Source organism: Rana temporaria, chromosome 7 (assembly GCF_905171775.1).
Source record: "Rana temporaria chromosome 7, aRanTem1.1, whole genome shotgun sequence".
Lineage (NCBI taxonomy): Eukaryota > Metazoa > Chordata > Amphibia > Anura > Ranidae > Rana > Rana temporaria.
This window is the reverse complement of record NC_053495.1, coordinates 179106522-179246163: the sequence shown is the minus strand read 5'-3', so window position 1 is coordinate 179246163 and position 139642 is coordinate 179106522. Positions and strand designations below refer to the sequence as shown.

Here is a 139642-nt window from a genome sequence, read left to right as displayed (position 1 = left end):
TGTAAAGTAGTAGGCCCCTTTCACAAGGTCGGACCGTCCAGGCGCGCCTGTCATATTTGTCGGCGGATCCGAATGGCCGCTCCATACATATCTATGGAGTGTAGGATGTCAGCGGAGACATGTCCACTGACATCCGACCCGATCCGCTAAAATCAGACGGATGGCGATACGTCGTCATCCGTCCATGGCGGATCGTATGGGGTGAGATCGGATGAAAACGCACATGCTGTCCGTTTTTATCAGAACTCTCCTTAGGAGACAGCAGCGCTGCACAAGCCCCTCCCGCTCAGTGAGCAGAGAGGGACTTGTCATCCGCCGGCTTAGCGGAGATCAGCGGATAGATCTTCCGCTGAGCTGGCGGACTCCGCTGAGACAGAGTCCACCTAGTGTGAAAGGGGCCGTAAATATACAGCTTGTATAAGTGCCGGTTCACACTACAGCGACTTGGGATCTGACTTGTTTGACCTCAAGTCGCCCCAAGTCGCTGGACATGAGAAATTTCATTGAAGTGAATGAGAGCTGTTTTACTGTAATGCACACTACTGATGTCGCTCCGACTTCAGAAAAGGTTCCTGTACTACTTCAATGCGACTTCTAGCCGACTTTTACCAATAGATTTCAATGGAAGTCGCCTCCAAGTTGGATCCTTATCTTAATTGATGTGATTTCGATCCGACATTACAGGAAGATTACCCAGGAATTCCCTGAAGTTGCTTCAAACTTGCCCTGAAGTTGCCTTGAAGTTGCCTGGCAAATTTGCTGTCCCTTCAAAATAACTCAACACACAGCCATTAATGTCTAAACCGCTGGCAACAAAAGTGAGTACACCCCTAAGTGAAAATGTCCAAATTGGGCCCAAAGTGTCAATATTTTGTCTAGCCACCATTATTTTCCAGCACTGCCTTAGGCCCCGTACACACGGCCGAGGAACTCGACGTGCCAAACACATCGAGTTCCTCGGCCAGTTCAGCCCTGAAGCCACCGAGGAGCTCGGCGGGCCGAGAGCTCCCATAGAACAACGAGGAAATAGAGACGGGTTTCTCGGCAGAATTCAGCCAGAAACTCGGTCGGAAGCTGAATTCTGCCGAGGAAACTGGTCGTGTGTACGGGGCCTTAATCCTCTTAGGCATGGAGTTCACCAGAGCTTCTCAGGTTGCCATTGGAGTCCTCTTCCACTCCTCCATGAAGACATCACAGAGCTGGTGGATTTTAGAGACCTTGCGCTCCTCCACCTTCTGTTTGAGGATGCCCCACAGATGCACAATAGGGTTTAGGTCTGGAGACATGCTTGGCCAGTCCATCACCTTTACCCTCAGCTACTTTAGCAAGGCAGTGGTCTTCTTGAAAATGTGTTTATTATGTTGGAATACTTACCAGCGGCCCATTCTCCGAAGGGAGGGGATCATGCTCTGCTTCAGTATGTCACAGTGCATGTTGGCATTCATGGTTCCCTCAATGATCTGTAGCTCCCCAGTGCCGGCAGCACTCATGCAACCCCAGACCATGACACTCCTACCACCATGCTTGACTGTAGGTAAGGTAAGACACACTTGTCTTTGTACTCCTCATCTGGTTGCCACCACACACGCTTGATACCATCTGAACCAAATACGTTTAAGTCTCAGCAGACCCAGTGGCAGTGCATCCATAAAGGGTGCACGGGCGCCACCCCCTCTCTACTGTCACCTCTCTCTCACCATAGATAGATTCATGGTTTTGCCTAGGGTGTCCAAAATCCTTGCACCAGCCCTGATTGGAAGCAATATCTCATAACCCCTTTTTCCCTATTGAAACTATATCCCTATGGGACTTAACGCTCCTCATTGCCATAACCTCAGCAAAGAGAGTATCTGAAATGCAAGCGCTACTAATAAAAGAATCCTACCCAATCTTCTACCCAGACAGAGTGGTTCTAAGACCTTCGGACCGATTCCTTCCAAAAGTAGCCTCTTCATTTCACTTTAACCAAGAGATAAGCCTCCCAGACCTTCTTACAGATCAGGTTAATCCGCCTTCGTTGGACGTAAAGGGTAACATCTCGGCATACCTCACTGCAACTAGCCCATCCAGGAAAAAGATAATTTTCTAGTTATTTCACACGGCTTCAAGAGGGGACTGGTGGCCTCTCAACCATTTCCTCATGGTTGGTGAGAATCATCGAAAAATCCTATTCCTTGCAACAGATTCAAGTACCTGAGGGCTTGAAGGCGCACTCTACCAGGGCAGTGGCAACTTCATGGGCAGCGTACTGCAGGGTATCTTCTGAGACTATATGCAAAGCTGCTACTTGGTCATCCAGAAACACCTTTATGACACATTACAACATGGATTCCGCATAATTGACAACTGGAATTCGGGAGAGTCAATCATTCAACCCAATACCTCAATTGTTTGTTAAATAAGCTTATTTTTTGCTTTCATCCACCCAGTTATTTCCCAAGTGTGATGTGACAGGAAAATGGAAAGTTGTATACTCACCTTTCCGTAATTTTCCTTTCCTGTCGTATCTTCATGGCGGCATACAGATGCCCACCCTTTTATGTGATAGATATAGAGAATACTGCCGTGGGGCCTTCTCTTACATTTATAGCTATTCAGTCCTATCAGGTTGTGGGGGCGGAGTCACAACTCAAGTGTATGATGCCAGGAAGATGCGTCAGGAAAGGAAAATTATGGAAAGATGAGTATACAATTACAATTTTCTTTTTTAGAAATGATCAAATACCCTCTGTTCTCAGCTGCATATGAGCTGGTGGAGGATAAGCAGCAGCAGCAGCAGCACACTGAGCTTCCCAGTGAATGGCTGTGCAGCAGGGCCGTGTCAGGATGAGTCTGATCATTGGAGGAGAGCACACTGAGTTCCCAGCTAGAGAACTAACCACAGTGGGCTAGATTCACATACGGCAGCGTATCTTTCTGCCGGCGTAGCGCATCCCATTTGCACTACGCCGACGTAAGATAGTGAGGCAAGTACTGTATTCACAAAGCACTTGCCTCCTAAGTTACGTTGGCGTAGCGTAAATGGGCCGGCGTAAGCGCTCCTAATTCAAATGAGGAACAGGGGGCGTGTTTTATGTTAATGAATCGTGACCCGACGTGATTGACGTTTTTAACGAACGGCGCATGCGCCGTCCGTGGACATACCCCAGTGTGCATTGCTCCAAAGTACGCCGCAAGGACTTATTGGTTTTGACGTGAACCTAAATTACGTCCAGCCCCATTCACGGACGAATTTTCAAAATTCGACGCGGGAACGACGTCCATACTTAACATAGGATACGCCTCATATAGCAGGGGTAACTTTACGCCGGAAAAAGCCTAACATAAATGACGTAAAAAAAAAATGCGCCGGGCGGACGTACGTTTCTGAATCGGCGTATCTACCTAATTTGCATATTCCTCGCGTAAATCGACGGAAGCGCCACCAGCGTAAATATGCAACTAAGATACGACAGCGTAAAAGACTTACGCCAGTCGGATCTTAGCAAAATTCCAGCGTATCTTGTTTTCTGAATACAGAAAAAAGATACGCCGGAGCATCCTAGACGTTAGGCGGCGTATCAATAGATACGCCAGCGTAACTTCACCTGCTTAGTGTGGTCAGTTTTTAATAGAAACCGTAATGGGACAAGCAAGAACACCAGGGATTTCATAAAGGAAGCATCACAAAGAGAACAAGACAACCTAGTGACAACCCCCTTTTTTTTAATAAAACATTTTTTTTATATATATTTTTTTATTTATTATATATATATATATATATTTATATATATTATTATTATTATTATTATTATTATTATTATTAAAGGGCACAGAGGTCCCCAGGGCCCTGGATGGCAACCCCCCCCCTTTTTTTTTATAAATGTTTATTTTTTTTTATATATTGTTTTTTTTTATTAAAGGGCCCAGAGGTTTCTTTTTTTATTATTATTATTATTAAAGGGCCCAGAGGTCCCGGATGGCAACCCCCCTTTTTTGTAATTTTTTTTCTTTTTTCTTTTGTAAAGGCCCCCCCCCGCTTCTCAATTCGCAGCAGCCCCCCCCCCCCCCGCTTCTCAATTTCAGGCGGCAGTACCCCCCCTCCCCCTTGGTTCTCTGCTCCAGGGGGCCCATGCCTGAAGCTCTGTAAGGGGCCCCATAATTCTCGATGGCTGCCCTGCGTATCAGTAATATAAAGTGTTGGGGTAACAAACGCTTTAAGGCTGCATTCACATCTAGACGGACGAAATCGCGGCGTTTTGTCACCGCAAATCGCGGTAAAAATAGCGGCGTTTTGTACCGCGATTTGCGGCGACAAAACGCAGGTATTGTCCGCCTAGATGTGCCCCAAGATGACCCCCTCTATGGAGATGATTGCCATCTCCTAGCCGAACGCTCGAAGACGCCTGAAAAAAAGGTCCGGGACCTTTTTTCACGCCGCAGGCGACAGGCGTTCGGCGTGGAGATGTGAACCATCTCCATAGAGGGACATGTATTTCCAGCCCTCTGGCGGCAGAGGCGTAGCGCTACAGGCGTAAAAACGCCTAGATGTGAATGGGGTCTAAGGGTAAAAAAGGCATCTGTATTGCCCACTAGCAACCAATCAGATTTGAGCTGTGATCTGTTTAGTTCGGGTAAGAAAATATAAGGCAGAATCTTATGCTATGGAAAGCTCCTCCTGTCCTTTGTGCTCATAGATATTTATATTGCGTGCATTCACAACAAATACAATTCAGTAAAGTCGCGTATGGCGCGGAGGGCTGGACGATGGTTATTGTTTGGCCAGGAATTTGAGCATGGAAACATTTTTAACTCCATATGTGAAGGCTTGGATTCCTGGAAGTCAGCCAGTACCAGAGATAATGGATGTTATGTATTTCTGTAGTATCCAACAACACACATAGGTATCCCGTAGTTCTTATATGGATATTTAATGCATAATTCCCTTTTTTTTTTTATGTTTAAATAAAATGACTTAAAAAATTAATTATGTGGAGCCTTAAAAGTGCAAATCTGTTGTTTTCATAAGTTCTGCTGATACATGGATGTAACACTCTCTACCACTATAAAAAATATCTATAGAAATATTGGCCCAGATTCACAAAGCACTTATGCCAACGTATAACACGTTACGCCGACGTAAGTGGCAATGTGCGCTGGCGTATGTGTGCAGGTTGAAAAAAGACACAAGTCCATCCAGTTCAACCACAAAAAAAAAATAAAAAAAAATAAAGTAGTGGTGCACTCCTTTTGAGGACGAACAATCACTGTGGTGGATTTGTGTGGAAACACTGATTATAAGAAGAGGTTTTTTTTTTATCTAATGGACTATATATTACTTATGTATATGATTTATTAATATTATATATTTGCACCTGTATTTAATTTCATTTGGTATACATAGCGCTACATTAGTTTATTATAATCAAACTCTATTTAAGACCCTGGCTCCTGGGCTTGGCATGCATTTTGTGTGTGGCTAGAATGTCACCCGTCTGGCAGGGAAAGTGCTTAGCATCAAGGCAAAGTTCCAGAGGAGTAGGGGACACAACATCACCTTCTGAAAGCCTTGCCACTTGAGTACGAACCAGCCAGGCGTCAATCCATCCCTCAGCACAGATGCTGTCGACACACCTGAGGCCAACTTTTACTAATACATCGCTGTTACATACGCATATGATACTGTGTGCGCATATGATTTAGTAAATCATGCCCAATTTACAGGGTGTCCCAAAAGTGTAGATCCATAGGCATCAAATTATTGGAAATCATAATTTCCATCCCTATAAAGTGCAGCTGGCCCAGGAACTGTATCATGATGATACAGGCAGGCATATGGAATATTATTGCCGTAATTGGTTCTTTAAAAAGTTGGGATTTAATGGTGTTTTTCAGTGATGGAGCCTCATTTAGTCTCAATGGTGGAGTTATCCGACACAATGGGGGTTATTTATGAAAAGCAAATCCACTTTGCACTACAAGTGCAAACTACAAGTGCAAAGTGCACTTGATATTGCACTGAAAGTGCACTTGTAAGTGCAGTCGCTGTAGATCCGAGGGGTTGCTCTGAAATGAGGGGAAGCTCTGCTGATATTATCATCCAATCATGTGCAAGCTAAAATGCTGTTTGTTATTTTCCTTGCATGTCCCCCTCAGATCTACAGCGACTGCACTTCCATGTGCACTTTCAGTGCAATTTCAAGTGCACTTTGCAGTGTAATGCAAAGTGGAATTGCCATTCATAAATAACCCCCAATGTACCGTATTTATCGGCATATACCGCGTATACCCATAATCTTCTATTGCCCGGGGGCCCCATGAGTTATCAGTTCGCCCCTGACTATAGGTAAATCTAAGGGCATTATATCAAGGCTCTATAAGATATTATTAGCAGTGGACGAACTGGAGATGTCTCCATTCATCAAAAAATGGGAACGGGAGATAGGAACACATTTTTTTTTGCATTTCATTGGCACTGGTAAGGCTGCATTTCATTGGCACTGATAAGGCTGCAATTCATTGGCACTGGTAAGGCTGCAATTCATTGGCACTGGTAAGGCTGCAATTCATTGGCACTAATAAGGCTGCATTTCATTGGCACTGGTAAGGCAGCGTTTCATTGGCACTGGTAAGGCTGCATCTAATTGGGGGGGCGGTGCCGACGTGAAGCGTCATCTCCCTGAAATGAGTTTTTGCAGGTTCGGATGTCTGCATTTGCATGCCATCATTTTCCAGAAGTGTGAATTTTATAGGCCATGGTACATTAAGGTTCTGGGAAGGTGCTGCTTGCAGACTGTGGAGGATCTATGGAATGCTATGAGGTGCTGCAGTCTTGTATCTTCAGCTGCAAGGCAGGAAACATTACAGGAAACAGGAAAGAGTTGAGTGCCTGAAAGTTAGTCAGGACGGCTAAAAAGGTTCAGTGACCTTCCACCGAGTTCTGCGTCTTCTGTCCCTTTTCATATATTTTTCACTTTTGATCAATGAAGATTTGAAAGAGGGACTGCTAAGAGCGAGGCAGTGACATTTGTCATATGACCTTAATTAACAGAGTTGACTTCATTTATAATGAAAAATCATGAAATTGCTGCCAGTCTGCTACTAATCTAAAGATGGCTATAGTTTTCTAGCAGTGGTCATCAACCCTGTCCTCAGGGCCCACTAACAGGCCAGGTTTTACGTATTACCTTGGGGAGATGCAGACTAGAACCAGGGCCGTCTTTATAGCAGGGCAAAAGGGGAAGCTGCCCTGGGCCCTGTCATTGTTATGGAGCCCAAAGCAGCTGCCTCAGACTTGCCAACTATCCCAGTTTAAAAGTCCCTTGAAGTTTTAATGTGATATGTCCTGATATCTCAGTGTGAAGTGCTGCCCAGCTCTGCCCTATTGCTGTGTACAGATTACTCACCTGCAGACCCTGTATTTACATGTAAATAACCATTATTCATATGTAAATAACAGCAGCATTCATATGTAAATAGCTGAGGCCATCAGCATTCATGTGTAAATAAAGGTGGCATTCATATGTATATCATGCCCCTCTGCATTGAAGAGATGATGTGCTGTAACCAATCAGTGAGCAGTATTACTGTACAGTAATCTCTAGCAACCAATCAACAAGAAGAAATCACGTGCTGTAACCTCTAGCAACTAATCAGTGAGCCGTAATGTGTGCTGTAACCTCTAGCAACCAGTCAGTAAGTGGTAATGATATTCTGTAACCTCTGGCAACCAATCACAATCACTGCCTGACCTGATACAGTAAACTGATTTTAAGTCTAGCTGATATTTATTGTATGTCTCAGAGCAGGTGGAGAGCAAAATAGCATGGGGGGGGGCCAAGAAAATGTTTGCCCAGGGTCCAATCAACATTAAAGACGGCCCTGACTAGAATACTGCAATCCCTGAGCACCAAATGATATCACCTGTGATGTATTTCAGTTATCTTGCAAACCTGGCCTGTTAGTTGGCCCTAAACACAGGGTTGATGACCAGTGTTTTATAGTGTTCTATCAGGTTGAGGCCAATCAAGTTCCTCCACCCCAGATTTGCTCTTCTACGTCTTTATGGACCTTGCTTTGTGCACTGGTTCAAATCATTTGGTGGAGGGGGGGCAAAGGCACGCGCAGGGGGTGTGCTGGGTGTGCCTGGGCACAGTGGCGTAGCGTGGGTTGTCAGCACCTGGGGCGAGACAAGTAATTTGCGCCCCCTGACCCATGGGCTTACCTATTTTCAGCTAGCTCCAGTCTGGTCACATGATCCACCATGTGAGACAGAGGTGGCTGTAGGGAAGAGGAGAGCGTGCTTGATAATGACTGGTAAAGCCTGGAGTGGTGACATCATGCATATGTTCCTATGTCCCATCTGTTGTTGGCGCCCCCTCCTCTCCGCACTTGTGACAGTGCCCCTCTAGATTTTGCGCCCAGGGCGGTGGTCCCCCTCGCACCCCCCACGCTATGCCACTGCCTGGACACACCCTAATTACCCCCTGCACCAGGGCAGATGATAAGGTAGTACAGCCTGCCCTCCTGTATTGGGCCAATGTCCTATTAGTTCCAAAGGGGGGCCCAGAGACCTGCTGAGCAGGAGGGCCGGCTGAACTGCCTTATTGCAGATATTGATCCTCTTGTTCCTTTCTCTGTAGCGATTCCGGCTTTTCCTCATCTCCCTCCCTCCGGGAGAAGGTCATCAGGGGTCTTTTTAGAACTCTGATATTTCACCAAAGTCCCCCAAAAGGGCAATTGAAAACAATATTAAAAAAAAAATGTAAAAAAAAAGAAAAATAAATGTAAAAAATAATTTAAAAAAATGAAGGACTCGTTCACTTTGCAGTTTGTATTTTCTCTTATGGCTGCGAAGCATAGCGTGTGCACCCCTAGCCACTGCTCTGCTGCTCTGTGTTTGAGCTTTGGGGTGCACACCCAAATACAATAGGCTGCACTCACCTATGGAGGAGGGATTATGGTGTGGGGTTGTATTTCAGGGGTTGGGCTTGGCCCTTTGATTCCAGTGAAGGGAACTCTTAAGGCGTCAGCATACCAAGACATTTTGGACAATTTCATGCTCCCAACTTTGTGGGAACAATTTGGGGACGGCCCCTTCCTGTTCCAACATGACTGCGCACCAGTGCACAAACAAGGTCCATAAAGACATGGACTCAACCTGATAGAACACCTTTGGGACGAATCAGGGTGGAGACTGCAAGCCAGGCCTTCTCATCCACATCAGTACCTGACCTCACAAATGCGCTTCTGGAAGAACGGTAAAACATTCCCATAGACACACTCCTAAACCTTGTGGACGGCCTTCCCAGAAGAGTTGAAGCTGTTATAGCTGCAAAGGGTGGACCAACTCAATATTGAACCCTACAGAATAAGACTTGAAAATTTAATTAAAGCAGAGTTTCACCCAAAAATGGAATTTCTGCTTTAAAGTGGAGGTTCACACAAAAAGTGAACCTCCGCTTTTTTGGATCCCTCCCCCCCTCCGGTGTCACATTTGGCACCTTTCAGGGGGGTGCAGATACCTGTCTGAGACAGGGATTTGCAGCACTTCCGGGTTCTGACTCCTGCGGGGAATCCAGCCTTGCACGTCAACCACCCACCCCCTCCGCTGTCTTCTGGGAAACACTGTTCCCAGGAGAGGGCGGGACCAGTGACGGCGCACCGCGATCCTCGCGCATGCGCAGTAGGGAATCGGACAGTGAAGCCGCAAGGCTTCACTTCCTGATTGCCTCACCGAGGATGGCGGCGGAAGCAGCCGATGACCGAGCGATTGCTCAGGCTCGTCTGCTGACATCGCGGGCGCGCTGAAAAGGTAAGTGTCCATTTTTTTAAAAGTCAGCAGCTGCAGTATTTGTAGCGGCTGGCTTTAAAAAAAAAAAAAAAAAAAATTGGCGGAACCTCCGCTTTATGTACTCCTGACCCCTGGATGGGGAGCGGGTACCTAGTTTTCAGAGGTTTCGGCGCCAAAAGGAAGTTCACCTCTACCCCCTCCCTCCCTCCCTCCCTGCAATCTTCTGGGACTTGTCACAGGTCCCAGAAGAATAGACATGTGCGATTTGGTTCGTAACAAATGGATTTTCGTACAAATTTGTTAGTATTCATACATTCGGATCAATTCGAACATCCGAATAGCTGAAAGAACCAAAATACGAAAATTACGAAATTACGAATAAGCAAAATAACGAACATGCGAAAATACGAAACACCAAAACAGTAAAAGAATGAGAATGATTTGCATTCTGTATTTTCAATCCTTTGTCTGTTCGTAATTTCGTATTTCATTCGTGTGTTCGTAATTTCGTTTCTTCGTGTTCTCGAATCGTTCTTTTGAATGGACAGTGTAAGAAAGTGTATCTTAACCTCTTCCAACCCTGCGGCCGACTATATACGGCCGCAAGGTGGCTCTGTCCTGTTAGGAAAATACGAACAAGTCCAAATATGAAAACTCGCATCTTACAAAATTACGAATCTTTACGAATCTACGAAAACGAGACAAATTTTTTGTTGTTGTTGTATACATGTGTACAGAAGATTTCCCAGCCATTCATAACGCCCAGCGCAGTGCGTGCCCAGATGCAAAGCCACAGCCGGGTGCCCACACATGCAATGCCGGCGCCGCAGAAGAGAGAGAGAGAAGCGAGGCTTTGGGCGGCCGCATTGCTGGACAGGTGAGTGTCTGTTTATTAAAAGTCAGCAGCTACACTTTTGATACATGACTTTTAAATGGGTGGTGTCCCAATACTTTTGACAATATCGTGTATAATAGAACATCAGAGCATGAGACTGTGATCCATGACTGTTACATCATACACAGCTTCTTAACATATTTCCTGTGTGTGTTGCCCAAGTACCTGCACAAACAGGAAACTGGGGAGAAGGTAATGGCTTAATCTGACACTTGGATTTGGATCCTTTAAAACAAGGTCAGCACTCGTGTTCAATAATGACATCCTGTTTCCTGTTCCATAATCAGCATTGCGTCACACAAACACTGGGTGCCACAAAGCTGCTGGCATCCCTTTAAAGAGTACCAGTCATGACTACGCCTTTGCAAGAGGGAATGACCATCCAAAGTAGACCTAACCACTAACTGGTTGATATTAAGTCTTGCTAAAGCACTTTGTATTATAAACATTTGTCTTTTTTAACTGGGTGGCAGAGGTTTCTACACTATGGCCCAGATTCTGAAAGGACTTACGACGGTGTAGCGCCATGTACGCCGTCGTAAGTCTGAATCCGAACCGTCTTATCTATGCGCCTGATTTTTAGAATCAGTTACGCATAGATTTGTATTACATCCGACCAGCGTAAGTCTCTTACGCTGTCGGATCGTAACTGCATATTTACGCTGGCCGCTAGGGGCGTGTACGCTGATTTACGCTTTGAAATATGTAAATCAGCTAGATACGCAAATTCACGAACGTACGCCCGGCCAACGCAGTACAGATACACCGTTTGCGTTAGGCTTTTCCCGGCGTAAAGTTGCCCCTGCTATATGAGGCTTAAATGCGGCGTACCAATGTTAAGTATGGCCGCCGTTCCCGCAATGAAATTTTAAATTTTTACGTTGTTTGCTTAAGTCGTCCGTGAATGGGGCTGGATGTCATTTACGTACACGTCGAAACCAATATGTCCTTGCGGCGTACTTTGACGCAAAGCACACTGGGAAATTCCACGGACGGCGCATGCGCCGTAAGTGAAAAACGTCAATCACGTCGCACTCATTTTACATGGTTATTAAGCAAGACTACAGGCAAACCCCATTAACCACTTAAGACCTGGACCAAAATGCAGCTAAAGGACCCGGACAGTTTTTGCAATTTGGCACTGCGTCGCGTTAACTGACAATTGCGCGGTCGTGCGACGTGGCTCCTAAACAAAATTGGCGTCCTTTTTTTTCCCCACAAATTATTATTATGCAGGATTTATATAGCGCCAACAGTTTGCGCAGCGCTTTACATCAGGGAAGACAGTACAGTCACAATACAAATCAATACAGGAGGGATCAGAGGGCCCTGCTCGTTAGAGCTTACAATCTAGAAATAGAGCTTTCTTTTGGTGGTATTTGATCACCTCTGCGGTTTTTATTTTTTGCGCAATAAACAAAAATAGAGCGACAATTTTGAAAAATAATTCAATATTTTTTACTTTTTTCTATAATAAATATCCCCCAAAAATATATAAAACATTATTTTTTTTCCTCAGTTTAGGCCGATACGTATTCTTCTACCTATTTTTGGTAATGCAAGGCTTTCTCCCTGGTGTGGAGAAAGCCTCTTGAGGGGGGAGGGGGCGAGCAGGAGGGTCAGGACACTCTCTACTTTGCAGATAGAGAAAGGGGCTGTGTGTTAGTGGGCGTCCTGACACTCCTGCTCGCCCCTCCCCCCTCAAGAGGCTTTCTCCACACCAGGGAGAAAGCCTTGTATTACTGTGTGGAGTTACAGAGAGAAGAACAGGAAGTGAGGATTTCTCAGAAGAAATAAGGACATTTAAAAGCAAAATGGAAGGATGAGGTAAGTGAAGGAGGACTGCACTAAGGTAAAGGAAGCTATTTAGGGATTTTTTTTTTTTTTTTTTACCTTTACAACCCCTTTAATCCAATTTATGCTTGCCCAGTTACCAACCATACTGGATGACAATACATTATGTTTGCTTTTACTACCCGGTTTGGTGCCCGTTTCTTTGATATACATTACTATTGGGTACCAAGTATTACTTTCAGCGATTTCCTTTGATCTTGTAAGTTTGTACACTCAACTTGGTGTGTGAGAGCGGCTGAGGTTCTTGTGAAGGTCGAGACAAAGAACCGAGGATCTATCCTACTCAGCAGCTCTTACAAGGGTAGCGATACATACATTTGCCTCCTATGTAGCTTACTTTGTGTCTGATATTTCATCTTCTGCCGGAAAACCTAAGCAAGAAATTAGGAATTGAAAGTGGGTACCCGTCAAAAAAAAAATAAAAAATTTAATTAAATGGGTTTGGGGTGTGGAGAAGGATAAGTGGCCCTTTCACTCTTGAGCAGAGGTCCACTTTAACCACTTAAGGACCCCTTCACGCCGATATACGTCGGCAGAATGGCACGGCTGGGCACATCCACGTACATGTACATGACTCTTTAAGCCCAGCCGTGGGGTCGCGCGCGCCACCTGCTGGGTCCGAAGCTCCGTGGCCGCGGGACTTGCGGACCCAATCACCGCTGGAGTCCCGCGATCGCTCCCCGGCGCTGAAGAACGGGGAGAGCTGTATGTAAACACGGCTTCCCCATTCTTCACGGTGGCGGCGTCATCGATTGTGTGATCCCTTTTATAGGGGGACACAATCGATGTCACACCTACAGCCACACCTGCCTACAGTTGCAAACACACTTTAGGTCACACATAACCCCATCAGCGCCCCCTGTGGTGAACTCCCAAACTGCAATTGTCATTTTCACAGGGGGCTCATTCTTCAAGTGGGGCGTTTCTATAAGTGGAAGCACTTCGGCTCTGCACTTGTCTGAAGAATTCTTCTTTGTCTTTTCACAGGTATGTTCAGCTGTCTGAGATCCACCCTGAATTGAAAACTGATGTGTTTTCTCTAGTTTAAATGACTATGGTATGTTCAGCTGTCTGAGATCCACCCTGAATTGAAAACTGATGTGTTTTCTCTAGTTTAAATGACTATGGTATGTTCAGCTGTCTGAGATCCACCCTGAATTGAAAACTGATGTGTTTTCTCTAGTTTAAATGACTATGGTATGTTCAGCTGTCTGAGATCCACCCTGAATTGAAAACTGATGTGTTTTCTCTAGTTTAAATGACTATGGTATGTTCAGCTGTCTGAGATCCACCCTGAATTGAAAACTGATGTGTTTTCTCTAGTTTAAATGACTATGGTATGTTCAGCTGTCTGAGATCCACCCTGAATTGAAAACTGATGTGTTTTCTCTAGTTTAAATGACTATGGTATGTTCAGCTGTCTGAGATCCACCCTGAATTGAAAACTGATGTGTTTTCTCTAGTTTAAATGACTATGGTATGTTCAGCTGTCTGAGATCCACCCTGAATTGAAAACTGATGTGTTTTCTCTAGTTTAAATGACTATGGTATGTTCAGCTGTCTGAGATCCACCCTGAATTGAAAACTGATGTGTTTTCTCTAGTTTAAATGACTATGGTATGTTCAGCTGTCTGAGATCCACCCTGAATTGAAAACTGATGTGTTTTCTCTAGTTTAAATGACTATGGTATGTTCAGCTGTCTGAGATCCACCCTGAATTGAAAACTGATGTGTTTTCTCTAGTTTAAATGACTATGGTATGTTCAGCTGTCTGAGATCCACCCTGAATTGAAAACTGATGTGTTTTCTCTAGTTTAAATGACTATGGTATGTTCAGCTGTCTGAGATCCACCCTGAATTGAAAACTGATGTGTTTTCTCTAGTTTAAATGACTATGGTATGTTCAGCTGTCTGAGATCCACCCTGAATTGAAAACTGATGTGTTTTCTCTAGTTTAAATGACTATGGTATGTTCAGCTGTCTGAGATCCACCCTGAATTGAAAACTGATGTGTTTTCTCTAGTTTAAATGACTATGGTATGTTCAGCTGTCTGAGATCCACCCTGAATTTGAAACATTGCTGTCTGTTTTGTTTATGTCTATTTGATAATACTGGCATGTTGCTTTTGCTTAACCCTCTGTAGATCTGTCCACCTTACAATGTTTTATTATCTCCTCTGACTTACCCAAAATCACGGCCCATTAATTTTATTGCCCTCTTGCTGATCTGTTTTTGACCAAAGAATTTTGCCCTGTTGATCAGCATAACTTTAATACCTCCTGATTAGCTAATTGAAATGCACCCACCCCCTATCTCTGTCAGTATAAATGGAAGCATCCTTTAGGGGGAAGCATTAGCAGGGGGCTCATTCTTCAAGTGGGGCGTTTCTATAAGTGGAAGCACTTCGGCTCTGCACTTCAGCGATTGTACAAGGCGGGGAAGTATTAAATGACTTGTCTTTTATAATACAGGTATCACTTTTTTTTTTTTTTTTTAATGGGAGGTTTTACTTTTCCTCCCCTTTCTAAAATGCACTGTCTACCACTGCTTCTGACAGCTGTGTCTTCTATCCTTAAACTGTCTTCCCTTCACCCCTCTTCGCCACCCCACGCCTTGTATATATCACCCTCGCTTCTGTCCTCTTCTTATTACTGCACTCACCAACTCATGCTAATTCTAAAACCAAATGCCCAATGCTCCAAATCGCTGGGGCATGTCCCCTCATATAAATCACATTCTCACATTACCTCCCTCACCCTTCTACTTCTCCTATCCTCTGGTGATGTCTCCCCAAACCCTGGCCCTCCATCTAACTGTGCTCAACGCACCCATTGCCCTACACCCTCTGCATCCAGTCGCAATCCACACAATCTAGTTCCCATTTCCCTTCTTCCCAAGACCAGACTCCCTTTCTCTTGCGCCCTTTGGAATGCTCGCTCCGTCTGTAACAAACTCACCCCCCTCCATGATCTCTTTATCGCTAACTCATTTAATCTACTCGCCATTACTGAAACCTGGCTTCATGAATCCGACACCGCGTCTTCTGCTGCTCTATCTCACGGTGGTCTTCTTTGGACTCACTCCCCCAGACCCAGTGGACGCAAAGGAGGGGGTGTTGGAATCCTATTGGCCCCACATAGCACCTTTCAGGTGCTTCAGCCACCTCCCTCTATGTCACTCTCCTCATTTGAGGCGCATTGCATTCGTCTCTTCTCCCCAGTTTCTCTAAGGATAGCTGTCATCTACCGCCCCCCCGGTCCAGTATCCTCCTTTCTTGATGACTTCTCTGCCTGGCTACCCTACTTTCTCTCTTCTGAAAGCCCCACAATCATTCTTGGCGACTTCAACATCCCTACTAATGCTAACACTCCTGCAACTTCCAAACTTCTCAGTCTAACCTCCTCTTTTGACCTGAAGCAATGGATACATGCTCCTACTCACTCTGAAGGCAATACTCTTGACCTTGTCTTTTCCCACCTATGCACTCTATGCAACCTCTCCAATTATCCTTACCCCCTCTCTGATCACTACCTTATTAATTTTACTCTCTCACTCTCCTCCACATCCTCTCCCCCCAAATGCCTAACAGTTACTCGTAGAAACCTTGACCATATCAACCCTTCTCTTCTATACTCTGAGACTGACCACCTCTATGACAAAATTGCACCCCTGTCCTGCACCGACCTAGCCACTTCAGTCTACAACACTTCACTTCTAGCATCACTGGACAGACTGGCCCCTCTCACTACACGCAGAATAAGGCCCCGTCCCCTTCAACCCTGGCAAACAGATGATACTAGAAGTCTGAAAAAACATAGCCGTGCTCTCGAGCGCCTGTGGCGCAAGACTAAGTCCCAGGAAGACTTCGCCCAGTATAAATCTGCCCTCCAAATATACAATTCTAGCCTCTTCACTGCCAAGCAGACCTATTTTATCACCCTTATTAAAAACTTATCATCCCGTCCCCGTCAACTCTTCTCTACCTTCAACTCTCTCCTTCGTCCTCCATTGCCTCCACCCACTAACTCACTCACCGCCCAGGAGATCGCCAATCACTTCAAACGGAAGATTGATACAATTCGCAACGAGATCTCTACTGTTCAGATACCCTCCACGCCTCACGCCTCATGCCTACAGGTACAGTCATTACTTCCCTCTTTCAACCCTACCACTATAGACGAGGTCGCTAAATTACTTGCTAACGTCCATCTTACCACCTGTGCTCTGGATCCTGTTCCCTCGCAAATGCTACGTTCGCCCTCTGGCTCGATTCTACACTCTCTAACCCACATCTTCAATCTCTCCCTCTCTTCTGGCATCTTCCCTAACTCTTTGAAACATGCACTAGTCAGCCCCATACTTAAAAAGCCCTCACTGGACCCGTCCAATCTTGACAACCTACGCCCCATCTCCTTGCTCCCCTTTTTATCCAAACTCCTTGAACGTCTAGTCTACAACCAACTGAGCGTCCACCTTGCTAAAAATAACCTCCATGATCCCCTTCAGTCTGGATTTCGTCCTCAACATTCCACAGAAACTGCTCTCCTAAAACTAACAAACGATATACTAACAGCCAAAACTAAGGGACACTATTCTGTGCTCCTACTCCTGGACCTCTCTGCCGCCTTCGATACGGTTGACCACCCACTCCTCCTCAAAAAACTCCACAATTTTGGTCTCCGTGACTGTACTCTTCGCTGGTTCTCCACCTACTTATCCAACCGCACCTTCAGCGTTGCTTACAACTCTACTTCCTCCTCTCCTCTTCCATTCTCTGTTGGGGTCCCCCAAGGTTCTGTTCTTGGACCTCTCCTATTTTCTATCTACACCTCCTCCCTGGGTCAGCTGATAGCCTCCCACGGCTTCCAATACCATCTTTACGCTGATGACACTCAAATCTATTTCTCTACCCCTCAACTCACTTCTTCATTCTCCTCACGTATCACTAATTTACTATCGGATATATCAGTTTGGATGTCGCACCACTTCCTCAAACTCAACCTATCCAAAACGGAACTTATAATTTTTCCTCCCCCACGTGCCTCTTCCCCTGATCTCTCTGTCAAAATTAATGGTACAACTATCTGCCCATCCCCACATGTCAAGGTCCTAGGAGTAGTCCTGGACTCTGAACTCTCCTTTAAGCCTCACGTTCAATCACTGTCCAAATCTTGCCGCCTCAACCTTCGCAACATCTCCAAAATACGCCCATTTTTAACCAAGGACACCACAAAACTCTTAATTCACTCCCTGGTCATCTCTCGCCTCGATTACTGCAACTCCCTCCTCATTGGCTTACCGCTGCATACTCTATCCCCCCTTCAGTCTATCATGAATGCTGCTGCCAGACTAATCCACCTTACCAACCGCTCTGTCTCTGCTACTCCTCTCTGTCAATCCCTCCACTGGCTTCCGCTCATCCAACGAATTAAATTCAAAATACTAACAATTACCTACAAAGCCATCCACAACTCTGCCCCCAGCTACATCACTGACCTAGTTTCTAAATACCAACCTGTACGTTCTCTTCGTTCTTCTCAAGACCTCCTACTCTCTAGCTCTCTCATCACCTGCTCCCATGCTCGTCTCCAGGACTTTTCTAGAGCCTCTCCATGCCTATGGAACTCCTTACCCCAATCTATCCATCTATCTCCTTCTCTATCAGCTTTTAGAGGATCCCTGAAAACCCTTCTCTTCAGAGAAGCCTACCCTTCCCACACATAACTGTTTTTTCATTTGAGTCCATCTGATCATCCCCCACAGCTAACTACCCTTTGTTCCACTTGACCCTCCCTTCTAGATTGTAAGCTCTAACGAGCAGGGCCCTCTGATCCCTCCTGTATTGATTGTATTGTGACTGTACTGTCTTCCCTGATGTAAAGCGCTGCGCAAACTGTTGGCGCTATATAAATCCTGTATAATAATAATAATAATAATAATTTTAAATGCATGTTTTGCTGTGAAAATGACAATGGTCCCAAAAATGTGTCAACATTGTCCGAAGTCTCCGCCATAATGTCGCAGTCACGAAAAAAAACGTTGATCGCCGCCATTAGTAGTAAAAAAAACAAAATTAATAAAAATACAATAAAACTATCCCCTATTTTGTAAACGCTATAAATTTTGGCAAACAAACCGATAAACGCTTATTGCGATTTTGTTTTACCAAAAATAGGTAGAAGAATACGTATCGGCCTAAACTGAGGAAAAAAAATAATGTTTTATATATTTTTGGGGGATATTTATTATAGAAAAAAGTAAAAAATATTGAATTCTTTTTCAAAATTGTCGCTCTATTTTTGTTTATTGCGCAAAAAATAAAAACCGCAGAGGTGATCAAATACCACCAAAAGAAAGCTCTATTTCTAGATTGTAAGCTCTAATGAGCAGGGCCCTCTGATCCCTCCTGTATTGATTTGTATTGTGACTGTACTGTCATTCTCTGATGTAAAGCGCTGCGCAAACTGTTGGCGCTATATAAATCCTGTATAATAATAATAATTTGTGGGGGAAAAAAAAAAGACGCCAATTTTGTTTAGGAGCCACATCGCACAACCGCGCAATTGTCAGTTAACGCGACGCAGTGCCAAATCGCAAAAACTGTCCGGTTCCTTTAGCTGCATTTTGGTCCGGGTCTTAAGTGGTTAATGGGGTTTGCCTGTAGTCTTGCTTAATAACCATGTAAAATGAGTGCTCCACAACAGCCTTTCAGAATGACATTTTTAGTTACCAAGAATGCGCAGACAGGTAATAGTTGTTTCTGATTGGGCGTTATTGTCTTGCTGTATTAATGTTTATGTGTGGTATTTCTTTTGATGGCCTTTTAGATAAGTTTCCTTAAACAAATACTAAATATAGTCTAATTGTAAGGTCTACGCAGCGTGTCCTATGTAACATCTGGCGCTCTCGACAACCATTCTAAAACTTCTTATCAACCTTTTTTCAGGTCATTTCTGTATCGTCAGGAGATTAAAAATAACCATTTAAAGCCGAGGCGCCAAATCTTTCAATTTTCTGCCATTCCTTGCTTGGGCAGCAGAGGTAAAATGAAACACGGCGCAGCCTCTGACATTGCAGATCTGCCTCCAGAAAGTAATGAATAGTAATGAAGTGTGACACTCAATTATTTCTCACCTTAAATACACTTCCCATGGTCATTCTTGTGTATCTTAGATTCTCACTGTGCGTTTACATGGTTTGGAGAAAGGATGGTCTGGGAAGGTCCAAGTAACAGTTCATGGGTTTTACTAGACCTGGAGGCTGATGGAAACATCGACAGACAATTGGATATACAATTCAAGTTGAAAATATGTGTATGGTTGTTGTGTTAATGTACCCAAAACTAATTGATTGACTCACCCACTATCTGCAGTGTAGTTACACTTTACATCTTTATGGGTATCCAGTAGGACGTTCTCAGCACTTCCACCTACCAGCCAACGCAAGTAGAACTAAATAAATACACTCAGGATTTCTATAGTGCTCATTATAGACACCTGACAACAGTTGGCATCATGCAGAGGGCTTAATAAATGATTTTAGTTAGGGCGCATTTAAACTTGCTTCAACACACATTAAGTTTACACTTGCTTCAAAACAAGGCTTCAGACACACTTTGTTAACCACTTGGCACTAGGGGTGCAACGGATCAAAAAACTCACGGTTCGAATCATTCCTCGGATCGGATCATTTTTCGGATCAGCAAATAAAATAAAAAAAATTCTCTCCCACTGTAATATACACATCTCCCCCACCCCCGAATGTAATATACACATCTCCCCCCCACCAACTATAGTACCTCCTCGGTGCAAACATCCCCCCTCCCCTCGGGGCAAGAGACCTCCCCCTCCCCTCGGGGCAAGAGACCTCCCCCTCCCCTCGGGGCAAGAGACCTCCCCCTCCCCTCGGGGCAAGAGACCTCCCCCTCCTCTCGGGGCAAGAGACCTCCCGCTCCTCTCGGGGCAAGAGACCCCCCCGGGCAGTACAGACACTCCCAGCGTGTGCTTCTTCCCCATGAGTGCGGGCTCCTCCTCTGTGGGTGTAAACAGAGGAGGGCCGCCGCCGGGTGTACCAAGATGGCCACGGCTCGGGAGCTAGGCCGAAGCCGCGGCCTTTCCTAATGTTATTCCTGCGGCTCCGGAGCTAGGCCGAAGCCGCGGCCTTTTCTAGCGTTATAGCCGCGGCTCCGGAGGTAGGCCGAAGCCGCGGCCATAACGTTAGGAAAGACCGCGGCTTCGGCCTAGCTCCGGAGCCGCGGACATAACATTAGGAAAGGCCGCGGCTTCGGCCTAGCTCCGGAGCCGCGGCAATCCGCGGGTCACAGTGTGTTCCGATCCGAAGGGGGTGACCCGTTCGGATCACGGATCAACTGTGATCCGTTGCACCCCTACTTGGCACCCACGCTATAGCCCAATGATGGCTACAGCGCAGACCCCAAATGCTGGGAGGACGTCAATAGACATCCTCCCCTTCAGGCGCGCGCTGTGATCACCTGAGTCACTGAGCCAGTCCCGGCCGCTTTCCACGTGATCAGCTATCAGCCAATGACAGCTGGTTACGTGATGTAAACAAAAGCCGGTAATCGTTTTTTTTCTCCTCACGCGGATAACGTGAGAAAAAAAACCGATCACTGGCTTATGTGAAAGGGACATCGGTCCCGAAGAAGGAGGAGGCACATCTGCCACCTCTGTGTCCACAATTACCACCTGCCAGTACCCCCTGCAAGTGCCACCTAGCAGTGCCCATCACTGCCACCCATCAGTGCGCATTGCTGCCACCCATCAATGCCACTTCCTCGTGCCCACCAGTACCACCTATCAATGCCCTTCAGTGCCACCTCAGTGCTGCCCATCAGTACAGTCTCATCAGCGTACATCAATGAAGGAGAAAAATTACCTGTTTGCTAACTTTTATAACAAAACCAAACAAAACAAAAAAAAAAAAAGGTATTTTTTTTTTTTACAAAAAATAAAAACCACCAAAAGAAAGCTCCATTTGTGGGGAAAAAATGATAAAAATGTAATTTGGGTACAGTGTTGTATGACCACGCAATTGTCATTTAAAGTGCGTCAGCGCTGAAAGCTGAAAATTGGTCTGGGCAGAAGGGGGGTTTAAATGCCCAGTAAGCAAGTGGTTAAAGCTCTCTGAATGCCAGTCAAAGCTCCTGTCACTACCAAAATTGGTTTGTTTACAGTCCTGTTGAGAACTTGCTTTTGCTTTGCTTAAAAAAAAAAATGATATACCCCACATAGCGTTAGTGGTGCTTCAAAGCCTCCATAGAAGGCTATGGCAAAGCTCGCTTGAAGTCCCACCAAAGCCTCATCGAAGCACCAAGCAAAAGCAAGGTGTAAACAGGACTGTAAGCCAACCTTTTTATTTAGCGACAAGTGCTTTGACTGGCGTTCAGAGAGCTTTACCAAAGCCAAAGCCATGTTTTGAATAAAGTTTAAACTAGCCCTTAAAGAGTCTGTTTTATATTATTTTTTTTAAACAAGGGTTTACAAACACGCCATACTTACCCCCACTGTGCAGCTCATTTCGCACAGAGTGGCACCTCCTCTGGGGTCCTCCGGCGCCGCTGGTAGCTCCTCCCCGTAACACAGGGATCCTCAAACTACGGCCCTTCAGCTGTTGCGGAACTACAAATCCCATGAGGCATTGTAAACCTCTGACATTCACAGAGATGACTAGTACTAGGCATGATGGGAATTGTAGTTCCTGAACACCTGGAGGGCCATAGTTTGAGGACCCCTGCCGTAACAGGTGTCCACGTTGGAGAAATGCTCTTCTTGGTGGACACCCATGTGGGCACGCTCCTGAGTCCTGCTTCTGCGTGTATTCACACAGAAAACATGACTCGGCCCCGCCCCGCATAATTTGATTTGATTGACAGCAGCGGGAGCCAATGGCTGTGCTGCCATCAATCTATCCAATCAAGAGCCAAGACAAGGGGCAGAGAGGAAGAGCGTGTCTCCGCCAAGGGAACAAACCGGATCAGGTGAGTAAAACGGGGGGGGGGGCGATGGGGATGGGGGCTTGACAGTGTCAGATGTTTTTTTTTTCACCTTAATGCATCCTATAACCCCTTTAAAGTTTTTTTTATTATTTTATTTAGGTTGTGTACGAAGGGTTTAAACCGATGTCCTCCAAATCCCATTAGAGAATTTTCCCCTCTGTTCCTCTTCTGGTGGCAACTCAACATTTGGATAGATCCCCACTTTCATTCTCAGCGATGTTGGTGATCAAATTACAAAGAGATCTTCTCCCAAATAGGGACACAGACAGCAATAAAAATCCAACAGCAGTTCTAACCCCTGACCACTAATGAAATCTTTAATTTTTTTTGCCTTTAGTTATACTTTTTTGGGGGTTTGTTTGCGACTATGAGTGACCAAACCTCTACTGCATGTTGCAATATTCAACACGGAATTATCTGTCTGCTTCCAACAGTGCCAGGTTCCCTCTACAAGCAGGAAAGATATTTACTGTATTGAGCTCAGGCCACGGCAGGTCTCTCTGATGTTTAGGTTACATCCAGGAAACTCCATCGGTTCCCGCCTACTTCCTCTGCCCAACAGGAAATGCTCGAGATGGAACAGGCCTGTTGTAGCCGAGTGTTATTTTTAGATTAAATAAGCCTTTACAAGCGGTTACAAATCTGCTCTTTTATTAGGGAGGGACCATTTTTCCATAGAAGCTATCCACTTGTATTAATTTCCTTGGCTTTGTGTCTTCAAATGAGTTTAAAATAACGGGTGACCTTGTGAAAATGATAATAGAGCCACGTTATCTGCAGGGAATTATGTATTTTTAGAACTGGCCATTTACAGTTTGAAGACCGTTGGCTCTCGGTATACTTTAGGAAAATAAATGGATTTAAGCTCCGGTTTAGGATGTGTAAACCTAATCACTGACCTCTCAAATAAGCTTTACCATGCTAAAAAGGTTAATTGGCTTTTTCACAAAGTGAACCAATTGCAAATAATAGGATTTTTGTACTCACCGTAAAATCCATTTCTCTGAGTTCATAGACGGACACAGCCTTCTTTGACATTAGGGTTATGCTTCTTCCTACCAGGAGAGTTCTCCTAAAGGGAAGCGGATATAACCCTACTGTCAAAGGATGCTGTGTCCGTCTATGAACGGAAGAGAAAATAGGATTTTTGTACTCACCGTAAAATCCATTTCTCGGAGTTCATAGACGGACACAGCCTTCTTTGACATTAGGGTTATGCTTCTTCCTACCAGGAGAGTTCTCCTAAAGGGAAGCGGATATAACCCTACTGTCAAAGGATGCTATGAACGGAAGAGAAAATAGGATTTTTGTACTCACCGTAAAATCCATTTCTTTGAGTTCCTAGACGGACACAGCATCCTTTGACAGTAGGGTTATATCCGCTTCCCTTTAGGAGAACTCTCCTGGTAGGAAGAAGCATAACCCTAATGTCAAAGAAGGCTGTGTCCGTCTATGAACGGAAGAGAAATCCCGGCTACCCCTCCAGACCCTGCTGCACAGAGGGACCGCGACGCTCTGTGCCTTCGGTGTAACAGTCCATACACTGCAATACACAGCCTTCAGATACACTTCTCAGTGGTCAGCAGTTTTGTGGCTGCGCTGACCAATGAACACTTACCATTGTGAGCATTCTAGGAATACTCACTCCGGGTACTGTACTGTGCTATACTGGCAGCATGGGGGCATCAGGCTGGCTATGAGTAGCACAGCCTGGAGGGGTAACCAGGATATTTAGAGTTTGTTCACATTTCTTTTTTAATTAGGGGGTAAGTTTTTTTGTTTTTTTAAGAAAAAGTGAAAACCTGCTGCTTTTATCAAATTATTTCCAGGGGATTCTTTCATGAATGTCCTTTTTTTTTTTTTTTTAACCACTTAAGACCCGGACCTTTAGGCAGGTAAAGGACCTGGCCAGTTTTTGCGATTCGGCACTGCGTCGCTTTAACTGACAATTGCGCGGTCATGCGAAGTGGCTCCCAAACAAAATTGGCGTCCTTTTTTTCCACCCACAAATAGAGCTTTCTTTTGGCGGTATTTGATCACCTCTGCGGTTTTTATTTTTTGCGCTATAAAAAAAAAAAAAAAAAAAAGACAATTTTGAAAAAAAAAAAGCAATATTTTTAACTTTTTGCTATAATAAATATCCCCCAGAAATTATATTAAAAAAAGTTTTTTTTTCCCTCAGTTTAGGCCGATACGTATTCTTCCTAAAAAATAAATCGCAATAAGCGTTTATCAATTGGTTTGCACAAAATTTATAGTGTTTACAAAATAGGGGATAGTTTTATCGCATTTTTATTAATAATTTTTTTACTACTAATGGTAGCGATCTTTTTCGCGACTGCGACATTATGGCGGGCACATCGGACAATTTTGACACATTTTTGGGACCATTGTCATTTTCAAAGCAAAAAATGCATTGTTTACTGTGAAAAAAACAATTGCAGTTTGGGAGTTAACCACTAGGGGGCGCTGAAGGGGTTAAGTGTGACCTCATCTGCGTTTCTAACTGTAGGGGGGCAGGGCTGGATGTGTGACATTATTGATCGTGTTTCCCTATATCAGGGAACACACGATCCATGACGCCGCCACAGTGAAGAACGGGGAAGCTGTGTTTACACGCACCTCTCCCCGTTCTTCAGCTCCGGTAACCGATCGTGGGACTCCAGCGGCGATCGGGTCCGGGTCGCGCGCCCACGGCTGGGCACTTAGAGGACGTACAGGTACGTGCTTGTGCCCAGCCGTGCCATTCTGCTGACGTATATCTGCAGGAGGCGGTCCTTAAGTGGGTAATTACAGTTACTTATATAGGGCCGTCAGTTTAGGCAGTGCTGTACATCTATATTGTACATTCACATCAGTCCCTGCCCTCAAGGAGCTTACAATCTGAGGTCCCAGAGGCCGGGTTCACATGATTACCCTTGCTCCCCCACCCCCCTTTTTTTTTTTCTCCCTCTATTCATTTTGTTACCCATCCCCCTCGACTTTATTTTTTCCACTGGGGTTTAGCATTTGCTTTTCCCCTTATATTTAAAAAAACAAACCCATATGAGAAAACGGTATATTCCAGTGTACAAGAAGCTTTGCTGAATACACATATCAAACACCATTTACACCAGAGCCCAATGCCTTCAATTTTTGTATTTGGCTTCATGTTTTTACATACGTTTGCTGCATTTCAAGCTAAACATGTATGTGTTGAAGGGTCATGTTACACTGCTTTTTATATAAATGTATGTATGTACATATGTACACACTTGTCAAAATTTTGTGACACCTGTCTTTACATGAACTTTAATGGCGTATTAGTCTGTAGGGTTCAATATTGCGTTAGCCCACCCTTTCCAGCTATAACTCTTCTGGGAAGGCTATCCACAATGATTTGGACCAGTGCACAAAGCAAGGTCCATAAAGACATGGATGAGGAAGTTTAGGGTGGAGGAACTCGACTGGCCCGGCCCGCAAAGAATCCTGATCTCCACCGGATAGAACCGCTTTGGGATGAATTAGAGCGGAGACTGCGAGCCAGGCTTTCTCGTTCAACATCAGTGCCGGGAAAAATGGTCAAATATTCCCATAGACACACTCCTAAACCCTGTGGACAGTCTTCCCAGTAGAGTTGAAGCCGTTAGGCCTCGTACACATGATAGGTTAACCAGAGGACAACGGTCTGATGGACCGTTTATCAGTCAAAACCGATCGTGTGTGGGCCCCATAGGTTATTTAACCATCGGTTAAAAAAAAAGCCAACTTGCTTTAAATTTAACCGATAGGTCAAAACCGATCGTTAGTAGGCACGACCATCGGTTAAAAATCCAGGCATGCTCAGAATCAAGTCGACGCATGCTTGGAAGCATTGAGCTTTAACCGATGGTGTGTGGGCGTGACGGACCATCAGTCAGTTTCATCGGTTAACCGATGACAACGGTCCTTCAGACCGTTCTCATCGGATGGACTGATCGTGTGTACGAGGCTTCATAGCTGCAAAGCGTGGGCCAACCCAATATTGAACCCTACGGACCAATACTGGAATGCCATTGAAGTTCATGTGCTTGTAAAGGCAGGTGTCCCAATACTTGAGACAAGTGTTTGTTGTTCCTTGATCAAGTTGCTATTGTCCCTTTCATGATAAGGAAGTTTGTTGGGATGCTGAACAATTACAGATTTTGAGTAGGGGTGCAACGGATCAAAAAACTCACGGATCGGATCGATCCTCGGATCAGGAGTCACGGATCGGATCATTTTCGGATCAGCAAAAAAAAAAAAAAGGGTCCGTTTTTTCATTGGTCCAAAAAAAAAATATATATATATATATATTTTTTTTTTTTTTTTTTTGGACCAATTAAAAAAAGGAACCTTTTTTTTTTTTTTTTGCTGATCCGAAAAAAGAGCACAATAGCAATTCACAGGGGTGGATTAAAGAGGAAGCAGGTGAGGCTGTTTGGGACTTAAAGTACAATCTTGATGTTTTTACAGCAAAAATATATATTATATATATATATATAATATATATTTTTGCTGTAAAAACATCAAGATTGTACTTTAAGTCCCAAACAGCCTCACCTGCTTCCTCTTTAATCCACCCCTGTGAATTGCTATTGTGCTCTTTTTTCCCCCTTTCCCCCCCCTCCTCTCACACCAGTGCTTCACTGCTACGGTAACATTCCCATTCAGCTTGCTAGAGCCCAGTGCACAGCGTGACACGCCTCCCCGGGGAGGCGGGGAGGCGTGTCACGCTGGGCTCTGGCAAGCAGACTGGCCGCCGCTCCGGAGCTAGGCCGAAGCCGGGGACTTTCCTAGGCCTAGGCTCCGGAGCGCTCCGCGGATCGCGGGGTGTGCCGATCCGAACGGGGTGGCCCGTTCGGATCACGGATCGGTGACGATCCGTTACACCCCTAATTTTGAGTAAAGTCTTGAGTACAGTAGAGCATGAGCACTTGGGGGGGGGGGGGGGGGGGGGGGAAACAGCAGTGTATACTAGGCTTATGGCCATTGAAATTGGACAGCTTTATGGACTTGGATGCGGACAATTTTTGGGTTGGTGGACACAACCAACAAAATACTTGCCGTCGTCATCATTGTACGCCGACTATATTCCACTGAAAGTGCACATTTCAGAAAAAAAAGTCAATTTGTTAAAAACTTTATTAAAAAATATAAAATATTTCAAACAAATATAAAAAAAATTTGAATTTAAATAAAAATATCAGATTTACGCAGACACACCACATAGAACACATATTGTGCACAAACAAAAGAAAGACACAGAACTTAACAAGTGAAAAATAAAACCTTAGCTTTGTGGTACATCCTGACATTATTATGTAACTGGAACTCCGTATGGTAAACATAATCAAGCTACTAATCTTCAATTTTGCAGCCATTCCTGGATAAATGTAAACAATTCATCCAATGCGTTTCCCATTGCAGATCACAAATGTGACACTAATATATATATATATATATCAAAATAGATTTTTTATAAAAGGTCATCGAGTACAAGTTGTTCTACTCGAGTCCCAGAGTCATAGGACGTTAAAATTAATGGCAAATTAAAATAAAATGCAAGCTTCCCCAAAATGTGTTCCAAAAAGGTAAGGCCACAAATTAAACATTTTAAAACAATAGGTTTCACCTTTAGACTGTCGTCATATATTGGTTTGTGCAAGCCTTCAGGAACCTTGTAAGGGCCCTTTCACACTGGCGGACCATTCAGGCCTGCCTGAGTTTTTTAGGCGGACCTGAATGGGCGCTCTGTGCACCTCTATGGAGCCAGACATGTCTGTTGACATCCGACCCGCTCAAATGTGATGGATTGAAACCCTATTTTCCATCCATCTGGGCTCTACGGCCCATCTTCATCCAATCCCCCCATAGGGGAGAGCGGTGCTGACAGGACAGACCCGTCATCTGCCTTCTCAGTGGGGATCGACAGAACGATCCCCGCTGAGCCCGCACACAGACACATCCGTGTGAAAGGGCCCGAATATGAAAGCTAAACTAGAAAGGAAGATCTCCCTGTAAAGAGAAGAATACTTACTTGTTCTGCCAGCCTGTGTTGCTCTCTTGAGTGGCTGACAAATCTTCAGCATCTGACATGGCCGAGATGCCTTGATCCCTACTGAGCACACGGGTTCGATCTGCCCATTCCTACGTCACTACTAATGTCTGCAGACTCAACCACAGAGTGTAAAAACGGGGATCAAGCATCCAGCGCACCCAGAAGTGTCAGATGTTGAATAGTTTGCAAAAGGGTTGCACTGATACTGAGTATTTACACGAGTACTCTTACAAATGCTCTGATACCTTTGCGGCGCGATTTGAGCCCATACAAAATGAATGGACTCAAATCGCACTAGAAAGAAACACATTTGATTTGAACAGCAATGTGGTGTGATTGGAATGTTCTCTTAAAAGCGAAGAAACAGCAGCATTTCACATACAACAGTATGGTTTGTTGATCACATGCTCCGGCATCAAAAACCCTTTTATATAGCCTGCAGACACCGGCATGAAGAGGTTAAAAGGTATTTAAAGCGGATGTGCCACGGGAAAAATATATTAAAAGCCAGCAGCTACAAATACTGCAGCTGCTGACTTTTAATATAAGGACACTTACCTGTCCTGGAGTCCAGCGCCGATCGCAGCAGATGACGAGCCGATCGCTCGTCACCCTGCTGCTCCCCCCTCCATCCTCGGTGAGGGAACCAGGAAGTGAAGCGCTCCGGCTTCACTGCCCGGTTCCCTACGGCGCATGCGCGAGTCGCGCTGCGCCCGCCGATTGGCTCCCGCTGTGTGCTGGGAGCCGAGTGTTCCCAGCATACAACGGGGGACGGACGGGAAGGAAGGAAAAAACCCGTCCTTTGCCCGTATCGTAGGGCCGGAAGTGGGTGCAGATACCTGTCTGTAGACAGGTATCTGCACCCCCCTCCCCCCTGAAAGGTGTCAAATGTGACACCGGAGGGGGGGAGGGTTCCGATCAGCGGGACTCCACTTTAGAGTGGAGATCCGCTTTAAGGTGTATCCAATTTAAAAAAATACCCAAGAGTACAAAAAATGTCAGATATTTGAAGCTAGACTCACAGCCCTTCTGAGTCCTGATTAGGCATATTGGCTCAGATCACCTGGAACTCTGAAGAGCATAAAAGGGATGCTAGAAAGTAGTGCAATATGAATGCTGGAAATTTCATACACAAGCCAAATACATGAAAAACATCTGAAGGTAGAAACTGCATCCGAATTAGGAACATACAGGTCTTTGGGTTCTTAACTTCCATAGGAAGGAAAATGTAAATTAACTGGTTTGTTCATCCCAATAATCACCCACAAAAAAGAGCTTAGAACAATTTGGGGAGCTGCCGAAGATGGTGGACATCCAAAATATCCTCAAGAGAACCTTGTGGACCCCCCACCACTTTTCTCCCTGATGAGTTGGAGTCTTCTGTGTTCATAAGTGGCGAGTTACGACCATTCTCTTTATCATGGTGACCATTAAACTGAGCTTTCCCTGACAAGAGCTTGGATCTAGGGTGAATGTCTTTCAGAAAATTTAGAGGCGCCTCATCATCAGATGTTTGTACCGTTGGAAAAGCCTTCTTGGGCATCTCGTTTGTAATATTTCTTAATTTATTTCCCTCCGGATGATATACAAATTCAACCGTAGCTTGGTCTGTTGCTCTTGGAGTGGTTTTAGGTTCAGAATTCAGAATTTGTTTGTCAGATGAGTTGGGAAAATCCTTGTTTCCATCACTCTGCACCATAGCCAAATGACCGGCTTCTGAAGGTAGATCCAACTCCTCATCACTGCTGTCGTTGCTCTCAATTAAGGCATAACGCTTCAGGTATTTCCTAGTGGCAAATGACATGTTGTTTGGTGAAATTAGGCTTAGGCCTACCATGCTCTTTTCAGAATTGCCAGAAAAAAGGCCATGAAAGGAGGAAGAGTCCACATCTTTGTTCTGGTTAGTGTGGCTGAGGGACAGCTGGGTCAGCTGCGATTCGCTCAAGTACTTCAAGGCGATTGCATTGGCCTCCATACTTAAATCAACTCCGTTGGGCACAATGCAACTCAAGCCAATATTTGTAAATGACAGGTAGTTTAGTCTTGGGATGACAGAATCAGGATTAATACACGCCAAGACGCTGCAAAAAGACAAATACATGCCATTAGAAGAAAAATTTCATTTAAAACAAAAAATAAATAAAAAAAAAAAAAAAAAAGAGAAGAAGAAAGAAGATTACTCCATATATGTTTTGTAAAAAAAAATAAAAAAATAAAAAAAAAAAGCCTGATTGTAGCCTAAATTAGCCCAAAAGAGGATTTCTTCCCAGCTGGCAGAACAAAAACCAGACAGGCTGGTTGTGCCAGAGTTGATCGATGGATCGACTTGGGTACAATCAGCCTACCCATACATGGGATCGAATCTCGGCCGGTCACTGCGGAGTTTTGACCCATGTATGGCAGTTTTTAGGCTACAAATCAGATGTACTAAAACTATGAGGATCCACCTGAACTATCCCATCAGACAGGCCTATATATATTACATACTTGGTGGATCTAAACGAAATTGTACAATTTGTGGTGTGCATAAAAGTAAAACTTTTTGGATAGAATGGAGAGGAATTAGAACATTTTAGTATCTATCTATTGCTGTCTGTGCCCCCCCCCCCCCCCCGTTAGGTAAATTCAGGCTCTCTACAGCATTTGTCCTAATTAAAGCGATACTAAAAGGTTTGAGAATAATAACAAAAAAAAAAAAAAACACACACACACACACACACCCCATGTCATACTTATCCCCACTGTGCAGCTCGTTTTGCACAGGGTGGCCTGGAACATCCTCTTTTGGGGTCCCTCGGTGGCTGTCGCAGCTCCTCAACGCATCAGATCTCCCCAGGAGAGCGCTTCTCCTATGGGGGTTGTTACCTTGTGGCCACGCCCCCCCCCCCCCCAGTCTAGCATTTGCATCCATAGACACGAATGCCGGACTTGGGCCCGCCCCACCCCCCTGCAGCCACGTCATTAGATTTGATTCACAGTAGTGGAAGTTAATGGCTGTGCTGCCATCAAGCTATCCAATCAAGAGCGGAGAACCACAGGCAGAGGGATGGCACGTCCCCAGCGTGGGATATTCCAGGGCTCATGTAAGTAAAATGGGGTGCTGGGGGGCCTGTCACTCGCATAGGATGCATTAAGGTGAAAAAACATGAGTCTCTACAACCACTTTAAATATAAAAGTAAAAGTAAAAAAGAAAATCCCATTTTGGGATGTCCCCAGAAAAAGTCAACGGATGGGAAATCTTCCAATGGGGACACTAGTTCGGATGACCTTGGGGGTCCCCAAGAGATTCCCTTAATTTGCAGGGATTGCCTCTCACTTCCTGTTTTGGCTATGGGACAGGAAATTAAAGGTAATCTCCATAATGGGATACAGATGGCAAAAAATAAACTGACTGCGGTAACTCTAGCCAAAAAAATAAATAAACGTTCTGCCTCAAGTTGGACTTTAAGCTTTCAAAGCTTGGGCAAAGCAAAAAAAAAAAAAAAAAAACACATTAAATGGTAGACAGTTTTGCTTTGGAAATGGGAATTTGCGGTATTGCAGGAGCGTTCATAAAGTAATAAAAGTAAGACTACATTAAAGTTAACAGTTAATGCTTACTGATTTTGTCCAAGTTGTAAAAGCTTTTGGTTTTCAGTTGTTTCTTCCCTTGCCAGGCTCAGACTTCTAAATTTATGTTAACATTTAGATTATAGGGCCCTTTTCAATATAAAACTGAGAATATGGCAATTACCATGCATTATCCGCTGTGCCTCCACTGTTCATCTTCCTTTCAGATTGTTCAGTGTGGATTTCCACTCCCAGAGACTTCAGCTGCTTTAGAGTGGCCCTATGTACGCTGTGCTGGTCGCTATGTCTGGGCTCCCTTGGGCGACACTCCCTAGGCTTTTCCGAAACAGATCCACTTGCTCTAGAACTGACCCTGGAAATATTTTCACAAGACTCCTCACTTGCAGAGGATGAGGTCTTCAGAAAATTGTTGACTTGGTCCTGGAAGAAAAAAAAAAAAAAAAAAAAAAAAAAAATCGTCTGGCATAAGATTTTGCATTACCGGTACATAAGGAACAAAGATGCGGTTTACGAGACCTTTTATTATTACAGAAATTTCTGGGAGCAGGGCCATTTTAGCGATCACAATGCAGCTTGTAGGTCATGGTGTAAATTCCCATTAGATTAATCTGGCCTTGGATGGTTCATTTTCTTTGTTCAGCCCACTGAAAAACTAACAGATTCTTCCATCCACTCAAAACTAGTTTGATGGAGAAATCTCCCAAACCCCAGATTGTATTCCGACAGTGGGACCTGATGTTAGAAGACACAGATCGGGGGCTGTAGTCCCAATTTAGAAATGTTTTCCAACAAAAGTCAATGTAATGCTCGACTTCTGTCAAACATACACTGATCAAAAGTCTGCTGGTCCCCCAGTCTATGGCCAGCTTTACCCTATAGATAGAATATGTACCCGTCTCTTATTGAGGTGTACATTTCTTCCATGTGCCCTGCTTGTAACTTGGGATTTGACCAAACTGATGCATGCGCATTATTTATTGTGTGTGTGTGCAATTATATATATTGTGTGTTAGATTTTAAATTTTTCCGAGAGACAGGGACTCTTATGAATGTCTCGCAGGCCCCTTTGGTACTTGTGAGCATTCATTACTGAAGGGGCTGTAGCAGCGGTTTTCATGCATCATGTCCCTCTAAAAGTCTTCTTCAGCATGCCTCCAACCCCTCCTTAAAGAGGAACTTTACCCATAACAACTTAGAAAAAAAAAAGAAAAAAGGAACATACGCTCCACATTAATCATTATGCTACCAGAATGAGTGTGCGCTGCAAATCGTGGTTCTCAACCGTGTCCTCAAGTACCCCCAACAGGCCATGCTTTGTGAATTTCTCTTAGATAAAAAAGCTGTCCAAAATACCCAGCCATTGACTCGGATTTAAAAGCATATGTGCAAAAATAAAGGAAAACCAGCAAACATGGCCTGTTGGGGGTACTTGATGCCAGGGTTGAGATCCACTGCTGTAAATTACCTCCAGCATTGTTCCGGTTTCTTCTTGCTGGACCAGGCTGCCATTTTTCTGAAGCCCAGTGCTTCTGGACAGCAGTAAATCAAAGCGGAAAGCCATGTAATTGCAGGTCGAAAATCAACTAAAAACAGGTTGGCAGGAACCAACCAACTTTCGGGTCATGTGTATAGCCATCTGTTCTACAGAAGGTGGCCTCACGACTGGCCATGCTGGAAAACCAGCAAAAAGGAAGCAGTGCTACAGCGCTTCTGCAAAATACTGATGGATACCAGGGTCAGGGCCAGGAAGTGTGGGATAGTGTAGAACAAAAGGGTGATAAATTAATTAAATTAGATGGTGGCAGCTCCCCTAAACCACGTCCTGAGAGCCTAGAACACATATACAAAAATAATCAGAAGAGGGCGCCTCCATCTAAATGTAGACGGACAATGGATATAAAAGGATAAAATAATATATTGCATTAACTGTATATATGGATGATCAGTGTGCATGTCACCCTTTGCCGTGTGTCCATTAGGCCGATTCCTGCCGAGATCTGCAGTCCTCTGGACCAGCGGGCATTCCAGCTCCCAGAATCTAGTGGTCTTCACTTTCTTCCATCTAGCTGCAAACTGCTTGTAGTCCAGCTGTTTCCTAGCACCACTCTGCCAACACCAGCCAATCTCTGCAGTTCTCCTGATGGCCACACACTCCCAAGGGTGACATGCACATGGATCATCCATATACAGCGAGTGCAATATATTATTTTATGCTTTTATGTCCATTTTCACACAGTTAGCATTTAGATGGAGGTGCCCTCTTTGGCTTATTTTAAAAAACCTGCAGCCAATGGCTGCCAGCGCTGATCAGTGTGTTCTGGCAGGGAAGGGTTCCCCCTGTCAGTTATACAATAACACAGGGGGGAAGATCACAACACTAACATCACTTGTGTTATTACGGCGATCTCTCCAGCTTTTGTAAAAGGTCAGCATACCAAATGGGGAAAAAATAAAATAAAAACGGGGAGGGAGGAATTTATGACTCACTTTCCCTGTTTATTATTGCCTTATGTGACAAAATTGATAAAAAATTGCATCAGGCCCATACAGGGTAAACTTTTTATTCCCCCCCCCCCTCCCCTCCCATTCACAACCTGCTCAGGACTCAAAAACGTACTATAAAAGTGTAAATATATCAATATACTTACAAGTAAATCTTGATATAACTTCTCTTGGGGGAGACTGGGGACAGAAAATTCACGATCCAAGTTTTTTTGGTTCCCGTGGTGCTCTTGAGATGCCTCATACCCGCTGGCAGTAGCTGACCATCGCCCATCGTGCAGCATATGAGAAGACTCATTCCTTGCATTACCAACACTAAGAGGAGAAAAATAAAACACACGATGAGCTTTAAAGACAAACTAAAGCATGTTTTCAACGAGAACACATCTTGTGCTATAAAAACATTGGCCCAAGAGATATTGGACTACCCCAATTTTAAAAACTGTAGTGTCCCAAACTTTTAAAGGTACTTCATATAAATATTTACAGATGCTTTTGCTGGTTATTGTCAGCATACCAAAATTAGGTTGAGCATGGAGTTAAAAAGTGATTACAAGGTAAGGCCTTAATAATACGGGGATACACAGGTGTTCCCATTCCTCCCAGTGCAGCCAGTCCCATCCATGTCAATTCAGGCACAGCCGCTGCTCCCAAATGCCATGAATGGGATCGCCTGGAACACCTATTCCAACAGAAACATTTGCCCTCCATTATACTCCTGTGGGATACACACAGAGCCCAAATTTTAGAGCCCATTCATAAAAAGTCTTACTGTGTAACCTTCATCGCTTCACACTTCCATCTGCTAAATGCAACAGAGAATTTGAGGAGACGGTCACGTGATGGTCTCTATCCTTTTTCTCTACACATTACATGTCAATTGCTCTCCACTGGCTTCAGGTTCCCAAAGCCAGTGCAGAGCAATGCATATTTGTCAAGCACACTTCTGTGTTTAAAAAAAAAAAAAAAAAAAAAAAACGACATTTAAAGCGGGAGTTCACCCTAAAAAAATGTTTTACCCTTAGATTGATGCTCATTTTGTCTAGGGGAATCGGCTAGTTTTTTTTAAAATCGAAGCTGTACTTACCGTTTTAGAGAGCGATCTTCTCCGCCGCTTCCAGGTATGGTCTTCGGGACTGGGAGTTCCTATTTTGATTGACAGTCTTCCGACGGTCGCATCCATCGCGTCACGAGTAGCCGAAAGAAGCCGAACGTCGGTGCAGCTCTATACGGTGCCTGCACACAGACGTTCAGCTACTTTCGGAAAATCGTGACGCGATGGATGCGACCGTCGGAAGCCTGTCAATCAAATAGGAACGCCCAGTCCCGCAGCCCATACCCGGAAGCGGCGGAGAAGATTGCTCTCTAAAACGGTAAGTACTGCTTCGATTTTAAAAAAACTAGCCAATTCCCCTAGACAAACTGAGCACGAATCTAAGGTTAAAAATTTATATTTCCAGGTGAATCTCAACTTTAAAAAAGTGCAAGTTCACCCTTACAGAAAAATATGTAACGTGAACTTACACAGGTCACCCTCCTTGCCCCCCGGTCCCACAGACATGGTTCTAAGCCCTGGAATATCCGAGCCAGGAGCCCGGGACTTAAAAATCCTCTCTGCATCCACGTTGTGTCATCATAGCTGACAGGACGGGGTATGCGGCTGTTGATTGGTCGGCGCCATCCATGCAATGCTGCTGACAAATTAGAATGTTCCAAAACGTCCCCCTGACAGGGGACATTTTGGACATTCAGCTGAGAGAATTTCCAATCCCCAAACACCTGGTGCAGATATACCGGGGCTTAGAACCAGAGCTTACTGCGGTCCAGGTCAGTGGGACCGGAGGGGGACCTGTGCAAGTTGAGACTAGTTTTGTAACAAACCAACAGATGGCAGCACGCAGAGTCACAGGGAGCACCAATCTTTATAAATCAGTGTGCCAAAAGACATTGTCCTGTGTACATCGGGAGCTGTGCAACTGGTGCAATTCTAACCATGTGCGTTACGTCATCTGCCATTTCATCATGAATGGCAAGTTAGAACAAAGAGCAAACGTGAAATTCTGCGAGTAACTAGGCAACTCTGCCACAGAGACATTTGGCACGGCGATGCTGCGATGAGTTGAAGATCCCGTTCAAATTTTGCAGTTTTGATACTATTGCGAAGATCTAGTGTAAATAGCAGAAGGAGCTTGACAAGCTTCAAAAAGATTTTCAGGACACATTGCAGAAATGTCCGGAATGCAGGGAGCTCTGTACTGCTGTGCAAGGGGACTATTATGAAGGCGATAGTGTGTAAAAGTAGATAAAGTACTTTCTTGCAAACAGAGCTAGTCTCAAAGCGTTTTGAAACCACTTCATAAAAGCACCTTGCAGTCGTTATTTTTTGGCTGAAGTATTACAAATAATGAAAATTTATCAGTTTATACGCTTCAGTCTACAGAATTGGAATTTCCAAACCTTACAACTAGAAATAGAACAAACATTATCAATTGAAAGGTCATAATATAGAATGGAAAACAAAACTGGTAACAAGAGTCATTAGTATTAGCATTTTCTCCGTTTGTTAAAGTATCCACCCAGCCCAAGAGTCTGCAGCAGATAAGCAACCTGGCATTTCAAGATGTGGGTGGGAGGGGTTTTCTTACGCAAGCAAGAAAGTGTTGCACGCATTTTTTTCTGCCTGCAAATCAATCCCAAAAAGTAATGATAAAAAAAAAATATTCTAGAAGGTTCAAAAACTGCTTCTAGGGAAAAGAAAAAAAAAAAACAGTGTGCAGGGACACAGTGTTATCCCATTTGCCTCTAGAAGCAGAAACAAATAAAAAGAAGAGCTCATAACCTGCTGCTAGAAGCATTTTTTTTTACTCTAGCATGCATGGAGCCTTATAGTTTCCTAAATCTGTAGAATATAACTGGTTAACATTATTACCACACCAGAAAACCAAATTGTTGACCCCTGGAATATCGGATTGCCTTAGGGGGATCAGAAAGGATTTCCCCCCTGACGGATAATTGGACAGACAGACACACAGGGTCTTGAAAAAGTTTCCACACTTTTTAATATTTAATAGGAGTTTTTGAAGAATCCTCAGATACAGAGTACTGTGCAAAAGTTTTAGGCAGGTGTGGAAAAAAAAAAAAAATGAAGAATGCTTTAATAGAAGTGCCAGTTTATTTTTATCAACAAGAATTTAAAAGTAAATGAACAGAAGAGAAAACCAAAATCAAAATTTGGTGTGACCACCCTTTGCCGTCAGCATCAATTCTTCCCGGTACATTTGCACAGTTTTAAAAGGAACGTGGCAGGTAGGTTGTTCCAAACATCTTGGAGAACTAACCACAGATCTTCTATGGATGTAGGCTGCTTCTCTCTCCATGTAATCCCAGACAGACTCCATGCTGAGATCAGTGCTCTGTGGGGGCCAAATCATCACTTCCAGGACTCCTTATTTTGCTTTATCTGAAGATAGTTCTTACTGACATTAACTCAATGTTTAGGGCTCATTGTCCTGCAGCAGAATAAAGGTGGCAGATATTTATCCATCATGCAATACCATCAGGGAGGTGTACGACTGGCCCCAAATCTTCAGCATAAAGAACAAGGAGTACTGGAAGTGATGGTTTGGCTCCCACAGAGCCCTGATCTCATCATGGAGTCTGTCTGGGATTATATGAAGAAACAGAAGGATCTGAGGCAGACTACATCCATAGAAGATCTGTGGTTGGTTCTCCAAGATGTTTGGAACAAGCGACCTGCCAAGTTCCTTCAAAAACTGTGTGCAAGTGTACCTAGAAGAATTGATGCGGTATTGAAGACAAACGGTGGTCACCAAATATTGCTTTCATTTGGATTTTTCTCATCTGTTCCTTTACTTTCCATTTTGTTAATTGATAAAAACAAACAATTCTATTTATGAAAGCTTTTTTTTTTACACTTGCCTAAGCCTTTTTCACAGTACTGTCTGTGCGTGTATATAAAATCATCCATAACAGGGTTTGCCAATCAGAATGACAACATAAAAAAAAAAAAAAAAAAAAAAACTAGTCTAAATGTTATTGTAGCTTTTTTTCCCCCCTTTAACCACTTGAGACCCGCACTGTAGAGGAAAGACGTCCACAGCACGGCTCTCAACTGCCGGGTGGACGTCCTTTTATATGTGCATTCCCCGCGCGCGCCACTGGGGGCGCGCAGCGGGGAAAGACTGTGCCCGGCGCATGGCTGAGGTGCCGATGCGCGTGCCTAGCAGCCGCGATGTCCACCAAGTACCAGCGATCAGCAGCGACAGCAGGGACGTGGAGCTCTGTGTATAAACACAGAGCTCCACGTCCTGTCAGGGAGAGAGAAAACCGATGCCGTGTCCCTTGTACATAGGGACACAGCATCGGTCACCTCCCCCAGTCAGTCCTCTCCCCCTACAGCAAGAATCACACCCAGGGAATACATTTAACCCCTTCCTCACCCCCTAACACCCTTAACCCCTTCCCTGCCATTCACATTTATACAGTAAGCAGTGCATTTTTATAGCACTAATCGCTGTATAAATGTGAATGGTCCCAAAATAGTGTCAAAAGTGTCCGATATGTCCGCCGCAATATCGCAGGCCTGACACAAAAAAAAAAAAAAAAAAAAAAAAAAAAAAAATCGCAGATCGCCACCATTACTAGTAAAAAATAAAAAATTCAAAAATCTATCCCCTATTTTGTAGGCGCTATAACTTTTGCGTAAACCAATCAATACACGCTTATTGCGATTTTTAACAAAAATATGTAAAAGAATACGTATCGGCCTAAAAACTTTTTTTTTTTTTAAACAAAAATTGGGATAATAAAAAAAAAAAAAATGATCAAATACCACCAAAAGAAAGCTCTATTTGTGGGGGGAAAAAGAATTTTGATAAAAATGTAATTTGGGTACAGTGTTGTATGACCGCGCAATTGTCATTCAAAATGCGTCAGCGCTGAAAGCTGAAAATTGGTCTGGGCAGGAAGGGGGTTTAAGTGCCCGGTAATGAAGTGGTTAAACTGTAAATGTATTATATCCCCAAACACTGTTCTATAAGAAAATAGCAACCAAGCATGTAGAATGAGATGGCAGAGGTATAATGTTCCTGTCCTCCGATGTCACAAACACCTGTAAAGTCATTTTTAGATTTTACACCTATACTGTATATTCTATACAACTACATATTTTTTCCGTCTTTCTCACGTTAGGTCATCGACCTCCAATTCACAGACAAGCTGCGCTCCTCGCAGTGACAAAGCCACCCAAACTGGATAGTGATTGTCACGGTAGAAGTGCGATGGTGATTAAATACCAAAAAAATTGTGCAATGAAAAAGGTTCAAAACACACTAGATGGAGTCTTGGTTGTCACAAATGATAAACAGAACGGTGTGACCTTCTTGTGTGGCTACTTTACCTTTTCCTGACACTTGTTCTTAATACAAAATAATATATGGCTGTGTGATTTCCACACTGATATTGGGGGAAACTTTACATCAACCACAGCGGTCCAAAGAGTTTCAAGTGCGATCAGATTTTCAGTCCACATCCTTAGGATGAGATCATCCGTGTACCACATGTACATCGAATAGTGGAAACATAAACCCTTCTACTGGAAGAGGGATGATTCTTGCCAATGCTTAGCTAACTTGCCCCATCTCACTACAGTAATATTCTTCCCCTTGCCCCCCCTTCATGAAATTGGGCAAATAAGTCTCACCCCTTCTGCTGCATTTCTACAAGGGGCAACAAGTGCAGAAACCGATGACAAGAGACACACCCCTTCATGAAGACGGCTATAGGTGTGTGAAACTAGGAACTTTATTGGGGGAACAATTGGCTCTAAAGCCCCTTAAGAGAAGAAGTCTTTCAACTCACTAACACCCATCCAAACCTGAATACGGTAGTCTAAATGCCTTTAATGAACATATTAGGCCATACACAGCAAATGATTCTAAAGATCTCCATCATATATAGTCCAGGCACATTACAGTCTAAATGGTCAGCATTAGGAGTTTGCAGAATGCAGAGATACTCACAGCGGCATTGCAGGAGGAGAATGGCCGGCGCTGTCTGTCAGCTGACTGCTCTCTGCAAAGCTGTAAATGTCCACGGCTTTTAAGGAGGAAGCGATGGTGGTGTTGCTTGTATCTTGCTCACTGTTCACAGCAGCAGTCAGCTCATTACAAAGATCAGACTCATCCTGTTTGTTCAGGGACTCCTCTTCCTCAGGACATGGAGGGGGGTTCCAAAAAAGACTGGCACCTGCAAGTAGAAACACAGCACTGTTCAGCACTTCTCACTGAAACGCATACAGATCGGCACCGATTCATACTGTATATAGGTTTGATCTCATAGAAAGTCAATTATTATAGGTAAACTCTCTACAGAACCAGAGGGCCACCTGCTGATTGCAATGAGGCTTAAAGAGAACCCGTCACAAATGGCATTATGCGACAAGTGCTCTCCTTGGGTGTTACCTTGCGGGCACGCTCCCGAGTCCATTGACACAGAATGCCAGACTTGGGCCTGCCCCCCACGTCATTGGATTTGATTGACAGCAGCAGGAGCCAATAGCTGCACTGCTCTTAATCAATACAACCAAGAGCTGAGAACCCCAGGAAGAGCACATCCCCACCAATGGATCAAAGAGCTCAGATGAGTAAAACAGGGGGGGGGTTAGGGGGCGCCAGTCAGTGTCGGGAGTTTTTTCACCTCAATGCATAGAATACAGTAAGATGAAAAAACATGAGGGTTTACAAGCCCTTTAAAGTATAACTTTACAAAAAGCATAACTGTATAGTTTTGGATGGAGTGGCGAGGGGCTAGAACACCTGTCAGTTTTTATTGCTGTCTGTGTCCCCGTTAGGGAGATATCTCCTCTTTTTGTCCTTTTCACCATTATCATTGAAACCAAAAGACAATATCAAATTTTGGGTTGTCCCCACAAAAGTAATAGAGGGGAGATCTTCCAATGGGGACACTAGTTCTGGTGACCTGGGGGGTCCCAAGGAATTTACTTAATTTTCAGGCATTTCCTCACTTCCTGTTTGGATATAGGACAGGAATTGAAGGGAAATCTCTGCAATGGGACACAGTTGGCGAAAAATATTATAACTCCCCCTTACTAATGCCCGAGGTGTTTTCTAGTATTCTGGATCATGTGATTCCTGTGACTGGCTGGCACATTGGTCATGTGATCAAAGGCCTGTCCTACCATCTCCTGAATGTAAACAGTGACTGGGAGCCATCAGTGACAGCATGCTGCCTGTAAGCATACATGTAACATTACCCTGTTAAAGCCCATTGCCATACTGCCACATAATTTAACCAAACTACAGTTGTACACCCGACTGAGCCACATCCCACTCCAATGCATTTAGAAACAGAGCACACTAGTTCACTTTGAACTTAGAAGACATTGAAGTCTGTTTTAAACCCAAACACCAGGCAATCAGCTTAATAAACAATGATCTGTAGTTCTATCCAGCCAATTATGCAATTTAAACACCTTTGCCAGACAGTATAGGCAGGAGAGTGACAACTTCTTGGGTAAGAGGGTAACAGTGGTGTCACCCCCCCACTAGAAGTTTGCTGATGGACAATTAAAAAAACAGCAATACAATGAGGTGGCATACATTCAAATCACTCTACTCCCTCCTGTCAGCAAACTCTACATCAGCACATGTGCATGTGGCAAAGTGAGATTGGATTCTAGTGCTGCCCCTTCCGCTCCCAATCTGCTGTACAGACAAAAGAATCAACACTAAGGCCTCCTTCACATGGGGAGTATAAAATCGGTGGGCCCCTGTGATGGCCGTGTTTACCTGTACTGGGATGCACAGGTGTTCAGTGCATCCTCATGCAAGCAGTTCCATTGCCATCTATTGGGACAGAGTGGCTACATAGACACAGCCATGCTTCCAATGTGATACACATTGGGATCTGCGTCTGTCCAGCTGACAGCAATGGAACTGCCTGCACAGGGATGCACAGATTCAAATTCCCCGTATGAACAAGGCCTAAGCCAGGTACTATTTTAAGTTAAGCAACAGTAGTAAAAACTACTAATAAAAAAAACTGTTTTAGTGCCGTCACTTTGGTAGAAGAGGCTGGGAGTTCCAAGTAGGTGATGACATTACAGAAAGTGCCAATGTATCTCTCTGCCCATAGTGCCTGCTAAGGAGACTAAAAAGATTATATCAGTCATGTGACCACTACTATTTAGGCTTTTAATGACAAGATTAGTTTTGTGTGTGTATACATAAAATTTTATTTTAACGTGTGTGTGTAATAATATACATACCCTTTATACCTGCTTTACACAGCACATGGTTATATTATATATATATATATATATATATATATATATATATATATATATATATAATATCAGTAAGTAAGGCAACCCTTTACCACTAAGGGGGGGAACAATTGCAATAATGCGACTCCCCTGCATGTTAAATTTTAAAGCAGAACTCCACGCAAAAGGGGAAGTTGCTCTTTAAGTCCTCCTCCCATGCCATGTAATATTTTTGGGGGGGTTTGGGGAGCAGGTACCAAGTTTTGATAGGTACCCGCTCCTACGCGGACTGGTTAGAAAGCTGAACCAGGATTTGTAGCTGCGGACTTATTCTTTTTTTTTTTACAGAGTGAACAGCCGCTTTAACAGGGAGCTGCCTGAAATAATTGTCCCCCCAGACATGGATTATATAAAAATTTGACAATATCAGTTCTGGCTCCCAATCTATTTTTCTATCACCTATACATCTATATATAATGTCTGGGGTAGAAGAAATATGTGTGTGTGTGTGTGTGTGTGTGTCCAGAATGCTAGAAACTGACAAGTAGTGACTTGGCTAAATAAAGATCCGGTCAGGTAACACAACAGGAACATTATAGGCTGAGAATAAAAACGATTATAGTGACACCTGGTGGCCATTTTGTACACTTCAGAATTAAACATTTATATAAAAATTATTTCACCCAAAAGCAAAAAAAATAATCTTAATTGATTAAAGAGGAACTTTAGTCAATTTGGTATTTATTAAGAGTCAGCAGCTACAAAATCTGTAGGATGTTGAGTTTTAATAGACAGACATTTGCCCGTCCCACTATCCAGCAAAGTGCTCACCCGAGCCGTTCTTTCCATTGGTGTTCTGTCCCCAGCATCTCAACTGTGGGCACCGGGCTGCGACAGCTTGTGACTTTACAGCGGGGTACCCGCTATGCTGCGTGAATGGTCCCAGAAGACTGCAGGGAGGGAGAACCCTTTCTCGGATCGCCTAGGTGGTCGGGGCACAAGTGGGAGCCCTTATCTGTCAAAACCAGTTCCCAACCCCCTAAAAAGTGCCATTACATAAAAGAGGAAGGGGGGGGGGGGGGTCTTAAAGCGGAACTTCCTCTTTTGGCTGAGCTCCACCTCAAGTTTAAAAAAAAAAAAAAAAGGGGGGGGGGGGGGGTGTAAGCTGGGTAAAAAGCATAGCTTAACCCAATGACAAATGTAATGTTGCAGTTTTCCCATACTCCGATGTGGTGGCTGCATTTGTTTTCCTTTTACTCACCTGGTGATCTTGCCAATAGGGATGCACAGATACCAGATTTTTAAGAAACGAGTACCGATACTTTTTATAAAAGGTACTCGCTGATAGCAATTACAAATCCCTTTTTTTGTGCAGTGCGATTTAAACCCACCCAAAATTAATGGGCTCTAAATGGCACAGCAAAAAATCGCGTGTAATATGAACAGGAATGCGATGAGATTACCGTCCTAATCACATGCGGTTTCCCACACCGCTCCTGAGTGCGAGTTTGGACTGAAGAATTCTAAATTTGCGGCCCATGGAGAAAAAGGACATTCGGGTGCTATTTTGCATAGACGAGAAGCTATTTTTTTGGCCATAGAAGCCCAGATTTCAGCTCAGCCAGCTGTTATGCAATGTGGATCTCCAGACCAGTACTATGTGGGGGTGATGGGCAAACAAGTGCAAATGCTCTCCTGATTCAGACTACAGAACACCTGCCATTCTCCTTCTCACCATAACATGGAGGGATCCAAGTTTAGAAGTGACTGATAATAAAGGCACTTGCACACTGGGGGCGTCGGCTGTAAAACACCACTATTTTGTGTGTCATTTTAGCGGAATATACAGCCTCATGCAACACAAATAAGCTCCATTTCATGCTGAAAAAACAAAATTATTAATGCATCTTAAATAGTTTTGTTCTATCTTTAGATTTTTACGCCAAAAGAATTTAAATAAATATGATAAAAAAAATAAAAATTCTTTATGCAACTGTACCTACCTTTATTTCCTAGATTATGCCTTACCATAAGCCCTTAACACTTCCTGTTGAGAAATATGGCTGCTGTAAAAGCTGCCCTCACATAAAGAAAATTCAAGTTAGTCTTACCGGTAACTTGTTTTCCAGAAGTCTTTCAGGACAGCACCTTGAGATATGGTGACTCCTCCCACTCCATCAGGAAACACCTTCTTTCCAATCTTTTAAAAGGGAGGTCCTTCCTTGTACCATCAGTTGTAATAGAGAAAAAACCTCCGGCCCCGGCTGGAACACATAAACACATACGTTAGTCACAGCATAGTTCATTTAACACTCATAGGGCGGGTCGTTGCTGTCCTGAAAGACTTCTGGAAAACAAGTTACCGGTAAGACTAACTTGAATTTTCCCGAGGCGTCTTTCAGGACAGCACCTTGAGAGGATAACAGAGACTTACTACCTTAGGGCGGGACGACAGCTTGTAAGACCTTCCTGCCAAATGCCTGATCACTGGCCGAGGTGAGGTCCAATCTATAATGTCGCACAAACGTGTGAAAACTTGTCCACGTCGCTGCCCTGCAGATCTGCTCTGGCGTGGCACCAGCTCTTTCTGCCCATGAGGTTGCGAGAGCTCTGGTTGAATGGGCATTAACCCCTTCTGGTGGGGTCAGGTCTGCCTGTAAATAAGCCTCCCGGATAGCCAGCTTCAGCCACCTAGCTAGGGTCCCCTTAGATGCCTGTTGGCCCCTCTTGATACCCCCGAAGAGGACAAAAAGAGCATTCGAGCGTCTGAACGGACCTGTTATCTCCAAATAACCTAATAAAGTCCGCCTGACATCCAACATGTGAAAAAATAATTCCTTCTCTCCCGAAGGACTAGAACAAAAGCTGGGAAGGACAATGTCCTGTAAACGATTTGCCTTAGAAGCTACCTTTGGCAAAAACTTAGGGTCAGTTTTAAGCACTACCCTATCCGTAAATAAACATAAATAAGGCTCTTTAATAGACAGGGCCTGTAATTCGCTGATCCTACGTGCCGAGGTAATAGCGATCAAAAACAACGTTTTTAGGGTAACATTCCTAAGCGATGCTTCCCCTAAGGGTTCAAACGGCTTGTTTGCCAGGGATCTAAGTACCACTGAGAGCTCTTGTGAGAGACCTAAAAAACCTACCCACTAAGGGTTCTGTGGCCACAGGCCTCTCCAAGAACACTGCGAGTGCGGATACCTGCACCTTTAGGGTACTGATAGCTAAGCCTTTATCTGCCCCTGCCTGTAAAAACTCCAAGATGGAACATAAATCCCTACGGTCCTGGCCCGCTGAGCTACACCATGTGGAAAAAACCTTCCAAACCTTGGCATAGATAGCTCGGGTCACTTTTTTCCTACTGTTAAGTAAGGTGGAAACTAGACGGTCAGAAAACCCCTTATTTTTTAAGATTTCTCTCTCAGAAGCCACGCTGCCAAGGAAAGTCGTGCCACTTCCGGGTGAGAGACCGGGCCCTGTGCTAGAAGATCCCGCCTGAGGGGCAGATGCCAACAAGGTTCGGCTGCCATCGTCAGGAGCGTCGCGAACCATGCTCTTCTGGGCCAAAACGGGGCGATGAGGATGACCGGGACCCTTTCCTTCTGGACCTTTCTCAGAACCAAGGGAATTAGCTGAAACGGGGGGAAGGCAAAGCAAAGGCGAAATTTCCAGGGATTCGCCAGAGCATCCACCCCTAGGGAGCCATCCCCCTGGCTCAGAGAAAAGAACTTTCCTACCTGGGAGTTCTCCTTCGAGGCGAACAAGTCCACCTCTGGTAGACCCCATCTGTCGGTGATCTGTAGGAAAACCTCTGGATTCAGGGACCACTCTGATTCCCAAATCTGGTGTCTGCTTAGAAAGTCCGCCACCCGGTTTAGTGATCCTTTCAGATGTAGGGCCGTCAGGGAAAGTAAGTTGCTTTCTACCCAGAGCAGGATTTCTGTGGTAAGGGACTGAAGCATCCGGCTTCTCGTACCCCCCTGTCTGTTTAAGTAGGCTACCACCGTGGAGTTGTCTGTCAAAATCTGAACATGGCGACCCCGTAGGTGTGGAGCAAAGCCCACTAGGGCCAGGGCGACTGCTTTTAGTTCCCTCCAATTTGAGGAACGCAGGGATTCCTCCTTTAGCCAATTTCCCTGAGTGAACCTTTCGTCTAAGTGGGCTCCCCATCCCCAGGCGCTGGCATCCGTGGTAAGCCTCTTTTCCACTGGGAAGAACCATTCCAGACCTTCCACAAGCACTCTCTGATTTTTCCACCAGTATAGGGATCTCTTTACACTGGCTGGAATCTTCACCTGAGAGTCCAGGGAATTGGACTTGTGATCCCATGCTTTCAACAAAAAAGCCTGCAGGGGTCTGAAATGCAATCTCGCCCACTGGACGGCTGGCATGGTGGAAGTCAGGACTCCCAGAGCTGCCATAACCTGCCTGACTGTTAGTGTCTGGTGGGCCTGCAACAACCGAACGGAATCTAAGACCTTGGTTGCCTTGTCCAAAGGGAGAAATATTCTCCGGCATAGTGAATTCACCTGGAATCCCAGAAAACGAATCTCCTGGGAGGGTACTAGGGCGGACTTCTGAAGATTTAAGATCCAGCCCAGGGATTCCAAGTGACTTCGTGCCCGAGACAGATCTGCCAACAACCTCTCTTTCGAGGGGGAAAAGAAGAGGAGGTCGTCCAGGTAGGGGATGACCTGTATCCCCTGAAGCCGCAAAGGTGCTAAGGCTTCTGCCAGCACCTTGGTGAAGATCCGAGGTGATGATGAGAGCCCGAAGGGGAGGGCCCTGTATTGGAAATGCTGTACTGTGCCCTCCAACTCTACAGCTAGCCTGAGAAACCTCTGCGACTTTGGGGATATAGGAATGTGTAAGTACGCGTCCCTCAGGTCTATCGATGCCATGAAGCAACCTGGCGTCAGAAGATTCCTGATGGAAAATATCGAATCCATCTTGAATCTTCTGTACTTTACACATCTGTTTAGAGGTTTTAAGTTCAGGATTAGCCTGAATTTTCCTGTGGGCTTTCTTATTAGGAAGACATGAGAGTAAAACCCCCTGCCCTGGTCTACTAGAGGGACCTGGATTAATACTCCCTGCTGTCGAAGCTCCGACAGGGAGGACTTTAAAGCCAATGCCTTCACTGGATCTCTTGGGGTCTGAGTTACCAAAAATCTTGATGGTGGGGCCTCCGAGAACTCTATAGTGTAACCCTGGGCGATAGTGGTCAGAATGTACCGGTTGTCTGATACTGCCGACCACTGCGGAAGGAAATTCTCCAACCTTCCGCCTACCCGAAGGGCTGAGTCATTGCGGCTTGTTGGTTTGCGCAGGAGGATTGAAAAGGACTCCCTTACCTTTACCCTTCTGCGCTGACCAACCTCTCTTTCCCTGTGGCCCTTTACCCTTATTTTGCTGCTTATGGGCCCGAAAAAAACGCTTAGGGGGAGGATTTTTCGCTTTTACTGGGAAAGCCTTTTTCTTATCTGCCGTCCTGTCCAGAATACTATCTAGTTCAGGGCGGAACAGTAGGTCTCCCGAGAACGGGATTCCACATAATTTACTTTTGGACGCTGCGTCTCCTGGCCAGGTCTTGAGCCAAAGGGCCCTCCTGGCTGAGTTGGCTAAGGCTGCGGACCTGGCAGAAAATGTAATCGCCTCGGCCGAGGCATCTGCCATATAGGCAACTGCTGCAGCTATAGTGGAAAAAGAATCCAAAATATCCTGTTTCGGGGAATCAGCCTCAATATGTGCTTTAAGCTGATCCACCCAATATTCCAGGTTACGAGCCACGCAAGTGGTAGCCATGGCTGGTTTCAGATTGATCAAAATAGACTGCCAGGCTTTCTTAAGGAGAAGATCCATACGCTTATCCATAGGATCTTTGAGCAGACCCATGTCCTCAAAGGACAAGTCCGTGGAACGCGAGACCTGCGAAAAGGCTGCATCCAGCTTTGGAACCTTGTTCCAGATAGCTGATGGATCCTCTCCAAAAGGAAAGCGTCTCTTGTGGGACTTGGAAAAAAAGGGTTTTTTCTCCGGCTCCTGCCATTCCCGTAGAATAGTCTCGGAAATAACCGAATGTACCGGGAAGGTACGACCCTTGGGTTCGCAGAGACCAGCATACATTCGGTCGTGCAAACTTAGGTCCTTCTTCTCCTCACCCAGTCCTAAGGTAGCGTAAATGGCTATAAGGAGATTGTCCACCTCCTCTAAGGAAAGTTTAAACTTTGCGGGAGACCCCGTTTCCTCCTCAGTCTCCGATTCCCCACTAGAGGGGTCCTGAGGTTGCCCTAAAGATACCTCCTCGAAGACCGAGGGCCCAGAAGATAATACCACTACCTCCTGGGAAGACTGAGAGGTGGACGGCTGAGTAGAGGGGGTAGAAGCTAGGGATCCCCTAACTGACTGGAATGAGGCCAGTAACTCGTTTTTAACGGAAGAGACTAACTCCTCTCTAATAGAAGCTGACTCTTCCTGCACTACTGCCGCGATGCATGCTTTGCACCAAGGTTTCTTCCAGTCCTCCCCCAATCTAGTCCTGCACGCAGGACACCTTCTCTTAGTATCCGTTTTGACCTAAGGAAACGGGCGAGAAGAAAAAAACAATAAAAGGGGTCCGGAATGAGACCCGGTCTCAGACAAGAAAAAGGAACCCCCCCCCCATTCACCAGGTGCGCTAGGAAGGAAAGTGACCACTGCCTGCGTCCTGACAGGCCCCCATGCCACTGGGGGGAAAAAAATAAGGAGACCGAGAGAGAGACATAAGACCCCCTCACCCCTAAGGAAGACAGACTCACGTTACTGCTTCCCGCCGAGGTCCTGCTGGTGCCAGTGCCTGCTCCACTCGCTGTGTCTTCTGTGTTGTCCATAGTAGAGACGACAGCGCTACTCCTGTGGCATGTGTAGCGCTTCCTGGATTCCTAAAGCGCCGCTGCGCCGGACCAGGAAGCGGAAATAGGCCCCAGCGTCCGCCCTGCCCCTCCTCCCGGCGCGCCGGAAGTGACGCGTGTCTCCGGAGCCTGGCTCCGCCAAAATGGCGGCGCCCCGCGCACACGCGGGGAATCGAATGCCCGGCCCCAGATTTGCTGGCTCCACTGAGCACGGGGAAGAGAGGAGCCTGAATACCATCACCATCAAAGAAAAAAAGAAAGGTAGGAGTACAAAAAAAGAGTCCGACTTTCAGGAGCTCCCTGAGATATCAGACTCCCTCCTAAAAAGATGCCCCCTCCGGAGGAGGAAACACAAAAACTGATGGTACAAGGAAGGACCTCCCTTTTAAAAGATTGGAAAGAAGGTGTTCCCTGATGGAGTGGGAGGAGTCACCATATCTCAAGGTGCTGTCCTGAAAGACGCCTCGGGAAAATGCAAGTTTTCTGTCTGACTTTAGTATTTTTAGACATTGCCCAATAAATGTCTAAAAGAAAAAAAGCTTTGGCATTTTGTTTGCCACATGCTCCCAGGTCTGTGACCCAGCCAAGCAACTAGCATTATCATAAAGACAGTCAGACACCATATAATCCTCATGTATGACAGAGATCATAACACACGAATACTTAATATTCATTCCCCAACATTACATGACTTTATTAGCCTTCATCACCCCAGCCTACACATTCAGCACTAGGTGGCACTTGGTGAACACGGCTTTAATAAAAGTGCAAACTTTATTAAAGCTGAAAAACCTTGCTCTGTTATATGTTAGTGGAAGGAGATGTCTCCAGTAAAGGCTCATGTCCCATCTGTAGCAAAAATGACAAAGCTATTGATCCGCTGTGCTGCCCCCTCCTATAAACGTACAGCTTCAGCGTAAATGTATATTAATATATATATACATACATATACACACATACACACACATATACATATACATATACACACACACACACACACACACACACACACATACACCATCAATATGGGCAAAGGGAAGAGATTGTCACCTGTGCCGACAGCAATGCTAACACTGGTCTTCCGCACTGGCTCAGACCTCTCAGTCTCCGTGGCCACAGATTCTGTCTTCTCATGGCGGGGAGGTTTGGAATTACCCTGAGCAGTCTGCCCTTCAAGCAACCGTCGGATCTGCAGAAAAAAAAAAAACAAACACAAATTTTCCCATTACTCATCTTCTGTACAGTACACTTTTGTTTTTGCGAAAAAAGGAAACGTGAAAAATACATGGATGCCCTGCTGCTGACATTCTGAAAACGATGGTTGCCTTGCTCTCATGCCTCAGTAATTTTTTTCATGACAATGAATCAAAGGGCTAAAACCCACTGTATCAGCAGATTACCTAAAATGGGAGTAAACTTCTTTGGCTGACTCTTACCTATAGGTATGCCTATAAAAGGTGGCTTACTTATAGGCACACTAAACATCTCCTAAACGTGCATCGTTTAGGAGATATTGACTTGTGGAGCCACTGGTGACATTACTGTTGCATGTGCTCTGAACAAATGGCATATCCATGCCGTTCCTTCAGAAACCTGTTCCCTGAACAGCGACACCCACACATGGTTATGACATCATTGCAGCTCATTCAATCAAAGGACCAGAGCCCACCAACCCAGAAGGTAGCAATGTTAATGACAGCACGCCACTGGCGGTCTTTGTTTTAAAGTAAGTCTCACATAGTAAGTCTCACACAGCAGTTTCCCCCTTCCCAACCAGACGTCAGCACAGCTGAAATCTACTGCCTGGGAAGCCTAGTGCGATCTCAAATTGCTCCCCGTGACAGAGGAGAATTAAAACTTTACAACACCGTCTGGGCAGAGTTTTCAAAAAGTATCGAAGAGCTGCTCCTATGGATATGCCTTGCATCTACAGATTTACAAAGCCTTTATTTATTTTTTTGTGTTTTTTTACGATATAACATACAAAACACATAAATGACTTGGCACAACACCAAGTCTAATGCCGCATTCACACGACCGTTTTTCATGACAAGAAAAAAACATTTTTAAATTGGTCATTAAAAAACGACCGTGTGTAAGCTCCAGAGCATTTTTCCCTCGACAAGAAAAATGGCCATTAAAAATTTGGAACCTGCTCTATTTTTTCACGTCAGGAAAAGCAGTCGGGTGTAGGCTTTAACGACAGGGGGAAAAAAACGCGCATGCTCAGAAGCAAGTTATGAGAAGGGAAATTTGCATAATCAAGAACAAGGGTGGCGCCATTATAGTGCCATCGTACGTGTTGTACGTCACCGCGCTTTGCTCAAGCATTTTTTATTACGATCGTGTGTATGCAAGGCAGGCTTGAGGAATCACGTCGAGAAAAGTCGTTTTTTTTTCCATGACATGAAAAACGGTCGTGTGTACGTGGCATTAGCCCATATTCATTATTTGAAGTGATTTTAGCTTTGACGTAATTTAAGAACTGCTATGATGCAATACCCTACAAAGTGCTACCCCTGTGCAGATTCCAGCAGTGTCACAAGAGTGACAGCTCTGTAATTGCTGGATCTGCTTTGGCTACAACAAAGATGGCAGTGTCCAGCAGCAGATTTATGTGACTAGGTGATTATCTACCGCTATGCAGGCAATAAGTGCAGACATTAATACTCATGAGGGTGGGGTTTACGAAAACTGGAGAGTGCAAAATCTGGTGCAGCTCAGCATAGAAATCAATCAGCTTCCATGCTTTATTGTCAAAGCTTAAATTGAACAAGCTGAAGTTAGAAGCCGATTGGCTACCATGCACAGCTGCACCAGATTCTGAGTTAACCGGTTTTAGTAAATCAACCTCAGTATCTCTAATGACATGTGACAGACATAGAATTGGTCTCTATGACAGCACTTTCCAACAACCAACCTCTGCACACCTCACCAGGTTAAGGTTTCAATATATTAGTGAATATCATCAAATTTTATTGGAAAGCATTATAATGTTGAATTTATTGTGCATGTAGCAGTCTAATCTACTACATGCAGATTAAAAGAATTTACCGGCTCGCTCTCACACACACACACATATTCACAAACCTGAGTTTGCAGAAGTTTCAGTTGCTTGTCTTGTTCTGCTAATAGCTGGTAGGCCTCTGCAGACAATCCCAACATGCCGCTAGGTCCAGGAATTGTAGGAGGTGCCATACCCATGCATGGGTTTGAACTGCAAGAATTTACAGGCAAAGAGTCTCTTCTGCCAGGAGAGTTGGCACCATCTACTGGAGTGGCACAACCCATCGTTCGGCCACAGTTCATTACCAGAGGGCTGCAACAAGCATTCGGACATGGCATGTTCTGATAAAATGGCATGACATTTCCAGGAGGTTCAGATGGGCTCTCCAGGCCCCGATGACTGATGTGACTCACCGCTGGCCAGGAAGTAGGTGAATGGCACTGAACAGGACTAATGCCAGCACAACCGCTGCAGATATTGGTTTGATGGCGACAAGTAGCAAAATTCTGTGATGGCTTTTGGGCTTCAGAAAGTGGCTTTGTCTGAAGAGGGAAGGTTGCATTGTGATTGGGAGAGTGAGGCAAGGACGACCGTCTCGAATAAGGTGAAGATGTCAGTGGTGGTTGCTCTTGACAAGGTCCACCGATGCCACATCTTAGGTCAAGTTCAGAAGAGCTTTTGACTTGGTGTACAGACGTGTCTGGGGATGAACCCGTTTGAGGTGTGGAAAGAGAGGAGGAAGAAGTAGAGGATGCTGTGGAGTTTCTTCTAGTCTGGCCATTGTTGTGGAAATGTGCTTTGTCAGTTGTAGAAGACTTCCCCCTGGACAATCTTGTGGGCGTGGATTTGGAGGTTTTGAAAGGAACAGGTTTTGGTATAGATTCCTTCCTATATAAATCATTATGGGGATAAGAAGTAGTAACAAACTGGTTGTCTGCAACTTTTGGTGTTGAGGAGAAAGGAGGAATCTTTTTATTGCTGATCTCTGAAGATTTTGGTTCTACGACACTTCCGAATACCAAAGAGAGTTCTGGTACAGATGGGTGAATTCTAGTCGCCTGTATTGAAAACATAAAAAAAAAGTTAATATTTCACCATTCTGGCCGGCCAAAAAAAGTTAAAGGATAAGTTCACCTATTGTAACATGTTACACCCATATTCAGGGTGGAACATCCAACGTTAAAAACAGACTGCCCCCCCGCTCTGACAACTAGCGAGGATCTTCTCCACCCTTCCCCCCCAGCAGTCACAATTTTTTTAATGTGGTCGAGCGGGGCTCCGCCCACCTGGCCGCATCACTCATTCACAGTGCTCTGAATGGAAAACTACAAGGTCCAGCAGCCTTTGTGGCCGTCTGCTTAAAGTTTTAAATGAACTACAACAGCGCTGTGGTATTTCATTCTCTTCCTGTACGACTGCTTGTATGGTATGTACATGCACACAGATACACTGACAGATCTGCAAGAGACCTGCATGGCAGAAACGAAAAAATTATAAATGCAACTTTTGCCTGCGAAAATAATGTGCATAAATTCATTAAAGTGTATTTTTTTTCTCCAAACATATTGTGCTTGAAAAAGCGCCGCACAAATACTGTGTGACAGAATTTTTATTTTATTCTCTACGGTTTCAGATTATTATTTTTTTGAGAGATAGATATCGAGATAGATAGATATCGAGATAGATAGATATCGAGATAGATAGATATCGAGATAGATAGATAGAGATCGAGATTATATATATATATATATATATATATATATATATATATATATATATATATATATATATAGAGAGAGAGAGAGAGAGAGAGAGAGAGAGAGAGAGAGAGAGAAGAGAGAAGAGAGAAGAGAGAGAAGAGAGAGAAGAGAGAGAAGAGAGAGAAGAGAGAGAGAGAGAGAGAGAGAGAGAGGAGAGGAGAGAGAAGAGAGAGAAGAGAGAGAAGAGAGAAGAGAGAAGAGAGAAGAGAGAAGAGAGAAGAGAGAGAAGAGAGAGAAGAGAGAAGAGAGAGAAGAGAGAAGAGAGAAGAGAGAAGAGAGAGAAGAGAGAAGAGAGAGAGAAGAGAGAAGAGAGAAGAGAGAGAGAGAGAGAGAGAGAGAGAGAGAGAGAGAGAGAGAGAGAGAGAGAGGAGAGGAGAGGAGAGGAGAGGAGAGGAGAGGAGAGGAGAGGAGAGGAGAGGAGAGGAGAGGAGAGGAGAGGAGAGAAGAGGAGAGAGAGAGAGAGAGAGAGAGAGAGAGAGAGAGAGAGAGATAGAGATAGAGATAGATATATATAGAGAGAGAGATATATAGAGAGATATATAGAGAGATATAGAGTGACAGATAGAGAGAGAGATAGATAGATATAGAGAGAGATAGATAGATAGATAGATAGGATAGATAGAGAGAGAGAGAGAGAGATAGAGAGAGAGAGATAGATATAGAGAGAGAGATAGAGAGAGAGATAGATATAGAGAGAGATAGGATAGATATATCTCTATATTTCGGGTTAAAAGTAATATTCTACCAAAAAAAACAAAACACACACACACACCAGACCTAAACGTGTAAACAAAAAGTGCCAGCAAAGGCCTGGGGGTTTATTATGTTTTATAACCTACCTGCTGAAATGAAGGATGAGGGTGAGGCGAAGGCCTAGGAGAGAAATCCTCATCTTCTACGCCAGAATCATGGTCACTTACTGATAACTTAATGGGCGATGCATGCTGTTTATTTCTGGAAGAGAAAAATCAAGTAACCATAAGAATTTTTGGAACACACACTAAAGTTTTCTTTTCAAAATCAGGTGAAGTTTTCATTTCAAAATCAGAAAGTTTGTTTTGTGATGCGATGATGCCACCACCGCTTTTCGAAATTCGGCGACCAAGCCTTCATGTTGCTACAGAAAAGAATTTGTCTGGGAATTTTCTTTTCTCTTGCACATGCGCATTTTTTTTTTTAATTACATTTCTTGCACGATTCTCCCCTCATTGATTAGAAAATTTTTATTTTTTCTAAAAATTTCCAACATGTCCGATTCCTCAAATTTGATTGCCGCACTAAAATTGTCTGTTTCTGCAGCCCACTAATGGTGCCAAGTTCGTAGGAAAATTCTTAGATACGATTTTCAAAAGAAAATTCTTTTAAAATTCGAACCATGTATGGCCGGCATAACAGGACCAGCATTAAAACACATTTTACACATGCCATAGTAAAGAAATGGAAGCCATGTTGTGTATATGTACTGAGGGAAACTTACGCAGCTTCAGAAACGGTCTTGGAAACTTCATTCAGCAGATATGCTTCGGAATTCTGACTCTCAGTAGTGAGCTCAAACGACAAGGGTGACCGTTTAGAAGATTCCACATTCTGAAATAAACACAAGCTTTAAGAAATACTTCACAATAACAGATTACAAGAAGGAAGATGATGGCAGTAAAAACTCACTTTGAAAAGATGTAAAGATTCTTCACAGGTCAGCAACTGGTAGCCAAGAGGATCGTGGCCAATGCATGGAATACACTCATAGAACTCGGGCTCCTTGTGGGTCAGAGAATAGAGAACGATGAGGAAACTGCCAGACTCCGACAGAACCCTGGAAAGACAGGTTGACATTGGGACTTATTTTTCCAAGTTATAATTTCTGTCTATATTAAAATGAAAGCAAGAAACTGATCATCTGCATAAAAAGAAATCTCTCAAGCTTGCCTGTGCTTCCGCTTTTTGAATTATAAACCTAGAACAAATATGCAGCAAGTCCTCCTGACAACCCCTATGTCACTACTGTGATCTGCAGCGACTACAGGTTGGCGAGAGGATCCACGGCACACAGTGAGGGACAAGATATTTGACACAGAGGTGTGTATTGGAGCACAAAGCGGGGGTGTTGGCGTTGAAGCGCCACGAGTTTTAGCAGCGCTTTTAGCAGCGCTTTTGCCGTCGTTTTAATTTCAATGGGCAAGGGCGCTTTAGGAGCAGTGTATACACCGCTCCTAAATCGCCTCAAAGATGCCGTTTGAAGGACTTTAAGCTTCCTGTAGGATAACAAAGCCAGAGTGCTTTCACACTGGAGTGACAGGAGAGGAGCTATTTTAAGCGCTATAGCGCCTCAGTGCGAAAGAAGCCTCAAGCCCCCTTTCACACAGGTGCCTCCATCTTGCAGATTCTGCTCCCCGCTGAGCAGGCGGATGACAGGTCCTGTCTGCTCTGCTGTGTAGAGCGGACATGGACAGGGCGCTACATCAAAAAAAGGGGAACAAAAGCACTCACATTTGCCAACATCCGTAAATATGAATAGCGGAAAATTACTGCTGGGGGGGCAGTAAATGGGCGGACTTTAGAGGCAAGACGGGAACAACAGAATTTAGAAAAAATATATATTTATTACAAAAAGTACAATTATATATATAAAAAAAACATATAGAATAGGGTTGAAAAAAATCCTCTCGTCAACCCTATATGTTTTATTATATATTAATTGTACTTTTTGTAATAAATATATATTTTTTCTAAATTCTGTTCCCGTCTTGCCTCTAAAGTCCGCCCAATCACTGCCCCCCAGCAGTAATTTTACTCTAGACAGGGTGCTACACTCTATGGGAAAATCAGGTGGAAACTGACCGCCTGTCCGTTTTCATCTGATTTTATAGACAAGTGGTCATAAACCCTGTCCTCAGGGCCCACTAACAGGCCAGGTTTTATGTATTATCTTGGGGAGATGCAGACTAGAATACTGCAATCACTGAGCAGCAAATGATATCACCTGTGATGCATTTCAGTCATCTTGCAAACCTGGCCTGTTAGCGGGCCCTGAGGACAGGGTTGATGACCACTGCTATAGACGGATGGAAAAAGAGGACCACCATCCGCCACTCTATAGAGGAGACCGCAAGGTCCGATCGGGTCCGCCTAAAAAACTGACAGGCGGACCCAGTTAGGAAAGCCTGTGTGAAAAGCACCCTAAACCTGCTTCTTTTATACAGTAATCCTCTTCCAATTCTTTTTTACCTCAAAAGGTTTCTTTAGAAAATAGTCCTGACATGTTTGTATACATATGGAAGCAGGAAAGATTCTACTAAAAAACGTATCCAAGTCTGCTCGAGTTGCAGGATAAAAGGTTTCAAGTACCTAAAGAGGAGCTGCAGTCTAGTCCAATTTAAAAAAAATTAAAAGCAGCTTAAAAGAAAAAAAAAAAAAAAAAAATTATATATTATAATAAAATCGGTCACCAACAAGTGCCAGGATCCAGTGCTGTGCTCAACCAAGCTCTTTGTTCCACCGGTCTTCGGTCCCTGGTGGCGGCATATTAACTGTGGGCATGTGGCTGCAACAGCTTGCGGCTTCACAACTGGGTGACCACTGTACATTGTGAAATGGTCCCGCAGGCATCTGGGACCTCCGACATGTCCCAGAAGACTGCGGGGAGAAAGGTGATCTGAGCTGAAGTTCTCCTAGGCCACAGGTGTTAAACACAAGGCCCGTGGGAAGAATACGGCCCACCAATTCATTTCATGTGGCCCTCGCACCTCTCCTGCAGCTACAGGAGAGTGCCAGCCCTCCTCTCGTCCTTCTCCAGACCTTTACTTTCTGCTTTCAAGCAATGCATCCAGCTTCTTCCCAGCAGCAGAAAAAAGAAAAGGGGGGTTCACTGTGATGTAAGGGAGAGTAGGGGACTCAACTTCTGATAGTGGGGTGGCTCTTGACATCTAATATAAAGGGGAGGGGATGCGCTGGACATCTAATCTTACAGATACAGCCGGCACTTTTGAGGGCAATCATAATGTTCATCCGGCCCACAATGAAATAGAGTTTGACACCCTTGTCCTAGGCGATCTGAGCGGAAGTGGGAACGGGTACCCATCAGGTATTTGCTTTGCCCCATAAAAGTGTTTAATTTGTTCCCCTTTTGGGTGAAACTCCATTAAATTTTATGCCTCTGTATTTCTCTTGCTTCTGGAAGGTACACAGCCTAATATCAGCACATCATTGATTATGCCACTGGGAGGCTGCATAGAAACCAGACAGATATGTAGCAGGCCAAGTTTAAAGTAGCGCTCTCCGGGGGTAAAAAGGTTTTTAAGTTGCGTCAGTGACACTAAAGTACATCTAGAATTTATACCTTAAATCGTCTAAGGGCCTGTAGCGATAGGCTTTTGGTGTGTTTTGCACTTCTATACAAGTCTATGGGAGTGCAAAACACACCTAAAGCAGTTCAAATGCTGGACTTTCATTGAATTCAGAAGCATCGCTAACAGATGCCATTGACACAGGCTCCAATATGCTTTAAACAGGTCCTACTAACCAGGATTATTCCAAAGCAGCACTGAACAATAAAATGGCTTCTTTATAAAATTTTAGAAAACAAAATAAAAACAATTTCGGTATCCTGGGGCATCCACATCTCTTTAAGCTGAATGCCAGTGAATCTTATTTTAACTCACATTGGGACACTCAGATACAGACTAGTACAATGATTTCTGGGCTTGCCTCAAACAATTTAAGGTGAGCTATGCCACCTTGGATCTAGTCAAAGCTTACCCCCAATACCTGAACTTTCTGGAAAGTTCAACTTCCCTGGTACTCAAATTAAAGGCGGCAAAACATGCCTCCAGGGCTCAAGTCCTGCGGGAACGCGTGGGAACGGAGTTGCTGCACTTTTTTCACAGCAGGAACTCCGTTCCCTTTGCAGGACTAGAGCAGCAGAGCTGCCCGAGCCAGTCTGTCACTAAGCGGCGATGCCCAGCTCGAGTCACTGTCAGGTGAACCTTAGTAATCCTTTATGTTACTAGCCGCTTCCTGTATATGGACTCATCGGGTAGTGTGTGGGTATTCTGTCACTTCCTCCATGCCGCAATGTCTCCTGGGAGCTTTTGTCATTGTTCCCAGGAGACATTGCGGAGGTCTGCCGCGAGTTATCGCGGGATTTAGAAAGAACTTGCGGTTTAGTAATTATGCATATGAGCGCATCTTTTTTTTTGGTGGAGGGAGTGGATCTTGGGTGGGAGCTCCCACACTTTTCCCCCAGGACTTGACCCCTGAACGCCTCATTATCTTCTGCATCTAAAAAGCCTATTTTCATAAGTGCATTTTTATTCTGAGGAAGACACAAGACAGGTGGTACCATGGTACAAGACAGCTTTCATGTTTCTTTTGCCAAAATACTCTTCCTTCTTTCTCCTAGTAATTGTTTTTGCTGCCTGTTGTAGATAATTCTACTTTCAGTAAGATGTTCAGACTGGAGTAAGGTAGTGAGAACGTAATTGCAACACACAGGAGTTACATTAGTGGCTGCCCAATGTAAAAAAAAGAAATAGAACCTGCCAGACAAGGTGCGAGAGTGAGCCTGTATCTACCTGCCCTGGAGGAGAGCAAACTACAAGTATGCCGGGAATAATGCGATTAGTGAAATAAGCAAGCTGTGCATACTTGAACAAGGAGAACCTCCCCTCTCCCAGCTGTCCTGCCAGTTTAATTTTAAATAAAAAGTATTCCTTTATTACATGACCATTACATTTTTATGATGGCAATTTGCATATACTCCAGAATGTTATGAAGAGTGATCAGATGAATAGCAATTAATTGCAAAGTCCCTCTTTGCCATGAAAATTAACTTCATCCCATTAAAAAAAAAAATCCACTGCATTTGTGATGAAGGCTTCAGGGGACCCAAAAAGGTCCAGCAAGTGCCGGGACTGTCTCCTACAGTTGATTACGCTGCGGGATCAGGGCATCACCAATGCAGAGCTTTCTCAGGAATGGAAGCAGGCAGGTGTGAGTACATTGGCACGCACAATGAGGAGACACTTTGGTGCCCTTGACACCAGGCCATCCTCAAAGAAGCCACTTCTCTCCAGGAAAAACATCAGGCACAGACTGATATTCTGCAAAAGGTAGAGTTTGTACCGCTAAGGACTTGATTGGGGAATCGGGAAAAAAAGTTGTCCAGAGAAGAAAGGGTGAGCGCTACCATCAGTCCTGTGTCACGCCAACAGTTTAGTATCCTGAGACCATTCATGCGTGGGGTTTCTGCTCAGCCAAAGGAGTGCGCTCGCTTAGAATTTTGCCTAAGAACACAGCCATGAATAAATAATGGTACAAAAACATCCTCAGAGAGAAACTTCTCCCAACAATCGAAAAACAGTTTAGTGAGGAACAATGCCTTTTCGAGCACGATGGAGCACCTTGCCATAAGGCCAAAGTGAGAAACTAAGTAGTTTGGGGAACGCAACATCTGAATTTTCAGTCCATGGCCAGAAATCTCCACTAGCCTTAATCTCATTGAGAACTTGTGGTCAATCCGCAAGAGGCGGGTGAGGAGGGGAAAGAAAGGAAAAGGGGGACAAATTCCAAGCAGTAATTATGACAGATTTGGCTTGCATCAGTCAGGATGGGGCCCAGACAGCACACCAGGGCGAATTGCAGAGGTGTTCAAAAAGAAGGGTCAACACTGCAGATATTGACTCTTTGCATAAAATGATTGTAATTGTCAATACAAGCCTTTGACACTTATGAAATTCTTGTAGTTATACTTCAGTATACCATAGTAACATCTGACAAAAAGGATAAGGATTGAAGTAGCAGACTTTGAAAATCTATTTGTATCATTCTCAAAACTTTTGGCCACGGGGGCGCACACTTCATTACTGGGCACTTAAACCCCCTTCCTGCCCAGACCAATTTTCATCTTTCAGCGCTGACGCATTTTGAATGACAATTGCGCAGTCATACAATGCTGTACCCAAATTATATTTTTATCCTTTTTTTCCCCACAAATAGAGCTTTCTTTTGGTGGCATTTGATCATTTTTATTTATTGCACTGTATAAAAAAAAAAAAAAAAAAATTTAACTTTGTTATAATAATATCCCTTTTTTTTTTTTTTTTTACACTATTTTTTTTCCTCAGGTTTAGGCCGATACGTATTCTACATTTTTTTTTTTTACAAAAATTATTATATATATATATATATATATATATATATATATATATATATATATATATATATATATATATATATATATATATATATATATATATATATATATATATATATATATATATATATATATATATATATTGCAATAAGCGTATATTGATTGGTTTGCGCAAAAGTTATAGCGCCTACAAAATAGGATAGATTTATGAATTTATTTTTTTACTAGTAATGGCAGCGATCTGCGTTTTTTTTTTTTGTCAGTCCTGCGATATTGCGGCGGATGTATCAGACACTTTTTTGGGACCATTCACATTTACACAGCGAACAGTGCTAAAAAATGCATTGATTACTGTATAAATGTGACTGGCAGTGAAGGGGTTACTCTAGGGGGCGAGGAAGGGGTTAAATGTGTAAACTGGGAGTGCTTCTAACTGTGTGTGGAGGGGGACCGATGCTGTGTCCCTATGTACAAGGGACACAGCATCGGTCTCTCTCCCTGACAGGACATGGAACTCTGTGTTTACACACAGAGCTCCACGTCCCTGCTGTCACCGCCGATCGCGGGAACCTGGCGGACATCGCGGCCGCCAGGCACGCGCATCGGCTTCTCAGCGATGCGCCGGGCACAGTGTTTCCCCGCTGCGCGCCCCCAGCGGCGCTCGCGGGGAATGTAAATAGCAGGACGTCCACCTGGTACTTGAGCCGCGCTGTAGATGTCTTTCGTCTATAGCGCGGGTCTCAAGTGGTTAATATTATTAATAAGCTGTCTGTGGGAACCTTAAGCCTGGAAAAATACAAAAAAGCCACCAAGTGGCACTTACCTTTCCTTAATTGATGAGCTGAACATGTAGCGCAGACAGCTGGCCCAAACCTGTGGACTGTGGATGTGTGTAATCCCGCTCAGCCAGCTGTTTAGAGGAAACATAGTAAAAAATTTATAACTCGAAAACCTACGTTAGATCTACCGGTAACGGTATTTCTACGAGCCTTCCAGGACGGCACACCAGAGAGATAAGGGCTCCTCCCACAGGAAACACAATCAATTGACAAGTTTGTTATAAGTTCCCACCCCTCCCCTTGCTCCTCAGTATTTAATAAAGTAATCTTGAACTGGTTCACAAGGGGCACCCCATCGGTACTTACCATTTAGCATATAGCTTACCTTTCTTCACATAGGGTGGGCAGTAGGCCTGCCGTCCTGGAAGGCTCGTAGAAATACCGTTACCGGTAGATCTAACGTAGGTTTTCTCCTACGCCTTCCAGGACGGCACACCAGAGAGGATATGAAAGGACCTCAGGCCTACCTCAGGGTGGGACCACAGCTTGGAGGACCTTCCGACCGAAAGCCAGGTCTTGCTGTGACAACAATTCTACACGGTAGTGTTTCAGGAAGGTGTGATGACTTGACCAGGTAGCCGCAGTACGGATCTGGTCCCAGGAGGCACCTGCTCTCTCCGCCCAAGATGTCGCCAGAGATCTGGTTGAATGAGCTTTGATATTAAGTGGAGCTGGTTCTCCTGCACACTGATAAGCCTCTGTAATAGCTTCTCTAATCCATTTTGATACTGATGGCCTTGAGGCCTGTAATCCCTTCCTGACCCCACCATAGAGGATTAGGAGATGGTTAGATTTCCTGAAACTTTTGGTTCTATCTAAATATATAAGAAGACATCTTCTTACATCCAAACAGTGGAACTTAAACTCCTTCTCGTTCTTTGGTTCTGAACAAAAGGACGGCAATATCATTTCTTGCGTCCTGTTGAGTAAGGGTGCTACTTTAGGTAGGTATAAGGGATCTGCCCTAAGAGTGACCCTGTCTGGTTGCACCCTAAGAAAAGGCTCTTTCATAGACAGAGCTTGCAGATCTCCTACCCTCCTGGCTGTAGTAATAGCCAACAAAAAAGTTAATTTTAACGTAAGGAACCTAAGGGAAACTTTCTCTAAAGGTTCAAAAGGAGGCATAGATAATGACTCTAATACCCTAGTAAGGTCCCATGGTGGACATAAGCTTTTAAGGACGGGGGACATTCTCTCCCTAGCTAGTAAGAATCTCTTAACTAGGTCGTCCTTCGCTAATCTTTTATCCAGGTACACCGAGAGGGCCGCTACCTGTACTCGCAGGGTGCTAACCTTAAGCCCAGCGTCCGCTCCATCCTGGAGAAAATCCAGGATAACCGGAACCGACTGGGAAGACTTTTGTCTTTTTCTACTCCAGGTCTGGAAGGTTCTCCATATCTTTGAGTAGATCTTTCTAGTGACCGGCTTTCTACTTGTAAGGAGAGTCTCAATCACCTTTTCTGAACAACCTTTTTGTTTCAGAATCTGGCGCTCACTAACCAGGCTGTTAGCTGAAAGAACTCTGGTCTCGAGTGAAACACTGGACCTTGTCTGAGAAGATCTGTCCTGGCTGGGAGTCTCAGAGGCTCTGCTACTGACATGAACCTCAGGTTCGCAAACCATGTCCTCCTTGGCCACCATGGGGCAATAAGGAGGACCAGACCGGGGGACTTGCTGACTTTCTGGAGTACCCGCGGAATTAGCGCCAGGGGTGGGAAAGCGTAGGCCATTTTGAAATGCCAGTTCTGGGACAGCGCATCCAGGCCCTCTGAATCCCGTTCTACCGAGGCTGAGAAGTACCTGTTCACTTTCCTGTTCTTCCGGTTCGCGAACAGATCTATGTCTGGTTCGCCAAACTGAAGAACTAAGGCCTGAAAGACCTCGGGACTCAATTCCCATTCCCCCTGTCTTAATTGTTGGCGACTGAGGAAGTCCGCTTCTATGTTGTCTGTCCCCTTTATATGTATGGCTGAGATGGAGGTGACATGCTTCTCTGCCCAACCCAGGATTTTTATGGTTAGGTCTAATAGGGGACCGGATCTGGTACCGCCTTGGTGATTCAGGTAGGCCACTACTGTAGCGTTGTCTGAGCTCACCTGGACCTCCCTGTCTGTGACATCTTGTTGGAAGGCCTTCAGAGCTTCTCCTACTGCTCTGAGCTCCCTGGTATTGGAAGATTGATGAGCCAGGAGGTAGCACCATCTTCCTTGGGCTTTTTTCTTTCCCAAGTGGGCACCCCACCCCCATGTGCTGGCATCCGTAGTCAATTTTACCGGATCCCATTGTGCCCAAGGTCGACCTTCCCTTAGGTTTTGGTGACTGGTCCACCACTCTAGGGATGAGAGGACCTGAGGGGTGAGTACAATCTCCTGATCCAGGGATTCCTTCTTCTTGTCCCAAGAGGACAGAAAGAAAAAATGGAGCATCCTTGCATGTAATTGGGACCAGACTACTGCTGGTATGGATGCCGACATTAAGCCTAGCACTCTCATAACTGACCTCCTGGGAAGTCTGGGGAATCTCACCAGATTCTCTGCTCCTGACACTAATTTTTTTATTTTTTCCTCTGGCAGGAAAAGCGTCTGGAGCCTGGAGTCTATAGTGTAGCCCAGGAAATTTTTTACCTGTTCTGGTATGAGGGAGGATTTCTCTAAATTGATAATCCAGCCTAGGCTTTCTAAAAACTCCATCACCCTGTTGGTATCCCTCTGAACCTGTGACTCTGTCTGACCGGAGATCAGTAGATCGTCCAGGTATGGTATAAGGCATATTCCTTGAAGATGTAGGAATGCTACTGCCTCTGCCAGAATTTTTGTAAAGATTCTGGGGCTGGAGGTTAGGCCGAAGGTTAGTGCCCTGAACTGCCAATGAAAGATTTCCTCCCCTACCACCACCGCAAACCTCAAAAAGGCCTGATGGTCCACGTGAAATGGCACGTGAAAATAGGCGTCCTTCAGGTCTATGGTTGTCATGTAGGTTTCCTTCATGAGGTTCTTTCTTACTGAGTAAATACTCTCCATGGAGAATTTCTTTTGTTCTAAAAATCCGTTTAGTTTTTTTAGGTTTACTATCAGGCGGAATTTTCCTGATGGTTTCTGAACCAAAAACACGTGGGAATAGAACCCCCGGTATTGCTGTTCTACTGGCACTGGTGTTATTACTAGTTGCTCTACCAACTCCTGAACCCCCTCCAAGAGGGCCCTTCTTTTTAGGGTATCCTTGGGGAGCTGCGTGAGGGTGATCATAGGGGGGGGGGGAAGGTGACAAATTCCAGGCGGAACCCATCCCTTATAAGCTTGTGTATGTAGGGACTGTCTGAAATATTTTCCCACTGTTGTACAAACTGGGACAGCCTCCCCCCTACCTTGACCTTGGCGTCACTTGGTCTGTTTAGCCTCAGCCTTGGCGGAGGGAAAGAGTAAGTTATTCTTTTTGTTCCCTTTTCCATAAAACCAGCGCCTATTGGGTTCTCTTTTATATTTCTGCTTGTTTTGCCCCTGGGGGCCTCGAAAAGTCTTCTTAAACCCATCTTTCTTAGGTTTCACAGGGAATTTCTTTCCCTTTTCTGAAGACCTAGCTAGGACATCATCCAATCCTTGGCCAAACAGAAGTGAACCCTGGAAAGGGAGTCCACACAGTTTTCCCTTTGATGTGACATCCCCATCCCAGGCTTTAACCCAGATAGCTCGCCTGGACGAGTTAATCAAGGCCGCTGTTTTGGCTGAAGCTTTGGCAGTTTCCAAAGCGGCATCAGCCAAGTATGCGACAGCTTTTCCTATCAAAGATAGAGACCCCAAGATTTCCTCTGACTCTGTAAACTGGCCGAGGTGTTCTGCCAGTTTCTCTACCCATAGGTCTGCATTCCTGGCTACACAGGTCGCAGCTAATGCTGGGGCCATAGAAGCTGTGTTAGCCTCCCATGCTTTTCTCAGGAGTGATTCGGCCCTGCGATCCATTAGATCTTTAATACTGCCAGCATCTTCAAATGAGAGGTCTGACTGTTTAGTGACCTGAGACAGGGCCGCATCCAGTTTTGGAAGTTTAAAGAAAGCTTCCCCAACTGATTGGGTGAACGGGTACTTCCGTTTCCAGGTTTTCTGAGTGGTTAGTCTCCTTTCTGGATATTTCCATTCTTGTAGGATTATTTCTTTTAGAGATTGGTGGAGAGGGAAGACTCTATCCTGTATTTCACTGAGTCCCCTATACACCTTATCCTGTGCAGAGGTCGTTTTAGGAACCTCTGGAATCTCTTCAGTGGCATAGATTGCCTGAAGGAGACTGTCCACGTCCTCTGCTGAGAAGAGGAATCTTTTCAATTTTCCTTCTTCCTGAGACATGACTGAGTCTCTATCCTCCTCACCCTCTGAGCTATGTCTAGTGACCTGGCTCATGACCTCACTTTCCTCTTCCTCCAGATCATGAGAAAAGACCTGAGAGGATAGGAAAGGGGTACTGGGTCCTGCAACTAGCCTTCCCTGAGAAATCAAAGTCTCTCTAGGGGCCGGTTCCTCTGTGCTAGGGCCTGTGGCTGCTTGTGTAGCTGTCTCCCTGAGGGCTCTAACTGTGGCCAACATTTCAGACTGCATTGACAAGAGAAAATCTTTCATCATAGCAGCTGCCTCCTTCCCAGCCAACTGGTTAATACATTTGTGGCAGAAGGGTTTGGTATAGGATTTTGGGAGTTTATCTTTACAGTTTCCACATTTTTTAGAGGAACTACCACTAGCAGATGCTGAGGATTGAGCAGAGGCCCCCTGGGTTTCACCGGGAGATTCGGTTAGAGAGGGAACATAATAAAAAAACAACCATGTTATTTCTTCCCACTTCAGAGCTGCAGGCTGTACTAGGGAGAAAAGAGAGAGAGAACGAGGAAGGCAGCCGTTACCAGTTGCATCCTGCGACTCAGGAACTCTCACTCTCCCCTTTTCTCCCTTTCCAGGAGGGACAGTACTCACCGACCCCCGATCTGGATTTGGTAGCCGCAGCGCTAGTCTTCCCTTCCTCTTCCATCATGAGGAGGTTGACTGGGTCCTTGGCTTGCCGGTACCTGTTCGCAGGGTTTATCCGCCGCCGACCCCACCTCTCCACGCTGCTCTCCACGCCGAGGCGTCACTTCCGGGTTGCCGTGTAGGGAACGCCCACTCTCCGGTGACGCGCTTCCTGTACCTCCGAACGAGGTCTGGAGCGCAATGCTCCTCTGCAAACCCCCCCAGGAAGAAGAGTTAGCAGCGTGGCGGATTTTTGTGCAGAGGGACGATGGCTTTTTCACCACAGCTCAGAGCGTCCATGCCTGTCTTTGTGGCGACCTGTGAGCGACCGAAGCCAACAGGTCAGTTCAGCTCTCCCCGGCCTCCCTGAACCTGCCTCAACAGGGGTACCCTTCGACTTCACCGTCTCCAGGTAATATAAAACAACAAACGTGCCGCTGTGTTCGGGAGAAACACAATCAAAATACTGAGGAGCAAGGGGAGGGGTGGGAACTTATAACAAACTTGTCAATTGATTGTGTTTCCTGTGGGAGGAGCCCTTATCTCTCTGGTGTGCCGTCCTGGAAGGCGTAGGAGAAATATACATTTATTTATATCAAGCAGTTCTCTACTCTTGAGAGAGCATGCCAAATAACAGAACCCATGGTTAAAAGGAACTACAAGGCTCTGTTATCTGCAACAACTATGCCCACTCTGGATTAGGTAGACGTGTGACATCAGGCAGTTGATAGGAAAGTCATGCGTGGACGAAGTCAGTCAATTAAATGAGAGCAATGAAATCCTTCAAAAGCAAACCTAAACAAATATGCGTTTGTAGATTCTTTTTCAGATTACACATTTTTTTTTTTTAAACACCTTAATATTTTAATGACGGATCTTAAAGCATGGAGGGGGGTTTTGTTTTGACAAGACAATGAAGATAAATGGACAATAATCCTCCCTTTCCTTTACTAATAGAAATGCTGATTTTGTTGTTCATCATTCAGGAGTCATGGACAGGTTTGTGATGGGTCACATGAATGCAACGCAAAAATCAGTGGTGAGGGACATGGCAAACTTTATGCTTTAAATCCGAGATGTAGCCTATAAACAATGCATCTAATACACTCTACAGGATGAAAAATGTTCTGCCCACGACACCTTCACTCTTCTCAAATACTGGATTTAACTAATACAACTGACCATGCAGACATGTATGAAGACGGTAGGAACCCAGACAAGGTTGTGTAACGAGACCATTACTTGGGGAAAAAAAAAAAAAAAAAAAATTTTTTAACCAGTTAGCAACCGCCCTATAGACGAAATACGTCTACAAGGCGGTTGCTTAACTCTGGGAGGGCGTCAATGTACGTCCTCCCAGAATCGCGCGCACACGGGAGTCTCCGTGACCGCCGGGTCCTCCGGACCCGGCTGATCACGGATCACGGTAAATCGCCGCTGATAGCGGCGATTTACCACGTGATCGCTCCGTCCAATGACAGAGCGATCACTAGTAAAGAAACCGGCGTCATGTGATGACGCCGGTTCCTCCCTCTCCTCTCTGTACCGAACGGTACAGTGTAAGAGAGAGGAGAGGGGAGAGAGCGCATGCAGCAGCAGCTGCTGCGGGCTGGATCTGTGACACATGCAGTCACAGATCCAGCCATCCCTCCCTGTGCAATACTCTGCAATTATGCCCCGCAATACTCTGCAATTATGCCCCGCAATACTCTGCAATTATGCCCCGCAATACTCTGCAATTATGCCCCGCAATACTCTGCAATTATGCCCCGCAATACTCTGCAATTATGCCCCGCAATACTCTGCAATTATGCCCCGCAATACTCTGCAATTATGCCCCGCAATACTCTGCAATTATGCCCCGCAATACTCTGCAATTATGCCCCGCAATACTCTGCAATTATGCCCCGCAATACTCTGCAATTATGCCCCGCAATACCCCACAATACCCTGCAACGTCGTCTATGGGGATTTTTAAGTAGCAAAGTTTGGCGCCATTCCACAAGCGTGTGCAATTTTGAAGGGTGACATGTTGGGTATCTATTTACTCGGCGTAACTTCATCTTTCACATTTAAGCAAAAGAATGAAGAAAAAATACTAAATTTGCCAAATTTTATAACAGAAACAAAAGAAATTATAATTTTTTACAGAATTTTCAGTCTTTTTTCTCTTATAGCGCAAAAAATAAAAAACCCAACGGTGATTAAATACCACCAAAAGAAAGCTCTATTTGTGTGAAAAAAAGGATGAAAATTTCATTTGGGTACAGTGTTGTTTGACTGAGTAATTGTCATTCAAATTGTGAGAGCACCGAAAGCTGAAAATTGGTCTGGTTATTAAGGGGGTTTACGTGCCCAGTGGTCAAGTGGTTAATATATATTATATATATATATATAAAATTTCAAATAACATATGTTTTTGTAGTAAAAAACAAGCCATTACTACTTTTCTTTTTATCTTTTTACAGGAGCCTGCAAAGCATTGGACCCACAATCTGTTAATTTCAGGTGCATCGTCAGTCTCCTGAAGTTATTTCCTTTAGTTATCTACCTGTACCAGGGTATTTATTGCTTTCGATTAGAAAGCTGCAGGAAGTGTTACTATGAGTTTACTATGAGTGTGCGGATTACTCCTAAAGATGAACTCGGCCTTTAAAACACAAATACCTTCACCAGATTTATCAACTATTATTCATATTGGTTACATGACTGCTTGTAATGTCCACAACGTCAATACCATGATCCCTTTGGTTGTAGATTAAATTATTTTTTGTTTGTTAAGTGTATGTGATGCAACCATTACATAAATAATAAAAAAAAAAAAAAAAAAAACACACACCACACACAATAGTTATAGTAATAAAACTCACATTCCGACAAGTGGAAGTGTATAAGCCTTTGGATCAGACTCTAGTACTAGAAGCAGTTTCCGAGTTTGGTCCATCGTCAAATATCTATTTACAGAGGAGAAGAAAAAAATTGTTATAAAAAAAAAATAAAGAATATTCAAATTCATCAAAATTACATCTCCATTAACTCTGGCCTATGGAAGCCCTGGTTTCTTCAGAGATCATAAAAATGCAAAAACCACACTGGTAGGTTCATTTACTTTCTTCAAAACAAGATCTTCTGAATGTACTAGTGCTGTAGCAAAAAAAAAAAAAAAAAAAAAAACTCCTTTCAAAAAAGTGGAAAACAAAAATTTAAATGGGCAAAGCAAAGTTATTTTCCATCACCACAACATTGAAGTCATTGCTATAACTGGGAAAGGATTCATGGGTAAGATTTTGCCTTCAAAATTTTTTATTAAAGCAATGCGACTTGCGCAAATACATGTAAATTGTATTATTAAAAACATCCATTACATTCTAGCAAGATAATATACTCTTAATATAATCAAAGACCCTCCCTGTTTAAAACTGAAACAGTGCTGGGTATGTACTGTAAACCCGTCCCTTTAAAAGTTTGTTTGCTATTGCACTTGCTGCAGATGCATTCAATTTGGACGACATCAAGTGTTTGCCAAATAGAAACAAACAGACGCTTTAAAAACACTTTGTCGCCGCAGTCAAAAGGACAAGCATTCGTAGAAAGACACAAGTATTATTTAGATTTTTTATTAAAAGAACACTCAGAATAAAAGAAGCTTACCCGCATTTGTGTGTTCCTTGAAGCTGTGCAATATTATTGTGACTGCTCAGGTTCCTGGCTAGGGCCGTGGGTATAATTGGGACGGGCTTTATGGGAGTACTTTCAAATGAATTCGCTACGGTGACAGCCGCCCAGCGAAGATCAAAGTGAAGATTGTCCATGTTCTCCGAGTAAGTGATATGAGCTCTCACAGTGAGCAATTTTGAAAGATCCAAGGCTTCTTTGCAGTGGAGATGGCTCTGCAGACCCTTAAAACAAAAAATATGAGAACTGCTTTTTCATCTGCAAAACAATACAATTAGAGGCTGACGGCGGTAATTTCCATCTCCTTCCTCCTACTTGACATTCTGAAAAGACTAGATCCGCTTTGTACATGGAATGTAGAGACGCAAGGAGAGAAGGGGAGAAAATGTTCCTCAAGAAGACAAACAGAAAATCACCATAATAATGAATATATTCACAAGCCATGCATTTGTTCCATAGGGTATGCATGAGGATTTTTCCCAGTAGAGCATATTATTGAAATATTATTCCAGAGGCCAATAGCTGTGCATCAGTGAAATTCTAAGCAGACATGATCACAAAGAGCATAATAAAAAAAGGACAAAAAAAATAAAATATATTATATATATTCTATCTCTGTTAGGCACAGTGTTTAACCCCTTCATGACAAACAAAAAGAATAACCCCTTCATGACAAATATAAAATAAAACAACGCCTGAACAGAGTTCTGCACAGTTGAAGTGCTTAAGCAAAAACAATATCCAGGTGAATTATCCATGTTTTTTCCAGGACAAATTGGGCTTTCATTTGATGGTAAATAGTAATGATATCTCTTTTTTTATTATCAAAAGGAAAACTAAAAAAAAAAAAAAAAAAAAAAAAAAAAAAAAAAAAAAAAAAAATGTTATGTATCTGAATATTTCTTGCTATTGCCATGACTTACCACCGAGGAACCACCTAAAACGAATTGACCTGCCCTCGACGATCGCAGCTAAACCACATATGTGCGTACCCATAGTAGGGCCCAGAAGTAAAATTTTTATTTTTTTCATCCAAGCTAAAACACACCGATACTAAAATTGCAAAATGCTGTTTTAGTATCAGTGTGCACTTCCAGCGCCACGTATAAATCGCACGGTCCTTGCAATCTGCAGGGGGTGTCAGTGCAAATGCAGGTCACAAACGCATTGCGTTTGCTTGCACCAGATCGCATGGTACAAAGATGACCACGTAATCCGGTTGCAGTGCAATTCTAAAATTGGTGCAATCACTACTTTGGTGCGATTTGCGCCCATTTAAAAATGAATGGGCTCAAATCACACCACACTCAATCACATGTCAATTGCACACTTATGCGGTGAGATTCAAAGTGGGAACCAGGACTGACCACCGACTTTAACCGAGCATGACCTTTGACCCTCCAAGCCTGATCTAACTTATTTTTACATAGACTTTTTTGTTTACAAAAACAAGGGGCTTGCTATTGTTCCCCCTAGTATTTTACTGCCGGCTTTTTTCCAAGTAAGGCCCCTTTCACACTGGGGCAGAAGGTGCCCCAACGGTATAGCGCCGCTATTCCGTCGAAATTGCAGCGATATTCGGCCGATATCGGTGCGGTTTTAACCCCCGCTAGCGGCCGAAAAAGGGTCAATACCGCCTGCAATTATCGCAGTTTCCAATTGCTTTCAATGGGGAGGAGCGGTAAACACACTGCTCGCTTCCCGGCTCCAAAGATGCTGCTAGCAGGACTTTTGGAGCGGTCCTGCTAGGGCACTGCTCCAGTGTGAAATCCCTCTGGCTTTCACACTGAGACTGCAGGGCAGGAGTTTTTCAGGCGGTATTTAGGTGCTATTTTTAGTGCTAAAACACCTGAAAAGGGCCCCAAAGTAAAAATGTATACTTTTTATCTTTGGTAACACTGATCAAAGCATTACATGCCTTTTTCCTGTATGTAATGCTTTTTCTTTTGTCTATGGATTGCATAACATCATAAAAATCATTTTGTCAAGATCACCAAAAGAAAGCATTTCTGAGAAGTTAAAATCCAACAGACTTCAAAGTCTGTTGTGCACTGGGCATGAGTGGGTGGGGAACAAAGCCGAGTGCTGGGGGCCAGTCACCTTAGACAGGAGAGGGGAGTCCAATGGAGAGAGGAGAGGGAAGGGGGGGAAAAAAAAGCTCAAAATAAGTAAGGATTCTTTTCCAAATGGAGGACTGCATATTAAAAGTACTGGGAAGCTATAACTCAAAAGATTTTTTTTTGCAAACTTCATTGAAGATGAACCAATCCTTTAAAACGTTAAATATTTAAACGTTATGTCCTTAGACTGGGCCAGGGTTGGATCTAGCCTGTCGAATCTAACCTGTCAAAAAGGGCCAGTACAATCCCCGCAATAGATGCCCAAATGTTAATCAAATCACTATTTTCACTAAGAATACACTAAAATCATTATCACACATAGCACAACATAAAACTTCCTCTTACGGCCTCTCTCATGGGGCATACACCTGTGTGCAGGCCATGTTTATGAGCATGTGAATACACAGGTGTTCCATGCATCCCTGGGTAGGCAGTCCCACTCATGTCAATTGGGGCGCAGCAGCTGCACAGACAGATGCTCCCAATCTGAGGTTTGTATGGGTACAAGTGCACAGGCTTGAACATAGTGCAAGTTCAGGGACATGCATGTACACACATCTACATGGATATCAAATCAAGAGCAGCGGCTATGACCGTGCAGTCACTGGATTCCAATTGACAGCAATGGGGGGGGGGGGGTGCATGGAACATCGAGTATCCCTATGTGGGTGAATACAGCCAAAGGCCTCACATCAGACATCAGGGGTAAAAAACAGCTAGCCCATCCCCCCCCCCCCCCCCCCCAAAGGCATTCGTGTTCTCAGGATGAGTCTTGCAGGTAGGTATATGACAGAATTTGCCTTAGCATGTCTTAGCAGACTAGAGCTCAATGACTCTTTTATGTTAAAATTTTAATAAAAACAGCAGTAGTTAAAGCAGTGCGGACCGTATGTCCGCATTTTCATCCATCCGTTGCGAATGAAAACGGGACATACATTGGTCCCTATATGATTGCGGGTGTCAGCGGATGACCCGCCTCCGCAAGATCGGACAGAAGAAAATCCTATTATTCTTCCGTCTGGCGTTTGGATGAACACGAACATACGGTCCGTGTTCATCCAAACCCCCATAGGGGAGAGCGGAGAAAAGACAGGGCGGCCCCTGCAGTGTGCGGGGACCGCCCTGTCAGCTGACGGCTCAGCGGGGATTTTACTGAGGATCCCCGCTGAGCTTGACGGACACACAGAGGCAGATCATTACTGATCCGCCCCGTGTGAAAGGGCCCTTACAGGGCATTTTATCCAGTAAGTTTAACAATTGTAGCATTACCAGCATAGAAAAAGTACGCGGATAAATTGTTCTAACTTTAATATGAATACAGGTTCCAAGTTAGTGACTAAAGGATAGTATTAAAAGCCAGAGGTTCAGAATAATAGACATGCAAATACTTATTCTTTTTAAGTGTTTATTTCAGGAAATATTAAATTTTTACCTGGAAAGCATCCACCGATTTCTCACAAAAATAACGTTTTTTTTTTTTAAAGACCCAACTTGAAGAACTCAAGCTAGTATAATTACAAGGACATTAAAAGTCTTAAATGGGGAAACCAGACTTATGAAGTCAAAAAAGGAAAAATTACAGAATAAAATATACAAAAATTGCCAATTTAAAAATTCTCCCTGTGAGATGGGTGCAAGAATAAACAGCTTACCTTAAAAGACGATGCAAAGTCCTCTGGGGTATGCAGAGTGACGTTTCCCGCAGACTCTCTGGTAGATACAGAGCAAGGAATCACAAAATCTCCAGGTAAGAGAGCGGAGGGAACCTTCCCTACAAGGCCAGCTTTCTCTCGGCCAGGATCAAAGCGATCGATTGTCAAGGTTACACCTTCCTCATCTGATACAAAACAAAAATATAAAAAACTATCCTCACATCTAAATCTTTATAGATTTCATAACAGTTATCTACCCTGGAATAACAACGTGAAATTATTTGCCATGACAACCAGATTCCAGTTTTTAGTTTTCCCATCATCAAGACCCACGATACGAAAATCGGAAGTAAAATTTCATCAGAACAATCTGCTGATTTTTGGATCGTTAGTACGGTGCTTTTGACAGCCGAGTGTTCATACGACAAAAGCTGGATGTGCAGAGTTAAAATTTGGTCGGATGTGAACAAAACATCCAATTTTCGTTTAAATTAGTATGGTTTTCATCTGAAAAAATCGTAAGTGCAAGACTACGCATGCTCAGAAATGAAAGAATGCATACAAAACTATTCAACACATTGGGGGCGATTTACAAAAGGCAAATCCACTTTGCACTACAAGTGCAAAGTGCACTTGAAATTGCACTTAGAAGTGCAGTCGCTGTAAATCTGAGGCGTAGATCTGAAATGAGAGGGGAAGCTCGGTCTTGATTTTATCTTCCAATCACGTGCACGCTAAAATGCTGTTTATTTTCCTTGCATGTCCCCCTCTGATCTACAGCGAGTGCACTTGTAGTGCAAAGTAGATTTTCCTTTCATAAATAACACCCATTATGTCACTTCTGAAGTTGAATTCCATCGCACGAGAATCTTTGTATGATGAGTAACCTCTTCACTTTTGACATGAGACTAGCATGCAACAAAAAACGGACGGCCATTCGTCCGAAAATCTAATCGTGTGTACAAGGCTTAAAGCGGAAGTAAACCCATCCATAAAACAATTTCATTTCCGGCACATGCCGGAAATGTAACACTCCCATTGGTTGTGCTCTCAACCAAACTGTCAAACCATCCAATGGCTGGTTTCATAACTGATCACATGTGCAGCATCATGGCAGTTGCAGATTAAACAGAGGCCAAGATGGCAGCTTCCTTGGCTGAAAACAATAGGGGGGTTTACTTCCACTTTAAGAGATATACATTTGCTATAGACAACTGTTGCCTCCTAGCTCAGCTCATGTTTTCAATAAACCGAAACCCTGCTTGCATAATATACAGATAACAAAGGTGCAGACATATACGTGGAGAATCTACAGCTCTTATTCCTATCCAGTGCTAGTTTTGTGACCAAACGGCAAAATATTGGTCTTGCCAAAGGAGGAGGCAGAGATCTCCTGACCAGTGTCAAGGCATCTGGTAATTTGACTGCTACCAATCTATATGCACATTACATGTCCCAGTAGGCAAAGCGTTTCATTCACAAAGGTGGAGGGGGCAGGCCACTGATGCACTCATGCCACTAGGCATATTGGCTGAACCAGGAGGCGCTGTCAGACCCGATGATCAATGTGGCAGAGAACCACAGGATCTCAGCAGGATAGATAGATAGATACACACACACATATACATACATACATATACACACACATAAAAATTCTGATAGCTTTTCTTTTCAGTGTATAGTAAAGGTGTGTGTAAAATACTGTCCAGCAGCACAGATTTTTGTAAGGCCTAATAGTGGAGCAGTGTAGATTTTTAAATACAAAATTGTAAAAAAAAAAGAAAAAAAAAAAAAAAAAAGGGCTTTCAATTTCGAACGTCTTGGTAGCACTTGTACAATTAGACCCATTGTGGGTCCGACCTCGGGTGTCTCTGGGTAACCACTGTCCTATTTAGCCTACGCTTCCCTTACCTGTGTTCCGATTGCTCTTTTTATGTTTGTTTGATAAGACTTGTCAGCGTTCTGGCTATTGTAAATATTTTTGTACCTTGATACAACTTTTCAATAAAAAAAAAAAAAAAACAAGAAGTAAATAAAACCGTTTAGGTTTTTAAAGCATAAACTCAGCAGCCAATTGACTAGGCTAAACACTTTCCCTAGTTTGTACTACTATAAACACCCATCAGAACAAAGTTTAGAAGCTAAAGGCCCGTAGACACAATCCAAAATTGGACAAGACGGTGCAACTTTTTCCTCTTTCTAGTCACTTTTTGAAACTGAAAAGGTTACTAAAGTTACGAAAATTCTCATACGACAGAAAACAAAATCAGAAGTGATGTAATGTATTGTCTGATTGTACTGACTAAACAAAAAAAACAAAATCGTACGATCTGGTATCATATGAGAAGAACATTTTTGCTTGTCCCTTTAGATAATAATTGGATGAACTGTTGCGATTGGCTCTCGAAAGCCCTGTACTAATGATCAAATTATTTACGATCACTTGAAAAACGGTATTTGTCGTCTTTTTTGGATCGTGTGTACGGGCCTTAAAAACCCAAAAATGGAAATTCTGCTTTTCTAACACCCCCCCTGCCCCCCCCCCGGTGGTGTCACATTTGACACCTTTCGGAGGGGGAGATACCTGTGTAATACAGGTATTTTGCCCCCATTTCCGGGGATAGATACCCAAGCCACCCAGCGCGAGTTGTGCGTGTGCAGTAGGGAAGCCGAAAAAGTGACATTGACATTGTGGGCTCCCTGGATAGGTAAGTGTCCTTATTTTAAAAGTCAGCAGCTGCAGTATTTGTAGCTGCGGACTTTAAAAAAATAAATATAAATTTAGCGGACCTACGGATTAACAAATAAAAATCCATACAAAAATCAGAATAGTGTGTCCTTGGCATCCCTCTAGATGTCATCAACTAATAATCAGCCAGTATGAGGGTAATGTGAAATCAATTTTTTTACATTGCATACAATACAGCATCAGCAGGAAGAATAAACCTACCATCATCCACAAAGAAAGATCCAAGTAAGAGGCAACAGAAAACTCTTCTCTCTGTCTTTGCGTGCCGGTAAGCGAGTCGTAAAGCTTTTTCAGAGAGCAACAAGTGAGGATTTCTGACAACGTAAACAAAGCAAAGACATTATTGCTGTATTCATGATAAAGATTATACTTACAAGATATTCCATTTTAAATAATTCCAGGTATAGACATGTTAGACGTACAGAAGCTACATTGATCCAATATAATACACACAAATCAAAGAAATAGACACTGCTACTTAAATGATAAGTTTACCTTTACGGCTTCCCCGTTCTTCACTGTGGCGCTGACATCGATCGTGTCATCCCTTTTATAGGGAGACTCGATCGATGACGTCACACCTACAGCCACACCCCCCTACAGTTGTAAACACACTTCAGGTCACAGATAACCCCATCAGCACCCCTTGTGGTTAACTCCCAAACTGCAACTGTCATTTTCACAATAAACAATGCATTTTTTGCTGTGAAAATGACAATGGTCCCAAAAATGGGTCAAAATTGTCCGAAGTGTCCGCCATAATGTCGCAGTCACGAAAAAAAAAAAAAAAAAAAACGCTGATCGCCGCCATTAGTAGTAAAAAAAAAAAAAAAAAAAAAAAAATATGAATAAAAATGCAATAAAACTATCCCCTATTTTGTAAACGCTATACATTTTGCACAAACCAACCGATAAATGCTTATTGCGATTTTTTTTTTGACCAAAAATAGGTAGAAGAATACGTATCGGCCTAAACTGAGGGAAAAAAAATGTTTTTTTTATATATTTTTGGGGGATATTTATTACAACAAAAGGTAAAAAAATATTGCATTTTTTTCAAAATTGTCGCTCTATTTTTGTTTATAGCGCAAAAAATAAAAACCACAGAGGTGACCAAATACCACCAAAAGAAAGCTCTATTTGTGAAAAAAAATAAAAAATAAAAATAAAAGGACGCCAATTTTGTTTGGGAGCCACGTCGCACGACCGCGCAATTGTCAGTTAAAGCGACGCAGTGCCGAATCGCAAAAACATCTATAGAGTTCACAAAATAGGGGATAGTTTTATGGCATTTATATTAATATATATATTTTTTTATTACTAATGGCGGCGATCAGCGATTTTTTTTCGTGACTGCGGCATTATATCGGACACATTTTTGAGACCATTGTCATTTCCACAGCAAAAAGTGCTATAAAAATGCATTGTTTATTGTGAAAATGACAATTGCAGTTTAGGAGTTAACCACTAGGGGGCGCTGTAGGGGTTATGTGTTTCTAACTGCAAGGGGGCGGGGCTGGACTTGTGACGTCACTGATTGTCTTTCCCTATATTAGGGAACAGACGACCAATGGCAGTGCCACTGTGAACAACAGGGAAGTTGTGTTTACAAACACCTCTCCCCGTTCTTCAGCTCCTGTGACCGATCGCGGGACTCAGGCGGCGATCGGGTCCGTGGGTCCTGCGGTCGCGGAGCTTTGGACCGGGTCTCGGGCGCGCACCCGCGGCACGACCCACGGCTGGGCACTTAAAGAGGACGTACAGGTACGTGATTGTGCCCAGCCGCGCCATTCTGCCGACGTATATCGACGTTAAGTGGTTAAGGAAAAAAATAAATAAATTAAAAAAAAAAAGGCCCCACAAGAACTCAGACTTGGCTCTAGGCATTGGCGGAGGGAGAGGACATAAAAACTACTATTAAAAAGTGACAACTATGTCTTCCGTGTCAGCAACAAATTGGTAATATAATACTATCTTGTACCTGTAATAGCTGAAATGTAATCCTATTGGTTCTCCCATGGGTGTCGAGTCCCAAAGTACAGTTTTAGTTGGAGGGAAATGAATCGGTAGCATCCTGTTTGACATATTTCTAAAAATAAAAAGAAACAAATGCAAAATTTGCTGACATTTTCCTGTTTAGAAAAGTAGACCATAAAAATATCCAATTAGAAATTATATTTTCTACCCCTCAAACAGATGTGGGGGCGGGTCCACTGGGAACACAGATCCCCCTCCATCTGCCCACAATACACCTCTCTGTAGAATAGAAACCTCGCTGCTCATTAAAAGTCACACCTGGATCTATTGTACCTGGCATGTTATAAAATTTCAATTTACAATGAGGGTTTTAGATGTAAAGCAACATTTCAGGTTGAACAGCAGATTGTAACAATATAGAAACTGCAGTTACTTTTAAAGTGCTAGTATCCGGCTTAACTGAAGCGGTCATTTTTACAGTAAGCAGCCGCCATCCTGACCAAATGACCATATCATTAGATGTAACATTTCAATTGAGCGGTTCTAAAATAAAAATAAAATGATTCCTGGAGTTCCACTATAAAGCCATACTGTCATCACTAACTAATGAGGCTGCACTGATTATCAGGGTAAATATGATCTGTCACAGGAGACGGTTATCGGCGTTCCTTTCTTCACACAGTGACGGCACCGGCGAAAAGAAATGCAGATAACTGGCATTTGTTTACATGGGATCAGCTGCGATTGGACACAGCTAATCACATGGTAAAGGGATTGAACCCTCACGATTGGCCCTTTACCTTGATCTGCTGTGTCTGATGGACACAACAAGCACAGAGTGTGCCCCCGCCACCAAAGGCTCAGGGGTTCTAGGAGGACGTCAATAGATGCCCTCTCAGTACTGGACAACTGCGATGTAGCCGTCTTTTGGCTATAGAGCAGTCAGCAAGTGGCTAGGCAGCTGCCAGGTGTTCAGTAGGCGATTCTATTCTCACCTTTAAGAAAAGATAATAAACGTCAAATGTACATGTATTTGCACCCATGATCAGTGGATGGCAGGTGCAATGTCAGGCAGACACTTCACCCAGCACACACCTCTAAATAAGAAAATCGCCATACATTACTTGTAGCCAATTGAGAGGATCAGAGTTACCAAACCATGAATGTGTCATATTCACAAAATGCCTTACCTAATGTTAATCTGGTTGTCATTGGATCTGGCTTCCTTGTGCTGCTGCAAATTCATCTTTGTGCTCATGTCCTGCAACAGAACAAATGAAAATTGACTGCAAGTATTCCCTGTATTTTTTTTAAATAACTGCTTTAATCACTGTGTCCCCAAATAGGCAGCGCAAGTCTTGGACCTCGTTCACACAAGGCATTACAATCTGTGCCCTGAGCGAGGGTTGCGTTTACCCACATTGGGATGTACAGGTGTTCCCTGCATACCTGTGCAGAAAGGCCCATTACCGTCACTTGGCACACAAGTGTTGCTCCCAATGTGGCACCAGTGCGGGTGCACAGCTCCAAAGGCATCCTGGATGTGTTCGGGGCTATGCACTCGCACGGATGTCACATTGGGAGACATGGCAGTGTCCATGCTGCCTAGCAATTGACAGCAGTGGGACGGCCAGTATGGGGTTGCACAGAATTCCTGCCCATCCTCGTGTGGATAGATATGGTCCTGGCACGCCCTGTATTAACCCGGGTGAAAGCTCCGACACAGATCTAAGGGTATTTTGCAGCAGCTGCAACAGAGGAAGGGGTGGTGGAGGAATTCTGTGAAAGTGAGTAGGAGTGGGTCAGTGTGGGCTTTAAAGCAGATATACAGGCAAAAACAAGATATAAATGAATAGCTCATGAAAAAATGTAAGCCCTGTGCACACGATCGGATATCTGATGGAATCTAATCCGATGGATTTTTTCATCGGCTATCCGATGAAGCTGACTTTCATCAGTCTTGCCTACACACCATCAGTCAAAAATCCGATCCGCCAGCTGCCTTGATTGATGGCAGTCTCAACAAGCCGCTGAGACAGCCACTCCCCGCCCCTCCACGGCTCCAATGAGCACTAAAAAGTAGAGCAGAAGCGATGCTGACTGACAGTCAGCATCGCTCTGCTCGGGGGGGGGGTGTTGTGAGAACCGAACCATCGGCGGTGTTTGGTGGCTGGGTTCTCAGTGCAGAGACGCCGGGGGACATCGGTCTGATGCTGTATCCACTAAGTTAGTATAACTATTAAAAAAATATTTAGTTTAAGTTCAGAGATTTCCCCCACAACACTAATTTATTAATAAGGCTTACCTATTAGGTACTGTGTAAATATCTCATAATTGTGCACCGTTTAGGAGATATTTACCTTAGACACAGCCGGGTGACATCACCGATGCATACGTTCTGAAGAAACAGACCGCGTGCATGCGTGGGAGTGACGTCATCACTGAAGAACCACGCCAACTCCTTCCTGCCCCAGGGTCCTCCTTAAAAAGTGCTGTCACCATGGTCACATGCATGGAGTGCGAGTGTTAAAGCGGAAATCCACCCTAAACTCCCGCTGATCGGAACCCTCCCCCCCTTCTGGTGTCACATTTGACACCTTTCAGGGGGGAGGGGGGTGCAGATACCTGTCTAAAGACAGGTATTTGCACCCACTTCCGGCCACATAGTCTCGGGCAGACTGCGGGCATGACGTCACCTCCCGCCCCCCCCCCCCCGTTGTGCTCTGGGAACACTCGGCTCCCAGTACACAGCGGGAGCCAATCGACAGGCGTAGCGCGACTCGCGCCATAGGGAACAGGGCAGTGAAGCCAGAGCGCTTCACTTCCTGGTTCCCTCACCGAGGATGGGGGGGGGGGGGACAGCAGAGTGACGAGCGATCGCTCGTCCTCTGCTGCGGACAGCGCTGGACTCCAGGACAGGTAAGTGCCCTAATATTAAAAGTCAGCAGTTGCAGTATTTGTAGCTGCTGGCTTTTAATTTTTTTTTTTCCCGGAGCTCCGCTTTAAATGTATATATAGCGGCAACAGGTTAATCCAACGCAGTGGTGAGAGGGGGTTGTAGACATACTGCAGCAAAAATGTTACTACCTGGAGCATCCGGTGGGCAGTACCACTGCCGTACACAAACCATTCAAGATAAAGGACATCGCAATTGGGTGCAAAAGATGCTCAGGGGGCGCAGGATTTTTAGGATTAACCACTTCCTGCCCGTCATATGACGTCCTGGACTTTGAACGGAGTGCTGCAGGCATCACGCGTCTTTTTTTCAGCCAGCGATTGCCTGCAAAGTAAAAGCCATCATAGTGGCTGTCTAGCCGCTCGATTGCCTTTACAGGTGGCGGGAGGAGAAATCCCACTTCCACATCCTTCTTGTGCTTCTCCCGCCTTGCCCATGTAAACGGGGAGCCGAAGAATGAATTCACCAGCAGCAGCAGTAGACAGCCAGAAGCGGCATCAATGTCACTTCCGGGACCAGCAGATGTAAACACTGCCTTTTTGTTTTTCTTTTTTTTAAATGCGAGATGCGATTACTAATAGACCTCAGAACCCAGTAAAGAGGACCTGTCATGTCCTATTCCTATAACAAGGGATGTTTACATTCCTTGCAATACAAATAAAAGTAATCAAAAAATACATTTACTTTTTTTTTAAAGCGCCCCCATTCCCTTGTGTTCGCATGTGCAAGTCACACCTGCATATGTAAAAGGCGTTCGCACCACGTGAAGTATCGCTGTGAACGCGAGAGCAATAATTCTAGAGCTAGACCTCCTATGCTACTCTAAACATGCAACCTGGAGCCCTGGGTCACATTGATGCTACTTTAAAATTGCGCTACTTCACTTGAAGTAGTGCGATTTCAGACGCTACTTGATAAACATCTGTGTGGCTTCATACACACGTCTAATTGAAGTCACACCTGAAATCGGCAAAAGTAGTGCAGGAACTGCTTTTGCAAATCGGTGCGGCGCCGCAAAACACTGGCGCCGCGCCAATTGGAAGTGACATTGCCTCCAATAGGCAGCGACTTGTCATGCGATTTTATCTCTCAAAATCACTCCAAAGTGAACCTAGGCGAAAAATCTTTTAAAGTGGTTGTAAACCCTTCACAACCACTTTTCACTACAGGTGAGCCTATAATAAGTCTTACTTGTAGCTATCCTGGATATCTCCAAAACCTGCACACTATAGGAGATACGTCATCGGCACACGCGCACTGAAGCAACGGCTGGAGTGACGTCACTGTGGCTCCGGAGCCCACCATACCCCAGAAATAACTCCGGGAGACATGTCGCCGGGCAGAACAGTGTGTCGGGACTTCGATCTAAGGTGAGTATTTCATAATGAGCTAGTACGCATAGGCCTTTGTCTTGCAGGTTGTTTGTTTTGTTTTTTCTGGGTTTACAACCACTTTAAAAGCGTCGCCTATAGAGATTTTTTATGTACCGAAGTTTGGTGACATTCCATCAGTGAGCACAAATTTTAAAGCGTGACAAGTTAGGTATCTATTTACTTGGCGTAACATCATTTTTCACGTCATACAAAAAAATTGGGCTAACTTTAGTATTTTTTTTAAATGTAAGATTTTTTTATTTTTTAATGCTAGGAAAATTACTCAGAACCCCCAAACACACACACACACACACACACATAGCTATATCTCTATCAGATGCCCTAGAGCAGGGATATGCAATTAGCGGACCTCCAGCTGTTGCAGAACTACAAGTCCCATGAGGCATAGCAAGACTGACAGCCACAAGCATGACACCCAGAGGCAGAGGCATGATGGGAATGGTAGTTTTGCAACATCTGGAGGTCCGCTAATTGCATATCCCTGCCCTAGAGAATAAAATGGCAGTCGTGCAATTTTATGTCACACTGTAAGAGCGCAGCAGTTTAAATTTTTTTTTAATTTTGGAAAAAAATACACTAAGTTTAAAAAAATTCTGCGCTTATACAACGTGACATACAAAATTGCACGACTTCCATTTTATTCTCAAGGGCAGTGGTCTCCAAACTGCGGCCAGAGGGCCAGATGCGGCCCTTTGCTTGCCTTTATCCGGCCCTTGGGGCACTATCCCTCCCAATGATACGAGACACTATTCTGCCATCTGACAATGGAGCACCATTTCTCCCACCGACACCACTAATAGGGCACTAGTCCTCCCCACGATACCAGCAATGGGGCACTAGTCCTCCCCACGATACCAGCAATGGGGCACTAGTCCTCCCCACGATACCAGCAATGGGGCACTAGTCCTCCCCACGATACCAGCAATGGGGCACTAGTCCTCCCCACGATACCAGCAATGGGGCACTAGTCCTCCCCACGATACCAGCAATGGGGCACTAGTCCTCCCCACGATACCAGCAATGGGGCACTAGTCCTCCCCACGATACCAGCAATGGGGCACTAGTCCTCCCCACGATACCAGCAATGGGGCACTAGTCCTCCCCACGATACCAGCAATGGGGCACTAGTCCTCCCCACGATACCAGCAATGGGGCACTATTCCTCCCCACGATACCAGCAATGGGGCACTATTCCTCCCCACGATACCAGCAATGGGGCACTATTCCTCCCCACGATACCAGCAATGGGGCACTATTCCTCCCCACGATACCAGCAATGGGGCACTATTCCTCCCCACGATACCAGCAATGGGGCACTATTCCTCCCCACGATACCAGCAATGGGGCACTATTCCGCCCCACGATACCAGCAATGGGGCACTAGTCCTCCCCACGATACCAGCAATGGGGCACTAGTCCTCCCCACGATACCAGCAATGGGGCACTATTCCTCCCCACGATACCAGCAATGGGGCACTATTCCTCCCCACGATACCAGCAATGGGGCACTATTCCTCCCCACGATACCAGCAATGGGGCACTAGTCCTCCCCACGATACCAGCAATGGGGCACTAGTCCTCCCCACGATACCAGCAATGGGGCACTAGTCCTCCCCACGATACCAGCAATGGGGCACTAGTCCTCCCCACGATACCAGCAATGGGGCACTAGTCCTCCCCACGATACCAGCAATGGGGCACTATTCCTCCCCACGATACCAGCAATGGGGCACTATTCCTCCCCACGATACCAGCAATGGGGCACTATTCCTCCCCACGATACCAGCAATGGGGCACTATTCCTCCCCACGATACCAGCAATGGGGCACTATTCCTCCCCACGATACCAGCAATCGGGCACTATTCCTCCCCACGATACCAGCAATGGGGCACTATTCCTCCCCACGATACCAGCAATGGGGCACTATTCCTCCCCACGATACCAGCAATCGGGCACTATTCCTCCCCACGATACCAGCAATCGGGCACTATTCCTCCCCACGATACCAGCAATGGGGCACTATTCCTCCCCATGATACCAGCAATCGGGCACTATTCCTCCCCTGGTACCAGATGTTTACTCCCACTAATGCCAGACCCCTGCTCTAGGGCAAAGGTGGCAAACACAAGGACCGTGTGCCGAATATGGCCCCCCATGCCATTTCATGTGGCCCTCACACCTCTCCAGCCCTCCTCTGGTCCTCCTCCAGACCCTTACTTTCTGCTTTCAATGTGCCCCATTGCTATATATATATATATATATATATATATATATATAAAATCTATTTTATCATAATTATATAAGGGTTCTGAGCAACTTTCTAACAAAAATAAATAAAAAAGGGGGGTGATTTTTACATGTAGGAGAGAAATGGCAGAATAGGCCTGGTATGGAAGTGGTTAAATCAGTCAGCAGTCTACCACTTGTTGGAAATCGATCCACCACAGATCGCTTTACAGAGGGAGACAAGGGCTGCTGCCTCCGGTGTAAACAAAACCACTCAGCAGACAAGGCCGCGAATTCTGACCCCCCCCCCCCCCCCCCATCACTATGGTGACCTCCTATTCCGTATTAAGGGGCGTCTGACCCCCCCAGCTAGCCTTGTAGTCCCCTCAGGAAGGAGGTAGAAGGCCCTCCATGGGGTCCGATAAGCCCACACTCACCATGGACGCCGCCTCCCGTCTGCTCTCCAGCCTGCACACTGCTCTCGGTAAAGCCTCCTGAGCGGTAGCAGTGGCGGCAGCTCCCGGGGGAGGGGTTTCCGGGACTAACACTGACAGTTACCGGTCCTCAGCGCTTCACCCACAACACACACAAACGAATATGGCGCCAGAGAGTCCCCAGGGCCCGGGACACTACCCCCGCCCCGCAGCCATTCAGAGAAGACAGCCGAAGCAAGTCCAACCAATAGGCACCTTCGATGAGTGTTCGCTGAACCAATCACGGCCAATCATTTCAAATAGGTAACGGCAGACGCAGAGGCTGAAGAGGGTGCGCATGCGCTTTTTGCAGGCGAGGGGGGTGTGACAGGGCACTGGCTGCCTAGCAACAGACAGGACGCTAAATGTGTTACTCTTACAGTTACTATTACAGTTTGCAGTATGATGTGGGACTGTTCTTTTTTTTTTTGTGGGATTTTATAACAACCTACATATACATTTATGTGGGCACAGCATCAATCCGATGTCGCATCTGTCCCCTCGCGCCTACAGTTGTCATCTCTTTCCTTTAGCTCAGAATAACAATGATCTGCTTTGAAATCATGCGAGTTCAGCTGAACCTGCTCGTCAGTCCGACTTGGGGAGCGATTGCAGAGAGTGAGTGCGCAGAAGTCTATTGAAATCGCCCCAGAAGTCACCGAAAGTAATGCAGAAACTACTTTTGCGAATCAGTACGGCGGCGCAAAGTGGGCGTTGCACCGATTCGGACAGTGCTGTTGCCGGTGACTTGTCCTCAATGTTCCCCTAACGGGGAAGTTCCTTCACTGACTGCGCAGGCGCAAACTTCCTGACGGAAATCTCCGAACCTCGCCCGGCATCCAGGCTCATTCTTTAACATCCCCGTGGATTGGAGGATGTTAAAAAAAGAGCCAGGAGGCCGAGCGAGCGTAGCTCACTTACCTCGAAATCCACGTCGCCCTGGATGCCGTCCGCGGTTCGGGGATTTCCGTCAGCAAGTTTGCGCCTGCGCAGTCCTTGAAGGAACTTTGCCGATAGCTGGAACCATCTCAGCACATCAGCTTGCGCATGCGATGGAACTTCCACGATAGCTGGAACCAGCACGGCAGATCACCGGCCATAGCCTCCGATTTGACGTGTCAAATCGCATGTCAGAACGACCCGATGTGAACGTGGGCTTTAACCTGAAACCTGTCCGGTTTAGGAGATATTTACAATATACGCTTGCGCCAACATCATCGTACGAGCGTGCCGTTTCTAAAGGGATTGTGTGACATCACGCAACTCTGCCCAGTCACAGAGCCGGAGTCCGCGGCCCCCGGAAAGGAAGAGGGCTGAACTTTTTTTTTAACGTTTAATACCCCTTTATCCACCTCAATACTGGGCACTTAAACCCCCCTTCCTGCCCAGGCCATTTTTCAGCTATCAGCGCTGTCACGCGTTGAATGACAATTGCACGGTCATGCTACACTGTAACTATGTGATTTTTTGTCACTTTCTTCACATAAATAGAGCTTTCTTTTGGTGCTATTTAATCACTCCTAGGTTTTTTATTTAAAAAAAAAAACTTTTTCATAGTTTCTGTCAGTAAATTTTGCAAATAAGTACATTTTCTCCTTCTGATTAGGCGGCCCTGATGGACACTGATAGGCTGCACTTATGGGCACTGATTAGGTGGCATTGATGAGGATGCACGAATATGCTGCACTTATGAGCACTAAGGCCCCATACACACGAGAGGATTTATCCGCGAATACGGTCCAGCGGACCGTTTCCGCGGATAAATCCTCTCGAGGATTTCAGCGTATTTCTCTGCGCTGGAGTGTACTCACCATCGCATTTATGACGCGATTATGACGCGGCGACGTGCGCGACGCTGTCATATAAGGAATTCCACGCATGCGTCGAATCATTACGACGCATGCGGGGGATCCCTTCGGAGGGATGGATCCGGTGAGTCTATACAGACCAGCGGATCCATCAGTTGGGATGGATTCCAGCAGATAGATTTGTTTAGCATGTCAGCGAATATTCGATTTGCTGGAATCCATCCCAGGGGATAAATATCCGCGGAAACAGATCCGCTGGAGTGTACACACCATAGGATCTATCCGCTGAAACCCATTCGCTGGGATTTTTCAGCGGATGGATTCTATTGTGTGTATGGGGCCTTATAGTTAGCACTGATAGACAGCACTGATACTGTAGGTGGCACTGGGCACAGATAAGCGGCACTGGTGGACACAGATATGTGGCACTGGTGGGCACAGATAGGCAGCACTGGTGGGCACAGATAGGCGGCATGGATAGACAGCACTGATGGGCATTAATGGGTGGCATTGATAGGCAGCTGTGATGAGCATTGATGGGCAGCACTAATAGTCAGCACTGACTGGCATCACTTGTGGGCACTGATTGCTGGGATTTTTGGGTACTGGTTGCTGGCACTTTTGGGCACAGATTTGGTGGCAACTGTGGGCACTGGTTGGCACTGATTGCTGGCAGTGGTGGGCACTTAAGATAGCGCAGGGGGCTAATGCTCTTTTGCAGCAGTCTGTGATTGCCTGTGTCCCAAGGGTTGCAGGTTCGATCCGGGCGGGGTCCACTCAGACTTTCATCCTTCTGAGGTCGGCAAAATGAGTACCATTGAGTTGGGTAATAAAGACAACCATTATCAGCGCTTAGACACACTGGCAACGGTGTAATTGGCGCTATATAAGTGTAAGCATTATTATTATTATTATTAATTGTAATCAGGGCACTGATGATCATACACTGATTACATACCTAGCTGTACCCTGTGAGGAGATGATCAGCTCTCCTCTCCTCACACTCTGTCTGCCGTCATATCACGTCCGCCCAGAACGAGAGCCGCACCACCCAGCCATCATTTAACAGTGGGCGGGGGTCAAATGGTTAAAGTGGAACTAAACCCATCGATTTAAAAAAAAACAGTTACATTCATAGCATGCATTGAATGCTAACTGTCACATTTGCGTCTGCTTCAAGCAAACCGTCAAACCATCAAAGGGATGGAGTCATAACTGACCAAATGTGCAGCACCATGGTAGTTGCAAATCAAACAAAGGCTATGATGGCAGCTTCTTTGGCTCTAAACTATTCCAAAGGATATGAGGGTTTAGTTTCATTTTAAACTGTACATTGATCTGCGTATGCACAGCTCAGTGTACAATCCTGATATCTGTTCTGGGATGAATGAACTCCTGTGTCCAGGCACAATAAAGATGGTTGACGATACCGAACTTGGAAGGTATCAATGGCTGTGAGGGAACTAGGCATCTAAAAAAAAAAATTTTTCTTAAAGGACTAATAACATTTTTTTAAAACTACTGATGTAATGTTATATTTATGGGTGGAACTCCACTTTAAATCTGTAAACACCGAGTCTGAAAAACAGCCTCGGTCCTTAAGTGGTTAAAAGGTAATAGTAAAATGTATAAAACATATAGTAATGATCTGGTGAGTCCCATTTTCTCAGGTGGATGTGCACATCCCATAAGAAGAGCACATTACTTTTAATACTTTTTATCTTTGCACATGGTAGAGTTTGATGAAGTGGATGAAAATATATATTTTTTTATATTTTTGGAAAGGACTTTTATTGAGTATATTATTTTTGTATGGACCATTTACATATCCTTTTTTGTATACACTAAATCAGGTTAGCAGATCATCGAGCTATGCACTGTTTGATTTGTTATAGTAGATCACTGAAGTATACTTTGCATGGACAATGCTTTTCTATATGGATAGATCAATATCATATGCCAGCGCCTCAATATACAACATTTAAAACGGTTTGGGCATATATCACAAAAAAAAAAAAAAATATTGAAAAGCAGCAGCTAATTACTGTATATATTTTTTTGATTTCACTTTTATTGAACGTAGGTGGCGCCGTTTCACATTTATTTATAATGAATATATAAGCGCCGATGAAAAGGGAGTGTTGAGCCACTGAAACATGTTGTCTTGTTTTTTTGTGTCGCAAAGAATAAAGCTTTTCCTGGACTTTTCCAAGCTTTGTGGCACTCTCATCTTTCCAATGATAAAAATAAAAATTAAAGTGGAGTTCCACCCATAAATATAACATTGCATCAGTAGTTTTAAAAAAATGTCATTAGTCCTTTACGAAAAACATTTTTTTTTTTTAGATGCCTTCAAAGTGTTGTTGCTAGGCAGAATAGTTAATCTTCCCACTTCCTGCACCTAGGTGCTTAAAGGGGTGGTTCCCCCTAAACCAAATTTCTAACAATACATTCGTAAGACCCGTTACACTGCGGGTAGGCTGGCTTTTGTTTTTGTTTTTTAGTACATACCTCGATCTCGCCGTTTTGTCCCTTGGCGGTGGGCGTTCCTAGTTGATTGACGTTCCTCCGACGGGCGCATACTGCGCGTCACGACTTTCCGACAGAAGCCGAACGTCATTGCGCAGGCGCCGTATAGAGTCGGCTCTATACGGCGCCTGCGCAGCGACGTTCGGCTTCTTTCGGAAAGTCGTGACGTCACGTATGTGCCCGTCGGAGGAACGTCAATCAACTAGGAACGCCCACCGCCAAGGGACGAAACGGCGAGATCGAGGTATGTACTAAAAAAACAAAACAAAAGCCAGCCTACCCGCAGTGTAACGGGTCTTACGAATGTATTGTTAGAAATTTGTTTTAGGGGGAACCACCCCTTTAATGCTTCCTAACCTACACCGCACAGACTCCTGGGAATGTAGTGGGTGTAACTTTCCAGGAGTCTGTGCACTCCCCAGTCTCAAAGAATCATGTGACTTGGGCAGCACAGATGCTGAAACCTGATCTGACACTGCTTGTGCAGCACTGAGCATGTGCGAGATCTGAAAGGCTGAAATCCAGGAAGTCATACAGTCTGGCTTCATGATGCCCACACTTAAGATGGCCCCAGTCAATTTCTATTTTATAAAGTGTCTAAATGCTGTAACAACCTAACAAAACGGACCTTAGTTTACAGACTAACTTTACTAGAATACATTAAGCTTGTGTATTACAAGGGTATTTTTATTTAAAAAGTGAAATTGTGGCCAGAACTCCGCTTTAAATGTATGATATCTATCTAGCTACCTATCTATATACAGTATCTGATAAATAGGCCTGTTCCCCCACAAACTGTAACCCGTTTTTGTCTAGACTGGAACTTGAAGACACAGGCTGCATACTGGTGGTTGTCATATACGCACTGATACTTGCAGAACTTGTCAGAACATGCCGCTCGACAGCGACTGTCCCCGAGCAACTGGTAGCAGATGGTTGTATCAGGGCCAGCCTGGATATTGAATGTAGCAGTCAGTACTGCTCTGTATAGCACCAAGTTGTAACTCGTCGCCACTCCAAATAGAGTGGGTAAAGTGCCCGCGGACAGACCCCTCTCAAGAGCCTGGCAGCCGAGATGTCACTTAGGATTTCTGGGAGGAACGGGTCTCTCTCACAGACCTGGCTCTAGAGCCTCTGCCACAGGCCAATTACAATAACTAAGCTAGATGGATAAATGGAGCGAATCCTCCCAGTAGTTTTCTGCATTGGTCACCAGATGACAGCAAGCATACCTGTCAGTACTCTGGTCACCAGATCCCCAATTGGTTTGTTCAGGCTCTGTTGGACAACCTGCCTCCGGGTCCCCCTCAAACCGACTCCCCAATCGAACGGCACCCAGCCTGGGATCCTTTCAATATAACCGGGAACCCAGTAAGTCGCTGGGGGTCCCCTTGTACCTCCGGATGAGGTCCCAAGTAGTCTGCAACTTTGGCCAGGTGGACCGCGCCGGCGGGGTCCATGGATGCGCGCACCCTGAAGGTGGATGCTGCACCTGGAACGGGCACCCCGTGAAGATTTTAGAACACATGACCCCTGTCACAGATATACCCCTCCCCAGTATGCCCCGCGAGGGAAAAGCTCCTCTAATTGGCTGCTGGGGAGAACTTGCTCTGCCAGAACCCCTCTGGCGCCAACTGCCGGCCCGGGATGGTATCACATCCCTGGAATACAGACTGACCCAGCGGACATTTCTGAAATTACAGAAGTCACAATTTAAACAAATTGGGGTAGATTCAGAGAGAATTTACGCCGGCGTATCCATAGATACACCGCGTAAATTCAAATCTGCGCCGGCGTATCTACTTTCTGTATTCAGAAAGCTAGATACGCCGACATTAGCCTAAGATACGACTGGCATAATTCTCTTACGCCGTTGTATGTTAGAGTGCATTCTCACGCTGGCCGCTAGGTGGCGCTCCCATAGTTTTCAGCGTAGAGTATGCAAATTAACTACTTACGCCGATTCACAAACGTACGTGCGCCCGGAGGTAGTTTTTTACGTCGTTTGCGTAAGTCGTTTTCGCCGTAACGTTGCTCCTGCTATTAGGAGGCGCAGCCAATGTTAAGTATGGACGTCGTTCCTGCACCGAGTTTTGAATTTTTACGTAGTTTGCGTAAGTCGGTCGCGAATACGGATGGACGTAATTTACGTTCACGCCGAAACCAATGACGTCCTAGCGACGTCATTTGGAGCAATGCACGCTGGGAAATTTAGCTGGCGGTGCATGCGCATTTAAATCGGCGCGGGGACGCGCCTGATTTAAACACTACACTCCCCCTAGCCGCGGAATTTGAATTCCGCCGGGGGATTTCCGATCCGCCGGCGCAAGTTTCGAGGTAGGTGCTTTCTGAATACCGCACTAGCCTCTCAAATTTGCGCCGGCGGATCGTAAATCAGATAGATTACTCGGATCTAAAGATCCGCTAATCTATCTGAATCTACCCCAGTGCGAATGGGAGCAAAATACCTCTCCCATTCCGCACTAACTTTAGCGTAGTGCCCATGCTGAAAGCAAGGGGGCGCTACACATTTATTTAGATTTTATATATACACCATCCAGTGTTTATACATATACATCACTTTTTTGGTTGATATATTGTCATCATAATTTTTTCACTATTTGTTTGATGCACTGTTTATTCATCCTTTCATTGGGTGATTTATTCATTTTATGCGCTACACTTTTTATGTTTGTTTATCTGAATATGTATGTTTGTAATTTCGTGTTCTTGAATCGTTCTTTCGAATGGGCAGTGTAGTGAGTATCTTACTTAACCACTTCCATACAGGGCACTTACGCACCTTCCCGCCCAAGCCCATTTTCAGCTTTCAGCACTGTCGCACTTTGAATGGCAATTGCGCAGTCATGCTACACTGTACCCAAACAAAATTGGCGTCCTTTTTTCCCCACAAATAGAGCTTTCTTTTGGTGGTATTTGATCACCTATGCGATTTTTTTTTTGCGTAACAACTAAAGAAAGACTGAAAATTTGGAAAAAAAATAAGTTTTTATTTTTTTCTGTATTTTTTTTGTAAATAAGTAAGTTTTCTCTTTCAATTACGGGCACAGATATGGCGGCACTGATGGGCACCGATGAGATGGCACTGATGGACATCGATGAGGTAGTACCGACGGGCACAGATCAGGTGGCACTGATTGGCGGCACTGGTATGTGGCACTGATGGGCACACATAGGCAGCACTGATGGGCACACATAGGCGGCACTGATGGGCACACATAGGCGGCACTGATGGGCACTCATGGGCAGCACCTGGCACTCATAGGCGGCACAGATGGGCACTCATGGGCGGCACTTATGGGTGGCACTGATGGATACTTATGGGTGGCACAGATGGGCACTGATAGGTGGGCACTGGGCATGGATGGGCACTGTGGGGTGGCACTGATGGACACTGTGGGGTGGCACTGATGGACACTGTGGGGTGGCACTGATGGACACTGTGGGGCGGCACTGATTTACCCATGTTGCCAATCAGTGCCCATGTGTGGGCACTGATTGGCATGTTTTTTTTTTTTTATGTTTTTTTTTTTTTTGCCCAGACTTTTTTTTTTTTTTTGCCCCCTTTTTTTGTTGCCCTTCCTTGGCAAAAGGGTTGACCAGGGTGGGCTTCCCTGGTGGTCCAGTGTGGCGATCCGAGGGGGGGCTGCGCTGATAAACAATCAGCGCGAACCCCCCCTGTCAGGAGAGCCGCCGATCGGCTCTCCTCTACTCGCGTCTGTCAGACGCGAGTGAGGAAGAGCCATCAACGGCTCTTCCTGTTTACATTGTGATCAGCCGTGGTTGGACACGGCTGATCACGTGGTAAAGGGTCTCCGTCAGACTGACACCCTGCAACAACGATCGCCGCGATGCGCGCCCCCGGGGGCGTGCAGCGGCTTAGAATCCTAAAGGCGTCATATGACGTCCAGTCAGGATTCTACAACCACTTTGCCTCCGTCAATCTGTCATTGGCGGGCGGCAAGTGGTTAATATCTTAGCCAATCAGCTTATCTCTTTTATGTCTGAGTCACAATGCATTCCTGAATCTTTTTAGATTCAGTTGAGGAGGAGACTGAGGGGAGTGGACTGGGAGTAAGTACAGGACTTATTAGAAATTAAGCAAGATGCACCCTCTCAAAATGGCGTACAGGGGCGGAGGCTATAGCCACGTGTTGAAAACAAAACTAAAATACGAGATTGCGAATGACCGCAATGTATTTACAAAAGTACGAATCCATTCAAAGCACGGTAGTAGACACGAATCAACGGAAACAAAACAATGTTACGAATCAACGTAAAAGGCAATCTCACAAAAGTAACAATTACTAAATTACGAGTAGTGTACCGAATAAACTAAAATTATTATCTAACAAAATTACGAATTTCGAATCAAATAAAATAAATTAGACAGAATTACGAATCATTCAGTATCAACGAAAATAAAACTGTTACGAAAATACGAACGAGTCCAAATATGAAAACTCGCATTTTACGAAATTATGAATCTTTACGAATCTACGTAAACGAGACGAAGCGAAACAACATTTTTTGTTGTGCACTTGTCTAGAAAAGGGGTTTGGGACTTTAAATGTGGCAATGAGTGGGTAAGTTCATCTGCCTCCATACCTGTTATGTTAAAACAAAAAGAGAAAGTTTGTTGGGACTTTATGTGAAGCACAGCTAAAAGTATTGAAAAAGCAATCACATGTTAAAGGGGTTGTAAAGGTTCCTTTTTCTAAATAGGTTCCTTTAAGCTAGTGCATTGTTGGTTCACTTACCCTTTCCTTCGATTTCCCTTCTAAATGTTTTTTTTCTTTGTCTGAATTTCTCACTTCCTGTTCCTCCTCATTAAGCTTGCCCCCATCATCCGAGCCGTTCTGGTTGGGGGTTAGTTAGCGTGCTCACCCCCTCCCTTGCACGCTGACTAACCCCCAGCCAGAACGGTTCAGATGATGGGGGCAAGCTTACCGAGGAGGAACAGGAAGTGAGAAATAGAAATAGAACCTTTACAACCCCTTTAACCACTTAAGCCCCGGACCAAAATGCAGCTAAAGGCCCAGGCCAGGTTTTGCGATTCGGCCCTGCGTCGCTTTAACAGACAATTGTGCGGTCGTGCGACGTGGCTCCCAAACAAAATTGGTGTCCTATTTTTACCACAAATAGAGCTTTCTTTTGGTGGTATTTGATCACCTCTTTGGTTTTTATTTGTTGGGCTATAAACAAAAATAGAGCGACAATTTTGAAAAAAAAACAATATTTTTTACTTTTTGCTATAATAAATATCCCCCAAAAACATATATAACATTTTTTTCCCCTCAGTTTAGGCCGATACGTATTCTTCTACCATAAGCGTTTATCGATTGGTTTGCGCAAAATTTATAGCGTTTACAAAATAGGGGATAGTTTTATTGCATTTTTATTAATTATGTTTTTTTTACTACTAATGGCGGCGATCAGCGATTTTTTTCGTGACTGCGACATTATGGCGGACACTTCGGACAATTTTGACACATTTTTGGGACCATTGTCATTTTCACAGCAAAAAATGCATTTAAATTGCATTGTTTATTGTGAAAATGACAGTTGCAGTTTGGGAGTTAACCACAGGGGGCGGTGAACGAGTTATGTTTCACCTAGTGTGTGTTTACAACTGTAGGGGGGTGTGGCTGTAGGTCTGACGTCATCGATTGCGTCTCCCTATAAAAGAGATCACACGATCGATGCAGCGCCATAGTGAAGCACGGGGAAGCCGCTCTCCCCATTCTTCAGCTCCGGGGAGCGATCGCGAGGGGGTGGCTAGAAACGAATAGCCGCGCCCTTGTCCCGGATCGCTCCCAGACGATTTCCGACCTCCTCATGTAACGGGGGGGGGGGGGGGGTCCCGATCGGACCCCCGACCCGCGGAAAGGCAGGGACGTAAATGAAATGTACGCCCATCTGCCTGTACGTGCCATTCTGTGAACGTATATGTACATGCGGCGGTCGTTAAGTGGTTAATAGATTTGGAGCAAATATATATAGAATATAAAATTAATTTGTTCAGGTCTTTTTGCCACCAAAAGAAAACTCTATTTGTGTGAAAAAAATTATAACAATTTAATTTGGGTACAGTGTTGCATTTGTCATTCAAAGTGTGACAGCGCTAAAAGCTGAGAACTGGCCTGGGCAGGAAGGGGGTAAAAGTGCCTGGTAAGCAAATGGACTGTAGTGCGTTTCTGAAAAGAGCAAAAAATAAGAAAAAATGCATAGGTGTGAACCGAAGAAGCAGAAAAAAAACCCCACAGCCCAGGAGGAGCAGCGTTTTGGCAGAAAAAATGCCATGAGGCATATAAAGGCGTGCTACGCTAGACGCGTCAAACGCTTGAGCGGTAATTTTTTTTCAATGGGCAGAATAAATGATTATTCTTGCCAATGAGGCGTCTAACATTAGTGCGCATTTACACGGCTCATGGCATTTTTTATGCCAAAACGCTGCTGCCAGGAGGCAAGGAGAGCCAGGCAAATACTCTGTGTAATTATTACATAAAACCAAGGAGTGTTTCTAAACACAGAAGCAATGGATAACCCTGACACGTTGTCACAGACAGAACAAACTACAATGACAGTATGGGCATTTGCCCTCAGCAAAGATGGCGTCTAAGCCGCCCATGACTGACTAGAGTGTGAGCTAATGAGAGCAGCAGATTGTGGGGCGGGTCAAGGCGGACTAGGCACGTCACTTCCCGTGAGTGACACCTCAGCAGGCTGAACACCGGCTTTTCCCCTCCCCCTTCGCCGTGTATGGTGTTCCGTGCCCTGGGCGCCCTGCCCCGCCTCTCTCCGTTGTCTGCCCGCTCTCTGCTCAGTGCTGTCATGAAGCCGCTCGTTGTGTTCGTGTTGGGTGGACCCGGCGCCGGGAAGGGGACCCAGTGTGAGAAGATAGTGGAGGTGAGTGACCCGCCAATAGAATGGGGTGACCTCTCTGAGGGCGGGCATCGCCCCCCGGTGCCATGGCATGGAGGGGCACCAATTGGGTGACTCGGGTGTGTAACTATATATAAACTCCACTGTGATAGAAGACCCCATATTCTCCCTTCTGCCCTGCCTGGGCTCCCCTACCTTCCTTTGTCACCTCCCCCACTGCACCTCATGGTTCCTTCCTCTGACCCCGACCCCCCTATAGGATATAGAAGGTGGAGGAAGGAACCACTGCGGGTGGCAGGGGGGGGCACAGGCATTTGACACTACCAGAAGTGTCAAAATGTGGAAGCCGTGTCCCTGAAACAGGGAAAGTGTCACAGATAGGAGACACAGTGTGCTGGGGAGGTGAGTATGTGGCGGGGGTCTAATGATCTTTAACCACTTCAGCTCTGGAAGGTTTACCCCCTCCTGACCAGGCCATTTTTTGCGATATGGCACTCCGTTACTTTAAAGTGGAGGTTCACCCAAAAACGTAATTTTTTTACATTAGATTGAGGCTCGTTTTGTCAAGGGGAATCGGGTGTTTTTTTAAAAAACGAAGCAGTACTTAGGCCCCTTTCACATTGGGGCGTTTTTCATGCGGTACAGCGCTAAAAATAGCGCTGCTATACCGCATGAAAAATCATGCCCTGTAGTCTTCAATGTGAAAGCCCAAAGGCTTTCACATTGAAGTGATGCGCTAGCAGGAACGCTCCAAAAGTCCTGCTAGCCGCATCTTTACCGCGGTATAGGAGCGGTGTGTTCACCGCTCCTATACCGCGCCTTCCCATTGAAATCAATGGGAAAACGCGGTAACACTGCGATATTAACCCTTTTTTGGCCGCTAGCGGGGGTTAAAACCTCACCCGAATATTGCGGTAAACACGATGGTATAGCCGTGCTACAAATAGCGCGGCTATACCGTCACCGCGTTGCACGCTGCAATGTGAAAGCAGCCTTACCGTTTTAGAGAGCGATCTTCTCCGCCGCTTCCGGGTATGGGCTGCAGGACTGGGCGTTCCTATTTGATTGACAGGCTTCCGACGGTCGCATACATCGCGTCACGATTTTCCGAAAGTAGCCGAACGTCGGTGCGCAGGCGCCGTATAGAGCCGCACTGACGTTCGGCTTCTTTCGGCTACTCGTGACGCGATGTATGCGACCGTCGGAAGCCTGTCAATCAAATAGGAACGCCCAGTCCTGCAGCCCATACCCGGAAGCGGCGGAGAAGATCGCTCTCTAAAACGGTAAGTACGGCTTTGATTTAAAAAAAAAACACCCGATTCCCCTAGACAAAACGAGCATCAATCTAATGTTAAAAATAGTTTACCGGGTGAACTCCCGCTTCAAGTGAAAAGCGTCTTCAAACTATGGGATAGATTTCTTTATTTTCATTCTTCTTTCTTTTTTTTTACTAATAATAATGCCGATCAGTGACTCGGATATTGCGGCAGACAAATCTGACACTTTTTTTGGGACCAGTGACACCAATACAGTGATCAGTGCTAAAAAATGTATGCACTGTCACTGTACTAATGACACTGGCAGGGAAGGGGGTTAACATCAGGGGTGCTCAAAGGGTTAAATGTGTGCCTAGGGTGTGCTTGCTCACTGTGGGGGAGGTGCTTTGACTCGGGCAAGATAAAGATCCGTGTTCCTGCTTAGCAGAAACACAGGATCAGCACATTCCCCTCTCACAGAATGGTGGTCTGCCTTGTTCATCGAATGATCGTGGCCACCGGAACCCACTGATTGGCTCCCGCTGTGTCCGATCGTGTGTACCAGGCTTAACTCTTCCCCCTCCCTCCTCACAGCCTTCTCGGACTTGTCACAGATCCCAGAGGACTGCGGAGGGATTTACAAAGCTCAGATTGTCTTACGCATGCGCAGGGGGGGGGGGGGACCGGCTGTGAAACCTCAAGTCTTGCCTCAAACAAGATGCAAACGCCTGCGCCCGAAGCCGATTGAAGAATCCGTTCAGATAAGCCTGGAGCTCTTCATAACACTGTCCAGAATTTAGATTATTATTATTATTATCCACTTGCTTACTGGGCACATTTACCCCCTTCTTGCCGAGGCGAAATTTCAGCTTTCAGCACTGCGTCGCTTTAAATTAAAATTGCGCGGTCGTGTGACGTGTCTCCCAAAAAAAATTGCCGTCCTTTTTTTCCCACAAATAGAGCTTTCTTTTGGTGGTATTTGATCACCTCTGCGGTTTTTATTTTTTGCGCTATAAACAAAAAAGAGCGACAATTTTGAAAAAAAAACACTATTTTTTACTTTTTGCTATAATAAATATCCCATTTTTTTTTTTTTTTTAAACTATTTTTTTTCTCAGTTTAGGCAGATACAAATTCTACATATTTTAAAATCGCAATAAGCGTATAGTGATTGGTTTGCGCAAAAGTTATAGTGGCTACAAAATAGGGGATAGAATTCTGACATTTTTTTTTTGTTTTATTTTTTTACTAGTAATACGGCGATCTGCGAATTGTGTCAGGACTGCGGACACTTTTGACAAATTTTTTGGACCATTCACAATTATACAGTGAACAGTGCTATAAAAATGCATTGATTACTGTATAAATGTGACTGTCGGGGAAGGGGTTAACACTAGGGGGCGTGGAAGGGGTTAAATGTGTATCCTAGTGAGTGATTCTAACTGTAGGGGGAGGGGACTGACTGGGGGAGGTGACCGATGCTGTGTCCCTATGTACAAAGGACACAGCATCAGTCTCCTCTCTCCCTGACAGGACGTGGAGCTCTGTGTTTACACACAGAGCTCCACGTCCCTGCTCTGTCATTGCCGATCGCGGGTACCTGGCGGACATCGCGGCCGCCAGGCACGCGCATTGGCATCTCGGGGACGCGCCGGGTGCGCGCGCGTGTCGGCACGCGCCCCCCAGAGGACGTCAAAAGACGGCCTCCCGGATTTATAGAGCCACCTGGAGGCCGTCTTTTGACTATGGACCGGGTCTAAAGTAGTTATTATACAGGATTTATATAGCGCCGACAGTTTGCACAGCGCTTAACACAATAAAGGCAGACATTACAGTTACATTACAATTTGGTACAAGAGGAATCGGAGGACCCCGCTCATTAGAGCTAACAATCTTAAAAAATGATGATGATTAGCATAATAGATTTTCAGTAAGGTGGAAATGTTACCCGCATCTTATTTCGAATCCTGGCCTAGACATGATCTGCATGGAGTCTGCATGTTCTCCTGTGCTTGTGTGGGTTTCCTCCAGGGACTCGGTTTCCTTCTACACGCCAAAGCCATGCGTTAGATGTCTTTTTTTCTCTATTGGCCCTACTATATGTGTGGGTTAGGGGCCCTAGATTGTCCTTGAGGGCAGGGACTGATGAGACTGTAAATTGTCAGCCCTGTATAAAGTCCCTATAATAAAATGATTATCCTCTATGTGTGGGAATAACATGGATCCTGTGTATATGATGAAGCCAAATAAAGGATAATACTAAGGCTGGTAGAACAGGGGAGTGGGGATCCCCCAGCCTGAACACTGAATCTCAGCAAGTAGTCTTTAAGTGTGCGGTTGGGCTTAGGTATTTTCTGATTGTGTGTGTGTGTGTGTGTGTATATATGTGTGTGTGTGTGTGTGTGTATATATATATATATATATATATGTATGTATGTATGTATGTATGTGTGTGTGTGTGTGTGTGTGTGTGTGTGTGATCTGGTCATACAGGGCGGGTCACACCCATGAAGGAAATAGTTAGCTTGTGAGCTGGCAGCTAGCGTATGTATGGATGTGTCACCAGCAACATCGTAGCAGCCCGGGGCTTCTCTGATTCTTTGTATCTGGTTACAAAGTTGCCATTCTATCTGGATGTAGCACTGCTCTGTGCAGAGATACAAACCACAGCCAGCCTGACCATCATCAGCTGATCCCAAAACACAAGGAGCTTCTGAAGATGTTTATTTTGTATCCAGCTTCAGATGCTGGAATCTCCTCTCTGCCCATAATTCAGATTGTCCTAGTAATGGACGGGCACCAATCGGAGATTCTGTAGCTTTTAAGTTCATGTAACTTTAAGATTTAAAGCGGGGCTTCACCCTAAAAAAAAAAAATGTTTTTTTTCTACCATGCCATCCAGCATACTAGCGTGAGCTACAGTATGCCTTTATTTTATTTTTTTGTGCCGTACTCACAGTTTAATCCCTTAGTTAAGTTTCAGACTCCTCGCAGAGAGTAGGCGTTTCTATGCAGAGGGGAACATGATTGACGGCCGGCTATGGCGCGTCACGCTTCCCGAAAATAGCCGAAATAGGACTTGGCTCTTCACGGCGCCTGCGCAGTCAGCTCCTAGTCTGTGCGCAGGCGCCGTATAGCGCCGTGAAGAGCCGAGTCCTACTCCGGCTATTTTCGGGAAGCGTGACGTGCCATAGCCAGCCGTCAATCATGTTCCCCTCTGCATAGGAACGCCCATTCCCCGCGGGGAGTCTGAAACGAAACTAAGGGATTAAACTGTGAGTACGGCGCAAAAATAAAGGCATACTGTAGCTCACGCTAGTATGCTGGATGGCATGGTAGAAAGTTGTTTTTTAGGGTGAACCTCCACTTTAAAGTGTTTTTTATTTTTTTTATTACCTTTTATTAAAATGGTTGTAAACCCTTACAGACCACATTTGCCTAGATTAAGGCTTGCCTGTAGATGCAAGAAATATCTCCTAAACCTACACGGTTTAGGAGATATTTGAAAAAAAGACAGGCACAGATGTCTATGGCTCATGCGCCATATAGACAACTGCGCAGGCGCACTGTGGAAACCTTTAGAAACTGTGAGCGTGCCGTTTTCTAAAGGCGATCGTGCCGTGACTGGCGTCTCCTGCGTGCATGCCAGTCACAGCGCCGGAGCCGCGATACCTGGAAGTCACTCCAGGAGAGATGGCGGCGACGGAGGACCGCTGCGGGGGCTTCAATCTCAGGTAAGTAATTCATAATGAGCTAGTATGCTATGCATACTAGCTCATTATGCCTTTATCTTGCAGGATGGGTTTTTTTTTTTTTTGCAGAGGGTTTACCTCCTCTTTAAAGCGGGAGTTCACCCGAAAATACATTTTTAACATTAGATTGAGGCTATTTAAGGGGAGAAGAAACAGGTATTTTTTTTTTTTTAAATCAATGCAGTACTTACCGTTTTCGAGATAATGTTCTCCCGCCGCTTCCGGGTATGACCTTCGGGACTGGGCGTTCCTATTTGATTGACAGCCTTCCGACGGTCGCATACAGCGCGTCACGAGTTTCCGAAAGAAGCCGAACGTCAGTGCGGCTCTATACAGCGCCTGCGCACCGCCGTTCGGCTACTTTCGGAAACTCGTGACGCGCTGTATGCGACCGTCGGAAGGCTGTCAATCAAATAGGAACGCCCAGTCCCGCAGCCCATACCCGGAAGCGGCGGGAGAACATCTATCTCAAACAGTCAGTACTGCATTGATTTAAAAAAAAAAAATACCCGTTTCTGCTCCCCTTAAATAGCCTCAATCTAATGTTAAACATTTATTTTTTGGGTGAACCTCCACTTTAAAGGTGACAAAGCTATCAGTTGTTACATATAGCACAGACCTCAAGTGCAATCACAGTGCTATCCATTCACATTATACTGCACATAGCTTATCGCAGTGCATTGAAAACACATGTGTGTTGTACATTTAACATACATTGTTTATATGCATTGGCAGGAGTTTTATGACCGCTCCCTGGAAGTGTTGAAATACTAACAGCGGTATATTTTTTTCATACCCTTTTTGTTTCAAGTCGTGTTGTATTTATAGGTGGTATTGTGTGTTGTGTTCCAATGCAGGTTGGTTTTTAAAGTCATACTAAAGTCTCATTTATTTTTGGTTAAAAATAACAAACATGCTATACTTGCCTCTTCTGTGCAGTTGGTTTTGCACAGATCACTCTATTTAGTTCAGCGCAGTATCTTTTCCAATTCTTTGGTCTGTTTTTCTAGTTTTGCACCGAGCAGCCCAGATCTTCGGATCTCCTGGCCCCTTCCTCCTGTTGGGTCCCCCCACAGAAAGCAGCTTGCTATGGGGGCACCTGAGCCGAGCCGCAGCTCCCTGTGTCTATTCTGACATGGAACTTTGACCCAGCCCCTCCCCCTCTCTCCCCTCATTGGCTAACTGACTTTGACAGCAGCAGGAACCAATGGCGCTTTGCTGCTGTCTCAGCCAATGAGGAGGGAGAGTCAGGGCCAGCCGAGTCTCTCATGCAATATCGCTGGATCGAGATGGGCAAGTATTAGAGAGGGGGAGGGGGAGGGGGGGGGCTGCTGCACTCAGAAGTTTTTTTTTTATCATAATGCACAGAATGTTTTAGGATAAAAAGCCTTCTGCCTTTACAATCACTTTAAAGCGTAATTAAACTTTAATTTCTTTTGCCCCCCCCCCCGGTGATTTATGCCATAATATGCTGATATGCACCACGTTTGGTACAATATGACAGGCTCACCTGTCAGACGAAGCCCTCCGGCACTGAGCTGCCACCGCTTCCTCTGGTCAAAGGTGCTCCCATGTTTGCCTGGTCTTCCTTCTGGGTTTGCTTTCTGGCCACTTAAATGGCCCGGTCACAATGACTTCACTCCCGCGCATGTGAGTGGCTCAGTATGCATTATGGCTGACAGGGGGAAGCATTTGACAAGAGAGACCTACCTGTCAGCAATTTATTAAAAATAAATGTTTAACATAATAGTAGTAGGGAAAAGAAGTCGCAACATCTCTGCAAAACTCTGTAAGAAGGTGTACAACAGCCTCAGCCCGGGCTCCGGCCATGGCCCCTCCCCCCTCCTTACACCTTCTTATGGGGTTTTGCAGAGATGTGCGACTTCCAGGACTTTTTCCTTTTCCATTATATTACACTGTTGTCTGTGTTGATGGAGGAATAGAGAAAATTTAATTTTGCAGGAAATATTTGCTCCGTGTGTCTTGCTTAGGTATATGAGATGTATGAAATGTCCTATTTTGAGCTTTATTTGAAGGGGTCAAGGTGGTAGTCAGAGGAGTTCCCTCATAAGGAGTAGGGTGCTAGGTCATCGATATGCATAAAGCTTGCCATACATGTAAAGATTTCTGGCGTCTAAATCTGTCTATTTCTAAAGGGTGCATCTGGATGAATCTTTGGCTTCTGACTGTTGTATGCTGACAGTTGGTTTCCACAATTCCTGAACAATGACTTGCCTGTAGCTGATTGGCTGCAGTCATTGTTCAGCTGACTTTTATTTTTTTCCCTCCCGAGTCCCAACTCTTCATTTCTGAATCAATAGTTTTTTTGAGCTGATTGGTATCTGCAGGGCCATTACTCTCATTTTGGCCAGTTCACAGAATTTGGCTGAAATTGGAACCATGCACAAGATCAGCTTACAGGAGTTGTCGAGGTTTCTCTTTCGTTCATGGACGGACACAGCCTTAATCTTGACAAAGTGGGTATTAGCCTTCCTTTAGGAGTGACTAGGCAGGAAGTGTTAACAACTTCAAAGCTGAACAGCCCCACCCAGGGGGTGGTCCTACTTGCTATATCCCCTCAGCCTGCACTAAGCAGCTTAGTTTTTTTTTTTTTTTTGCCTAGCTAAGGAGAAGACATGGCTCCCTTCGGCCCATAGGCCTAAAGGTTTATTTCAAATGTATTTATTTATGCTGTTCCCACCCCTCATTTTAACACTGCTTTGGGACGTCCCACTTTGTCAAGATTAAGGCTGTGTCTGTCCATGAACAAAAGAGAAAATACGATTTTTATTACTCGCCGTAAAATCCTTTCATGGACGGACACGGCACCCACCCCTCCTTTTTAAGTTTGTACTGCTTTTGACGAACTGAGCTGCTTAGTGCAGGCTGAGGGGATATAGCCAGTAGGACCGACCCCTGGGCGGGGCTGTTCAGCTTTGAAGTTAACACTTTCTGCATAGTCGCTCCTAAATGAAGGCTAATACCCACTTTGTCAAGATTAAGGCTGTGTCCGTCCATGAACGAAAGAGAAAAGGATTTTACGGGGAGTATAAAAAATCCTTTTTTTTTTCACCTTAATGAATTCTATTCTCCTTTAGTGTAGCTGCCCCCCGTTTTACTTACCTGAGCCCTGTCTTTCCCGTACTGAGAACGAGCACACCAGCTCCAGCCAGTGTCTCATGTCCTGATTGGATAGATTGATAGTGGCACAGCCATTGGCTCCTGCTGCCGTCAATCAAATCCAATGACGCGGGGGGCGGGGCCGAGTCCTGCTGTCTGTTGATAGACGCAGCAGCAGGACACGGGAGTGTCGAGGGAGAGTACTTCTCTGGGGCACTCGAGAAGAGGAGGAGCCAGGAATGCCGTTGAGGCACCCCAGAAGAGGTGGATCGGGGCCACTATGTGCAAAACTAAATGCACAGAGGGCAGTATGACATGTTTAAAAATATATATACACACATTTTTGCTTTTTTTTTTAGATATCTTTTAAGGGTTCTGTAAGTGTTCATATATCAGTCATAAAACGGTTATATTGGTCTTAGCAGTGGAATTGTAGCCAAGGTTACCAGGTCAGTTGAAAATTTGTCCTGGTCAAAGAGTGATGTAGTTAGGTTTTCCATGTCAAAAACTGTATATAGTTCTTTACACCAGTCTTTTTTTTTTTTTTTTTGGTATAGTGTATAGTCAGGTCAAGAATATTGGCACTGTCAGTCTAGTAATTGGCTATAAAACAATATAAACTTTGATTTATAATCTTTCTGTACAAGAATCACTTTTATTCTCAAACTTCCCCCTTCACAATTTAGCATGTACACTATCTGACAAAAGTGAGTACACCCCTCACATTTTTGTAAATATTTTATTCTATAGTTTCATGTGACAACGCTGAAGAAATGACACTTTGACACAAGTAGTGAGTGTACAGCTTCTATAACAGTGTAAATTTGCTGTCCCCTCAAAATAACTCAACGCACAGCCAATAATGTCTAAACAGCTGGCAACAAAAGTAAGTACACCCCTAAGTGAAAATGTCCAAATTGGGCCCAAAGTGTCAATATTTTGTGCGTCCAACATTATTTTCCAGCACTGTCTTAACCCTTTAGGGCAGGGGTGTCAAACTGGCGGCCCTCCAGCTGTTCCGAAACTACAAGTCCCATCATGCCTCTGCCTGTGAGAGTCATGCTTGTAACTGTTAGCCTTGCAATGCCTCATGGGACTTGTAGTTTTGCAACAGCTGGAGGGCCGCCAGTTTGACACCCCTGCTCTAGGGCATGGAGTTCACCAGAGCTTCTCAGGTTGCCACTGGAGTCCTCTTCCACTCCTCCATGAGGTCATCACAGAGCTGGTGGATGTTAGAGACCTTGCGCTCCTCCACCTTCCGTTTGAGGAAGCCCTACAGATGCTCAATAGGGTTTAGGTCTGGAGACATGCTTGGCCAGTCTATCACCTTTACCCTCAGCTACTTTAGCAAGGCAGTGGTCATCTTAGAGTTGTGTCATAGTACATTCATGGTTCCCTCAATGATCTGTAGCTCCCCAGTGCCGGCAGCACTCATGCAGCCCCAGACCATGACACTCCACCACCATGCTTGACTGTAGGCAAGACACACTTCTCTATGTATTCCTTGACACCATCTGAACCAAATAAGTTTATCTTGGTCTCATCAGACCACAGGACATTCTTCCAGTAATCCATGTCCTTTAGTCTGCTTGTCTTCAGCAAACTGTTTGCAGGCTTTCTTGTGCATCATCTTTTAGAAGAGGCTTCCTTCTGGGACGACAGCCATGCAGACCAATTTGATGCAGTGTGCTGCGAATGGTCTGAGCACTGACAGGCTGAGACCCCCCCCCCCCCCCCACCCAACCTCTGCAGCAATGCTGGCAGCACTCATATGTCTATTTCCCAAAGACAACCTCTGGATATGACACTGAACACGTGCACTCAACTTCTTTGGAAAAGATAGAATACAATATTTACAAAAATGTGAGGGGTGACTTTTGTGAGATACTGTATATCTACAAGCATCTAAAGGCCATTTTTACCTTCTCTTTGTTTTATATCTGTTTTTAATACCTTAAGTCCCCCATCAGCATGAATGATGATAATTACTGCTTGCAAAGTACACAAGCCACGTTCTTTGGTCTAAGTGCACAGGGTGTGTCTGCCTGGTAATATGAACCTGTCATTCAGCAGTGGGGATTGCAGTGAAATCGGATTTTCTGTCATTAGAAACATGTCCGTATCTGGGGGGGGAGGGGAATCTCCTGTTCTTCTTTTGCAGTTTAGAACTTCTATATTTATAATGTGACATGCGTATCATTTCTATGTGTATGGTCTGTATTGGACATTGCACCTCACGGTCCTTTCTATCAGAGGTCAGCGGTGACCCCTTCATACTTGTGGTCACTGACTTTTGTCCATATCTAACTTGGCAAGAAAATCTTGTGTCTAACGGGACATCAATGTCAGAAAGCTCTGTACAAAGTGCACAGTGGGGGAGATTTACTAAAACTGGTGCAGCTGTGCATGGTAACCAATCGGCTTCTAACTTCAGCTTGTTTAGTTAAGCTTTGAAAATAAAACCTGGAAGCTGATTGGTTTCTGTGCAGAGCTGCACCAGCTTCTGTGTGCATTAGTTTTGGTAAATCATCTCCCAGTGTGTAATCCTGAAGGATTTTAGGGTGATATATTTGTGTAGATTTTTCCTTAGAGTCCACGATAAGTAGCTGGCAATGCACAATATTGCGGAATGTGTAGTTTATAGACGTTTGCATGACTCCGTTTTGCTTTCCAGGTGTGACTTGCTCGGCTGGCTTTGAAGCAACAATCTAAATGCCTTGTAATAAGCAGCATTGTAATTTTTCAGACGTTTGTACTGTATGACTAAAGTCGGCCATAGATGGATCGAATCTCACCCGGATCAGCAGGGAACGGCTAAGCTTTGATCCATATATAGGAAGGCTGATTGTACCCAAAGCGATCCATTGATCGACTTGGGTACAACCAGCTTGTGATTATTGACAACGGCTATAGCCACCAGCATTTACCACTCTGTTCTCCTTAGCCGCACCACCCCTGCACCACTGGCAGAATACAATAGCTCAGCGGGAGGGATTCCCCTGTCAGCGGGAGGGATTCCCCTGTCAGCGGGAGGGATTCCCCTGTCAGCACGGTCAATGTTGCTGGGGAAATCAAGTGATTTCCTCCTGGCAACCCGTGGTTGCAGGAAAGAAAATCGCATCATCTATGGCCTGCATTAGTAGCTGTGTGATTTCTATATTGGCCTATATAATGGAAGTAGATTTTCCTAGCTTTGTGCCTCGTACACGCGACCAGTTTTCCCGTCGGGAAGACTGCCATGACAGCTTTTGGCCAGGAAAACTGTCCGTGTGTATGCTCCATGGCAGTTTTCCTGACAGGAAAACCGCCGGGAATCGCGGCAGGAAAAATGTTTTTTTTTTTTTCCTGCTGCGATTCCCGGCAGTCTTTTTCCGGCAGTTTCCCTATGGGAAACACTGCGGTGAAGCATACACGTGGCCGGGATTACCGACCAAAGCTCTCGCCGCAGTTTTTCCGAAGGGAAAACCTCTGATGTGCACACAGGGAAAGTGACCGAGCAGGTTCTCAGCGGACTTTTTACGGCCGGGAATCCCCAACGTGTTTACGGGGCATCATTGTGTTTTTCTTCTACTGTAGTTGATGAGAACTAGTTATGAATAGATTTTATTTTTTTCTTGTATTCCTGCATATTGCATGCTGTAACACCTATCCTATCAGTTGGATCCAGCCAGTAGATTGTTGCATATAAGAAATTCTAGGCATTTCTGTAACACGTTTTATTCAGACTAGTCTTATTAAAGCGGAACTGTACTGATGCAGGGCCCCGGACATCCTCAGTCATCTTCTGGGTTCCCAATCTTCAACCTTTTTTTTTTTTTATTTGCTAGGCCAAGATGATTTAATTCCTACGCATGTGCGGGAGTTCATCTCGGCAGATGCCAAATTGTACACTGAGCTCATTGTACAACGGCGGGCACGCAGATAAGGAATTTTAAGCCCTGTACACAAGATCGACAGATCGTCTGTTCTATTTATTTATTGCATGCTAGTCTCATATCGAACACGAACAGTTTATTAAACGTCATGTCCGGATAATCCATAATCTGTCGTGATCGGCTCTCGAAAAGCTCTGTACCAACATTCGATTATCGTACGTTTTCTTCGAAGGCGATATTTTTCATGTGATTTTCGGATCGTGTGTACAGGCCTTTAGTGCAGAAGAGACGATGGGGTTGATTTACCAAAAGTAGAGTGCAAAATCTGATGTAGCTGTGCATGGTAGCCAATCAACTTCTAACTTCAGCTTGTTCAATTAAACTTTTGATGAAACCCCCCCTGCAAGCTGATAGATTTATATGCGGCGCTGCACCAGGTTTTAAAAATCCTGCTTTTTCACCATTGTGTGTGGGTTTTTTTTTTTTTTTTTTTATAAAAGTTCCTCAAAGATTGTAAAGTTATTTTGCGTTTTTCTGCTTCAGTAACTGAGGCTGATAGAAACCGAGAAAAATGTGTTTGTGCTTGCCTTGGGTAAAGTCAGTTCCGGCCAAAACTTATTTTTAGTTGTGGACGGTTTGGGGTTGATTTACTAAAACAGGAGAGTGCAAAATCTGGTGCAGCTGTGCAAAGAAACCGATCGGCTTCCAGGTTTACTATCAAAGCTTAATTGGGGCCCCTTTTCACACAAGAGGACTCCACCAGCTCAGCAGGAGATCGCTCCGTTTGTCCCCACTGAGCCAATGAATGAGGGGTCCATCTCCGCTCACTGTGCAGGGGCCGACCTGTGGGAGCCCTGCTGTCCTCTATGGGAGATTGGATGAAAACGGATCTGCTTGTCCCTTTTTATCCGATCCGCTGGATGGGTGACGAACTTATCACCATGCGTCTGTTTCGAGCCGATCTTGTAGGATCGGATGGCAGGCGGGTGTCAGTGGACACATCTCCTCTGACATCCATCTGCCCATACAAGTCAATGGGTGGCCTGCTCGGATCCATCTGAAAAATGGACAGCGGGATTTAAGGGGACCGATCGCGGGAAAGGGGGCTAAAGCTGAAGTTAGCGGATTGGCTACCATGCACAGCTGCACCAGATTTTGCTCTCCACGGCTCTAGTAAATCAACCCTTTTTGTGTTTCCTTTTTTCCCATCATATACAGTAAGTCAGTCATTGACATCAGAAGATTTGGGAGATGATTTATTACAGAGAGCAGGTTTCACTATTCATTCTCTGAACGCCCCGGGATCCCCACATTTTATAAATAGTGGGCTGGATTGTCACTGTGTAGATGATTTAGATTCCTCCACGGCATGCACTGTGATCTTCGTAAATCCATCAGTGATAGTTAAATTGCATCTATTGGCAACATTTTTTTTTTTTTTTTTTTTTTTTTAAATCTTGTATTCAATGTGGCTTTTAATTCTCATCTTTCCTAACATAATTGTTTTGTCAACATCCCCTGATATCAATGTTGCTGAACCAACTTCCTTCATTGCGATGGCATCATTTCTTCATGCTGTTTTAATATGCAGAGCTGTGTCACCAACTGCCAAATGCTCTGCGCAGCAGCTACAATGTCTGCATGTTCTCTGCGTCTATTGAGCTGTGACCTAAATGGTAATATCGCCTTGCCGACAGCTCTTGTCAGTTACAGAAACACTTCTCTTCTCTGTGTTTGAATATGACAGCGGTGCAGAGCAAGAAGGGAGGCCATTCAGAAAGCAAAGTCTCTAAAGAGAATTCCCCTTTTATGACATCATCATTGCTGCCTGCAAAAGAACATATACACAAGAAATGTGTGCGTCACATCCAGCGACCATAAAGGCGTGTTTCTTGTCCCGAAAATAGGGGAATTTGACAGAGAAAGTTTGGGCAGCGATCTCTACTTGAAAAGTCATACAGGCCAATTACAGACTTTTTTACATGTTACATGTTATAATTACCTGTATTTAAGGTGTAACATGGTGCCAAGTTCCACCTGTACAGCCGCATCATTCATTCTCTGAGATCTGTGAATGAAAGAACCGCAAGTCCAGTATTGTGTCATGGCAGACTTGTAGTTCTCAGTGAAATACAAATGCAGTGATCACTGCACTCGTAGTCCATTAACACTTCCACTGGCTTTTCAACGGAGATCCTCAATGTGAACAGGGAGCTGAAGAAAGAGTCAGCAGGGGCCTGGCTTTGTACCCGCTATCCAGATCGTGGGTGCAATACTTTGCAGGCTCCCTTTAAAAAAAAATGTATATATATATAATTTTTTTTTAAAAGGAGCCTGCAAATTATTGCACCACGAACTGGATAGCGGGCCGTTATAAGTGGTTGTAAAGCCTCACCGTTTTTTAGCTTAATGCATTCTAGTGCGTGGGGGTGGGGCAATGTGACGCTGTCTGTATCATAGATGCAGCAACAGGTCTTGGGAACAAGCATGCATGCGATGAGGAGTAGTAGCCTGGAGTGGCCTATGGGGAATGCTTGGTGCAGAACGATTGCACAGAGCAGGTAAGTATAGGCATGTTATGTGTGGGTGTTTTATTTTTTTTTTTTTTTTTTTAAACAAGGATTTACAACCCTTTTATTACTTGCCTAGCATTTGGAGGGGTAATGAGGTAGCAATACAAGCAAAGACTTTACAATTACTTTAGATCTCCTTAAAAATGCTGAATACGTTACTGTACTTTACTTTTATATACAACAATTTGATATTTTCTTCCCTTCGTGTCCCTTTTTTTCCCTCCTTCAGAAATATGGTTATACCCACCTGTCAGCTGGCGATCTGCTTCGGGATGAGAGGAAGAGACCAGGTTCTGAATACGGAGAGCTTATTGAGTCCTACATAAGAGATGGGAAGATTGTTCCAGTTGAGATTACAATCAGCCTCCTAAAAAGGGTAAGGAGAATGCTCTGCAACTTAATCCAGGTCTAATGCCAAGTGTACAGGACTAATATTAAATAGCAAGGTCTGATGTAGAAGAGAGGTGTGGAAGTAAAAATCAAGACAACTGGCTGAGCTCCAGGAGAAAACAAAAAGAGGTGAAGCGACTGTAAATAAATCTGACAGCTCAGGTTGGAGCCACTGTACTAACAATCTGATGTTACTACAGTGATCTCCCCTGTTGTGCTATTGTGTTCTGACAGGTAATGCCTCCCCCAACCCCGCCAGAACACTCTGGTGGGAGCTCTTAGCCATTGGCTGAGAGCACTGACTGGTAGCCAGTCGGGAGTCCTTTTTCAGTCATGACCCCCCGACAAAAGCCGGCCGCCATACACATGGGTCGAACGTCGGCCGGTTTACATTGAACCGGCCACCTGGCATTCAGCCCTTGTGTACTAGGCTGTAAAAAAATTCAGTCACGGCTTTCATGCAACTGCAAAAGGCTTAACATTTGAAGTCTATGGCTCTCAAGTTTCATGAAAGTTGGACCTGAATGTTTTACATGCAACAGTAGTATGACTTTGCAGAGGGGCAACAAGTCGCATCCAAGTTGCACTCATCCAAAGTTGTGTCAAAGTTGGGCAACTTTAGAATCATACGAGTGTGAATAGAGCATTAAAGCAGAAGTCCAGCCTGAGCTCATTCGGCTGGGCTTCTCCCAAGGGTCACAGAAGTGCAATTAGTTATGCACTCCTGTGACCGTTTTCAGCAGAGAGCGTTCTGAAGTCCGCTTTCTGCTGACGTTGCACCGATCAGTCCAGGCACAGCGTCATCCCGACTCTGGAAGTCTGGATTTGCCAGGTGCCTAGACTGATGGCTGTCTCAGTGAGATGGCCGCTCCCCACCCTTTCACATCACTCCAATGAACACGGAGGAGCTATAATTCTCTTTTAATGGGTTCTCCTGCCGTTTTGATTTGAACTGGAACTTCTGCTTTATAAAAAGAATTGACAGGCATGTTGTTAAATTAAAAATCCGCTCTATCTGCCATATTCACCTTGTCCTCAGTGATGTTCCCTGCAGACTCGCCACTCTGCCGTCAAGTCCTCTTCCTCAACCCACTTCTGTGAGCCCCACAATGTATCGCAACATTGGATGGTTAACATAGAATACTGCAGAGATTGGTCCTGATATCATAATGTCACTCTACAGTATAGAAGACCGTCTGCGGTCAGCTTGATTTAAGATGTGAATTTCAAACAGGAAATCTGTGATAAATTCCCCAGTGATCTAGAGTTTGTGAGCATCACAAGCGCTTGCTATTCTTGGGCCCTATTTACACTTTTGTATGGAAGCAAGATTCTTCAAAGCACCAATTCTCAGTGCGGTGTGTTGTGGTATCCTTCATTGTGAATTGAACTCAATGCACTGTATAGTAGAGCGCAACACCGTGCATCAGCGCTCATACACTGGATTGTGGTGCACTGCCTTGCAAAAAATAAGTGTGTATCTTTTTTTCCTGTGGTAATCCATTGAAAGCCTAAATGAAATGATTTAGGTGTAAATACGCCTTGAGTGTAGTAGAGAGGTGCAAGGAAAGGACTGTTTACAAAACTCCTTAACGTGGGGGTAAAAATGCAGCGTTTAGAAGTCCGTGCATGCAAACGCATCCAGTCAAATTTCAGTATAGACGAGCAACAAACTCCTCTCAATGGCTGTTGGAGCAGACCTGATGGGGAAGTAGAGGCCATTTACAATGTAAGGCTGTATGCATGTAAACACTGCTCAAACCTTGCATGCAGACTGTGTACAGAGCATTTATATGCAGCATCTGGCAGTGATATCCTGGGTAGATAACTGCTGTGTGAATGAGGCCAAAGGCTAAGATTTGCTTTATAGCTTCAGCTGTGTATATCTCTGGTTCTATCAAGGTATGCTGGGAATTGCATTTTTTGTTGTTCGAGAAGTCTGGATTGCTCATGCCTGCCTTGGCCATAAGCTGAGATAAAGGGTTCTTTGCAGACCATTCCCAGCTCATTTACATCCTGTTTCCACAGTGCTTTTTATAGCAGCTGAGCATGCTTCTCCTTCATTCAGCCTTTCAGTAAAACCTTCCATAACCTATTACTGTATTGTACTGCCTCATATTTTCTGTAAAAGTCTCCTGGCTAGCAGAGTATGTAAATAACCATACTGTTTGATTTGTGTCAGAGCAGTTCATGCACAGGGGGAAAAAAGGGTACGTCCAGCCAAAAAATGTGTGTGTGTGTATAATATATATTTACATAATTACACGCATACAGAGGGTCAAGTAAGTATGGAACACATCACCATTTTTCTAGACAAATATATAAAAAGGTGCTAAATTAATAACATTTTCACCACATGACGGTAACAACCCATGCTATCCATACATACAAAGAAACGAAAACAAATAACTTCATAAGTTAAAGGGTCACTAAAGGAATTTTTTTTTTTAGCTAAATAGCTTCCTTTACCTTACTGCAGTCCTGGTTTCATGTCCTCATTGTTCGTTTTTGCTTTGATGTTGCTGTAAATCCTCTCTGTTCTGGACACTTCCTGGTTGCCTTTTTCCTGATGACCACAGTACTGGGAGATTTCTCACGGTGGTCACTAATCAAGGAGCTGTGAGTAAAACGAAACTGGATTGGTGCTGAGGAGTTTTAGACAAAGTATCACTGCTCTCTATTGGCTGACTGCCCTCTAGTGGCTCTCTGTACATCAGAGAACCAGCAAACAACAGCAAAAACGAAACTACACTGCAGGCACATTATATGATTGGTTTTTTATCTATTTGTAATCATTTTTAAAAGGAATCAGTTAACTATTATGTCTCTATACCATGTAAACAGTCATTTCAGCTAAAAAAATGTTTTCCTTTAGTGACCCTTTAAGTTGTGTAATAAAATGGAATGACACAGGGAAAATGTATTGCACACATAAAGAAAGGGAGCTGCTAAAAGGCATATGAAAAACAAACCAGCTGAAATCTATCGGTAATTAAAAAGAAATCCTGCCACTTGTCTGTGTAATTTTAATATCCGCTGGTTCAGGCTGGGTTCACACTACACTACTTTCATCCTACTTTGCTCTGTGTTCAATGTTTCCCTATGAGAGCGTCTTGTAGTGTCCTACACAAGTCGGTCCGACTTTGAAAATGCTCCCTGTACTACTTTTGGTCCTACATTGATCCTACTTCAGGCCCATTGAATATCATTGAAGTCGGACCAAAGTAGTATCCTGTTCATGAAAGTAGGATGGATGTAGGACCAATGTAGGATAAATGTAGGACCAATGTAGCAGAGCAAAGTAGGATAAAAATAGTGTGAACCCAGCCTCAGTCTTAACTGATGGCCTATAAAAAGGTGTCTCATTACCAAGGTGTCGCACAAGAAACATCTCACGATGGGTAAAAGCAAAGAGCTCTCTTAAGACCTTTGCAACCTTATTGTTGCAAAACATACTGATGGCATTGGTTACAGAAGGATTTCTAAACTTCTTAATGTTCCAGTGAGCACTGTTGGCCATAATCCAGAAGTGGAAAGAACATAATTTTCACTGTAAACTGGCCACAATCGGTTGCTTTATGACAGAGGAGTGAAAATACTTATCAGAAGAGTTGTCCAAGAGACAAGGACCACTTGTGGAGAGCTTCAGAAAGACTTGAAATTAGCTATGACTAAGCATTGGTTATCAATGTGAAACTAGTTAGCTCTATTACCCCACTGTTTGCTGTTTTTTTATTGCTTTTGTAGTATTTTTTTTACCAGAATAAAAGGCACCACCTTTTTACCTTTTATTGGAGTGTGGCTGTCTAAAATTTATTTTCTTCCATTTATCAAATTAGCAGGTACAATTGTTTCAAAGAAAATACAATACAAGGCTAAAGATGTATTTTACAACCCCATAGCGTGGCTGTTGCAGATAAGGCTGCTTTCACATTGATTCGTTTTCATAAAAGCGCATGACCATTAAATTCTATATAGCGCTTCACACTGGTAAGTTGCGGGTCAGTTGCATTTTTAAAAGGCATGCATGCTGTATTTTTGGTGCATGAAAAACGCATTCAAAATTGATGCGGTTTTGAAGTCACATGTCCTTTATTCACAGGTGCAAAATGCACTGGAAACGCAGTAAAAAGCGTCATTTTTTTTTTTTTTTTTTTAAACTAATGGTGTGAAAGCAACCTTACAATGAAATGATCACCAGACTGAAAGTGATAATACAACGGCCATTCACTGACAATGTGATCAACTAGTAGATAAAACTGGAGTGGAAACCTGCTGAGTCTACCTCAAGGTGAAGGGATAACGGAGAGCCATGCTTTACAATTGTTTTGCATCTGTTTCACTTGCTCAAAACCAAATGATGTAACTTATATGCAAACATTCAAATGCTTGCTTTTAGATGGAGGAAGGCTTTTTCTCTTAAATGTGTCTAGATTACTCAGAATGATAAATACTTCTGGTTTGCCTTCTAGGCAATGGAACAAACCATGGCAGCCAATATCGACAAGAACAAGTTCCTCATTGACGGTTTCCCTAGGAACGAGGATAACCTGATGGGCTGGGACAGAACAATGAACGGAAAGGCAGACGTGTCATTTGTCCTCTTCTTTGATTGTGATAATGAGGTAGGTGTACAGTCTTACCTGAAAATTACATAGAGAATCTTCAGGGCATCTAGGGGCAGCCAGGTTTCTGTTTGTGTCTATATGACCTTGGTTTTCTTTGACATTTTGCCACTGCAGATATTCGTTGTGGGCAAAGGTCAGGCAAATGTAGGTTGATATACTAAAGGATTAAAGTGTGTTTCCACTTTTGCCATAACATTTTGAGAAAATAGATTTGCACTCCATTCACATACCTTAGAAAAAAAAAAATTGTGTGTGCGTCTGTAACGCATTTATATAAAATACACAAGTTTCACCTTTTTAACTGAATTACTGAAATAAACTGACTTTGATTATGTAATTTTCTGAGATGTACGTACTATAAATTTGTGTGTGTGTGTGTGTGTGTGTGTGTGTGTGTGTGTGTATGTATATGTGTGTATATATACGATATAATCCTGTGGAAAAAAAGTTTTTTTGTACTTAGTTTTGGTGTCTTGCGCGGCGTCCATCGACGGCCTCGTCGGGTCCGGCGTCCTTCTGCGGCTTCGGGTGTCCTCTTCGGCGGGTCCGGCGTCCTTCTGCGGCGTCCTCCCCGCTCGTTTCCTGCGCCGAGTTTGAATAATGCGCGGACATATACAGAGCGCAGTACACTCGTGTATTGTCGGCAATGCTCGGCTACCCGCGCTGACGTCCTGTACGTCCAGGACGTGAGTGCGGAAGGAGCCGAGACTGCCCGACTATACCTGAGTGTACTGCGCTCGGTATATGTCGGCGCAGTATTCAAAACTCGGCGCGGGTATCGGCGTATACCGCGCACCCACGATTTTGCCCTGATTTTCAGGGCAAAAAAGTGCGCGGTATACGCCGATAAATACGGTACATACACACATACACACATACACACATACACACACACACACCTCCCCAAATTATCAGACGGTGGAAGAATTTTCATTTTGTTTGGAAATGAAGGCCCCAGAGTCTGGAGGAAGATTGAAGAGGCAAGGAATTAAAGTTGCATGAGGTCCAGTGTGAACTTTCAAGTCTGTTTTGATCTTATTTTGAGATGCACCTGTGTGTGTTTCTTAGGAGAAAGCTCCATGGCTGCCTGCAAGCATTTCTCATCAAGTCTAATCAATACCAGTAGAAGGCCTTGGGACCATTTGCGATGAGCTCCCTCTCATTGACATACAGTTGCGAGCCCAGGTTCTAAACCTTTGTTAGGACAGACGGTGTTCAAACTTTAGCCTCCCCTGAGGGAGTCATTTTGGCTTGGCGAAGCCGGTTGGGTGTTCACGTTGGCACTTTGGATGGCCATTGAGGCACTATATTAATGCATAGCTTAAAGGAGCTTTGGCTGCACTGCCGTGATCTGTTTTCAGCAGACAGCCGGCTGACATCACAGAGCTAGTCCAGTCTTGGGAAAGATTGTGACCATATGGTCAGAATCCACCCACATGCCTGGATCGGCACCCGGCTCATCATCTCAGAGAGCTGACTAGAGTTGCCCACTCCGGCCCCATCCACATCCCAGCACTCCAGTGAGCAGGTTGAAGGGGGGCAGAGCAGACAGCAGTGATGGACAGCCACCAGCTTTCTGTCCGGGAGCCCTGAGAACTGAGCGATCAATCAAGCTGTGTTTGATCACTCAGTTCTCAGTCTTGGAGCCGGTGGGGGACAGATGCAGCATCTGATGCTGCATCCAATTAGGCAAGTATGATTCTGAAAAAAACAAATCCTAATCCCATACGTTCTTTTAACTCATTTAGTGTGGGACACTCATAGCGGTTACTGGCAGAATCTGCTACAGTGCATCTGGATGTGGACCGATGAGTCCCACAGTGCACATTAAACAAGATACACCTATAGTGGGATATCTATTGTTTGATACTATGAGCGGGGACATGTATCCTCAGGGGGAATGCTCTATACAGGGATAATTGCGTGCAGCTGCATCGCCAAGGAAATCGTGAGACGTGCATGAGCCATGCACAAGGGAAGTATACCTGTGTGTGTGTGTGTTTGTTTTTTTTCCATCTTGATCACCTAGATATGATCAGTCCCTAACAACAAATATACAGCTCAGTATACATTTTTGAACAGTGCAAAACACTTCCACTATTGATATATCCCATTGGAAAATTAAAGAGATTAACATGCCTCCTGGGCACGCACATTGGAGATTGTTATTGCAGAAGCCTCATTAACAAACGAGGAGTCTCCGAATATAACTTTTTATTGTTTATACTCAAATGTGAACACTTCTCCCCCCCCCCCCCCTTTTTTTTTTTTTTTTTTCAGCGAGGCACCTGCCTCAATTAAATATTGTATGTTATACAGTTTATGTGGAGGAGACAGATATATGCTTCAACTAATTCCAGACTTTGGACGTGCTACACGCATCCATCATACCCACCCATACTCCTCTTAATACACAGGACGTGTGTAGCATATTCAGTGGTTCTGCCCTGCTGCTGGGACTCTCACTCCCACTACACAGCAATTCTCAGCTCTGATTAGCCAAAGCCGGTGTCTATGTACACTGAGCAGCTCGTGGCAGCTATAGCTGGGGGGAAAAAAGAAGCTATCTAACTGTGTTTGGCCCCTTTCACGCAATCCTCCATTCTCATCCTATGAGCAGTGGGATGTAAACAAACTTTTTTTTTTGTCCAATGAAGTGGAGCTCCACCCACCCTCCACTGCCACATTTGGCACTTTTTTAGGAGGGAGCGGGAACCGGTTTGTGACTGGAACCTGTCCCCACTTCCAGGAGACCTTGCTGCGTTGAGGTCCTTTGGGAAGTTCCCTTCCCCCGCCACCAGGCCATTCATAAAGTGCAGCACGCTTCGCGCATGCACAGTAGAGGACCGGCTTTAAAGCCGCAGGGCTTCACTGCCGGTTGCCCTTACAACAAATGCCGGTGGCAGCACCCAAGAGCCGGACACGCAAGTGTCCTAATATGAAAAGTCGGCAGCTACAGTATTTGTAGCTGCTGACTTTAATTGTTTTTTGGTGTGGAGGGCTGGAGTTCCTCTTTAACTCCCGGCTACCTCTTAACTCATTTGGCAAAAACAAATGGAAGGGGAACCATTCCCCTCCACCTGGCCGGATTGAATTGGCGAGCTGTGTCTGCTCTGCATAAGTGTAGTGGACACAGACCTGTCATTTGGCTGCTCCGCTCAGCAGGGGGATCATGTGCCACATCAGCATTATAGTTGCTGCATTATTGGCCAATATTGATGAGGGGTAGACAATTTATGTGGGATTACGATATGTACACTGTCTGGATGTGGACTACTTAAGGAGGTTTGAAATTCATCACAATAAGCAGTCCTGGACTGAGTTTAATGTACATATATACTGTATTTATTGGCATATAACACTCACTTTTTTACCCTGAAAATAGAGGATAAACTGTGCCTGCATGTTATACTTGGGAGATTTCCCCGGATTCATAAAGTACATAGAGCACAACAAGCCAGAGTAGAATATTTCACAATGAGCAAAATTGGTGCTTCTGACTGGATCTTTTCACTATTATAAAAGCAAAACAATGGTAATGAACATGATGGTCAAAGCTGCTGTTGCTTTACATTCTTTCTTGTAGATCACATTTTATACTATTTTTTTTTTTTCTTCATCAACAGACCTGCATTGAACGCTGCTTGGAACGAGGGAAAAGCAGTGGAAGAAGTGATGATAACAGGGAGAGCTTAGAAAAGAGGTAATGGAATCCATGTCAGCCTATTTGCTTCGGTAGAAATGGTTTTGGAATACGGCACCAGCAAAGTATGACTTGGTCATACCTAATAGGAACTTTTTTTTTTTATCCTGTGGTGGGGACCAGCCATTTTCATTGCTTGCAGTTCAAAAACATAAGTGAACCAAGAAAGAGATTGGTGCTGATAACTAATTTTCTGTTATTTTTTAAGATAAATCTATGACTGAAAGTGATAAAAGAACTTTTCAGCAATGCCTGCACATTTCCCAGTGTTTTATCCCCTTAAAGACCCTGCAGGTATAGAATATCTGATCCTGGCAAAAATGCAGTCTAATTTCCTATTATGGGCTTGACAACACAGTGCCTCTCCTGCTCTGAAATTAGAGGAAATGTTCTCAGCCCTGCTCATTTGTATTTCTGAACTACCGAAACATCCCCCCTCTTCTCAGTTCCACAACAAAGGGGGTGGTGTTTTGTAGTCCAAAAGAACTGGGAGGGCTGATGAACCTCCTTGAGATAACAATGGACAAGGGCACAAGATACAGGACAGATCTGACTTTCTGACATCATATTTTTTATTTTTGTTAGGGTTTACATACGCTTTGTCTAGGTAGAAAAAAAAACATTTGACATATTTTAAACATTCACACAGGTACAATGAGTGATCACTAGTAGCCCTAATGCAGTGTTTTGTTTGGTTTGAGGCATTTAAGAAAAAGACCACTAGATGGAACTTACAATTATAGGAGATAATCGTATTACAAAAAATACAGTGATCGCTTGTTAAGTTCGAATGCCTAAAGCGGAGTTCCACCCAAAAATGTAAATTCCACTTTAAGTGACGGTGACCCCCTGACATGCCACATATGGCATGTCATTTTTGGGGGGAGGGGAAAACCCTCTTTTTTAGAGGCATCCAGCTCCCACTTCCTCTCGGGGCTCCGCAGCACTGGAAGGAAGTTCACCTCTCCCCCTCCATCCCTGCAATCTTCTGCGACACGTCATGGGTCCCAAAAGATTGTGTGGCCAATCACAGCGTGGATCGCGCATGCGCAGTGTGTGCCCGGCTGTGATGCCAGCGCCATGGAGGAGCGAGGCTTTGTAAACCCACATTGTTGGACCGTAAGACAGGTGAGTGTCCGATTTAGTGCCTTTTAAAAAAAATAATAATAATAAATTGGTGAAACTCGGCTTTAAAGTGTGAAATGCCAGGCTTGAACTAAGCTTAAAACTGCTCCTACCCACCTAACACCTGTACTGACTACCCTGTAGGAGGAAAATGCATATACTTACCTATTCTCAGGGAGGTCTGATCGACTCCCAGCACTGGCTTCAGGGGAGAGGAGGAACAGCCAACGGATACCCCATAGTAAGCCTATGGGGGACCTCACCGTCCAGGCATTTCAGCCATTGTCGGCGCTCTCTTCTCCCCTGAAGTGGCCAATGGGAGTTGATCTTGTGGATGGACCAGAGTGCTCTGAGAATAGTTACATTTAAGCATCTTCCTTTTACAGTGTTGTTAGTATAGAGTCTGTCAGTCCAGGCACCTGGCGGATTCAGACTTCCATTGTCTGGATGACGCGATGTCTGGACTGACATTGGTGACGTCAGCAGAGAGCAGACTTAAGTTGAAAATGGGTCACAGGAGTGCAAAACTAATTGCATTTCTGTGACCCATAGGAGAAGCCCATCTAAACTAGCTTTAAAGGATCACTAAAGGAATTTTTTTTTAGCTAAATAACTTCCTTTACCTTACTGCAGTACTGGTTTCATGTCCTTATTGTTCGTTTTTGCTTTGAAGTAGCTGTAATTCTGCTCTGATCTCCACACTTCCTGGTTGCCTGTTTCCTTATAACCACAGTACTGGGAGCTTTTCACGGTGGTCTAAGCTGTCATTACTGTGTGTCTAAAACTCCTCAGAACCAATCCGATTCATTTTAAAAACAAAACACTGCCCTGGATGTGTTTGTTTTTGTTCTGTGGGTCTCTTTACTTCACATAAACATGAAACCAGTTTAAAAACTAACGTGAAACTGCAGGCACATTATATGATTGAATTTAATCTATTTTTAATAATTTTTAAAAGGAATCGGTTAACTTTTATGTCTCTATACCCTGTAAACAGTCATTTCAGCAAAACATTTTTTTTTTTCCTTTAGTGACCCTTTAAGTCTCCCAAACTATTACATTTTGCACACAGACCCATATGTATTGAAGGTCTCATTTTTATGTATGAAGGGTTTAGGTAAGGGTAGTGTTACGGAAAGGGAGATTTAGTATTAAGCATACTTATGATGTAAGTGACACTGAGAAGTTCAGTTTTTGGCGAAAAAAGCCCTGAATTGAGAAAATTTATGTTACGTATTGTTTGCAAACCCACAACTACCTTCCTGGAACATGCAGCAGCAAACATTTGAAATATTGTACACCATATAAACAATTATGTTCTGTAATGGTGGTATAAATAAATGAACAGAGAATATCCTGTCATCTGTGAGCTTTGTATTCCAGGATTCAGACCTACCTCCAGTCTACCCGGCCTATCATTGATCTGTATGAGAAGAGAGGAAAAGTTCGGAAAGTGGATGCCTCTCACGCTGTAGATAAGGTCAGCTGAATTGATTGGTATAGTAACTACATTTTAGTGTTTTTCCTGTGCCTTTTTTATAAGACCTAGAAGTAAACCCAAGAAAATGTTTATACTTTTAAAACTAAGGGTATATTTTTACAACTTTTTTCCAGTTGAATCAAATTTTAAAAAGTATAGCAGGGGTACTGAAATAAAATTCACAGGGTTCCAGTCAGTAAAATTTCTTCCTGCACAAGTCCAAATCACATTTTTGTTGTTCTATGATTCAGATCCTTTACATCACAGCCCCATTTATATCCATGTCCTCTGTCCCCTCTTTCACAGCCCCCCTTTCAATCCCAGGCCCCTCCTGCACATCAAGGTGCCCACCCCTCCCCCCCCCCCCCCCCCATTCCTCCCATCATGGTCTCACTTTGCAATTACAGCCCCTCGTGCAATCACAGCTCCCTCCCCTTGCAATCACAGACAGTGACTTTTATTTTATTATTATTAATTTTTTCACTTTTTAGCCTGTTGCATGTACACAGCCTTCTTCCCCTCCTTCTCCCTTCACAAGATCTTGGTTACAGTGACGATTACTTTCCGTGGGATCTTTATGCACCCTAACTGTGCTGAAGTCTTTCCTCTTACTTTGTTTCAGGTTTTCTGCAAAGTCCAGGAAGTCTTTGATCGGGAAGGATAACGATGTTCCACGGATAGGCATTTTAGCTCCTTCGGGCTTAATCTTATTTACTGCATATTTCTTATTTACCTTTTTTTCTATTCCTTTTTTTACGTAAACATTGTAAACATGGGCTTGATCTTATTGGTGTATTTTGCCTCATTTTTTGCCTACCCATCTCAGCTCAAAGGCTCCCGTCCTTTTATCACTACATGAGATTGTATATTTTATGAGCTGCCGGTGAGGGCTTTTCAGGCTCTGCCATCCAGATCTGAGGCAGCCATGATGGGTTTTAATTCCACTTTTGAAACACCTTAGTTTATATTTGGTCAGAAAGTAGACAACAAAATTGTATCTGCAATGTACTCTTCACTACTCACTGACAGTGCAAGTCATTTACCTTTTTGAAGAATGCATTTAAGGATAAGGCTTTAAATGGAACTCCCTTCCAACACCTTTATCCTGGTCATAGAAATGATGACAACTAGAACATCCAATATTTGAATGTTTGTAAATATATATTTTTTGGATATGTGGTCAGCTTAGAGCCACCACATCTTTTTATATATTCCGGCCATACTTTAAGAACAGAACATGGTCATTGGGTTCAGGGCGTAACCTGCCATGGAAATGATGAGTCAGTGTAATGGTGCAAAGGAGGGGGCTGCAGTTTTTTGTCAGATCTCTTCTCTAGCCCACACACATTCTCATATTTTCATATGATGTAGCTAAAGCTGCAGTGGCTTCGTCCTGAAGTACAATGTTCCATTAATGCAGCGTGGGATGTTATGGTTGTCAATGTTGCTGAGGCTGGGAGAAAGACCTTTTTAGAGGAGCGGTTTGGAATAAAATAAGTTATCTTTTTAAATGTATTTTGTTCATCACTGGTGGGACAGTCATTCATTTTTTTGCTATTGTTAAAGGGAATCCATCACCTGTCCATTCAGGGAAAAGAGGGAGGTTCTCATAAAAGCCCCCATCCCACCCACACAGAGCTGTTCTCACTGCATTTATGTATTGGAGTTTTCAAGAAAATACATTTTTCTCGAATGGGCAAAAGTGATTTATTTACTTTTTTTTTTAAAGAGACCCTATCACTGACTAAAAGCACAGAAAGATCAAGCGATTTTTAAATGCTTCCTTGCAGAGTGTTTCCTTTCCAAATTATTTACTTGCAGTGTGAGACAAGGAGGAAAAGGGTGGCAACTAGTTTTTCTGAAGATTGTAGTTTTTATTGCAGGTGGAGTACAGGAAATACAATGGGTTACACGTTTCGTCTGTAGCCTTAATCAGCCATGATTGGCTATGAAACGCCTAAGCCATTGTATTTCCTGTATTCCACCTGCAATAAAAACTACAATTTTCGGATGATCGAGTTGCCGTCTTTTTCTTTCTTGTTTCAGGTTGTTGGGGTGCTGAAAAGACCCCCCCCCCCCACAAGCTAGTGCACCATTTGCTTGCCTTCTCAGGGAATCAGTCCAGTCATTGCCTACCTTTCCATAGTGCTTGCAATGTGCCTCTGAACTTGCTATAAAATCTGACTAGTCGGTTTCATACCATTAAACCTCTCCTCATCTGAAAATGTCTAATTACACTCTGTGCTGGCCCAGCTCCTGTACCCCTCCCTACATAACATTTTATGTTGCTGCTGAGGGAGAAGGGAAAGGGAATGCCACTGACATTCCAGTGCCAGCGATGAATGTGACTCGGTGTGGGGTGCTGATAACACATCCAAGATGGTGGCACCCAACGGTAGTCTCGGCTTTCAAATGTTTACACAAGGAAGGCTTTTGTAGGTAAATGGCATGCCTACAATGTTGCATGCACATATAATCTTGTAGGAAGATTGGTAAAATCTGTCCTTTTATCTAGATGTGATGGACTGATTAATTGTTAAGGTTAATACTGCAATAAATCAGTTTTATGAGAATTTTTGGCAGGATCTTCCATAACAAACGGCCCATCTAAACATGAGTGAAGTCAGATACGGACAGACTTAAAGTGATTGCGCGGGAGTTCAATTTTATTTCACATACAGACTTGGATAGAACCCAGCCTTTGCCTGTCCCAGAGAAGGTAGCAACCTGTGTGCTGTTCATTTGTAATGAATACCTGATTTCCCTTATTCTCTGGGCATGGCAAATGTGTCATTGCCCACCCATTTCCAGTTATTGGTAGGGTTTGCATTCAAGTGTAGAATGTGTGTCTAGAGAGTGAATGGGTTTTTGTTGAACAGTTGGCTAAGAACCAAGGTGCTGAATCATTTTGGATAGTTGATCTGTGAATAAAATTGACTGCCCTGGACTATATACAACATCACCAATGCCCGATTAAGTCAAGCAATAGATTAACCCATTTTTAACCTTCCACTTGTGGTAGAAGGAAAGAAAATCACTCACTTCCCCCATCTGAGCAGTCAGTGTTGGCAGGGAGCCTTCCTGTCTGGCAGAATACGAATGGCTCTAGTAGCTGGCAGTAATTGCTTATAGAAAAAAAAAACGTACAGGCTGGTTGCGCCCTGGTCTATCAATGCATCGACTTGGGTACAATCGGCCTGCCCAAACATGGATTGAAATTTGTCTAGCCACTGGCTATTGTCGGGTCTTATTGAATAGCACATAACAAGGAGAAGAGGTGTGTAGTAATTTATCCAGAAACTGAATAAAAAGCCCCGATCAGGCACCACACCCTTCCCAGGATAAAGAAGTTGGCCACCTCCCAATGGGCACGTTATTCTACATCCCGCTGCAAAAAAAATCCTGCTGTGCTGTACTTCCAGGCCACTTGCATATGAGAACTGCAGGTCTCGTAGATCACAGTAATGTCAAAGGAAGAGATCCATAAGCCACACATAATGAAGCAGGCCCATGTGCATGAAGTCAGACGAATGGCAGCCTCAGCCTGGACTCCACTCAGCCCATGCCCCCAATGAGTTTTGCTCCACCCCTTGGGGCTTAATCATGGGGATGTTCCCCATGATAAAGCCCTAAGGGGCAGAGCAAAATGTGTTGGGGACATGGCCTGAATGGCAGCCTTAGCTCAGGCACCAGCCATCTCGCTTCATGCACATGGGTCTGCTTCATAATGTGCAGCTTATGGACCTTTTTCATTTCACACTGCTGCAGCTTGGAGCTAGGACGAGCTCCCTGTCTCTGCCTACGCTCACAGCGGTCTAGTTGGACTTTACCTCTCTATCTGAGGGGCACCTATATTTTGTCTTTTTGGGTCTCGAAGATCCCAGCGCTATGGTCATGTCTCTGCTTCCCTCTCTCCTGCAGGCCAGTCACAAAAAACAAAGCCCAAAGCTTTATTTTTTTTTTTTTTTGATGACCGTGAGCCTTGTATCACTTGCATCTGAGCCGCTCAGAAGTACAGGGAGAGTTGTACTAATCCCAGCATGTAAACAAGCAGATTTATGGGATCTAGAAAAAAAAAACATGATGGAAGGGGGATTTTCAGGGGATGGAGTGTTTTTTAAGGCTTTACTAGGTAATGTTCTTGTCCCCAGCGTTGGGTTTTAATCAGATGTAGTTTAGTGTAATGGCACTTTCCATCCCATCAAACACCTATGGAGGAATTTTCACAGTTTGTTAAAAGCATTGGAAAGCATAATTGTGCTGGCATTAGACAGCAACTAAAGATTGCTGTGCTCTAAGCTGGGCACCGGCCTCTGTCCTAGGACTTGGGGGGGCTTTAGCAACAGAATAAACAGTAAGGCAATAAACACTTATTTGAACCTGCACTGATTATTTTTATAGAGTTATTAGACCGACCTATACTACAACCAAAAAAAAAGGTATTAAAGAGCAGCATACAGGCAATGTCCGCCTTTTCCTGGGATGCCGTCCTAATACTTCCGTACATAGTGAGTGAATGCAGTGGAATAGGCATGCAGCTTGAGCAATGTGTTGGGACATATGGTATGCACATGCATGTTCCCAGTATGTGGCTCACACTGTGGTGAAGGATGAGGATGGCCACATCGGTTCTCGTACCTTTTTAGAAGTAAGTTGACAATGACAACTCACATACTTCTATTCTTTTTCAATAAAAACACAGTATCTACCTCTGATTCAGCTACGCAAAGGGAAAGATTTCCTAAAATTGGTGCACACAGAATCGGGTGCAGCTGTTAATAGTAACCAATCAGCTTCTAACTTCAGCTTGTTCAATTAAAGGGGGGAAAAATTGCGACACAAGTCATATTGTAATTGCTTAACTTTTTGCTTTTCAATCTGTAATTTTCTGTAAAATGCAATATGGCACCTGGAGGTGTTCTGTACACAGAATATGTAGAGAACGCCCCCCAGAAACATAATTTCCTGCTTGTGTGATTGGTTCGCTGATTTTTCTCAGAAGTCTGCACTAAGCTACAAGTCAGATTTTAAACATCCCCTGCAACAGAAATGTAATTTTTGGAGAGATACTCCCAATAGGACATAACGTCTAAAGGGATGCAGGCCCAGCAGCTTTCCTCATTGGTGCACTGCAGTTGCAGCATCTAATTGACAATTATAAAAACCACTACCATTACATTAATTTTCCCCACATGGATACAGACAAACAGTGACTTCTTCAGAATAACAAAAGGTAAGAATCTGCAACAAAGTTTGTTAAAATCTTTTTAATGTACATAGATCTCCCGGGGGAATGTTCCCCCCCCTTAACAAAAGTGTAGTTGCGCTTTAAAGAGGTTGTAAACCTCGGGGAAAAACAAAAACAAACCTTGCAAGGCATAACAATCTAGCATGCATCACATACTAGCTCATTATGAAATACTTGCCTTAGATCAATGCCCTGGATCGGCGTCGGCCCTCCAAGTACAGTGTGGAGATCTTCCACTAGAGGTACTTCTAAGTTCGCGGCTCTGGCACTGTGATTGTCCGAGGCCGCAATGACGTCACGCGTGGGAGCCGCCGTTCACAGCACAACTACTGAAGAAATGGCACCAGCGGCCCGTTTCTTCCGTGCACATGCGCTGATGACGTTGGCAGCAGCGCATATACTGACTATCTTTTAAACTGTGCAACGATTTTGAGACCCAGGTTCCCAGAATATGTGAAATGCCATGCATCTCAATGAGAGCTGTTTCAATTGACACTATTGAAGTCGCTGCAACTTCAGCAAAAGTTCCTGCACCACTTTGATCTGACTTTGGCACGGCTTTAATACCAGAGAGTGTGATAGTCTTATTAAAGTCATATCAAAGTAGGACTCCACTGAAAATCGCACAACCTTGGAGTCGGCTAGTGTGAACCGAGCCTTGAACCTAGAAGCTGATTGGTTACTAAGCACAGCTGCACCAGATTTTGTGTGCACAAGCTTTAGTAAATCTCCCCCAAAGACTTTCAATCCAGGCACCTCATACTTACTACTGTTAGTTTCTTGATTGGCTAATGCTGGCGTTTGGCTACATCTAGATTCCATATCTGTTAAACTGTCCAATCACTAAGCGCTCTAAAAAGGGAAAAAAAATGAGTACACGTTTTGAATTATTGTCTTTTTTGTGACTTACATGTTTTACATGCTTACTGTGTCATTATTGAATAATTGTATGTTGCATACTGTTTAGAAGGTTGTGGTGGCTGACTGTATATCGGTACAGTCAGCATACATGTTGAATAACTGCTGAGATAAAAACTGGTACAGGTTAAGCCAGAGTCTATTTTGTTTTATTTCAGTCCCTGCACTCACTCATTGACTTCCAACTTGGAGCTGCTGAATACAATCACTGTTCTATATAGAGCACAACAAGGAGTCGCGTATCTGTGTGGGCAGCCATTTTGTTCTAATCAAATGTATTTGCGTCACTTTATTAGAAACCAATACATTTTAAGAGGCGGAGGGAAGAAAGTTAAACTCAGGTCCCATTCATACCGCCAGCATTAAACTGAATTTGTTATTATCTATGCGCAATTATCTATGCCTTGTGATAAGTGCCAGATAAAAAGTCCAAATTTATTCATTGGCTGTTTTCTTTAGTACAGTACCAATGTGTTTCAGGGGCCAGAAGAACTCCCCTTTCATCAGGGCTACAACAAAACATAATATAATTGTGACTGATACAATCATAAATCTAGCAATCCTAGAACATCACAGATAATATATAGGGTTGTCCCGATACCACTTTTTTAGGACTGAGTACGAGTACCGATACTTTTTTTTTAGTAGTCGCCGATACCGAATACCGATACTTTTTTTAAATGTGTCTCCATATGCAGCCATGTCCCCCCCACAGATGCAGCCATTGTCTCCCCCCATTATCCAGCCACTGTCTCCCCCCATTATCCAGCCACTGTCTCCCCCCATTATCCAGCCACTGTCTCCCCCCATGCAGCAATGTCTCCCACCATATCCAGCCATTGTCTCCCCCCATTATCCAGCCACTGTCTCCCCCCATTATCCAGCCACTGTCTCCCCCCATTATCCAGCCACTGTCTCCCCCCATTATCCAGCCAGTCTCCCCCCATATGCAGCCATGTCCCCCATATCCAGGTATTGTCTCCCCCCATATGCAACCACTGTCTCCCCCCATTATCCAGCCACTGTCTCCCCCCATTATCCAGCCACTGTCTCCCCCATTATCCAGCCACTGTCTCCCCCCATGCAGCAATGTCTCCCCCCATATCCCCCTTACCTGCATCCGCTGCTGCCGCCGACTGTTTAACACGCGCGGGTAGTGTAATGATTGGTGCCGCGCTGCGTACAGACACTTCCCCTTGCTCGGGATTGGACAGTTCACCCGAGCAAGGGGGAGTGTCTATACGCGGCGCGGTGCCAATCATTACAGCTGTAATGATTCGTGCCGAGCTGCGTACAGACACTCCCCCTTGCTCGGGATTGGACAGTTCACCCGAGCAAGGGGGAGTGTCTGTACGCTGCGCGGCGCCAATCATTACACTCCCTGCGCGTGTTAAACAGTCGGCGGCAGCGCGGATTCGGCGGGATGCGGCGTAACGGCGGCGGGATGCGGCGTAACGGCGGCGGCAAGTATTCTATTTCGGTATCGGGGGTATTTGCGGGAGTACGAGTACTCCCGCAAATACTCGGAATCGGTCCCGATACCGATACTAGTATCGGTATCGGGACAACCCTAATAATATACATATGCGTACATCTTAAAAACATACATACATGTGCCTAGAAATTAAGATTTCACTCAGGGCAACCCAAGTGTAACAAACTCATATAATAATATAGGTAGTCTTTTTTTTTTTTTTTTTCTCTTGGTTAAAAAGTGTGAATTATGTAATGGTCCCTTTAGAAATATACAGTACATGCGTTTGGGTAGCGATTCCATGTTGCTATGCCTAGTCTTACCACCACAGTTTCTGTATTATTCAGTTTGCATATGGTAAATCTACAGCAGGGATTTCTAAACAAAGGGCCAGCTTACTGTCCTGCAAACTTTAGGGGGGGTCGATGTTGGTGTCAGTGGGAGGAATGATGTCCCATCATTGGTATCAGCTGGAGGAATGGTGTCCCATCATTGGTATCAGCTGGAGGAATGGTGTCCCATCATTGGTATCAGCTGGAGGAATGGTATCCCATCATTGGTATCAGCTGGAGGAATGGTGTCCCATCATTGGTATCAGCTGGAGGAATGGTGTCCCATCATTGGTATCAGCTGGAGGAATGGTGCCCCATCATTGGTATCAGCTGGAGGAATGGTGTCCCATCATTGGTATCGGCTGGAGGAATGGTGTCCCATCATTGGTATCGGCTGGAGGAATGGTGTCCCATCATTGGTATCAGCTGGAGGAATGGTGTCCCATCATTGGTATCAGCTGGAGGAATGGTGTCCCATCATTGGAATCAGCTGGAGAAATGGTGTCCCATCATTGGTATCGGCTGGAGGAATGGTGTCCCATCATTGGTATCGGCTGGAGGAATAGTGTCCCATCATTGGTATCGGCTGGAGGAATAGTGTCCCATCATTGGTATCGGCTGGAGGAATAGTGTCCCATCATTGGTATCGGCTGGAGGAATGGTGTCCCATCATTGGTATCAGCGGGAGGAATAGTGTCCCATTATTGGTATCGGCTGGAGGAATAGTGTCCCATCATTGGTATCAGCGGGAGAAAGGAAGATTAGGAAGAAAGTGCCCTGTACTTGCTGTCAGTGGGAGAAACAGTACCCCATGGGCCCGGAAAAAGGGCCTTGGTTTGGAGACCACTTATTTAGACCATAGAGCACAGCAGGTGTTTTGGGCATATTTACTGAGCTAGTTACCAACCCAGAATATGCAAACTGACTGAAATAAGGACTGAGTAGGGTTAAGCTCTACAAAACAGGCTGTCTGTTACTTGGTGTGGTGGGCTAAAAATGTGTTTTATGCTTAATTTAAATGTTTTCTCAGGAGGCCCTGGGAATTGGTGATATATAAGTGAAGAAATAGTTGAGCTCTAAAACAAATAAACAACGAATTTCTCACAATGAGTACACAACCGTGATGCATGGGCTATATAGAAACCAATGCTTTATGTTCCCTGATAGGTGACACATGACGTCATATCTCGCATAGGGGAGTACATAAACGGCTGTGTTTATAAATTCTCCACGTGATGTGACAGATCACATTAACAAACAAAGGGAGTATCACCACATAAATTGTGCGCTTACCAGCTTACACAAGCTAAATCACTTGTGGATAATTCCCAGCCAGGGGATTTTCCTGAGAAGAAATTGGGGAGGTACCACTCAGAGTCGGGTAGACTTGCAGAGCAGAAGAAAACAGATAATCCAAAACTTTCCACAGGATAAACCGTCACTCAGGCACCATGATTGTAGATCTATGTGTCTCCTGTCCTCAATCTCCAGGTCTGTGCGGTCATCAGGCTGCACTCCTGTAACTTTATCTTGCAAATAAAAAGTGGTGGTTGGTGATCGGTGGCTAGCGTTTTTAGCTCCTACACACTTGGTGATACAGTATATGGGTATTCTTGATATGCACTATGTACAATTTTTTTTTATCTCGCGTGCATAGGTCTTATTGGAAGTGATGGTTTGTATCTCACAACTAGCATTTTGTGAACACAATATTGTTCTTAGGCCCCTTTCACATGTGCGGACCGTATGTCCGCATTTTCATCCATCTGTTGCGGATGAAAACGGGACATACATTGGTCCCTATGTGATTGCGGGTGTCAGTGCATGACCATCCACTGACACCCGTAATCACCCGCCTCCGCAAAGCTCAGATTTTTCGGGCGGATCGAATCGGGTGAACACGGACATACGGTCAGTGTTCATCCGATCCCCCCCCCCATAGGGGAGAGTGGAGGAAAGACAGGGCGGTCCGTGCACAGTGTGCGGGAACCGCCCTGTCAGCCGACGGCTCAGCGGGGATTTTACGGAGGATCACCACTCGGCTTTACGGACACACGGAGGCGGATCATTACTGATCCACCCCATGTGAAAGGGCCCTTAGGAGCACAAGTGTGAATGAGTCCATATTACGTGAAATAGGATGAACTCCACGTTGATCACAGAAACCTTTAGAACTGGCTGTATTTTCTATGTGCATTTTTACTTTCATCAAAAATGTGTGAGCCATTGCAAAGGGGCTCTTAAAGTCATTTTTATAACCTCCTATGTACCTTTATTTTCCTTGGCCATAGTTACATAGATTTGTAGGTACTCCCTCTTCTGGTTTTGTCTCCAGCAGTTCAAGTAGCATAGCAAAATGATAGCAGCTACATGTTTTATAACTGGATCCCCCAATTCTAAATGATTTTATTTGAGATTTGTCCTTAGACCTGCATTGTGGTGAGAGAAGCAGGACAAGCCAATTAAGTGTGTGCCTACACACACTGATATGGTGAAGTGTCTAGTGCAATAATTCATAAGACCCCTTTCACACTGGGGCGTTTTTCAGGCGCTTTAGCGTTAAAAAAGGCCCTGGAAAAGCACCTGAAAGAAGCTGCATCTGCAATCCCAATGTAAAAGCCAGAGTGCTGCGCTGGCAGGGCGTCCAAAAAAAAAGTCCTGCAAGCAGCTTCTTTCCAGCGCTTTAAGAGCGTTGAATTCACCGCTCCTAAAGCGCCCCTTCCCATTGAAGCTCTTTTTTTTTTTTTCGTCAAAGCGCCTGCAAAATGCCCCAGTGTGAAAGGGGTCTTAGCGGAGCTTTACCAGCGGTTTTCAGGCGCTGGCAGTGTGAAAGGGCTTTGAAAGCACTCTGGCTTTTTACATTGGGATTGCAGATGCTTTACAGATGCTTTTTTTTTAATGCCAAAGCGCCTGAAAAACTCCCCAGCGTGAAAGGGGTCTAATCATCTTAGTCCTTGCACTACTTTACTAAACAAGCCTGAATATTTTGGTGGATGTGACATGACTGTCAAAACTCCCTGAACCCGAAACATATCAATTCATTTTATAGTTAGACTTCAGAAAAACCTAAATATGATTTAAACAAATATTAAAATGTTATAAAAAAAAAATACAGTTTTCAGCTTGTCATGAGACTGTGTGTGATTGAAGTTCTTGACTAGAGTGACCACTGCTGACTTGCTATGAAGGTGCATGTTCCTGTGCTGTCAGCCTCAATCTTGTCTCACTATTAAGCAAGTCTACTGACCCAGATCTTGCACATATCGGGTATTGTCACAATAATGTCGATGCTTTGTTCCAGGTGAGTTGATCAAGGAGTGAAGTCTGTATCACCGCTTTGGATCATGTACCTTTAACCATTGAAAGTCTGGGCCAATCCTGACATTCCTCTCCTACATGTAATGAAACATTTTTTTTTTTCTAGAAAATGACTTGGAACCCCCAAACATAATAAATAATAATAATAAAAAAAAATTATATATATATGTATATATATATATATATATATATATATATATATATATGGCCTAGAGATTAAAATGGTGGGCGTTTCATATTTTTATGTCACACAATATTTGTGCAGTGGTTTTTCAAACGCAAATATTTGGTAAAATATAAAAGATGATGTTTCTCTGAGTAAATAGATACCAAATATGTCATGCTTTAAAATTGCATCCTCCCATGGAACAGCGCCAAGTTGCGGTATCTAACAACCTTCATAGGCAACGCTTTAAAAGCCTTTACAAGTTACCAGTTTACAGTTACACAGGAGGTTTGGCACTAAAATTATTGCTCTGACGTTTGTTGTCAAGCTAAACCATAATGTAAAAAGTCTTATTTAGGCCCTTTTCACACTTGTGCGACTTCACCCCAAGTTGGCCCTGATTTTGACAAGACAGTCATACGACTGTGGATCCGACTTGACCCCACAACTTGAAGTACGACTTCAATGAGCAGGGACACGACTTTGATCCCCCAATAATTAGGGGGAACTCCACGCCAATTTTTTTGAAAAAAAAAAAAACGGAATGGGTGCCCTTCGGTCTGGTATGGATTTTAAGGGGAACCCTTGTGCTGAAAAAACAGTGTGGGTTCCCCCCTAAAATCCATACCAGACCCTTATCCGAGCACCAGCCTGGCCGGTCAGGAAAGGGGGTGAGGACGAGCAAGCGCCCCCCCCTCCTGGGCCGTACCAGGCCGCATGTCCTCAACATAGGGAGGGGTGGGTGTTTTGGGGCAGGAGGGCGCTTGCTCGTCCTGGAGGAAAAGTGTAAAAAAAAAATAAACACACTACACAGGTTTTTAAAATCATTTATTAGTCAGCTCCGGGGGTCTTCTTCCAACTTCTCCACTCTCCAGGGGTCTTCTTCTGACTTTGGGGGTCTTCTTTCATCTTCTCCGCTCTCTTCTGCTCTCCGGTGTCGTTTCCGCGCTCCCCGGTTCTTCTCCCGCTCTCCGGTGCCTTCTGCCGGGCTGCACCACTATCTTCTTTGCAGCTCTCTTAGCCTTTTTTCCCTCTTCTTTTCTTCTGATGTTGACTCGACGCTCCCTCCTGCTGTAATGCCGGGTGTGCGGTTTGCAATGATTTATATAGACCTCTTATGATGTCGCAGTCCCAGCATTCTCCAGGTGGTGACGACATAATTACTCCGCCCCCTTATGTCGTCACCACCCGGAGCATACTGTGACATCATAAGAGAATCGAAAGAAGCCCCCCCCCCCCCCCGAAGTCGGAAGAAGACCCCCGGAGAGCGGTGAAGTTGGAAGAAGACCCCCGGAGCTAACTAATAAATGATTTTAAAAACCTGTGTAGTGTGTTTATTTATTTTTTTACACTTTTCCTCCAGGTGAATGGGTAGGGGTATGATGTACCCCATACTCATTCACCTAGGGTGGGGGGCCGGGATCTAGGTGCCACTTTAATTAAGGTGGCTCACAGATTCCTATAAGCCCCCTGCCTGCAGACCCCGACAACCAACGGCCAGGGTTGTCGGGAAGGGGCCGCTGTCCTCATCAACATGGGGGCAAGGTGCCTTGGGGTGGGGGGTACAGGGCCTCCCTGCCCCAAAGCACCCACCACCCCATGTTGAGGGCATGCTGCCTGGTATGGCTCAGGAGGGGGGGGGGGCGCTCACTCGTCCCCACCCCCTTTCCTGACCGGCCAGGCTGGTGCTCGGATAAGGGTCTGGTATGGATTTTGGGGGGGAACCCCACACCGTTTTTTCCCGCATGGGGGTTCCCCTTAAAATCCATACCAGACCGAAGGGCCCGGGAATGCTCATGAAAGCGGGGGTTCACCCTGTTCCGTCAGATTACCTGATCGTGTGTACATAAATCCATCAGACTACAATCCAAAGTACAAACACGCATGCTCAGAACTAACGCTAAACATCAGACAACAATAGCAGAAGTTGCCAAAAGGGCGGCGGTAAAGAGCTGAAAAACCACGTGATTTGGTGAATGTTGGCTGAAAAATTTCTGCCGTGTATGCATACCAAGTTCACAGCCAAGCCCCTTCGGACAAAAATCCACTGAAAAGTCAGAGGGAAGTCCGATCGTGTGAACGAGGCTTTAGTCAACCAAAATAGTGTACATTTTGTCGACAAAATCAACACTGGTAACAGAGCCTCTTTACGACGTTTGGGTGTGACTTTGCACGACCACGCAATTGTCGGTTAAAACGATGCAGTGCCGTATCGCAAAAAGTGCTCTGGTCAGGAAGGGGGGTCGATTCTTCTAAGCAAAAAAAAATTTTGATTCTCATTTTTCCCAGAATCCTGAAGCTCTAATCAATGGCTATTGCCCAAAACATGACATATACAAAGTTTTCACACTTCAATACCAAGAGCTAGATTCACGTAGCTCTGCGTATATTTTGGCCGGCGTAGCGCATCTCATATGCGCTACGCCGATGTGAAATAGGGCTCCCAGACCATTATTCACAAAGATCTGGCGCCGTACGTTGCGCCGGCCTAGTGTAACTAGGCAGGCGTAAGCCCGCCTAATTTAAATGTGGAAAGTAGTGGGCGTGTTGTATACAAATTAGCCGTGACCCCATGTAAATGTTTTCTTGAACGAATGACGCATGCGCGCGCATGCTCAGAGTCATGTCGCATATACTCCCTAAGATACGTCGGCTCAATGCTTTCGACGTGAACGTAACCTACACACAGCCCCATTCACGTACCACTTACGTAAACTACGTAAAATTTGACGGCTGTTCCGACGTCCATACTTTAACATTGGCTGCGCCTCATATAGCAGGGGTAACGTTACACCGGACGTAAGCCTTACGTAAACGGCGTAGCGGGCGCAAGTACATTTGTGAATTGGCGTATCTAGGTCATTTACATATTCAACACGTAAATCAACGGAAGCGCCCCTAGCGGCCAGCGTAAATATGCACCCAAGATACGACGGCGTAGGAGACTTACGTCGGTCGTATTAAGCCAAAATTCAGGTGTTTTTTGTTTCCTGAATACGGCGCATAGATACGACGGCGCATACTAGAGCTTACGCGGCGTATCAATAGATACGTTGGCGTAAGCTGACTGTGAATCCGGCCCAATATCTTTTACTTTTTGCTATAGTAAATATCCAATTTTTTTAAAAATATTTTTTTTTCCCTCAGTTAGGCCGATTTGTATTCTTCTACATATTTTTGGTAAACAATTAGCAATAAGCATATATTGATTGGTTTGTGCAAAAGTTATAGCGTCTATAGCGGAAAGAGTTATGGCATTTATATGGCTTTTATTTTTGTACTAGTAATGGCGGTGATCTGCGTTTTTTTTTTTTCGGTATTACGACGTTGTGGCGGACAGGTCGGACGCGTTTGACACATTTTTGGGACCATTCACATTTGCAGAGCGATCAGTGCTATAAATATGCACTGATTACTATGTAAATGTCACTGGCAGGGAAGGGGTTAACACTAGGGGCGATCAAGGGGTTCAATGTGTTCCCTATTGGGTGTTCTAACTGTGGGGGGAAGGGGACTCACTATAGGAGATGACAGATCGTGTTTTCTACTTTGTAGGAACACACAATCTGTCTCAGCTCCTCAGACAGCACAGGGATTTGTGTCTACACACACAAACTCCCGTGCTGCCGCTCGTGCACTCGATCGCGCCCGCCGGTCACGCACGTCGTGTTCCGCCGCGTGCAGCGGGCGTGCCTTCTGGTGGCTCTCTTGGGCGAAGCTGTATATATACGCGATTTCGCCCAGGAGAACCATTCTGCCGCAGTACCGTATATCTGCGTGAGTCGGTCGGGAAACGGTTAAAACACAACACCATACTGTCTGTTGGTACTTTCTACCTTCAAACAACAATGGCGCAGAGCCTCTTTTAACTTTCACCGCTTTTCCTTTTGGTTCAGGCTGTTGGTTTTCCTGCTAATCTTCTAAAATTCATAATCGGTGCCTTGTTCATTCCATATACTTTCCGCTACGGAGTCCAAAGCAAACTCAATATAAGCAATGCTGCAGTTAGTGGCCAACACTCTTTCTATGTAACCAGAGTCTGGGATTTTATTGGGTTCGAAAAGTGTTTTTCTTTTTCCCCTTCTATAGAAAATGTATTTTTATCCCGTAATAAACGATAATGATTGTTTGTTTTGTCAGTGCTAGAATTTCATGCTCTGCAATTGTCTTGCACAGAAGGGCCAAACCTAATGGTAAGTCTTGGGGTT

General features: G+C 44.5%; 2 protein-coding genes across 2 annotated transcripts; one reads left to right on the top strand and one right to left on the bottom strand.

Moving 5' to 3' along the window:
• Positions 1–29552: 29552 nt before the first annotated feature.
• Positions 29553–87027, bottom strand: STIL (STIL centriolar assembly protein). The gene is made up of 17 exons (XM_040360540.1): positions 86798–87027; positions 80974–81044; positions 79788–79895; positions 78008–78120; positions 75058–75242; positions 71262–71509; positions 70481–70564; positions 62607–62693; positions 56299–56446; positions 56111–56220; positions 55473–55587; positions 52957–53931; positions 50917–51055; positions 40710–40935; positions 34815–34983; positions 32330–32586; positions 29553–30676 (listed from the first exon to the last, which is right to left on the bottom strand). The coding sequence occupies exons 1-17, from the start codon at positions 86798–86800 to the stop codon at positions 29872–29874; spliced, it is 3843 nt and encodes a 1280-aa protein (XP_040216474.1). The 5' UTR covers positions 86801–87027; the 3' UTR covers positions 29553–29871.
• A 10878-nt stretch (positions 87028–97905) lies between these two features.
• CMPK1 (cytidine/uridine monophosphate kinase 1) lies at positions 97906–125489 on the top strand. Its single transcript, XM_040360539.1, has 6 exons — positions 97906–98100; positions 112882–113028; positions 117515–117667; positions 121297–121373; positions 123882–123978; positions 124601–125489. Exons 1-6 carry the CDS (start codon positions 97954–97956, stop codon positions 124640–124642), a joined length of 663 nt encoding a protein of 220 aa, XP_040216473.1. The 5' UTR covers positions 97906–97953; the 3' UTR covers positions 124643–125489.
• The last annotated feature ends 14153 nt before the right edge of the window (positions 125490–139642 follow it).

Excerpts from the sequence above, each read along its gene's own strand:
- STIL (XM_040360540.1), bottom strand. Across the intron at positions 32,587-34,814 it reads AGTTATATCAAGATTTACTT|GACCAAGTCAACAATTTTCT; the intron begins GTAAGTATATTG and ends TTTTTCTTCCAG. Across the intron at positions 30,677-32,329 it reads GGCACAGCGGATAATGCATG|CGTCTTGGCGTGTATTAATC; the intron begins GTAATTGCCATA and ends GTCTTTTTGCAG.
- CMPK1 (XM_040360539.1), top strand. The coding sequence starts at position 97,954 with ATGGTGTTCCGTGCCCTGGGCGCCCTGCCCCGCCTCTCTCCGTTGTCT. Across the intron at positions 121,374-123,881 it reads AGGGAGAGCTTAGAAAAGAG|GATTCAGACCTACCTCCAGT; the intron begins GTAATGGAATCC and ends TTTGTATTCCAG. Across the intron at positions 123,979-124,600 it reads CCTCTCACGCTGTAGATAAG|GTTTTCTGCAAAGTCCAGGA; the intron begins GTCAGCTGAATT and ends ACTTTGTTTCAG.